The sequence below is a fragment of the Falco biarmicus genome, chromosome Z (genome assembly GCF_023638135.1).
Source record: "Falco biarmicus isolate bFalBia1 chromosome Z, bFalBia1.pri, whole genome shotgun sequence".
NCBI lineage: Eukaryota > Metazoa > Chordata > Aves > Falconiformes > Falconidae > Falco > Falco biarmicus.
The window spans coordinates 55,544,401-55,688,579 of record NC_079311.1 but is presented as its reverse complement, the minus strand read 5'-3'; the positions used below and the strand labels follow the sequence as shown (position 1 = coordinate 55,688,579).

Sequence of the window (144,179 nt, the reverse complement as noted above, 5' to 3'; positions counted from 1 at the left end):
ATGGATGTTAGAGGAAATAAAATTACATCCACTGCTTCTAAAGTCTCTTTTTTGTAAGCTAACATTACTCAAAGCTCTATGAATCTGCATTTATCAACAACAGCATGACAACATGATTACTTAAAATCCATAACAATGATTCATAAATTCACTTTCAGAAAGTCATGTAGTAAAACTAAAATTCAAGGTCTGAAGCCCTGGAAAAATCCAAACATTAATCCTTCAGAAAGCAAAACAAAAGAGGAATTCACAAATCTATGCCTGCAGCACAATACGCCATATACTCTACTTTTATGGTCCAGATTTGAAAAGTAATCAGAGTTGGTTTACCGCTTCACCCACTGAATTAAGTAGTAAGATACATTTCAACTTCAATAAAACCTGAATTACTCCACTGCAGAGATCAGTTTAAGGAATCCTAGTAAATCCAGCACAGGAGAGGCTTTCACAAAAGTAGTTATCAGACACTGGCACTTTGCACATAGGGTAGCAAGCAGTATCCCAAGCCAATGGGCCCAACTGAAAGACAATGAACCGAACAGTCCCTCCTTTCTATTCTTCCACTGGAGACACTTCACCTCTACAACAACTACCATACACCACAGAAAGCCAACATGAACCGTAACACCCTCTCTTGGGACTTGTGTGCTCAAGGCTATTGAGTGCCTTCCCTCATCACCATGGCCAGGGACAGCCAAGCCTCAATCCATGTTCCCCTCCACGATCTCCTTGGCACAAGTCCAGGAAAGCATTTACCTCCTACTAGGGCTGAGCTATTCACAAGGCCACCCAAAGCAGCTATCTCCCCTTTAAGCTCTGCTCTTCCCAGCCAGTCCTTCCCTCCTTTTGTGGCCATGGTATTTGGAGCATCACCTGTCAGTGGCACCATGGTGAAATACTCAGAAGTCACTCTCTCCGCTATCACACCCCTGATGAGTCAATCTGAGTGGACACAAGGACTTCCATAGAGAGGGAGAAAAGACAGCCAGCAAGAGCCACAGGGATGCCTCACCTCAACCTCACTGACCACTCACTGTCTACACAAATGGGGCGCTGGAGGCTCGGGAGGTTTTTGTGTCTCACAACTGCTTGTGACAAGGACACACCCTAACACAGGTGTAAGCCACCTACTCAACAACTCAGTTTCTAAAAAGCACACACATACATATAGGAAGTGTTGGTATTACAGCTTTTTTACAGTTATCTGGCCATAGCTCACAGACCAAAGCATGCTAATAAATTTTTCTTTGGAAAGGAAAATGACACAAAGATTTAACTAGGAAAAAAAAATTGATAGCCGAGAGCTCAAAGCTAGGCTTGGAGCAATATGCACATTAAGGATCACTGCTGCAATAAAGGAAGACAATGTGCCTTCAAACCAAAACTACAAAATAAGCTTTCCACTCACTTTATAGAGAATCTCTTCCCCACCCTCCATCACAGCCAGCATCTCAGAAGTCATGCACTAGTGAGAATAATAAATTCCTTGCATTAGCATCCACTGCTTTGGTCATTTGTATCCATTTCTTGACAATAGTACTCTTGGACTACCACAGGGGGCTTAATTCCAAACTGCAGTACTCTGAAAATATCACATTTTTCTTAGGCCCAGGTGGCCAGCCAAGGAAAACTAGACAAGGGTCACACAATCTGAGAGTTTCTAGTTCTCAAACACCAGCAGAATGCCTTGTTAATACAACACCAACAAGCAAGGCAAATGAAAGCTAAAGGAGGTCCTCTACAGCACTGTGAGATAATCAGTCCCCAAACATGACTGAGTTTCTCAGAGCTAGCGTAATGAAGTATACTAATTACTTATTACTTGCATCACTATAATTCCTAGGAAGATTAGTCACAGAAAGGAATGCCTTTGTGTGAGGGACTGTACAAACACAGGGCAGAGCATAATCACTGATACTGCTGCAACTGCTATAAAAAGAGCAGCTGTTATCAGTGGACAGGATGATGTATATCCTAGTACAGTTGGGACCAAGCATTTTTACCATTCTGCCAGAAAAACCTCAGGTTTTTATTATGGTAATTAAGATCTCCTAGGCTTTTTCTGTATCAGGACTGTAAGTGTCAGAGCTGTGCTACTGCAAGCAATTGCTGTAACAGAACAGCATGAGCTTTCCAGGAGCAATGTTACTGTCGTTAGACCTAGCTACAAAGTTCAGACAAGCTGCTTGAAAAACCCAGTACCAATCTGGCTGCACAGAGGAACAGTCAGAGGCATGCTTTCTGTTATGCTGTCACCAGTAACGAAAAGCTCCTGCAAACCTTGCCTTGTGCACCTTTTACTCACACTGTTGTCCTGCTAGCTTTGCTTGTAATGACTTTGGTCTTTCCAGGAGCACAGCCACAATTGCTAACGTTGCAGCATCAGCAACAGGGAGAGCTTCAGTGCATGCAGAACACGGGAACCCCCCAACATCGTCCCCAAGAGAGGTGGGGGCAATGCAGAGGCAGAGGGCCAGCACGGGCACCTGCCCTGTCCTGGTGCCCTCGCTGTGACTGCTGCTTCTGGGGCAGTGTGGGCACCCACCACACTGCAGGGCTGGCAGCCTGGGAGATACCCACCGCCACCCTTCATCACACCATGGCTTGTGCCACAGACCTCGCAGCTGAAGCACCAGCAGCTTCCACCAGGACCAAAGGCTAACAGGGGTCTCAGGAGCGGTGGGCACCGCTGAAAGCCATGAACTTCAAGACCATTACGTTTAAGAGACTGGAGTTACCAGCAAAACACACAGGCCCGTGAATGGGGCAGAGCTGTCACCTCCCTGGACACAAGTCCGGGTTTTGTGCCCGCAGGGACACTGCCTGGATGATGACAGCAAGCCCCGGGCAAGACACTGCTCGGGACGGGGGCCATGGGCCTGTGTGGGGCAGCCCCACCGGCCGCGCATCGCTCTGGCCGGCACCCCCGGCCGGCCCCGGGCCCGCCGCCCGCGCTGCCCGCTGCCCTCCCCGCTGCCCCCCGCGCTCCCGCCGCCGGAGGGGCGGCCGGCGGCAGAGGCTCGCCGCTCGGCAGCCTCGTCCTGCGGGTACCTATCTCCGCATATTCATCAGCGGGATGACAGATCTCCCGGGCGGGTGTCTGCCCCGTCCTCCCAGCCAGCGCTGCGTCCTCATCTCCGCGTCGGGCGCGTCGGCGAGGTGAGTAACTGCGAAGCGACTTCGCCGCAGGACGGTTTGTTTTGCTCTTGCTTCGCCTCCCTCCCCTCCCGCTCCGCGCGGAGGCCGGGACCCGCCGACTCACCCTCTCCCCGCCCGGGCCGGCGGCGGGGGGCGCGGTGCAGCGGAGCGGCGGCGGGGCCCAGCCACCCCTCGCACGCCCGGGCGGCCGGAACGGGCTGCGCGGCACTCACCTCCGCCTCCCCCGCCGCCGCCCCCGGGCCGGGGCTGCACCGCCGGCCGCGAGCAGCTCCGCGCAGAGCCCTGCCGGGCCGCGCCGGGCCGGCCCGTGCCCCGCGGCTGTCATGTGCCCGCCGGCCCCGCCGTTAACCCTTGCCGCGGCCGGCCGCGGTGGCCCGCAGCGGTCGCAGCTGCGCTGGGCTCCCCTCTCCCCGCGGAGCGGAGCGGCGCTGGCTCCGCCGGGCGGGGGGCGCGGGGAGGTGCGGCCGCCAGCGCGCCCCGTGGCCCTGCCTTGCCCCGCGGGGCGGGGGGGGGCGCGGCGGGGGACGGCCGCGGCGGGGCTGGGGGACCCGGCGGCTCTGCGGGCGGTAGAGGGGGACCCGGCGGGGTGGCTTTGCAGGGGCTCGTGGAAGACGCTGGGGGGGGAAGCTGGGGGGCTGCACCGGCGCTGTAGGGGCTGGGGGTTGCCGAGAGGCTGGAGGTGGTCGCACGGGGGACCGCGGAGGGGCGGCGGGGGGCGCTGCGGGGCGTGCGCGAGCGCTGGAGAGGGGACGTGTGGGAGCGCCCCAGGGACGGCGGGCGGGCTGGAGGGAGCCTGGGGGCTTCGTGCGGGCGTTGTGGGGAATTGCGGGGGGGCTGTATGGGGGCCTACATGGGGCCTGGAAACTGTGTGGTAGGGCAGAGGAGCAGGTAAACACTGCGGGTAGTACCTTGGGGTGGGGAAGAGGGTGAAAGGGCTTGATGCCTGGTGTCACTTTCCCATGTGCATCTCAGAAACCTGGTGGTGAAGGCAGGACCTCTTCTCAGTTATAAGGTGAGGATCCTGCTTGCAAATACCAGAAGACTAGAAGTGGAATAAAGAAAAATTGAAAGGAAAATATTCAGGCACATCTGCTGCCTCCATCCCCAGGGATATTTAGCTCCCAGGCTGATGATCTGCCTCTTGCAGAGACAGTTGCTGCCCAGAGGTATGTGCCGTGAAAAGTACCCGTCACTCAGGAGGAGTCTCCTACCCATTGAGAGGCATGGCCCAGTAACTGAAATGTTGGTTGTTTCAGTTCCCATGGGTTTTATTCCCTGCTGCTGTAACTGGGGAACTGGGAGTCTAAATGAGTTGAAGACAAGCAGCTGAAAAGCCACGCACAGACAGCAGCGGCTTGCCCCGTTAGTCTAATGGGCATGAACATGCAAACCTCATGGCAGGGCACCCTGTCAGCAGAGAGGTCTCCATGCAGGAGAGCCCACCCGCATGCATGGGCACTGGAAGAACGCAGCAGGCTCAGGCCCTTCATGCAAAGCAAGATCAGCCCAGCACTCAGAAAATACGTTAACTGCAGTTTTCTAAGAATGAGAGTGGCGCTGTGGCTGTTGTGATTGCTCCTCCCAAGGAGAAGGGGAGTCTGTGTCCCTGCTGCACTGCGAGGGCCTTTAGGTGGAGGGTTGTGGAGGGGGGACATGTCATGGTGTGCCCAGATCACTGGGCTCCTCAAGGCCAGCCTTGATCTCCTTAGCAGAATAAGCTCTTCTGAGTTAAAGCTTCTTTGCCATTCACTCATACTACCTCAATTTAATGTGACTGTGAAGTTGCTAAAAGAACACTGTATGTTCTTTACCCACCCAGAAAACATAGTGGAGATGTTGAGGCTTCAGGCTTTCTTGCAGAGTTACACTGCTTTCCAGGCTTTTTGTTTCTGTGTGTATGGATGTTGAGGCAGTGAGTCACTTCTAAATAAAATTACTATAGTTAGCCTATTTAGAACAAAAGTATTTTTAAGCTGTGCCTCACTTTAAAAAGCATATTAGAACTGATAACGGAAGAATGGGTCTTTACCATTTGAAAGCACAGAATTTCCTTGTGAGCCTTAAGGCTTGTGTGACTTAAGGTATCCATTGTGTTTACTGTCTTTTTATTGGTACCACATGTCAGAATTTTCTATGCAACTACATATTTTAATTGGAACTCATCACTAAAAATTTCAAGGATTATCCCTGGACTGACATAGTAGCTACTGTAATGATAGTGGTAGATTTACTCATACTGCAAATGAGAATACAGGTTTAGCCAACAAAAAGGCTCATTAAAAAAAAAGGAAATTGTCAAAGTACTCATTGTAATTCAAATCTACCAAAGCAACTAAATAGCTTGCTTTAAATAAATTGGTTTACATAAACACTGTCAATATTGTCAGAAAATGAATTTGACAGCCATTAAAAAAATACATTTTCTTTATTGAGTCATATCAAAAGCAGATTGCCTCAGTTCTTCAACTGAAACAAGTGATGGATCCTAGCTAGCAATGTACCACCTTGAAAAACACATGGTCTAAAACACAAGGTAAAGGCAGCCTTTAAACACAGGATAAGAGTCTTTGCTGGTGTGATTCAAGTCCACTGAGAAATATCTTGAGGAGGGGACAAAAAGGACAATCCAGATCTCTTGTTTCCAAAGTCAACATTAGACACTGCAACTCACATCTAAAGATCATCCTTTATTTTTTGATGTGCTGAAGAAGCAAGTGAAGTTTATACAAAATAAACCAGGTAAGACTAGTAAGTATATTAATAGTGACTACATATAAAGTTTTCTTAGTGGGTAACACCATTGCATGTTCATACCCATCAGTCTAGGCCCATACTTATTCCACACATCATCCATTTTGATGATGAAAAGGCTATGCCTTAGTCCTTCAGAAAGGACTCTATTACATGAAACTTGGTTTTCTCTATTGTAAATTTTCTTCCCTATAGTTAAGAGCATGTATCTAATGGAGGTAGTGGATTCAGAAAAGGACTCATTAAAGTTCACTGTGTCAGAATCCACAGGAACATCAGTGAAGTTACTCTGTCACCCAGCCAAGTCCTGAGGGTAAGAATTGCTTGTTGTCACTTCAGTCCCAACTACATTTTCTGAGTTCAGTAATATCTTTTGGTTGTCTCTTGAGGAAATGTACAGTTACATGCTATATGAAGGTACCGTGAGCCTTAAATCAAGCCTTCACAGAAGCATTTTTACACAAAATTTTTTGAGGAAAAAAGTGCTCTCATTTTTCTGTGTCCCCCCCCGCCCCTCATAGACTGCTGGAATAACACAGTCTTCAAAAGTTCTAGCCCAGTCTCTTTCTAGCCTGATTTGGGTTGCATTGTGCAGTCAGGTTTGTTGTCCAAAAGAGTGTTACTACCAGGCATACTGGAAAAGACATCTGCTCATATAATCCTTGTTTCCTTTGTCCTATAAAAAGACCATCTTTCAGGGTGAGCCCTGGAAGGAGATGCTGAGTGGCTAAAGATGACTGAAAAGAGCTTATTCAATGGGGAGAGAGAAACTGCATGAAGAGAGTCCTCATTTTGTTTGCTGGTATTTTTGGAGGGCTATTTGAACAAGGGAATGACTCTGGCCAGTGAAGCATGATTTATGGAAAGTCAAATTATTTCCTTGAGGGCCTGAGGAAAATCATTGTAGCAGAGGGAACAGAGAACAAGGAACATGACAACCTGAGGATACGGCTGGTTTTAGTTTTCCTCATCTCTCTCTTCTGTGTACCAGCAGCAGTACTGAGTTCTTAGGAGAGAAAACTAAGCAGAAAGAATATAACACAGATTAATTTTGTTGCATTTCTGTAGCAAGACTGATAGAATGTTTTGGACCCCAGTGCTTTGGAAACAGTGTCAGTCAGGCTAACTGGAGGACAAGATCACCTCTGAAAACCAGGAGAATCCAAGAGAGTAGCTACAGTACAATTATACTTGGTTAGAGAAAACTAACAGAACTAGAACTGTTTGCTTCTTGATGCCTCAGACAGACTAGAATGAATCTAAGTTTGAACATTCACTGCTCAGATGCAAACAGATCCACAGAAGCTTTTTCAATGTTTGTAGGGCAACTGAGAAAAAAAATCTCACCAACTAACAATTTCAGTCTAATTCTTTAATTTTTCCTCAGATCTTCCATTTCATATCTATTCTATTTCCATAGTTACTGTGTAACTCAAAACAGTATTTTTGGTAGTTGAGGGGACATGACAAAAAAAGTAATCACTTTTGCATCTTGAATAATATAATGTATAACAGGTATCTTGCGCTGACACTAATATATTTGAATATCATAATATTGGGTTTTCCTGGTTTAGCTGTAAAAGTAAATCTTGCACCTCCCCCATCTTAGCTTAGGCTGACTCCCTGGCAAGAAGGAGCTCTGCCAGCATTCTCTGTTTCCCGTCATCCATGGTCCAGCATCTCAGGGCTGATACCCCTTTCTATTTAGTAGGAAGGTGCAGCAGAGCGGGTGGGATCTGGAGATCAGAGGTCTGGAGGAACAAGTTGTGTATCGTGGGCATCAGTTCTGAGCCCAGTTCGTTTTTCTTCGTCTTTCCAAACACAAGTCAAAGGTTGTATTCACCCACTCCTCATATGAGACCAAGGAGGGCTGTCTGACACCACCATGACACAGCAGGGCCACTGAGCTTTGTTTTCTATGTAATTCTATTTCCCATTTCTATATCTGTATTTCATAAATAACACTTTTCTAGTGAGTTTTACTTGCTACACAGGAGACAAGGCAACATATTTCTCTTCCCCTATGCAATACACCAACACTACGAAAGGCATACTGCTAAGATTTCCAAGGCTCCTAACAGCATCTAGAGATCCTTGCAACAAATCAGTTCCTATCCCTGTAGCTCCAGCAACTTGTCCTGCACTGTGATGTGAAGAGATGTATGAAGACGGTTCCATTAACATTTTTGAATGTAAGCTGGCAGGTGGAAAGAAAGTTGTCTGTGGAATAAATACTAAAAAATATATGCATTCTACTTACCTCCTCAAAGAAACAGAGTTGTATTCTTATACAGACGAAACTGGCACTGGTAAACAGGATTCATTTAACTAAAATGTAGTCCAAATATATATGGTATGAACATAGGTGCAGAACTGTTTCAGGACAATGCAGTCACTTTGTGTAACAGCATCTGGTGATACTGTGCAACTGTTTAAAGTCAGAAACTAAAATTATAGGTGAAAATTAATTGCAGGGGAGTTCTAAGTTCCTACAATGTGCCTGAAGAAGCTGGAACTGGTTCTGATGCATAAATTTTCCAACTCTCAAAATAATGTAATCAGGGAAAAGACTTGATAGCAGCAATGCAGTTTAGCTAACACAGTCAGATATTGGTAGTTAACTGACACTTTTCACTAGGTATTTCTTACAATAGTTCTGTTCACAAGGTGTGAACATCACATACATCAACAAATAGGTGAAGAGAACAGAGAGACCACATTTGCCTGGGAACCTCCGTCCTCATGCCTGAACAGAATTTGAAGTCAAATTAAGTTTGATGTGGACCAAATTATAGTAAACCAAGCCTAATTTCCATTCAGAGAGTATAAAAGATTTCAGTATCAAGAGCTGGTATGACATATATTCCATTCCCTATTATCTATTGGCACTGCTACAAGTAGCATGATAGGTAGGATGCTAACTGAGGGTGAAGTAAGAAGCAAAGAAGGAAATTTCCCACGGTCCACCTAGAAACCTTAGAAGAAAATGCTGTGATAAAGTGGAGCTACTGTTTGTTTGTCCTGCAGTAAGATCTTCTGATATTAATAATGATTTCTTTTGTAGGCCCCAGCAATTTAAGATTGAACAGCTGATAAGTGCAATGTTGAAACTCACTTTTCTTGTTTGGAGAGTAAGCATTTTATTAATCACTTTTGTGGCATGTACATACCACTGCAGTTTTAATCCAACTCTTGTTTCTGTGCCTGCTCACTTCCACGCTGATTTTTCATGTTGAATTATACTTCATACCCTGTAATAGATACCTACACGTATGTAGTTAGCTTTCATCAGTACAGTGCCTTAGGATTTTTCCACACAAGGAAATAATGTAGTTCAGAAAATACTGGTGGAAAGCACCTTAAAAAGTAGGTCCTTCATCAATCAGAGGAACAATTCACTCCAAGCCTGCAACACCCACATATATGGCTACTCATGGAGAGATCTGTTCCCTTTTTCCAGGTAATGGGCTTCCTGTGGCCATACTATACATGCAACAGCAACAGCTTCATGGACATGCTTTCCCCAAACCCTTTTTTAAATTACTTGTCATCTTTGGGAAGAGGCACACTGACTGCTGGAGGTAGCCCCAGATTTTCAGAAGTCTGCCCGCTGGCAGCAGGAGAAAGTTGTTATGATCCTTTCACACTGTCTAAGATATGTACAGTCTGACCGTGCCCATGTAGCATAGGTTTTGCCTGAAGCCCTAGAGGGAGAACAAGAGTGGGCTGTCACGTCAGGGAACTGATTTGAGATGACCAGTCACCTTTCCTGTGTTTAAATACAGTAGGAGAGGAACACAATGATGTGTCATCCAATCTGGTAGATGAAAAATCTAAAAGGTGTAAAATTAAACTTTTTGGTGGTTTAGGAGCAGAGAGAGGTTAGCCTCATTATAAATAAATATTGTTTCTCAGGCTTGTCCAAACAAAGCTAAAACCCAAGTAAAAGGTGTCTTGACTTTGTACTTTCTACCATGTCTTTAAGAAAATTACCCAGACTCCCTTATTTTCATTGTTTAGTATGTGTCCACCATGGGAAGATGTGCAATTTAAAAATAACGTGAATAATTTGATGCTACCTCTTTTTTGTTCCATTTTACATGCAATTGATTCCGATGGATTGGAAGACTAACTTTTTCCTAGGATCATGTCTTTCACTGCCAGAATTTGCTTCTCTCATGTCTTCTGCTTCTGCATGGTTGAATATACTTCCTGTATTTTTTATTTATATAATAAAGACTTCTGTAGTCTTTATTGAAGTTAAACCAAGTACCAGATATGGGGCTTATCACACAGTATTCTCAGAAGTTTCTGTTTAGACATATGATAGAAATTAGAAAGATGTCTACATGCTAGCCAAGTCTCAAAATACTGACTTTCCTGACTGTTCTTACAACAGTACACACTCATGTGCCCAGCACTATTTATATAACTGTGTAAACATACCTTAATATTTAATTAGCTCTATGAGTATAAGAATCTTAAAGTACAGGGATACAGTGGTTTAGAAACCCAGATCCTAAGTCTTGCCTTGATCTTTGCTTGATAAAGCAACACCAACAACTTACCTCTTTTCATCCATTTGTAGAATGGATATTAAACCAGCTGTGGTGATCTAATATTACAATCTTTACTTAATTCCATTTTCATTTTGTATTGTAAGTTGAAATAGTGTACATTGCATAAAAACCATGTAGCTGTTGCTAATTCCCTATTATACTACTTTGTTCTTGTTAAAAGGACCCTAAACAGAAAAGAGTAAACAGGTCACATGCTCCACTCTTGCTAGGGATATGATGTGTCTCAGAAGTGACCAACAATCCACAAATGCACCTAAATTTATTAGTAAGCTATGGATTATTTAGTGTGACATCAGTAAATTTGGTATGTTTAAATTTTAATACTGTAGTATTCTGCACTGCAGAATTGCAGAAACATAGTTTCTGTAAAAACAGTGAAATAGATGTGTCATCTTTTACAATAATTTCAAAAGTGCAAGAAACTTTCAGAAATCCATTATTTCCAAATTTTGGGTTTTTTTCAATTGCAAAGGCTTTCAGCTTAACTGTGGTTCAGCACATTTGCATTACAGCAAATACTGGAGATTAGATCCCACTATTCTAGTTTATATTTTCAGACTTCTACACCTATGTTCAGCCTATAACTCTGAGAAGCCATGGTGGAAAGTACTTCACAAGACTTCTAGGCAACAGCATGAAACCACATGTTCATGCAATGAACTTGAAAATTTATCTTAGTCACTTCAACTTTTGAATGCTTCCTGCTGCATTTTTACTTACTATTTCTTACACTACACGAAATTCTGGTTTATGATATGTCTATGCAATTCACTAACTTCTGTGAGCATGACAGTACAAATCCATAAGCATAAGTTATTTAGCTACATTTCTATCCATTTTCTCCATATTGCTAAAAACATATTCTTATCCCTCTAATATGCTGCTTTTTTATGTACTTAATTTATTCTGTAAGGACACTTGAAGCTCACTTTTAAAATCTCTTCATTCAAAGTTACTAGTTTTCTGTGCTCTGTAACTGAAGGGGTTTGCACTTCCTCTGGCATTCATAGATTTAAGATGGATCTGACTTGGAAAAATGACATTGTCAGAAAAATTCTACAATATAAGGATTAGAAAAACAAATCTGGTGAACTTTAGCTTTAGAAGAAAACTCTTCCAAGCTCTCCAGAGAAGTGCTGTGATACTTAATGAGATATCTGACCTTTTCTGTTCTAGGTTCCCATTTATACCTGTAAGGAAGACAAGAATCAGAATGCATGCAAATTATTTCTTGTGCAGCTGAATTCAGACTGCCTGTTGTTTCTGGGTAAGATGCAAAGTGTAATACATGCTAAAATGTTTTTTTATTTCTAACAATTCTGACAACACACAATGTTGCATAGCCTGGGGACACATAAATTGTGGAAAGACTTGACCACAGAGAAACAGGAAGATTAAATACTAATAATCTTTAAAAACCATAGTGTCACCTTTTTCTTTCCTATTAGCATCTGAGAGCTCTGGCTCAAGCTATTTTTTTTCAAGAAGAGGTACTGTATCTCTAGAGGGAATATATACACACATATACACATATATACATTCAAGAATCCAATCAAAATTATTCATATTGGTATCTAATGCAAGCCTATACCCATTCAAATAAAGCAATAGTGCATGTCGCTAACAACTGGCAATACTTGTGAACATTTTTGTTGCAATGCATTGCTAAAGTGCTGGGGTTTTTTCTTGGAATTTTCACAGCACTGCATGTTACTATTACTGGGAAATGTTTCTGAGACCTGAAGAAGTAATAGAATTGGTTTGGATTTCAATACAAAAATTGGAAAATATTTAAAATTAAACAAGTTTTAAATGTTTAGCTGGATTGCAGCCATGATTTTCTGTGCCTCACAAAGTAAAGATGCTAGCAAAGAAGGAAAATAAAGAAATACAGGCTAGCTAGAAAGCATGGGTGAACTGAAGGGCTTTTCTCAATCTAATGATTTTACAGAGCATTTCTATTTATGTACTAGCATAAATCAAAACCTGACTTCTCAAGTAGATGCTCATTAACTTTCATTGCTGTGCCATGAAGGGTTCAGGCTGGTTCGGGCTTCTCACTCCATGGAATATATTTGCCCAGGTAGGACTGTCCTACAGGACCTAATATTATTGGGAAGGAAAGACAGTAAGAAAAGGGCACCCAAACATGAGAATGAGGCACTGGGTCTTCCATACTGAGAGTTTGGCATCACATTTTTTCACTCAGGTCTTACCGGAATTCTTGAATAACTGTACCTTCAAAGACCATACCACTTCAGGGCTTAATAGAATGACATTTTACTCTCTCTTTGCTTTGGATGAGTTATTTTGGAAGTTGGCCAACTATTAAACTTCAATGATGAATCTTTTTAAAATTACAGATTGAACTGATAGATTAGTAATATAAACCACATGGTAAAAAAATCCCAGCCACCTCTGTCTTCAATGCCCGTATTGTAATCACAGGTCCTAAGATAATTTCTGTTACATAGCATAATAAGATCATTAGGTGATTTCTCAAGTTCCTATGATTATACAGCTCAAGACGGAGCAGCTGTTACATCATAGCTTCACTCTGAGATTGATCTGCTTCTTACTCTACACCCATTACTGCATGGACCACAGAAGATGGTGACAGCTCAAATAACAGGTGTAAAATCAGTGGATTTATTTTTGCCTGATATTCAAGCATGGCAGACTCTGGAATCACCCTTTGTTATTATAAAGTGGCTATATTCAAGTGTCTTTTTTCAACATTCTGCATTTCACTGTACATTTATTTTTTTTCTATGCTTTAAAGCAAATCAAAAACCAAGAGGGTTTATTATTTAGAATCATAGAATCATAGGATGGTTTTGGTTGGAAGGGACCTTTAATGATCATGTAGTCCAACTCCCCTGCCATGGGTAGGGACATCTTCCACTAGGTTGGGTTGTAAAACCAGACCTTGGACACTTCCAGTGGCAGGGCATCCATAACATCTCTGGGCAACCTGTTGCTGTGTCTCACTATCCTCATCATAAAAAAATGGGGTTTTTATATCCAATTTAAATCTACACCCTTTCAGTTTAAAACCATTGCCCCTTGCCATATTACAGCAGCCCTTGGTACATTGTCTCTTTGCATTTTTCTTACAAGGCTCCTTTATACATTGAAAGGCAACAATGAGGTGTCCCAGAACCTTCTCTTCTCCAGGTGGAACAGCCCCAACGCTCTTAGTGTTTCTTCACGGGAGAGGTGTTCCATCCCTCTGACTGATTTTGTGGCCCTCCTCTGGACCAGCTCCAGGTCCATGTCTTTCCTGTGCTGAGGACCCCAGAGCTGGGCACTCTACTCGAGGTGGGGTCTCACAGAGTGGAGCAGAGGGGGACAGTCACATCCCTCAGCCTACTGGCCACACTTCTTTTGATGCAGACCAGGATACAGTTGGCTCTCTGGACTTCAAGCACACACTGCAAGCTCATGTCCAGTTTTTCACCTACTCTACCCCCAAGTCCTCCTCTGCAGGGCTGCTCTCAATCCCTTCATCCCCCAGCCTGAATTGATACTGGGGATTGCTCCAACCCAGGTGCAGGACCTTGCACTTGGCCTTGTTGAACCTCATGAGATTCACATGAGCCCACTTTTCAAACCTGTTGAGGTTCCTCTGGATGGCGTCCCTTCCCTCAGGCATGTCAAACCACACCACTCAGCTTGGTGCCATCTGCCAGCTTGCTGAGGGTGTACTTGATCCCACCGCCTATGTCATTGATGAAGATACTAAGCAGTACTGGTCCCAATACAGACCCCTAAGGGACACCACTTGTCACTGATCTCCATCTGGACATTGAGCCATTGACTACTACCCTCTAGATGCAACCATCCAACTAATTCCTCATCCACCAAACAATTCACCCATCAAATCCATTTCTCCAATTTAGAGAGAAGGACATTGTTGGGGACCATGTCAAAGGCCTTACAGAAGTCAAGACAGATGACATCATAGCTCTTCCCTTGTCCACTGATGTAGTCACTTTATCATTGAAGGTCACTAGGCTGGTCAGGGAAGGCTTGCCCTTGGTGAAGCCATGCTGGCTGTCTCAAATCACCTGCGTGTCCTCCATGTGCCTTAACTAGCTTCTAGGAAGATCTGTTCCATGGTCTTCCCAGGCATAGGGATGAGGCTGACAGATTGGTAGTTCCAGGGTCCTCCTTTCTACCCATATTAAAAATGAGTGCAATGTAGCTACCAGGGACTTCACCTGACTGCCATGACTCTTCCAGTATAATGGAGAGTGGCTTGGTAACTACATCCGTCAGTTCCCTCAGGACTCTGGGATGCATCTTGTTGGGGCCCATGGACTTTTGTATGTTCAGGTTCCTCTGGTGGTCTTGAATCTGATCTTCTCTTACAGTGGGAGGGACTTTGCTCCCCCAGTTCCTGTCTTGTGTGGGAAGACAGGTTGCCAGTGAGGACTGAGGCAATAAAACTATTGAGTACCCTAGCCGCCTTCTTGTCTGTTGTTACCAGTTTGCCAGTTGTGCTCATTGGGGCTATACTTTCTTTGACATTCAGCTCCCTCGTGGGAGGATACAGAGAAGGCAGAGCCAAAGTATTTTCAGAAGTGCACATTAGAAGATGAAAAGCAAGAGACACGAGCTGGAGCGTGGGAAGTTCGGACTAGAAATAAGTGAAAAGTTTTTCACCATGAGTGTGGTCAAACTCTCAGGAACAGAGAAGTTGCGGAGTCTGTCCGCTTGTACAAGGTTGTGAATAACTTGGTGTACTTGACCATGGAGGGTAGACAGGGTGATGTCCAGAGGTGCTGACCAGCTTCAGCCACTGTGGTTCTTTGAAATGGCTTCTACACAAGATCACGCCAGGAAATCAACACTGATTTTTTTAATTTGCTGCTCTTTAGCACAAACCAACAAAAAGAAATACCTATGCAGTTTCTAACTCTAGATTCTGAGAACAGAAGTGCTGCACTGGCAAGTACCATGTGCCTCATGCTTGTGAAACGAAAAAACTTCAGGCAACACTGAGAGTTCAAAGGCTATAAATAACTAAAAGAAAAAACGTTGCATACTTTTCCAGTTGTAATTATCATGGGCAGGCACTCAATTTCAATGAAGATAACCTCAAGATATACTGAATTAGGAAATGCGTATTGAACTGAGACATCTATATCAATCTTGCTTTTACCTCCAACTATGTACCTTAAAAGGTAAGTCATATCAGTGCTGAAAACCCCTAGAGCTATTAGGTGTATTTAAATGCTTTTTCTGTTGAGATCACATCAATTAATGGCAATACAGCTGGTGAAAGGATGATCTGTATTTACAGGATAAAAGCCTGGCTGAGCCTGGCTGTATTTACAGCCTCTCTCAGCAACCTTAAGGTCAGTACTGCGGTCTTTGCCTTGAAAGCTACCAAGGAGCAGGTCTTCAGCAGTCACCTATAACATGAGCAGGAACAGAAAAAGCTAGGTTTTTTGCATCAGCACTTATCTTGCAATTTCACATCATCATGATCCACAAAGTAAATTGCTATTCCCACAGCCATTTGGGTGATCATAGGAACAGGGCGCACACAAGAAAGAAGGGCTTCCTGCAGCACATAGAATCACAGAATGGCCAGGGCTGAAAGGGACATCTGGGAGATCTTCTAGTCCAACCGCCTGCTAAAGCAGGTTCATCTAGAGCAGGCTGCACAGAGTTGCGTTCAGACGGGTTTTGAATGTCACCAGAGAAGGAGACTCCACAACCACTCCAGGCAGCCTGTTCCAGTGCTTGGTCATCCTCAAAGTAAACAATTTTTTCCTCATATTCACATGGAACTTCCTGTGTTGCAGTTTGTGCTGGTTGCCCTTTGTCCTGTTGCTTGATACTACTGAAAAGAGCCTGGCCCCATCCTCTTGACAATTTCTCTTAAGATATCTGTAGACATTGATAAGGGCCCCTCTCAGTCTTCTCTGCTCCAGGCTAAAGAGGAAAGGCTCTCTCAGCCTTCCCTCATAAGGGAGATGCTCCAGTCCCCTCATTGTCTTTGTAGCCCTAACACAGGAAACTGGTGCCTGAATCTTGTTGAAGACCATGTATCTGTTCTTGAATCGAACCCTGTCTCTCCACCTCCACAGACAAGCATGGCAACACCAGCACTGTCCACCCAACAATCTGGATTTCACAGCCTACCATGTTTTCCTTTCTGCCCAGCACCAACTGGGCATTACCAACACATCCCAAAGACCTGCATAATCAAATAGCTCTAATCTCCTCATCAGCCATCAAGGCAGAAGCCCACAACGACATCCACTGAACACAGCCTACTTGCATGGCTTGTACATGAACAGAGTTGCTTCATGCCATTTTGTTCCTTTCCAGCCCCTGTACAGGACACTATCTGGTCCCTGCCCAAGCACATCCCTATCAATTCTCCCACTGGCAGCAGAAGGTGCTGCACCCAGCTGCACCACCGCTGAACAGGCAATAAGCTCTTCACACAGCTGTTGCTCACCTACATTGACACCTACAGGCCAGCTGAATAGTGGGGCTTTTTATCTGAATAAAATACAGGCCCATGCCTCCCATACTTTCTCACGAGTTAGTCAGGGCTCCACATACAAGGGCTTACTGGTTGGAGGGATGTTCCAGGTTGTACATGAAAGAAGTGACTCAGGAACAGCCAGACTCTGGAAGACATTGGCAGGGATGCCACAAGGACTAGTGAAATAGAGGCAGGACAATGTGCCACAACAAAAGATGCTCTATACGGTACATGGTGTTGGCATTGACTAGGGTGACGTGGAAGACTTCAGGGGCTTCAAAAGTGAACACCAATTTCAACATAATGCATACTCATTGGGCTGCAGGTATGATTGGTGAAAAAAAGTGTGGACAGAGAAATGCGTCCAGGGCCATAACCTGTTAGCACAATTCACTTAATAGTGCAAGAGGTGGAATTCAGAGATCCAATCACTTTCACAAGTAATCTTTTAGTTTGTTTGCACATGACTGATTTTTAAAAGCTATTCCTTTCAGAGCTCCCGGGGTTTTTTTTGGTGGAAATAAAATGTTCTCTTATCAATAAAATGAAGTTACTCAGCAGACTGGGAAAACAACTTGGATCTCTGAGCATAATTTTCCACATTAGAACAACAGATCCACTAATATGTTATTCTACCTTAGCTGACAAACAAAAATATTAAGTTTCTAGTTTTAGTTCCTTTGACATTCAAATAGCCTGCAAGTAGGAATGCTTCACAAACAGCTTATGGTGACCATCATATCTGAGACTGGGCAATGCCTTACTCAAAGTTCCCACTGTGGAATAAACACTCGGCTGATCCTGCAGGAATTTTTCACATTAGGTTCATATCCTCTTTTCTGAGTGGTTGCCTACAACCCTGGGAAGACCAGAAGCCCTACCTGGCCAAGTATCTGAGGTCTGTCCCCTAGCCATGCCCTAATCACATTTATACGGTGCACCTGTATATGTTTCAAAACAGTGTTTTCACTTCCCTGCTGCTTCAAGCTACCTGTGAGACAGCAGTAAAGCCTTCCCTAAATGCTGTTAACTTTTCTTGAGCATCATTGTTCCCAGAGATAATCTCACACTTAATGCTCAATTTCACAGCAGATCTGTATAAAAATCTTTGTAACTTGTCAAACATTTAATATAAAAATTTTCTGTTATATGTTTTAGGCTTTATTCTTTTTTTATTATTTTGTATGGAGACTGCACTGATTTAATGGCTTTAAGGCTAGGCTGTCTTTGTGTGAACAGGTTGGAGGTGGTGTTAAATTTTCTTTACTCAGAAACTGAATTACATCTTAGATGTGGCATAAATGGGGATCCCTGCATGGGCAAATAGTGACAACACGCAGTGGCAGAAGTTTGAGATATCTGAGATGGGAAAGACACTCCTGGCAGGTGAAACAGTCCCTTTGATAGAGTAGAATGGGGAAGGTGTCCAGCCTGGAGACTCATCTGTACTGCAGCAGCTGACCTGATACTCAGTATGCCTCTGTCAGAATTCTGTTGTGTCATTTTAATTTGATGCTGTTCCCTTCATAGATTTAAGAAAGGAAAAAAAAAAAAGAGGAAGAAAAGAAGACAAAACTTTATATAAACCAAGTGTTGAACAGTTGGGGAGGAAGGTGTTTCCTTGTCAAGCTAGAGGAGGAGGAAAGTAACAGGAGAGGATGCCAGAATCTACCATTTAGCTCGAGATTTCTCAGGTAAACCCTCAGAGACACTCCTTTAGTTACGTAAAAAGTAACAGGAACCCAGGTATTCCTGACTCATTGCTAGCTCCTAGCTCTCCCATCCAAAAGGAAACACCTAGTACCTGGTGCTGTTCCATTGCCCTGCCAGGCAGTGTTCCCAGCCCTGCCTCTTCAGAGGGGCAAAGAGCAGCTAACCGCTGCAGCAGTTGCTTTTGCAGCTGTGAAGTTGCCAGCAGGCCTCACTGACTAAACAGATTTGGAAAGTAATCTGTTAGTTTTCAGCTGCTCTGACACTGTAAACATCCTGAGGTAAATTCAAAAATCCTTCGTACGTGGTTTACTGGCATTTCTTCCCTTGCGAATGGCACAGTGTGACAGGCGTAAGCAGTCAGTATAAGTGCTTAAATCTGTATGTGGGGTAACATATACTATTTATCGTTCTCAGTGTTACGTCTTTGTAGACCTTCAGCTTCTGCAGCTTTGGAGAGCTGCTGTCAGGCAAGGAGGAGCTGAAGGGAGCCATAAGGGTGTGGTGTGGCCCCATGGAAGCCCCAGCAGCTTCTAATGAGCATGATCTCTTGACCCAGAGTGCCTCGAGCCTTGGTTGCAATGGCCTGTTAATTAGGCAGGGCTAAGTGCCCTTTTAGCTCGTGCTTAGTTGAGGCTTAGACCACAGGTCCCAGGGTACAACCAATAGGCACAGCAGTTTGTAAAGAAGAGGGCCTAGGCTGAGTTTGTACCACAGCAACAGCCTCAGACATGGTACCGACATGCCACAGAGCGCTTTCCCCAGCAGGTGTTGGAGTAGTTGTCCCTGTTAGGGTAGAAGCTTTGACACAGGCTGAGCTCTGGATGGCAGGTGGAGTGCGTCTCTATGATGCCAGGTGAGATGGTTCTCTTCCTGCAGGAGGTATGCTGTCTTGGAAGATCTGTGCTGCCAACAGGAGGAGTTACAGGAGGAAGTGAGCAGGCTGCACAGCATCAGGGAAGAGGAAAGGGAGATAGAATCTTCTCTGAGACTCAACAGCTTGAAGAACCACAACCCCTAGCTGCAGTAGAGAAGCTGGCAGTCTTCACCCCTAATATTAAAGTAAGTGCAATCTCTGGAGAAGGGAAAGGATGGAAGCTGGTGACATCTGGCACAAAAAGGAAGGCTTCTACCTCACCTAAGAGCTTGCAACTACAAAAGAGGTTAACCACACTCAAAGATGAAGAGGAGCCTCAAGTGCCTTGAAGCAAAGGATCTGGCCCACCTGACCCTAAATCATGAAATACCACTAGATATTTGTATTGGGTGACTCCTTGCTGCAGGGGACAGAGGCACCCATCTGTTGACATGACCTGTCAACTAGAAAGGTTTGCTACCTGCCAGGGGCCAGGACCCAGGATCTTGTGTAGGGACAGCTAAAGCTTGTCTGACTCTTTGACTACTGCTCCCTGTTGATCTTCCATGGAGGCACAAATGATACCACTAGGGGAAACTTGAACAGTATCAAAAATGACTACAGAGCTCTGGGGTCCCAGGTGGTAAAAGGAAGAAGAGGAAGAAGGCACTAAGGGTACATGTCAATAATTGGCTGTGGAACTGGTGTTGGCGACATGGTTTGGGGCTCTACAACCTGCGACCCTGTTTGCAGATGATTCTCTGCTGGGGATAGACAGGATCCACATCGCTAAACAGGGCAAAGCTATTTTTGCCAATAGAGTGACGGACTTCATAAGAAAGGCTTTAAAATCAACAAAATGGAGCATAAGTGGGGTCACATCCAGCATTTGCATATAACCAAGTAACTGCGGACATGCACAATTATGGAGTAATCCCCCAAACCCCTTCTAGGAAGTGAACATGCTGGGATGCCTCTCTAAAGTGCATACTAATGCATGCAGTGTGGGGAATAAACACAATCAATTAGAGATCCATGTGCAGTGGCAGGGCTATGATTTTGTTGGGATGACAGAGACATGGTAGGATGGCTTCCATGACTGGAGTGTTGCAATGAAGGGATATCAGGTCTTTAGGAAGCACGGGAAGAAAAGATGAGAGGCAGTTGCCCTTTACATGGGAGAGCAGCTGGACTGCATGGAACTCTACCTGGGGGATAGATAAGGAGCCAACTGAGAGCTTATGGGTAAGGATATAAGAGTAAAAGTAAAGATGATGTTATACTCTGTGTCTGCTACCCACCACCTGACTAGGAAGACCATGTGGATGAGGCCCTCTACAGACAAATGGGAGCAGCTTCACATCTGCAGGCTCTGGTCCTCATGGGAGACTTCTACCACCCTGATATCTGCTGGAAGGACAACACAGCAGTACATGAGCAATCCTGGAGGTTCCTGCAGTGCATTGATGATAAATTCCTCTTCCAAGTAACAGAGAAGCCAACAAGGAGAGGTGCTCTGCAGAACCTCATACCCACTGACAGCTTGTTGGGAATGTGAAAATCAAAGGCAGCTTTGGCTGCAGTGACCATGAGATGGTGGAGTTCAGGAACCTGAGGGGAGGAAGAAGGGTAAAAAAGCAAGCTCACAAGCCTGGACTTAGAAGAGAAGACTTCAGCTTCTTCAAAGATCTTCTTGGAAGAGTCCCATGGGATAAGGTCCTGGAGGGCGGAGGTTTCCAAGAAAGCTGGTTAATACTTGAGTGTCACCTCCTCCAAGCTCAAGAGTGGTCCATCCCAATTAATAGGAAGTCAGGCAAAAATACTGGGAGGTCTCTGTGGATGAACAAGGAGCTCCTGACCAAACTCAGGCACAAAAATGTAGCATACAGAGGGTGAAAGCAAGGACAGGTAGCCTGGGAGGAATATATTCTCCCAGAGAGACACATTCTCCGACCATGCAGGAATGAAGTTAGAAAAGCTAAAGTCCAATGAAATTGAATCTGGCTGGAAATGTGAAAGAGTGTAGAGGAATGAAGCTGGGTTAATTAGCATTGATAATGTACAACTGTGGTTTGGCTTCAGGGGCGGTGGGTTGACCGATGTAGATAAGGTGCAGGTGTGGCTGGTTAAGTTAAGTCGTTGAGAGCCAATGAAGAGACAGAAGCCAAGGAAGAAGCAAGAACACATGTCTTGGATGAGATGAGGAGAAGGCAGCAGAGGGGCTGTATGAAGAGTGTGTTGGTATGAGATGGTAAAAGACCTTGCTGTAGCTTGATAGTTTGGAGAGTGCTGAGACAAAAGAGTAAGAAGAGCTCCTGTAAGTATATAGGTGACAAAAGGAAGACTCTGGAAAATATGGGCTTATTGATGAGTGAGACAGGACTGGTTACACAGGACATGGAAAAGGCTGAGGTACTGAATGCCTTTTTTGCCTCAGTCTTTACTAGCAAGACTTCAGGAATCCCAGAGACCAAGGAAAAGATGTGGAGCAAAGAAGATGTACCCTTGGTGGAAGAGGATCAGGTCAGGCAATACTTAGGCAACCTGAAATATACCAAAGTCCATGAGCCCTGATGGGATGCACCCATGAGTATGGAGGTAGCTATCAGATGTCGTTGTGAGGCCATTCTCAATTATCATTGAAGATGATCTGGAAGAGCAAGAAGAAGGACCAGGGGACCTAAGGCTGGTCACTCTAACCTCGATCACTGGGATGGTGATCGAACAGCTAATCCTTGAAACTTTTTCTAGGCACACGAATAATGAGAAAATCATCAGTAGTTAGCACAGCTTCACCAAAGGGAAGTCATGCTTGAACAACTTGATAAACTTCTATAATGTAATGACTGGCCTGGGAGGTGAGAGTAGTGGGTATTGTCTACCTGGACTATAGAAAAGGCATTTAACACTGTCTGCTATAGAGAAGCTGTTAATGTGTGGTGTGGATGGGTAGATTGAAAACTGGCTGAATGGCTGGTGTCAGAGGCTGGGTACTAGTAGGCCAAGTTTAGTTGAAGGCCAGTAACTAGTGGTGTACCCCAAGGGTCAGTAGTGGGTCCACTTCTGTTTAAGATCTTCATTAATGTTCTGGTTGACAGGGCAGAGTGTACCCTCAGCAAGTTTGCTGATGATGCAGAACTGATACACCAGAGATTGTGCTGTCCTCCTGAGGGACCTCAACAGGTAGGAGAAATGGGCTGACAAAAGCCTCATTAAATTCATCAAGGAATGAAGGGCAAAGTCCTGCACCTCAGGGGGAAAAAAACCCAACAGGAACCAGCACATGCTGGTGTTCATGTTCAACACCAAACTGAACATGAGTCAGCAATGTGCCCTTGCAGCAAAGGCAGTGAATGGTATCCTGCACTGTGATAGGAGGAATGCTGCCAGCAGGTCGAGGGAGGTGATCCTTGTCCTCTCCTCAGTGCTGGTGAGGCCACACCTGGACTGATGTGTCGAGTTCTGGGCTCCCCAGTACAAGAGAGACATGGACATATGCCAGTGAAGGGCCAGGAAGGTGTTGAAGGGACTGGAGCATCTCTGCTGTGAGGAAAGGCTGAGAGAGCCGGGACAGCTCAGACTAGGGAAGAGAAGGCTCAGGGAGGACCTCATCCATATATATCAATACCCGAGGGAGGGTGCAAAGAAGGCAGAGCCAGGCTTTTCTCAGTGGTGCCCGGTGACAGGACCAGAGGCAATGGGCACAAAATGAAACACCCAAGGTGCCCTCTGAACATCAGGAAACGCTTTTTTACCATTAGGGTGACTGAGCCCTGGCACAAGTTGCCCAGAGAGGTTGTAGAGCCTCCCACATTGCACATATGCAAGAGCCATATGGACACAGTCCTGGGCAACTGGCTGTAGGTGGCCTTGCTGGAGCAGAGGCATTGGACCAGATGACCTGCAGAGGTCGCATCCAACCTCAGTCATTCTGTGAGATTCATAGGCCAAATCGGTAATATGTCTTTATAACAGAAATGACAAATAACTTCCATTTCTTTTTCAAACTTAGGCCTCACATGATGATAAAAGGCCTAATGCTGAAAATGTCTCTAGCCTCTTTAACCAGTTTAAAGTGCCATAAGAGGGAGCAGCATCAGGCCAGTGAGCAATCCTTATTAGGTGATTTTGCCATTGCTTTCAACGGGGCTAGTATTTAGGTAAACATCTCTGAGAGTCTATTTTGTAATTTACTTCTGCTATCAGACCTAGATCAGATTGCTCAAAACATGAGCAGTTCAGACATGTAGTATTCTGTGCACAAACTATAAGATATAGAATCCCTGATTCTAACACTATTTTTTATTTTTTTTTTCCTTGTGGTCATGCAAAAGCTTTTGTGCAAATGTTTATCTTAATCCTTCTCTGGATTTCTGGTGTTCCCAGAGCAGGGTCAAGTACTCACTCATCATACTGTTTCTGTATATTATATGTTCTCTCACTAGTAAGCCTAGAGTATTTCAGCCCTATATACACCGATGCTTTCTTTAATGTTAGGATGTTACTGGTACCAGCACAGACTGCTATTCCCACCAACACTGATCAGTTAATTGAGCGCTTGGGCTGTGGCTTGGTAGGGGACACTTCAGAGGTCCTCCTCATTAAAATTTCAGCACCTAACTGAAATCCAAGACTACACTGATGTTGCAGGCATTGCAGTTCATGTATTGCTAAGCATAATGCCTCTGGGGAGCTCTTAAAAACACTTCTCAAAAATACATTGTTTGCCCTTGTATTAACTCACAGAGTCAGGTTTCCTTGGTCAGTATTCCTGGGAGCTGCACCTTACTTCCCATTGCCATTCCTAGCCCTCCCACATGTCACTCAAAACATATAGAATGCCAGTGGAAATTGGCTGGAACAACAATAAAAAAACCCCTTAACCACTTTTCCTGAAAGGGCCAGATAAAGCTACCCATGTCACTATGACCATGCCAGGCAGCCAGAAAGTTATTTCTCTTGACAGTTTGGCCTGCTTAACTTACAGTGACACTTCCTTTCTTGTTAGCGATCAGGATAATGTATTTTGGTTTAAGATGGCAAGCAAAAAACTCAGTTTTTTACAGGCTTCATCAGCTGATTTCTCTGTACTGTACTAATGCTGATAGTTCTGGTATACAGTGCGAGTCTGATGTTAACTTTTGGGGAGCACAAAATATCCAAGTCATTTTACTGTAGCCAGATCACACACAAGATAGGATGCTTAGGACTGTGACATTTGCAGTCTCCTTGGTTTGGCAGCTACATAAATAGCTCTCCATCTATTCCATAGCTTTATTAACCAGTCCTCTTCATCAATAAATGTTTAGCTTTCCAGGTATGAATAATGAACTTTCTGGTACACATTACTTAGAGCTATAACTGGTTTGAATTTTTTTCCTCCTTTCTATCTATGGCTGGGGTATGAGATTTCTTTTGACTCTTAACTTACACAGAGCTATAACAAACCAAAGGAAATTTAGCAGCATAACAGGCAGAGAAAAAATTTATTTTCCCAGTATCTGCTGTCTATTAATAAATAACTGGCAGCCAGAAGGATGAAAAGTTTTGCCTAGACTGAGGATGTAAAGGTGTGAAACTCATTTAGTAATCCCCTGCATCAAGTGATCTATCCTTGAAGTTAGTTTGGTAGCATCTCCTAGCAGTCTGAAAAACAGGAAATCTAGCAGAACATCAGTAGTAACTTCAGGTGCCTGTAAGCATTTGGAATGCCACAAGCTGCCAGACTGCTGACTTGACACAGCTGCCTTCCAAACCAAATGCAGCTCCTATTGATTTAGATGGGAGCTGAATGAAGGCAGTGCTGAGGCGGTCATCACTGTTCAGCTGATAACCAAAAGAAGATAATCTTTTGGTTATCTTCTAAACAAAACACAGAGATCTACACAAGCCTACCAGCAATCGCGTGGCCCATGTTAGTATGTTAATAAGCTTATACTAAAATGCTGGCAAGTTTTCTGTCCAGGGACATAAAAAGTATAAGACCTTGCCAGTTTTCACATAATTAGTACCTTTTTGTTACACAGCTTTTATACTGTATCTAGACAGTCCAGCCTGGAGGCCAAGTAAACCCCAAACTATGGAAGAGACAAATCTGAGGTTCCAATTTTGATTATTTTCCACTAAACACAAGCACATCCCTGTTGTTTATTCTATAATAAAAACAAAACAAAAACAAAAATATGGAGAACACTGTAGGGTGCTTGCCAATATATAGACACCAGAAATCAGCTGTGACGATTCACAGGCAATAACAAAGCATACCGAGACCCTTAGCTAGGTCTTTTTCTTTCCAGTGACCTAAACCAATTTTACTTGTCTACTTTTGTTAAAATATGTACTATCTCACCAGTCTGAAGTTACATACTCCACTTTTATCAATTGCAGAATACCATCACACAGCAATAATCATGTCTCTGCAGAGCAAGGACAGCAAAAGCAACAGGTGTGATTTACCATGAGTCAACTTACCACAAGATGTCACCAGTGTCAAATATAAGAAAGTGTAAGACAACTTCACAGACTTCTTCAGCAACTGTATTTGCAAAGCTGATTTACAAAATACACATCCTGTCAAAATCATCATTATTGTAAAAATCAGGCCTGTTAAAGGAAGAATTTTTATATACGTACAAGTGACTGATGGTACACCAATGTATATTTTTTTCTAATTCTTTTTTCAATCTTTCTACTGTTGCCTGTTTACTAGGCCAAAATGATTATAAATGTGGTGTTTATTATTTATGCATCCTGCTGAGTACATTCACATGGTGTCAATAATACCGTTGCTGTGAATAACTAGAATAACTAAAAAATCCACTAGGAATGGAAGTTCAAGACATTCAGGCGCATGAGAGGCGCATTTGTTAGCTGAGGGGAAACAGATACCCATCTACCTCCCAAGTTTAAGTAGAAACGTTCTCTTAACTGCATTTTAGATCTGAAAATTTACTTTGGCAATACTGTGAAGTGAAACGATTAATTTTTTTCTAGAATTAATTTGGAAAGGGCAAAGCATATTCCTAGAACAATTTTTAGGGATGAAGGGTGAAATATTTTTCAGTGGTGGATTATGGTACATCCCATTAAGGTAACCATTGCCTATTCACAGTGGTCATCCAAATCAAATTAAATGCTGTTCTCCTGAGGCGTTTGCTGGTAAACACTGCATTCAGTATCACTCAAATTTATTTGGAAAGCACAGTGTTGCAAGGCTGTGGAAAATTTGTCATAGTCCTGAGGTGCTCAGCATGATCACTATATCTCAAGGCTTGCATCTTTATAGGGAGGAGGAATCAGCCACCAAATGTTGCCTCTCAAACTGGCAGTCTTGGTCTTTTTGCAAACCAGCAAGGCAGGGCACATAAGTGTCATGAACAGGGAAAGCCGCAGGAGTGCCTCTTTTCTTTGACATTTGTCTTTTCTGTCCCATGACCTGGTTTGGAGTTGTCTTTAAAATCTCTTTTCCAAATGCCCCAGATACAGTTAAATTGCACAGGGTGCAGTCAGACTGTTTGTTGCTTCCATGTGGCAGCTTGATGAAAATCTAATTCTCTCACCCTTTCCTGATGTCCTAATTACAGCAACATTGTTTGTTCCATAAGATCCCCTATTAGGTATGTTTCCTCCCTTATCATCTACTAAGGAGATATTCAGACGTACGTTTTACTGACTGAAATTGTCACAGGGGGCCATAATATACTGTGAATACTAGCAATACTGGAATTAATTGGTTTTGTATGAATAATGGGGTGGAAGTATAAGCAACATGAAAGCCCACTTGTAGCTTCGAAGCATAAGTATTCAGCTCTGCGCTGTTCAGCTAGGCACTAATGATAAAATACCTGGGTAGTGTACAGTGGGTGTACTGTGGAGCAGTATGTATTCAATTGTAGTGAAACTCTCTTAGACTCACTTTTCCATATGCTTCACCTTGTTGTTGTACATATGATAGCACAAAGCACAAGCCTTTCACCGGTGCTGCCAGTTTTGTTATGAAGTAATAATCTAATTTTGGAGAATGTAAAGTGACAGTGTAAAGAGAGCTTTTGCTGACATCAGTGACAGACACAGAGAAGAATGCAAAACTTGCAAAACTCTCAGGTCTAGTCCCCGCAGCCTATTACTTACAGCAGTTCTTGGCATTGGCTTAAGCAGTCACCAATCTCTCCCTCTGTCTTTTCTTCTTACCTGAGAGGGAGTCTTTTTACAAACTCATCTTCTTAAAACAAACTGCATACTGCTTGGATGAATATACATTGGCAGGAATATTCTCCATTTTCTGCAGGTAAAACTGTTAAATAAACATATAATATTGACATGAGAGGTGTTTTTTCCTTTTTATTTGCATTATACTTGTTTTTGAATTTATTCTGCCAACAGGATTTACTAATGTATTAAATAGAAATATTCAAAGTTCTTGTTGCTTGTTTAGGATGAAGCTAAATGTGAGGATTCAGAGAGTTGTTCCAGTGTTCTTATTCACATGGTGGAGCTGCCAAATGGACATTTGATAAGGTAAACACCTTATCAATAGCATATACTCATCAGTCTCATTCTGTGCCCAGTCTTTCTCCTAGCTTCTGACCTCAGAAGGTAAAATGTTAATGCATTATAATATGCAGTGAGAAGGATTTATCTGTGCAGTGCACCGAGGAAAGAATACTGGAAGGAAATAACTGAAATATAAGGCCAAAGTACCAAGAAATTCAATAGCTGGATGTAACATCAACATATACTTGTGAAAAAAGAAAAAGGAAATCCCATCCACATACTGTACAATAAACTTCAAAGAAGGAAGGATTTGCAGGTACTGTACCATTTCTTGTCACTTTGACTAAAAGAAAGCACCCAGCCATAAGTTGTTGAAAGAGTAGATTCTGCAGTAATCTCTGATCTTCTTGAAGGAAGAAGAAAGATGCAGAGGACTGTGAAATCAAGCTACTAAGAAGTTGATGTTGTATGAAGGACAGAATGAAAAATTTTGCTCTTTCTTGCAGAGGAAGAAGCCACCCAAATTTTGCAAGTCAGTGCCAAGAATCACCAGATATTTTAGAAGTTCCAAGAGCTCACCAGTCACCATTGCTGATTTGCAGGATTTAAAATTGGATTTTAAATGCCTGACTTGCCTCATGTGTGTCATAGAAGTATGCGTGATCTCATCAAACCTGTTGTTCTGCTTTTCTATATCTAGGTATCTGTAGGAGCTCATTTCTCAGCACTGCAGATAGCTAGACCAAGGTCAAATCATGGGGCCTTCATTGACTCAGCATTTCTAGATGACTGGCCTGATCTCAGCTAGCAAAGCTGTGAGGATACTTATTCAGCACTACTGCTATGATGGGTGAATGCCAACAAAGAGGTCTTTGTGAGCCAATTTGCTGAGCACCATCAATTTACTACTTGAAAGTCAAAGGGATTTGAGATGTGCCTGGTTATTGTCTCAAAAACAGTGCCAGTCTCTGGTGCTATGTCAAGAAAAAAAAGATGTAATGTTGTTATTGGACTGACATATAACATGGTTACATGCCCCTAAATTCATGGACAAAGTGATACAGTGTGATTGCTATGAAGTTCATTACTTCCTTCTCTGATGTAAGGGAGGATGCAGCACCAACTTCTTTACTATTGGTTTCTTTAAATTTGAGTTGAAGAAGTTGTTCAGACTTGAGTTGATGTTTCTTTCAACCTTGAGTTGGTCCATTATTTCCATTATGCTCACTTTCCTAGGGGTTTTGAGCTTTTTGGTTGTTTTGGGGTGTTTTTTTTTTTTTTAAAAAAAAAAAAAAAAAAAAAAAGTCATTCTGAGAGAAACGCTGTTTAGGAGTTACACAGATTTCCTTACAACAACCAGGCTGAAGAGTGGCAAAACACTCAATGTATTCCAAGCAAATGTCCAAACTAGTTCATTGTTACATTAGATTCCTGTGACCCAGATATTTCTGCTTTCCACACATATTTTCTTTGCTTGGTATACAAGAATTTAGTTTACAGTTGCTGCTTGAATCTAAACCAGTTTATTGGTTTTGTTTTTAACCCTTTATCACTTCCTAAAATATGTCTTCAAGATGAAATACTGACCTAACAGTACTGTGAGTAGCCAATATTCATTCTGAACATTGTGCGCTTTGTCAGTGAATTTGTTTCTGAGCATTGGCTCTGTGAAAGATTCTAAGATCTATTAAGAGGATTTCCAGAGTAATGTCATAGTAGGAAAGATTTCCTTTTTTTGTAGGCTTGTTTGGGGTTTTCTTTTTTTAAGCGATGTATGCTATGTTTGGAGACACTGCTTGACATCTTGCATTTTAAGGCATTTACATCAGCAGAGTTTGACGCATTATCCCTCTAATCTGCCAGTGGTTTGTACCTGCATCGTGTTAGTAAAGTGAAGAAGACATAACGAAGATGAAAGGTTGTGGAGTTACAGTCAATCTCTTTACAATTCCCTTCTTCCTCTTATATTTCTTTCAAATGGGGGCAAATTCCATGTAATAAATGCATTGTGTTTAAATAATAGCCCTTAACTTAAACTGTACCTATTTGTCTCCATTACAGAGTTGTTCTATATGAAAAGTCATCATCACAGTCATTTTAGTGGCAGACATCTCCATTTTTCTTTGCTGTCATATAAAAATAGGGGAAATAGGGTAAACTGCTCCCAGATGGATATAAACAGGACCCTGTCCCCAGCACTGATCCATCAAATGACTTGAAAGGGGAGGTTCTTGTTCCGCCAGCAACTTCAGCAGGCAAACCAATAAGTTAGAATTCCAGGAATGCAAATATTGTTGTTCTACGTCTACTTTGAAGTCTTTTTCTTCTTCCATACTTTAAGCATATACAGTCATCTCAATAGCCCTCAGTCTTTTCAAAACTCTCCCTCTGGAGGGTTTTGATTCTTATCATCCTCCTTGTAAAGCACTTTGAAAAGTTATTTCCAATGGGGCTGTGCACATCTTTCCATGAAGAGTGTTCTCAAAAGGCACTTGAACATTACAGCTCAAATGGAGATTCGGCTGTACACATTTCTGCCACCAAAAGGGGATGTCCCTGTCTCTCCATTTGGGTGACATGCTGATTTATAATCATCATCATATGACTATGCTGATCCTCAAATGTAATGGTTAAGTATTGAGATATTTCTCCTGATTTTAGAGCTACATGAACCACTCCAAGGTGATCAAAAGGCCAAAAGCCAGAGAAGCATCACTGAAGCAGGAAGTGTATGTGAAAAAAGTCAGGAGCCTCCAGTACCAGCAATCTTCATATCTAACTGAAGATCCTGCAGTACATGACTGGCAAGAAGACATAATACAGACGCCTGGTTTCATAGTAAGATATAGAGCAAAGCCTTGCATGAGTCAAGGGCCAGGGACCAGGGCTCTTGGCTATGGAGAGTACTTTGAGTCTTTCATCCTACATGTCTCTATGCCATGTCTCCAGTGTGGGGTCGTCTGCTACTTGCCTGAGGTCTGGAGGTTAATCTTTCCATCCTGAGCCTGGAATTCTCATTTGGAACTGAGTTCATGGGGGACTGGGCTGAAGTGGATGCAAAGATAGCAAATCCACCTGTACTGCAATCACTGTCACAGACTAACTGTTCACTAGGAAGAGGTTTTTTGGCAGTCACATGTACTAGTCAGAGCTCAGTGGCTTTCTCATTTCATATGGGATCACTGCAGGCTACAGTCCTATTGCTTTTCCTTATTGTTGTCATGTGCATGTTCTTCTGAAATTGACTTTTTATTCTGCTTTTCCATTATTGCAGAAAGTGTTGCATCTTGCAGAACCATACAAAGCCCCAAGTCTGCCACAATAACTCTGCATGACCAGCCTCTAAAGCCAGATGTGGGGGCCTCCTGGTTCAGCTTACTTTGCACATAATGGGATTGCACCAGAGGCCCCTTGGTGGCCTCTTGGAAGAGGTCTGTAGTCCTCAGCTATGTTCTAACATGTTTGTATCCCTCCACCTATTCATAGCCCTCTGCTCTCTTGATGTCTCCTCACTCCAGACATGTAGTGCTTGTTATGGTGCCTGGTAAAGTTGAGAGGCATGAATCCTCCTTTTACTTTTCCACAATTACTTTCCATTCACATTTGTACTTTAATTATTCATTTCATTAGCTATTATTAAAGAACATTTTATCCATTTTATTACTATGCTTTATAGTTATATGCACATAAAAGGTCTTTACCTTTATAAATATATATACACATACCTTTATAGAGTTGTATATGTATAGAATAGTGTATCTAAGTATAAGTAAAATATATATTTATACTATTTTGTACACTATATATGCTTGTACTATTTTGTACACTCCATTATATAGATACATTTTTACATATGTGTAGATATGCCTTGGGTGCTCATGTGTCTCAGTAAGGATGTGGGTGCACAGCAGCCCCTTGGTACCTAGTCATGGCTAATCTGGAAAGACCAAAGGCCCAGGCTTTACTAGACAGCATGATGTTATATGGCATGGAATAGGCTAATTTTAGTTTGATGTCCCAGCTGCATGCCCTCCCAAACTCTTGACTATTCACTCAGGGACATGCAAAGAGAAAACGCTCTGCGTTAACCATGGGATAGACATGGTGGAGGCCCAGAGGCTAAAGCCTTATGCCACCTTCCTTCCATACATTGATGGCATACCATCAGTGCCCTGCTTGCAAGGGGATCCTGCCCAGCCCTCTTCTCCCAGGGTGCAACCAGCTTCCCCCCTCTATAGGGCATAACCATCCCAAGGTTTCTCTTCTTGCTTATGGTCTGGCCATGCCCCTGGTTTATCGACTAGAGATGCCTCAGCCCAGGCATCACCACCATGTGAGTAACACATGCCTCTGGTGTGGATGTGCTCAGCTGTGTTCTGCAGTGGGTCCACTGGAGCTGGTGGGACTGGCTGTGTCTGGCAGGGGGGCAGCCCTGGCCTCAGCCCACAGAGGGTCCCTCGGCAGTCCCCCTGCTGCCAGCACCTGGATGTGGACACCCAATACACTGAGCGAGGGTGTCTGGAGCAGCGCAGGTGCTGGGCAGGGACAGGCAGCAGCCTTGGTGGAGGGACCGCAGCAGATGGAGGAGCCAGGACAGGAACATCTGCACAGGCCTTCCAAGGTTTGTCTTCTGGCCAGGGCTTCTCTTCGCTTGCATGGTTTCTGAATTTCAGTGGCATGAAACTGGCTCCTGAATTTTGCTCACATTGTTCCTGAATTTTATTTGGTCTTCTGAATAGAAACTTAAAAGGAGTTCATTTATGACCTGGGTTTGGGTATTACCTTAATTTCCACAGTGCTAATGGCAAAGCTTCTGTCCATTTCAGTTGAGATCTCTGCAAATTTTTGCCCATTTACTCTTTGGATTACAGTTCATTCTGTCTACCTGTACCAAGGATTGGGGGTGGTAAGATGTGTGCAGTTTTTCTCAAATTCCTTAAGCTTTTTACACGTTTTCTTATATTGCAGCTGTAAATTATGTTCCTTTATCCCAGTTTATTTTTACAGGCACTCAAAACCATGGTATGATACCTTTCATTACAGCTTTAACCGCCACTTGAGCAATTGCTTTTCAGGTAGGGAATGGCTCTACCCAATGGGATAATTTATCAGTAATAACCAGTAGGTGCTTTTGTCTGTCTTTGGACATGTATCTGTGAAGTCATTTTATAGTTGCTGGAATGACATCCACTCCCAAGGGTACCCTCCTCATCCATCCCCCCACCCTCCATTTTTGGTTTGGGTTTTTTTTGCCTGTGTTTTAGACTTTGCTTTATATTCTGCACATATCTAGCATACTTTTGTGACTTTGCTTGGGTTGATCCACATGCCACCTATGATTGAGACCTGATTTTCTAGATAAGATGGTCCTCCATGTGTCTGACAGAGAAGTTCTCTGACCAAAGGTATCAACATAGGCCTGGGGAGAAAAAGTTTTCCCTCTCATGTCCAGATTCCATTTACTTGCTTTGCTCCCAACCTTCAATTTCTTCTGTGGGTAAGGTTTCATGTTCTCTTTTTGATTCTTCTTCATTTATGGTCACTGTCATTTCTTCTTGTATTTTTAGTTGGACCTGTAAGGTTTATAAGGCTGTAGTCTTAGCCCCACCATTGTTGAGACTGTTTTCTTCGGGCAGATCAGAAGTATCTCACTGGTGGGCTTTGTGGTATAATATTGCTACTTTTTTTGAGTTTTCCAGAGCATGCAGAAGATCCAAAATTTGTTCTTGTTGTGCTGGTTTGTATCCTGCTTACACTAGAAAGCCTCTTTCTTTCCAGATAAGTCCTGTTGCAAACACCACTCCTAGAGCCTATTTGGAGCTCTACATAGATATCAGTGGTTTGATTTTCTGCCAAAACAAGTGCTTGAGTTAATGCTATTAATTCTGGAGCTTTTGCCGTGAGGTGTCCTGGAAGAGCTCTTGCTTCTGGCACCATAAAATGCATGGCAACAGCATATTCTGTAACTTGTCATCCCTTTCCATATAGAATGATCTATTGCAGAATAACACCATGTTCGGGTTATCTAGGGACTGTTCCTTTGCATTTGGCAGCAGTGTTGCTTTCAATTCCAAAATCTTAATTCAATTTCTAGGCAGTCATTAAGGGATCCCTGTCCTGGCTGTAGTATTTCTGGCAGTTAACACATCACACTGTTCTAAGGTAATACTTGTTTCAGTTAGTAGTATCAATTCATAATGGTGCAGACATTGACAGGTAAATAAGTGATCCCTCTGATTTAATACAGCCTTTGCTACATGGGGTGCCATTAGTTGTTACTGGGTGCTCCAGGACAGTTTTTCATGCTTTCTCAATCAACAAAACTGCTGCAGCAACAAGCCAGAGTGCATGAAATCCTGACTTGAATTACAGGGTCTAGTTGTGCTGAGTATGCTATAGCTTGGAGATGTTGGGCTGTTTTCTGGGTGCCATGTCATTGGCTACTCCTTTCTGTTCATGTAAATGTAATAGAAAGTATTTTTTGTAATCTGGCAGGGCTAATGAGGCAGCTTCCATGACTGCTTATTTTAGATCTTTACAAGCTTTTGGGGTTTCCGGAGTCCGTACAGTTTGGTCTGCCTCTTCATCAGGCATGTTGTCAGGGGTTTTGCTTTTTCCCCAAACCCAGGTACCTAACCTCATCTATTAAATTCACCTGCACCTCAGAATGCTCTGATCTGTCTCTTTATTTGAGGCAAAGGTATCTTTTGTATTGCCTGTATTCATTCTGATGATATCCTTTCCCCAGGCTGAATTATTAATGTACTTGTTACTGCCACAGCTGCATCCTGGTAAGGGAGACTTCATGACCCTTTTCTGCTAAGGCAAATACCGTCTTGGTGTCCCATAAACAAACATTACAGTCTTTGCTTGCAATTAACAAATTATCTACATACTGTATTAATACAGCGTCATTCAACAGCATTATTGCCTGTAAGTCCTGCTTTTATATTAGTGAAAAGAGTGTGGGAGAACCAGTGAATCCCTGCAGCAGTCTTGTCCAGGTATATTGTTGTCCTTTCCAGGTGAAGGCAAAAAGGAGCTGTGATTCTTCGTGAAGAGGTATACTAAAAAATGCAGCAGTTAAATCTAAAACTGTAAAACAATTTGCTTCAGAAAGTATTTTGGTGAGTACCTGTATTGGATACGGTACCACAGGGCACAGGAGATCTGCTCTTTTGTTTAGTGTTCCTGGATCCTGTACAAACCAGTACACAGGTTTTCCATCTGGCCTTAGCTTTGGTCTTTTAACAGCTAATACCGGAGTGTTGCATGGGGATATGCATCTAACTAAAATTCCATTTTCCATTAGGTCGTTAATTACAGGTTCAATCCCTTGTTCAGCTTCTCAAGGAAGGGGTATTGTTGTATTGATGGCCAATCATAATGTTTTACCAAAACTTTTACAGGCATAGCTGATTTTGATAGTCCAGCCTCAATTCCAGCTGTAGCTCATTCTCACTTAGGGACATCTTTCAGTTCTTCGGATATTGGTTGGAACTTCTCAGCCATGATTATCTGACCAATTACTTCTGGCAGTTCCAGCAGTACTCCCTGGTTTTTAAAGATAACTTCTGTCTGTAATTTTTCCACTAAATCCCTTCACAGTAAATTAACTGCACTGCTTTCCATTATCAGAAACTGATGGTATAATAAATATGGACCTACTTCTACTAGTAAAGACTGTTATCCCCAATGTCATGAGGGGGACCTCAATTCCCTGCACTTGTGATTTCTCTTGACTTAATTCATCCAGATGCTGATTTAGCATACAGCAGGTCACACCCATGTCTATCAAAAATTCTGAAGTGTGATTACTGACTTTTGTCATTATTTGAACACAATCTCCTACCCGCTGGTTTGCATGCTGCAAGGGTTACAGGCTCTCCCACCATCAGTCACTGCTGAGAGTCATACTGAGGGAATTCTGCCAATTCCTCAGCATTTTTGCTGCTTGCTGGTTTCCAAACAGGAGGATTCCAAGTCCTCTGGTTGGTTGTGGCTGAACTAGACATCTCTCTTCCAGTGGCCTGGTTACTTACAGTAATGAATTTGCTGTTACCACACCCCTCCTCGGTCCTGTCCTCTCATACTCATTCCTCTTTCTCCCCTTACTAGAGTACTTCCCAATGATACCATCAACATACTTACTTCTTGCTTTCTTCTTTTCTTTCTTTTCTTTTTTTGACCTGCTGCCATACACATAGACTGACAGATACGCTATCTTCTGTAGATCCCCCCCTGCCATCCCAGAGTATGCTTTACAAAGTATTGAGGAGTGTCTAGGGCTGTCTGTTGAATGAATACACTCACGGCCAATTTTTCCTTACAATCATCCTCATTCTTTCCTTCATATTGCAACCATGCTCGCCACAAGTGATTCCAAAGTCGCTTGGGTGTTCACCTGATCTTTACCTCACTTCCTGAACTCCTTCTCAGTTAACACCAGTTTGTCCAGCAGCCTTTATTGTGAGAACCAGATAATGGCAAGCTGTTTCACATACAGCTTGGTCATTTGCATGGTTATAATCCCAGTTAGGTTTTGCTTCTGGCCATGTCTGTCTGTTTCCATCACAATTTGCTTATTCTTCATCTTTTTCCAGTATCCACTCTTTGTCTCCAACCAAAATATTTGCTGGTACAGCACTCAAACATCCCTCCAACAGAAGTGATGTCCCTCTATTATTGCAGACAATAGTTGGTCAGCCTTTTCCAGGTCTCATACTTGGGGCATCTGTTGTGCCCATTGAGCCAAATCTCCTGGAGCCCATGGCCAATAGACATGGGCATGTTATGGAGCAGGTGGTTGCCGTCCTTCTGCCACAAGCATTCCTGCAGCCAGATTAGCCATCACCAGCATGGGAGCTTTCAAAGCAGAGTGTGATTTTCAGGTGGAAGCAGTGAGTACAGCATAGGCACCCGAGAAGCAGGAGGAGCAGGCACAGGGGCAGAGTGAAGCAGAGCAGGGGCAGAGTTTAGACTCGAATATCCCAGCATTTGCTGTGCTAGCATCTGCCTTATCTTAGCTGAATCCCAGCATCCCTTGATCATTTAAAAGCCCAGTTATCCCAGACAAACCAGTAGTCCATTTGCTGAGGTTTCCAGTCCTGCAAGCGTTGACACAGGAAGGTCAACTTACTCATATCACATGAACCTTCCAGGGGCCACTGCTTAGAGGGTGTACCCTCCCGAGTCCCAGCTAGCCACTCATCCTGACAGAGTACTATGGCTCAAATTTTGCTGCATCCTGGAGTACAAACAATTTCGCACCAGTTTTCCAGAATCTCCACCAGCCACTAACCCCGTTTTATCTTACCTATTGACACCGCCCCACACACACCCCCCCAACTTATTCTGCACCTAGTTTTAGTACCTCTCTGATTAATGTGAATCCTGCAAGGACAATCAGGTGAACTCACCCAGTACCAGCTGTGTCATATGCAGTAGCCATGCTCACCAGGTTGGGAACCTGCACAGTCTCACCTGGGTCACCAAACTGTTACCAAAATGGATTTGCTTGCATTTTTCTTTTCTTCCAGGTCGTGCATGGGTACTGGGAAAAAAAAACAGACAGCAGAAGTATGCACTAGCTAAACCTTCTTTTTATTACAAAAAAAGTTCCTCTCAGCTGGGAGACAAGGACCCCATGTTACAACTCTTGATTCTTCATATGCAGTTTTCAGAATATTTACATATTCGTTTTTACAATTTACATAATCAATTGGCTTTGGCCATGATACCACCATGAGTTACCATTCACTTTTTACTATTTCTACATGTGAACCCCCTGTGCAAGCACTCTAAATGCATATTTATTAGCCGAGGTTGCATGATTTTGTTGCAACTTTGCCACTTTCAGCTGGTTTGGTCTGGTTTCTTCTAGCAGCAAAACCACTTGTATAGGCAAGGTCACTCTCCATCAAATTCTCTCACACATGCCTTCCAACCATCTTTACATTTGAGCTGTTGTCTGTATCTTACATAACACTGGCCCCAGAGCCAACATGGACACACACAGATGTAGGAAGCGCAGCCAGGAAGATTCTTTCAGACAGGTCCCTTCTGTTTTGGACAGGCTACTGCAGAAGCTCCTGTAACCCATGGGCTTCCTGACCATGTCCAAGTCACTACAGAACCAGTGGTCTCCCAGCCGTGCTTCTCCTTCTGTGCTTGCCCAAAACCGCTTGCCTGGTCTGCAAGCCTGTGAGGGGAGGCTTATGTCTGCCCAACTTAGCTGGCATGATCAGAACATGCACGAGAAAGACAGACGGGCAGAGACAGCAGGAACAAACAGCCTGTGCAACTGTAAGGGTAGGTTGGAGAAGGTCCTTCTCTCTCCTGGAAATGAGTGCCAGGTTGTAAGCCCACGCAGGGACAGCCCAGCTCCTGGGATGGTCTACAATGGGTTCTCCAGTAGCCCCTTGCTCCGAGGTGTGTTGGGAGATGCAGAGACAGCGACAGACAGACAGGGCCAGACATTCCCGGATGGCTTGGGAAGAATAGCTGAGCTGAAGTGAGGCTGGCATTGGTGCTCAGCACAGAAGAGAGGGGAAATGGGGCATAGCTGTGGGGCATTAAGCACGCCCAGAAACCAGGAAACTAAGGAAAAGGTCAGCATTTGGAGCCTAGTCATCTCTCTGTCTATTCCCAATGTTCTCAGCAAACCTTTTGACAGTTTGGTATGGGAAGAGACTCTGTGACTACGGGGATCATTAGAAATCTTAGTCAAATAACTTTTTCAGTGACATGAATTACATCTGGTTGCCTGCCTGGGCATGCAACACTACTGTGGCAGAAAGATGGGACATAAGCTTGGAGGAGAGCTTTGTTTCTCCCCAGGTTGAGGAGAACAAAGTCTCCTGCAAGAGCACAAGGGGAACTGAGAGCCCTCTGAAGCAGAGGCCTCACACACTCAGTCACAGGAGAGCTCGGCCCTTGTTCTGCTGGGCACCTTCAGCCCCATGCTGCTGTGGCTGCAGGGTCCTGGTGAGTCTCAGCTGTGGAAGAGGAGCCTCAGGGGGATGTTGGAGAAGGATTGGGGTGGCAAATTTGGAGAAGGGCTATCACTCCCCTATCCCCAAAGAGCACCAGGCCTTCAGAGGGGGCAGGTTGGTGCTATGGGGGCCAGGGATGGGGGGAGCTGGTGTAAGAAGTGGCTGTGCCACTCTTACTCTGCTGCTTCTTCTGCCCTGTCTTGCCATGGTGGGGATGTCTCCTGGCTAGCTTCCCAAAGCCCATCTTCTGGCCAGGGCCTTGTCTCATGTGGCATGGAGGCAGTGCAAAACTGGGCTCCCATCTTTTTTCCTCCCATAGGTGCAGCCCCTGTCAGGAGGCCAAGGACACCAGTCAATGGGGGGCCATCATACTGTTGTGCCAGAGAAAATGGGAGTGGTGGCCTTGCCGAGCCACACGGTACTGTGAGCCACCAATTCCAGGCTGGGAGGAGCACACAGTGGCTGTGTGCTCATAGCAGACGCCCATGCCCCACTGTAATACTTTTGGAGCTCTGCCCTGAGTGGCCTCCTGGGGCAGACAACACTCCTGCAGCAGAAGGAAAGGGCATCATAAGCCTGCATAAGAGCTTTGTGTCTCCTCAAGATGAAAGGAGAAAGGCTTTTCCAAGAGCAAAAGGGGCATCAACAGCCCTCTGAAAGAGAGAAGCCAGCAGCAGCCCCGCCAGATGTGCAGTGGGGCCCACACAGCTCCTAGAGAACAGGTATGTGCATTTACTCCTCCTGGGGACATGAGCAGGTTTGTAGGGCACACACCCCCCAGTGCAGGGCTGGGGGAACAGGACAGGGAAGCTGGGCAAAGCAAGAGACGTGAGGCTTGGGAAACCAACTGTAAGTGCAGAAGAAGCTCAGCTCTGCCTGAACTCAGCCTGAGAAAATGAGCATAAGTTCAGCACTGCCTTTCATCCCACGTTTGCACCAAGCCCGCCTGGCTCACCTGGGACCGATGCTCCTGCAGAACCAGCGTCATCCTGCCTGGAGCCACCTAGCCTATGTGACCGTGACAAAGCTGGCTACCATGTCCATGTCTACTGCAGTAACCTCAGGATGCCCCAGTACGGTAGAGGCCAAGAGGCCAAAGATTCATCCACGCTCCCTCCCCAGCCATGCCATCAGTGCCCTGCCTGTGAGAGGATGCTGCCTGGCCCTCTGAACCTGGCTCCCAGGGTACAGACAGCACCTGCCCTCTCCGGACCATAACTCTGGCCCTGCCCCACAGGGAGGGAGTGTGTGGGACCAGCGCTCACTTGACTGCAGGGGCCTGGCACACACCCTGATAGGTGTCCTTAAGAAGGGTCCTCAGGGTCTCCTCTGGTTTCTTTGCCCAGGGTTGGTCTTCCGCATTGCTTACAGCCTGGCAGTGGCCATGCTCTGTGTCCAGAGATGCCTCAGCACAGGTATCTCCACCTGTGAGTACAACATGTCTGGAGTGAACAGGAAGACAGGGGTTCTCCATGGAGTGGATAAGGGTGAGCAGGGGGAGATTGGTAGTGGTCCCCACCAGGAGACACTGGCTCCTCCAGATTTGCTGCTTTTCAGCTTGTAAGATAAAATCTCCCTGTGCTCTGCCTTTGAACATTGCTAACATCAGGTCTTACTCTTTTTCAGGAAAGATCAGCACCCTGAAAAAGGAAAGGCTCTTCACTATCCTCTTTTTGAAGAGCTTAGGTGCTTTTGGTGAGTATTTGCACACTGACAGCAGAGGCATGGAGGCGTAGGGTGCAAGCTTCAGCATGAAGGAATGGAGCTGATGAAAGGAAAATGAACAAACAAAAACATTGAATAAGATTGTCACCTTCCCTGTTCAGCAGTGCAGTACTGTGTAAATCTGTCTGAACAGAAGCATGGGCTGGGCTGCATGGTGGTCCCTTCTAGGGCCATGTCCTGAGACAACTGGTCCGATGATCCAGTGTCAAGACTGGATCAACCTTTTCATGCCCTTATTCTGGGTTAAGAGTGCAAGCAAGTGCTTGATAAATATCTTAGTCATCCCTGCAGCAAACGTTTCCTCGTCAGTGACCCATTTTTCCTAATGAGGCTGTTTTCACATTACAGGTTTAACTGAGTATTGAGGCAGGGAGCAGCACCACCATCTGGGCAACACCCCATCAGCCACAGTGGTTTATTATGCATGTAGTAATACTGGTCTCAAAACCTGCTGTCTGTTTTGAGCAAGCTTAAGATACTAGTTTATTTTTGAAGATCATTCCACCTCTTTTTATCGTATTATTTATTGTTTACAACATGGAAGGTGTTCATGTTCATAAAGGTCACCTTAAACTTCATTGCAGTGAGTAAGAAGGGCTACATTGCCTTCAGAGGCATCACAACACAGGTTTGGTGCAGGTTGAGTTGCAGTTTTGTCACAAACTCTGCAACTAGGCAAGTGGCTTTGCAGTCACACTTGAAGGACAAAATAATAGGACTGAGCCCTAGGCAAGGTGCAAATAATCCCCAGACTCTGAGGGTCCCGACTGGTAGCAGTACATCTCAGTGTCTTACAACAAACTTTTCCTTCTGCATTCCAACAGCAGGGCAGGAAAGGCAGGCACATGCTGCTGGGACACAATAAGCTCTGCAATGCAGGCAGACTCACCAGAAACAGGCATTTACAGTCCACAAGTGAGTTCCTAGGTCATCTCTGATCTTTCATCCCACTCCTTTCATTCCAGAAATGACACCCAACTTATTTCAGGTTGGATAAAGACTATAAAATGGGGACTTTCCAAGGAAATTAAAAGGAGATAGCACACTAGTCTTTGAGGCTGTACAGCGTTTTATTATAAGCATGAGATAAAGCACATTTTTCTTAGGTGCATCAAGTTTTTATGACATTCTGCTTAAATAAAGACCGGTCATACAATGAACCTTTACAAAGAAACAACTCTGTCTAAACAAGAACTGCCTTTTCCAAGCCTTTGGGTACCCTGTTTTGTATTGGCATGACATTACACACAGAGCTACACACACACCCACACACACACACCAAAGAGTATGTTAGGTCATTCAGTCAAGCCTTCAAAAGACAGGAAATAACTAAAATCAGGCTGGTAACATGGGCAACGATTTCTGGAAAATAATGATGAAAAGTTTGAAACCAGGTGTTTAGTTGATGCCAGGCTGCTCGTATGCAGCCTCCCATAGTGGCAAGTAATTTTGCATTGAGTCAGACCTCTCACCCACTCTGACTGTCTTTCCTATCATACACTTGTCACATGCAGAGTTAAATCTTACAGATTTTTTTTGTAATACATGAGAAAACATGACAGTGTTGAAATTTGGAAGGTTATATGTTACAACATTAAACAGCATGAATATTGTGGATAAACAGTTCTGGGTACAGAACGCATGACTTAGGGCTTTGCTATTGCCCTGCTTTTGTGCTAATTAGCACAAAGATAAAGAATTAAACTGACGTGTTCCAGGAAGTTTTGTACTACAATCAGTGATAAAGATGTAACTTCAAAGGCATTGATACAAATATCTAAAAGCAGTGTTAACAGTGGCACAGTGCAGTGTGTGGCTATTCTGTTCTGTTTCCTTTCTTAAGATGGTTCCAGCGTGTCTTTTTGTAGTACCGATGTGACATTAGGGACCAGTTCAGCCACTGAACAGAACGGCACAATACAGAAAACAAAACCAAACCCTACATCAAAAGGTGTTTGAGATGTAAATCTCAAGCACTCAGAAGTCAGTAAATACCCACCCTGATTATAGCACCTGTATGGACTGCTTCCCTTCACTGTGGGTGTCCACACCAACAAAAAGCACCACATCTACATTGTGACTGAAAGCACAAAAATGCCTAGCCCTTCACCCCTGGCTGCAGCCTCCTTTTAAACCCCACACGTCCAAGAATGTGGGTGTGGAACTGGCCCAGCATGGTAAGTACGTTGTGCATTTTTCTATTCATTGTGTGCAATGATCCACAATGAACCACTTCCACAAATAAGCAAACCTTGACAGCATCACCTCTCTCTTATTTTTTCATTAGCTTCATAGATATTCTGACAGTTGTCACTGTCACATATCAGCAGTTACTCAATGTTTAAAATAACAATATACAATTGGCATTGTGGGTCCCTAGGGAGAAAAATTTTAGTTTTGAGTGAATTTTGTGGACTCACTGTTTAATTGTCTTCTTTCACACTGGACAGCACATGAAACAACTTAGTGTTAAAAAGTTGCTAAGTCTCCAGACTCATGCATAGCTTTAGTACAAAAGTTTGGAAAAATAATCAGCCACCATGCTGTCTTCTGTTCCCAGAATTGATAGTCATGCATGGGAATGCCCTTCCAGTTCTCTTCATCAATTATGTCTCTTCCCATTTTCATACCTGGTTTGCACACCAGTGCGGGAGAGGCAGGTTAGACAAAACTGTATTGCAAATGTGTCTTTGTATGAACCCCCTTCATTCACAGCCATCTAAAAAGAACTGCAATACCATCAAATTTGCTCTTTGCGCTGCCAAACTATAAATGGAAGGCTACTTTCTAATGCATCCTGTGACAGCAGGAGGTGATGACAAAGCTATACACAAGTAGAATTTGCTTTCAAATAATAATACCTCTTGATGGCTGCAGAAGAAACCAGGAAGATCTAAGCAGGATTCCTCACATCCTTGTGCCTTCCAAGTGCAGTGCATGTAGCCTGGAGGTGTGCCACACCACAGGGCTGACAGGGAGCTCAGAAGGTCATGCAATTCCCCTTTCTGCCTAAGGCCAGCATCAGCAATGCCTAAACCACAGGTGCCAATCTTGAAAATCTTCACAACAGATTCAAAGATGAGCTATCACAAAGGAATGATGGGTTAGCTGCCAAAGTCTCACTAGTAGTAGTTTGGAAACTTGGGTGTTTCCTCAAAACATGTAGCTAAAACCAAGAGGGCATAGCATAAATGCTGGCTGAGAACCTACCGTCTGTCAAGAATAGAGACCTGGATGCTTAACACTGCGAGGAAAGTGACACTACACTTGGAATTAGTTTCACAGCCCTACCATGACTGAAGCTATAGCTTTATCCTTTTCTTGTTCAGCATGCTACCATAACTTAAACATATAAAAATAGCTACAAAAAGACAACCACTTACTGAATTTTGCATAGTGTAATACCACCTTTATTGTCTGCAGCGCTGGCTTTCAGGATTTTCATAGGAATTGTGATGCACAAGAGATTTTAATGTTTATTTGGCAAAACCGACATGCCAGATGGATGAATCATGTGAAGACAGTGGAGCTGTTGTTTACTCTGATGGGAAAAAGTGTTTGATTTCAACAGCAGCATCACACAAAGCTCACAGGCCAAGGGAAGAAGTGATAGCAATTGAGGACAACATCATTTGGTTGAACCAGTGAAAGTACAGTAACATACATCGGTGACTAAACATTAATTCGTCCCTGTATTCCTGTTGAGGTACCGCATTGAACTGTCACGATCTCTGCTCACACAGGAATAGCACCTGACACACTGTCCACATGACTGCAGTGTGGCCATCTGCTGAGCCCTGCATGACTGCCTGGGGAAGCACTGCAATGGGAAAGCTCTGCTGCCTTATTACTGGTGAGACACTGGTGAAAGAAAAAAACACCTGACCAAAAGGTACTAGGAGCAATCTTGCTTGCCAGCTTGCTGCTGGGCTGTGTTCCTCCTCACAGCATCTCTTGTGAAAAAGAGATCCTTTGGTTATTTCAGTTTGCTGATGTTATTTCCCTCTCCCTTCATCAGGGCATGTTGAATTACTGGAATGGGCAGGAGTGCTCACTGTAATGTTTGGAAAAAATTCACTGACAGGGGAAAGGGTGGAGGCAAACAGAATGCAAAAATTATAGAATCATACAATCATTTTGGTTGAAAAATACCTTTAAGATCACAGAGTCCAACCGTTAACCTAGCACTGCCAAATCCATCACTAAACCATGTCCCTAAGAGCCACATCTACACATCTTTTAAATACCTCCAGGGATGATGACTCAACCACCCCCAACCCCCCACCCCCCCATCCCCAGGCAGCCTCTTCCAATGCTTGACAACACTGTCAGTGAAGAAACTTTTCCTAATATCCCATCTAAACCTCTCCTGGCACAACCTGAGGCCATTTACTCTTCTCCTCTTACTTGTTACTTGGGAAAAGAGACCAACACCCACCTCACAGCCTCCTTTCAGGCAGTTGTAGAGAGCAGTAAGGTCTCCCCTGAGCCTCCTCCTCTCCAGACTAAAGAAACCCAGTTCCCTCAGCTGCTCCTTGCAAGCCTTGTGCTCCAGACCCTTCCCCAGCCCCGTGGCCCTTCCCTGGACACGCTGCAGCCCCTCTACGTCCCTCCTGCAGTGAGGGGCCCAAACCTGAACACAGGGTTCGAGGTGCAGCCTCACCAGTGCCGAGTGTAGGGGGACAGTCCCTTCCCTTGCCCTGCTGGCCACACTGCTCCTGACACAAGCCAGGGTGCTGCTGGCCTCCTTGGCCACCTGGGCACACTGCTGGCTCATGCCCAGCCGGCTGCCGACCAGCACCCCCAGGCCCTTTCCCACCAGGCCCTTTCCAGCCGCTCTGCCCCAGCCTGTAGCGCTGTGTGGGGCTGGTGTGACCCAGGTGCAGGACCCGGCACGGAGCCTTCTTGAACCTCATCCAGCTGGCCTCGGCCCATCGGTCCGGCATGTCCAGATCCCTCTGCAGAGCCTTCCTGTCCTCCAGACAGGATCAACACTCCTGCCCAGCTTGGTGTCATCTGCAAACTTACTGAGGGTGCACTCGATCCCTTTGTCCAGATCATCAATGAAGATATTAAACAGGACTGGCCCCAGCACTGAGCCCTGCGGAACACCACTTGTGACCAGCCACCAGCTGGATGTAACTCCATTCACCAGCACTCTTTGGGCTTGGCCATGCACCCAGCTGATTTTTTTTTTTTTTGGTTGGTTGGTTGGGGTTTTTTGATCAGAAAAAGGAAGTATTTTGCCTTTTAGCATTTACCCTTTCCCTGCACACAAAATAGCTGTGCTTTCTTGCTGCATGTTCCAAAGTCAGAAACTCTGCCCTTTTTTAATTGGTGTACACAGCCTCAAACTGTCTGTTGACACAGCTGGCTGAGAGGTTACACCAGGGTAAAAATGGGATATTGTCAAACAGCTACAGAGTAGAAATCAGGAAAACTTACCATCTGTCTAGGTGCTTGCATTATACTCATCTGAGCTCCCAGGCTGTTTCAACACCAGTACATTTCAGGGGGTTGAGCCTTTGCTACATTGATAGAGAACTCTAAAGTTCTGAAACTTCAAAATGCTTCTGCCCCAGCAGATCCCTCAGAGAAGGTGAGACAGGCTGTTTCTCAACACCTCTTCCTTGAGGAGTTCCCCAGCAAGACTGTCATCTTCATGCAGGACTTCCTTGTAGAGCAGAAGTGATAGACACTATAGGTGATCATAGAAAAGATCTTTGCCAGCCCTTTACTGTGAAATTAAACTGTCTTGTTCAAGGATAGTGTGTTGAGGGCATTCTTCCTTCCCCAAAGGCACACATAACATCCTCCACTCTTAGCGCAAATCAGTTACAAAAAAAGCCTGTTGGAATATGAGGCTGAGAGTGCAGATTAGTTGACCAGCTACTAGGAATGACATCAGAGCATTCTAGTCACTGTGGCAACAGTCCCCTATTAAGAAGCATAATTGTTCTGATCAGTGGAAAATGCTTTCATTTCCTATACCAAAAATCCAATCGCCATTTTAAAAACTATGGCTCGTGACTTTCTTACATCTTAACACTGCTCTATTATGAGCTGTCTGTTATTAAAAAGACACAAGCTCATCATTTACAGCCAATGTCTACATGTTCTTAATACTGTGGGTTTAATTCATAGCATGTATGTAATCACTGTTAGAAAGAACATAAATTAATTAAAATAATCATTTAGACTACCTACAACAAATCTGAAATCCAGTGTTTACTCATCTTACTAGATACTAAATCTAGAAAATGGCTGCTAACTTGATTCCCACTGACTGGCATTACTTTCTTTCCAGATACACTCTCACTTACAGTATCATCTCCTACACAGCACATTGTTTATATTTTGTTCCCTTATACAGTCTTATGAAGTTACAAGGCAAGGTAGGTAATAAGCCAGAGCCATACAGCCCAGTTTGCACATACTTGGTGCAAAAGCTCACTTAATAGCAAGCCATTCCTCTGCTGTCATTGCACTGGGATGTTATGCTGTCATCATCTCTCTGATTAAGAAAAAAAGGGAGGTTTTCCCCCCTTCTATTCACAACTCTTCTGATGTTGCATCAAAAGAGTTACATTCTGCATATGTAAGGACCTCGTTATCCAGTCTGTACTTGGGAAAATCCCAACCTAAATAGCTTGCATGAAACTTGTAATATTTATCTCCTGCCTCTCTGCCCTGCATTTCACCCCTTCGCAGACGAGTGTTGTGCAGCCATCTTCCTGAAATGGGACTTTGAGGGTCAAGGCCACTGACCAGCCTGTTGTGCCAGCACTTCCTGGACAAAAAGGACAAAAATCAAGAGGGATGGTTTGTGGTTCTGGGCCATGAGTGAGGGCATGATACATATGAGGATCTGCACTCACACAAGCCCCACTAGAAAACTCACTCCCGAGGTGGAGCCTGGCTCCAAGGCACAAATTTAGGCACCAATTTTGCCATACTACTCTGTATTGTTAATAGAAAGTGGTTACCTTCTTTTGCTTCTAGCAGTAGCAGCTGTACAGACCGGTGATGGGTGGTACCATGCCCTCTGAGCAGCAGCCAATCCTTCCAAGCAAACAGACTCAATTTTTGGGAAAAAAGAATTAAAAGATAAGTGATAACATCTGATTGTCAACACTCTAAAAAAACCACTGATATTCCCACTCATATACACATAACAGGAATAATTCTGTCCATAAGCTTATCAGAAGACTTCTAACTGACCTTAAGTGCAAGCACATTTTTTTTCCCGTATCTGTGATACAGTTTAGAAATGTCAATGAATTAACCTTATTTAAATGATAATAACGTATGAATTACAATGAACATTTCTTACATGAAAGCAAAAATTTATGGAACAAAATGTTTTGCAAGGTAGGACAGAGTCAACATAGGATGAAGCAAAACTCTGCAGACCAACTTTTGCAAGCTTCCCAAATAACTCTATTTACTTCACTGAAATACTTTTTGAAGATGTAAATTACCACAAATTGGGGTTCTACACATTTACACTGAAAAAGAGATTTGAATGGATGAACAGTATAGTTCATCATTTCAGCCAAAATAATTGTTACCTCACACAAAAAAAAAAAATAGTGCTGAAGACAAGGAAAATGCCTGAGGCAAGACTGTCATTTTGGAAACAGTGCTTGGAGGAAAAGTACGAACCCCACTCTAGGATTATATCAAGTTCTTCAACAATGGAGAATGTCACCATCTTCAAGGGTGAAAGTAAACCACGAAGGTGATGCCACATACCAAGGACACTCCTCCTAACAGAGTAAATCAAAGAGTATGCAACTGACATATCCAAAGCCAAGAAGTTCAATGATCTGAACAATTAATGAAGCCTCACTTCTTATGGATCTGTCTTACATTGTTTCCCCAGCAGGGCTCTGATGACATCTGTCTCTCACAGACACACAGCATCATGACTCTTGCAGGAATTTTGTATACTGAGACTGTCTTAGCATGTAGCTGGGATCGTCAAGGTGCCAAAGTCATTCCAAGAGGAGAAAAACAAACAGACATACAGACACATACAAACACATTCACAGACATGAATGCAGGACCAGATAAGCCTTATCCTCTAGGAAAGAGAACAACCAAATATGTTCTAGTGATAAGCTCCACAGAAACTCTTTTAAATGAATTAAACAGATGAGCTCTTCTACCCTGATTTTGGTCAAATACCAGTCCAGTTGTCATCTGATACCTGTTTAGTGGCCTCCAGCCCATTTCTACTGAATGGTGGGCTCTAAGCTTCATGAGCTTCAAAAGCTGCAATAGGTATTCTGTTAAGTTATAGCACAGAAAACAGGAAATCAGTGCAATGAAAAGTCAGCTCCCCTTTGCCCCAACATGTCAGGCACCACAGGGTTCCTAACATTGATTGATGTGTCTGTTGGACATAGAGGGTGACACCCCCTCCTCATCTCCCCTGACTGTTTTTCCTGAAGAGCCTGTATCCTTCCGTTCCAACATTCCACACATGGGAGCCATCCCACCACATGTCAGTGATGCCAGTAAGATCACAGCCCTGCAGACATGTGCACATCTCTAACTCCTCATGTTTATTCTCTGTGCTACAGGCATTTGCATAGAGGCATTTAAGTCAGGCCCCGACGAAGCTGACTTACTGGCTGGAGTGGCTGGAATTCCTCCGTGCTGCTCTTCAGGTGCTCTCCTGCTGACCTGCAATCCCTCTCCAGAATCTGGGCATCTCTTGCTGGCAATGGCATCAAAATGGTAGGAATGGGATGGACTGAAGTTCCCCTCCACCTGCAACTTTAGTTTAAAGCCCCCTTTGCCACCTTGGCAAGCCTATGACTGAAGAACTCTTTGTCTCTGACAGATGGACCTCATCAGCCCCCAGCAGACCAGGTTTCTCAAAGCACAACCCATGACCTAAGCAGCTGAACCTCTGTCTGTGACACCTGCCCTGCAACCATTTGTTGATTCGCTAGATTTGACTGGTCCTTTCAAACCCCCTCCCTTTGAATGGAAGGGCTGATGAAAAAACTATCTGTGCTTCAGAGTCCCTTAGCACCACTCCCAGGGCTCAGTAACCCCTCCTGATATTCCTCTGGCTGCTCCTGGCTGTATCACTGGTCCACCCACATGAAACAATTGCGGCTGATTAAATAGTGGACTGCATGAGGCCTGGCGGCCTCTCGGTGACTTCCCTGACATGCGCCCCTACCAAGCAGCACACCTCTCCAAAGAACACACCAGGTCAGCTGAGGCGCACCTCCCAGGAGAGCCGCCTCTGCTGTCACCGTCGCCTCTCCTTAGCTGCGCTGGCCGTTACACAGGGAGCAGGCCGGGCTGCCTCAGGCGGCGCCGCCATGTCTCCTGCGGTGGCCGCCGCGTCTTTCCCTCTCACTCTGCAGAGCGGTGAGGTGGCCCTGACAGGGCACCGCAGCCTTTGGGGGAATCTCTCCCTCCTGCAGGTCCCTGCTGTTGCACGCTTCCCTTCTTCAGTATCACCGGCCCCCTCCGCCCCCTCTGCGTGTGCCAGCAGGGGTTTTCGGCTGTTACGCCGTGGACCCGCGGCAGGCTGCACCGGGAACCAGCCATCTAACCCCGCCTCCGCCTCCCTGCCCTCAGGCTGCCTTCCCACCGCCTCCTGCCGCTCAGCCGCCCGCTGCGGGAGGGCTCCCCCCGGGCACACCTGTCGCCTGTCCCTGCCCCAGGAGGCGGCTCCAGGTGCCCGCTGCAGGCTCTGCCCTCTGCGGCTCCCGAGGGAAGGGCGGCGGCGCAGAGCCCCCCAGCCGGAGCTGCAGCCTTGGCTCTCTGAACAGTGCCCGCCATTCTGCCTTGAGGCCCCGGTGGAATGAGCGCCCGTCACCTGCGCAGGTGGGCACTGACCGGTGCCCGGCTGCTGCCCTGCGCGCACTTCTCTGCCCCGGCCTCCGGCAGCCGCCCACGTCTCGTCAGCCGCTCTCGCGAGAGCTGCGGCCGCAGGGGGCTGCGCGCCGCCGGGGTCCCCGCGGCGCAGGGTCCCTGTGCGCGCCGGCCGGGCTGCTGCGCGCGGGGACACGGCTGCGGGGCCGGTCGCCTAGGGGAGCGGCTGTTGGTGGCGCTGACACCGCGTTTAACCTGCAGTCTGAACCAACACCAGATTTCGGTGAGACAGAGCTCGGTCTGGGTATAGACCTCCAGAATGCCATGGTTTATCACCACCTGCAGTTGGAAGAATAATTCACAGTTCTGTCTGTTCTTAACTAGCTGCCAGCACTCTGCCAATATTCTCCCAGGTCCAAAAATTTTGGATCTGGGACCTTTATGCCTTTGGAGAAATTTACAGGCTAGTTATGGCACACTTCGTCAGTCCTTCACACATTGAAAACAAAGAGCCAGCAACATGGTCCTGGAACAAGGTGAAAATAAACACCTTCCCTCCTTGCTGCCTCTCCTCTGCATTGAGCAGCGCTACAGAGAGCTGGCGCACTGAATCGTTTGGCCAGCTATGTTAGCAGCAAAGGTTTTCTCCCCTCAAACTGGGTGTAACTGGAGAGGTCTTAAGTCTGGCCCCACAGCAAGCAAGTGCATACTGATGTTTAGAACGGGATCTAAGCACAGGTTGTATTGCTGCTGCTAAGCATACACATCTCAGTGGTTTAAACTTCCTAATTTAAGCACCTTTGCATGATCTTCTGTATTGGAGAAGGGTAAGTTTATTATTATTTGGAAAATTTATCATTGTTTTGATCTGGAATTTGTAACTTCTGAAATAATTTACATTTAAATGAAGGACTAAATAGCTGCAGAACATTTTCTTCCCATATAGATAACTTAAAATAATGAATTAGACTTTAAAGTGCTCGTGCTGGTCTTACATTCACCATGATGGAATTTTATTTGATGGAAACTTCAGAAGAATCTGTATAGGATTTCTGAATTTGTTTCCCTGTCAAGTCAGCTAAAAATACTTTCTGCGTGACACATTAAAGAAGCAGTAAAAATGAAGATAAATATATCCTTGGAAGAGAGGCGCCATAAGCAGAAAAACTCCTTTCCAGGACTTGTGGTTTCCATGCTGAAAGTACTGGCCCTCAGTCTACACATTCAATTTGCTCTCAGAACACCTGAGACAGCACAAGCAGGAGAATGCATTTGTCACTACTGAACTGAGCACTGCTATCCTTTGCTTCTTTTTTTACTTCACCTGGAGCACAGAGACATTTAAAATTTAGAGCCGCACTCAGTAGCCCTCATTTAGCTGATTTGGTACAGAAGGTGTGAGATGTAATGCACTAGGTGGCAGACAAAGAGTATAGACTCAGGTCTGGTTTTCCACAGTAAAGGTAAGCTGACTTGGCTGTGCATTATGTTCCCTTCCTGCCATTTCCTCTTCAGCATCTTCCTGAAGTGTTCATATTTACAAATAAAAGATCGAAAACCCTTCCCACTCTGTAAGTTATTATTCAGCTGGGTTAAGAGGATCAGGAAATGCAGCTAGGGCACTAGTACCTCCCTCATCACATAAATCACAGCCTTCAGACAAAGCAGCATGTTGCAAGGTGACACCTCCTTCTAAATGCTCAAATGTAGAATAAAGCCTGCCAGCCCACTCTAAGCCATTACAGATGGCAGGTAAGAGCCAAACATCCTTGAGACAGTATCCACTGTTCTACAAGTAAAAGAACCACAGTTCTGCCTTGACCTTAGGAGATTCACGCAAAGACAGCTGAAGGATGCAGAAAGGATGCTGTAGACTTCTCTTCGCTTCCACGCTACACACCTTTTCTGTGGCTTAGAAACAAGTTTAGCAAGTACTGACCTTTTCTCCTGCTTTCCCATGCATGAAGTTTTGGTCGGTGTCTATAAATATAAGAAAAATTTACCTCAAATAAATGCCCCTATAGCTGCAAAAGCAACATTAATTTATGTTGGCCTGAGCCAAAGTCAGCCATGCACACCACTCCCTGGTACAGTGTTTTCTTGCAAGATTAAGAGTAATTGGTGTAGAGAACTGAGCAGAGGCCGCTGCAGTGCCAATGGTAAAAAAGGATATGCGTCCTTTAACCTTCAGAAAATGTCTTAGTAAAGTACAACACATCTGTCTCCAGCTTTCTTTAAGCAGCTTTGGCCCAGTATTATTTTCTGTCAAACCATCGGGTCTTTTAAGCAGCACAGCTCTCACCTGCTACTCCTTGCACTTAAAACACTTTACAACTAAGCTAATAAGTTCATTCTTCCCACAAGCTTGTTCCATAAAATACATTTTTTAAATGCTGTAAAGACATGAAGAGACACAATAGTGGCCAAAACTATACGCTGTGGACTGGTACACTTGCTAAATTAGCATGCCTTTTCCCATTCTGATGACCTGGCTTTCAGCTTTTCTAGTGCTATTTAAATTTAATCACGCAAGCTGAAACTGTATATACCAGCTGTCTGTCAAGAACTGATAATTTTTCTTAATTTTAATGACAAAATTTTGTCAGAAGTGTTTTGTTATTTCTAAGAATAGGACTAGAGAATGTGTTGCTTTGCTGAAGTTAAAAAATGCTGGCAACACATCCATGGGGAACTTTAAACTCTCCCTTAAATGGAGTAGAAACGTAGTATGTTATGGGTAAAAGGGCATCAGAAGAGAAGGCATATCACAGAACAACTGTCAGCCTGTTTCCCAGCCTTGATGACACACAGTGAGGCAAGAGCTTCTCACATCTGCTGCTGAAGAGCTTAGTCAAGCTGTAGGCACAGCAAGTAAACTGGTATTCCAGTAAGGAAAGTAACCTTCCCCATTCCAGCCAGTCTCAACAGCTTCCTCTTCTGCCCTAGGAGACATGTAATGCTCTCTTTCATACCAGGTAGAAGATGGCCAACAAAAAGAACAGGAAATAAATACAGCTGATAAAATTAAAGCCTTTCTTAACACTTGCCACTGCTTCCATGATATGTTTTTTGCTTTCTATGAACCGTCAATACAAATTCCAAAAAAACAAAAGGTGGCTGTTGGTTTGGAGCAGGCCAGTGCTTGTAAAGCAGGTCTGAATATTTGACTGGAAATGCTGTGAAGAGAGATCATCATATTATTATCTGTGCCTTTAGGGGTCTGTTTATTTCTGTGAAATCACTGCTCTGATGTTCTGTAGGAAAATACCACATCATTGCAATTAAAAACTAGAAAGGAATCAAAGTCCAGTGGAAACTAATCCTGGAAGCTACTGGCTTTTGAAGCTTGATTATGCAACTCTAATAAAACTCTGATCGGGTTGGATCATGTAGCTATAATTGAAAATTTTGGAGGTACAATATTTACTGTATTTGAAGATACATGTATATAAACTGCTCTGTTGTAGTAACTGAATCTGTAGAAATTGTGATTTTTTTTGTTGTTAGTGATAAGCATACATACATACACACACTTCCTTCATTAGCCCACTCAAACACTTCAGTATCAATAGAAACAGATACCTTATCCCAGGTCCACCCTTGAAATCCCTATATTGCAACACAATGGTCTTCCAATTAATTGTCATTCCCTTACCTTATCTACTCAGAGTCTGAATTCATCCCTGGTTAAGCTTGTTGCACTACATTTTGTTTGTGAGGCATCCACTCTGTGATAACCAGCTGTTTAATGATGTCCTACAAGAGGATTTAGGTTCATGGATTTTTGACTGCATCCTAATTACAAGCTAAACACTGCCTAAAATTACAGCTTTGTTTCCATAGCACAAAAATGGACACACCTCTGTGAAGTCCTTTCCTTACTATGTCACAGCATTCATAAAAATGTTACATTATAATCTGCTCACAGTTAATTGAGAGTTGTTTTGATGCTTTCTGTTGCATCTGCCTAGCAGTATGCTGTGGTGTTATCAAGCAATTTACTGTCTTTTGTGTGTCTTTATTTTATAAATTTTAAAATCACTCATTGTTTTCCTTTATGAAGTTACACTTTGCTATCACTGTTTGCTGGGTTAAAAACTGGATGGATGGATGGACCCAAAGAGTGGTGGTGGATGGAGTTACATTCAGCTGGTGACTGGTCACAAGTGCTGTTCCCCAGGGCTCAGTGCTGGGGCCAGTCCTGCCTAAATCTCTATCAATGATCTGGATGAGACGATAGAGTGCACCCTCACTAAGTTTGCAGATGCCACCAAGTTACAGGGAGAGTGTTGATCTGCTTGATGGTAGGAAGGCTCGGCAGAGGGATCTGGACAGGCTGGACTGATGGGCCAAAGCTAAGGATCTCTGCTGTTCCTCTGTACTATAATCCATGTCTAAATGTATTTAAGGTGATACTGGGCAGGTTGCATTTGGCAAGGTAGGAACCTTACAGAGAAACTGAATTAGGTAGGAGTTTATTTTCACAGAATTATGTTTGTTGTTGAGGTTCAAGAAGGCTCAGTGCCAGGTCCTGCACCTGGGTCACACCAGCCCCACACAGCGCTACAGGCTGGGGCAGAGCGGCTGGAAAGGGCCTGGTGGGAAAGGGCCTGGGGGTGCTGGTCGGCAGCCGGCTGGGCATGAGCCAGCAGTGTGCCCAGGTGGCCAAGGAGGCCAGCAGCACCCTGGCTTGTGTCAGGAGCAGTGTGGCCAGCAGGGCAAGGGAAGGGACTGTCCCCCTGCACTGGGCACTGGTGAGGCCGCACCTCGAACCCTGTGTTCAGGTTTGGGCCCCTCACTGCAGGAGGGACGTAGAGGGGCTGCAGCGTGTCCAGGGAAGGGCCACGGGGCTGGGGAAGGGTCTGGAGCACAAGGCTTGCAAGGAGCAGCTGAGGGAACTGGGGCTCTTTTGTCTGGAGAAGAGGAGCCTCGGGGGAGACCTTACTACTCTCTACAGCTGCCTGAAAGGAGGTTGTAGGCAGGTGGGAGTGGGTCTCTTTTCCCAAGTAACAAGTAAAAGGAGAAGAGTAAATGGCCTCAGGTTGTGCCAGGAGAGGTTTAGATGGGGTATTAGGAAAAGTTTCTTCACTGGTAGGGTTATCAAGCATTGGAAGAGGCTGCCTGGAGGTGGAGGGGTGGGGGGTTGGGGGTGGTTGAGTCACCATCCCTGGAGGTATTTAAAAGATGTGTAGATGTGGCACTTAGGGACATGGTTTAGTGATGGATTTGGCAGTGCTAGGTTAACGGTTGAACTCCATGATCTTAAAGGTATTTTTCAACGTAAACAATTCTACGATCCCATGATGGGTAAAAAAAATAATAATTATTACTTTTTTTCAGTATAAGCAAAGCAATTTAGAATACTGCTAATATCAATGTCAAATAAACAGTTCCTTTTCTCCACAACAAGCATTTGATGTGTTCGGAAAACAACAGAGGTTGTAGTTCATTTATATTAATAGAAAGCATGAAGAAAACTGTCAAAAGCTTCTTTAATGATCGTTCCCTGCTCTTTCCCTGCCCACCATTGCTACCAAATAACACAGTCCAGTCGCTTTAACGTCTGTCAGTATGGTTCTGTATTCAAAGCCCAAGAGAAAACAGAATACACATTGGATAAAGACAACTCTGTTAATCACTACCTGCCTTTCATTATAGCTCTTTCATGCTTGTTTTGAAAGCATCTGTTGATTTCTCTAAGCAATGAATAAAAATCCTTGATATTTTTGCAAAGAAATAGAACCAGTTAGTGAAAAGGTACTCCAGAACCCATAATACCTTTTTTCTTGTCTATTTGGATCTCAACGAAGAGACATACGATATAAAAATATAGATGTGTTTTAGCTAAGCCACGGGAGGGAGCTGGTGCGTAGGCTGACAACAGCAACGACAATCCTTTTCACTGCTTTTGCAAGGCTGTTCTTACTGATGCTGCTTGCACACACACTCAAAATCAGCCTTCTTTAAGGAAATTTCCTAGAATTGCATGGAAATCTGAAGAGCAACGACTGCCTACCTGCTCACAGCCTCCACCCTGAGCACATGGATCACACTCCTTGAGCACACCTTCAGGATCACTATCTCTGAAAAGAGCTTCAGGGCAAAATGTAGTTTAAGGCAGCACAGGCTAACTTGCACGCACTTGGAAAACAACCAGCATAGCCTGAACCTGATATTTTCTCACTGTGTGGAGGAAGGAAGACCTGAATGAGACAAAAAGCATAGTTTTTACTTAGGTGTGCACTATGTACTTATACAAAGAGATCTATTTCTGAAATCTGACAACATTCCCATATATGGAAAATATGGATATATGTTTCTTATAAATGTTATATAGAAGATTGTGCAATAAGCACAATTGAAATATATACAGATTACAGGAATGGCTTTGCAGTTAATGTCAGCCTGATTGCCAAGGTCTTGTGAGAATGTTGACAGTTTATATATCTGGCAACAGCAGCATGACTGACTCATTACTTACAAAAGTATTCCCTCTCATTTGTCCTCTTTCAAGTCTGGAGCACATACAGAGGATATCAACTCTTCAACCAAAATCAGATGCTGTTTTCAAGTACTTTGTAACTGATCCCACAGTTAATTCACAATCAGATTCTCTCTTTCTCCAAAAGAACTTGGATCAAAAATAAATAACAATAGCCAAGGAAACATCATTCTGTGAAAATAAACTCCTACCTAATTCAGTTTCTCTGTAAGGTTTCTACCTTACCAAATGCAACCTGCCCAATGTCACCTTAAATACATTTAGACATGGTTTATAGTACAGAAGAACATCAGAGATCCTTCCTGAGTCTCACTGAATAAAGAATTTTACACTGTAGGCGCTAAAGACTTTCTAGTCCTTTGAAACATAAATCTCTTAATCAGGCACTTAAAGAGGTCAGAATAATAGTAGAGCACAATCCAGCTTGCTGAAGTTAGAGACTTCCATGGCAAAATCAAGTGTGGGACTGCCTTGTCTCAAAGACATTCAGAAGAATATACTTCTTTCTTACTGTTTTTAAAGTAGGATGCCTCTGCAGTTATTTCTTAGAACAGCATTATTATTGTGATTGCTTGTGTAAGCTGTTGCGACGCAGCGAGGTGAAACAAGTGCTTGACGGTATAAGGACACTTTCACTGGCCACGAAAAAAGACAGACAAATCCATCATGCTTAGCCAGCAGATCCAAGTGCACAAAGCAAAGTATGCTGAAAAACCTACCACACATGCTAATAAAAGCAACAAATGAAAGCACAACGGATATGCATGGTAGGAAAAAATGAGGAAAATACAGCATTAATGACCATCCCTACTGCTCTCAGGAAGGAGCCAAGGCACAATGGTCAGACCAGTATTTTCAAAGCAAGAAGTGGAGTGTTCAGTTGAAAATACTGAAGCCTAGTTTTCAAAGTGCTGAAGATTAGTAACTCAAAGGCAGGCATAGCATAACAGAAAATGAGCCAATCTAACTGCTGAGAACACAAAACGTAAGCCATTTTGAACTATTTGCAGTTGAGTCCCTATTTTCCAACTACTTAAAATTCCAAGGAACTGCATTTTTAGAGTCCCACTCAGCAATAAGGAATCTATTAAATGATAGGGAGTAATGTAAGCGGTTAGAAGAAGTCACCTTATTTTAAGATGACAGCTTCTAAGAAAAACAGTAATACAAATCTTACTCTTGCATAAAAGCATTAGAATTATTTTATTAGTTACAATTATGATTATATTTATTATCTTACAATTTCAGCAAAATAAATTATACCAAAAATTATGCTATGTAAATAATAAGAAATAAATCAGCACAGAAAAAGCCAACTATTTAAGAACTTCCTGTTGTTATTGTAGTCTTTTGTTGTGCATGCTTACATTTCAACTATATTAAAAAGGGTGGGGGCTAATATACTTACATAGAATTTTCTCTAGTACAATTCCAGTAATCCCACTGACAACAATGAGATTAGTTCTATGATAAAACTGGAAATCAGACGTATGGGACTGGTTCCTAAGCACACACAAAGTCTAAGAAAATAAAACAGGACAGACAAAATAAAATAAAACAAAATAGATACTAAGTTAATTAATATACATCTTTTAATAATGAATTGTAACAATGCCAAATAGTTGATTTTATTGTGTGCATATATTCAGTGAGATTGTCCTCTCACCAAGAAAACAACAAAGGAAAAATTGATACCAGCACGCCTGCAGTGAGCAAGCCAAAGGAAAATATTTTTCTGTCTTCTAATCTTCTTGTTTAAGCTTTTTATTTCTTTACTTTTCTCTTCCGTGGCAAATCCCCTGTCAGTTTTTACTGACACTTCATCAAGGATCACATTGCTTTGCTACAGCCTATTGGATGCATGAAAGGGGCAAATGTGAAAAAGGCGTTAAGATCTTGATATATGCAATGGCAGAAGGCCAGCTGAACCCACAGACTAGAGAAACTGAAGGGTGGCCAACTTACAGGCACCATACTGATAGCTGTACACAGCCACAACTCTGAAATTGACTTGTCAGTCTGCCGCAGACCTGCAAAACCCATAAAACATTTACTGATAATTTAGTATGCAGACAACCCAGCTAAAGACTTTTCGTAATTCCAGCACTATTGGTATTACCCAGAAGGTATCTTCAAACAAATTTTTTATATTTAATTACACACAACAGCTTCACAAGAAAAATAAGTGACCCTGATATACTTACAGATTTCAGATTTGCTACATTGGGCCTGCCAGAGCATGTCCTCACTCTACCAGCAGAAAATATTAAATTTCAAAGACAAGAAAAGTCACGCCATGTCGTTTGTTAAGGCCTTTTTATATGTAAGTGAGGACATGGCAAAGCTGAAGAAGACTGTGCTTTTTCTAACTAGTTCATAGGGAAATTTCTGCAGGGTTATAATGAGCAAGTCTGAAAAGATCTCTTCACAAAGTCTTCTAGCACTGTTAAGTCTATACCATGATGACTGCCCTCATGATACAGGTGTGATTTCCCTAAGAAAATTAGGACCATGTATTCCAACTTGAGTTCACTTGTAATGATACCATCCTTACATTACCTTCTCTATTTATAGCTGTAAATTAAGGCAAGCATTTGTAGGGACTTGCAATTTTCCTCTGGCTCCAGAGTTTTTTATGTCCCATCAGAGAAAATACCATTGCCTATCTTTCTTTGCTGACTAACTCCCACCCAGAGTGTTTATCTTACTTTCTACGTGTACTGAAAGAATAACATGGTCTGTCCTGTAGCAGATACGGGGGGAAAAAAGGGTTCAGTCTAGTCAGTCAAGCTGCCATGGACTAGTCCTCCTATGTTTTGGATCATACATGCAGACCGTGCACTCCCAAGTCGATGCTGACCCTCTGGTCGTTTGATTCACAGGAATGTATTGGTTTGACTCAACTTCCTCTGTTTTGTGTTCAGGTCCTTCTCTTCCAGAATCCAGAAAAACTGTAATAACAAACTTCCAGCACCACACTTACAGCAAAGTGACAGTTAATAGTAATTGGGAAAACACTTTAAACAATGAACTGCAAACCTTCTTGCCAAAAAATTGCCCCTACTGGATATTTAATGTTTCATTTTTCAAACTAGAAAAAACCTAGGCAACCCAATTCTAAATAATAATTAAAAAATGACTGTTTACTCCATTCAGTAGATATTATGGAAATTATTAATTATTTAATAATTAATTAATTATTAAATTGCCTAGTTAGAATAATTTTACCAATAATACTGTCATACAGATCTTCAGAACTTAACTGATTCTTTTAGTTGAGCATATTCAGTTTTTCTCTCAGGACATGCGCTCAGAAATCCCATGTTCTGCATTTTTCTGCCTTGTTCTGTCCAAGTTGAATTTTGCAACTTGTGATTGTAGTGGCACTGGATTTAAAAATTAAGTGACCAGCCCACCACTGAAAGTCCTTTAACTGAACAAACACCTCTGCATATATGTCAGAATTTTCTCCTTACCTTCCTCTAAAGGTAACATGACAAGCCAGTAGAAAGGATTATCAGTCCCAAATTATGCACACATTCATTTACCACAAAGTAAGAAATCATTAAATGCTTATTTTTAACATACAGCCTTTTCCAAAGAAACTTAATACACCTGATTCATTGGCTTTTTCTTGGGATGGTGTCACAGTATAAGCTCTATATCAAGATCCTGCTGTTGACCTTCATACAAAATTTGAGACTAGGCAAGTCAGTGCTGTAACAGACTTCATTCCTGATACCAAATTTTTATTTGGAATGCAGAATGTACTTTTATTTTTAAGAAAACACATGGTCTCAACCTGAAAATAAGAGCATTTAAGGTTAATCAATATTTCTTTAAACTGATGCAACTGGAATACCCCACAGACACATTGAACGAAAAGGAGTTCCCCAGTGTCAGCCGACCTTAGAGGACCATACAATGAAATGGTTCCTGTGATGTGACTCCCACTTTAACAAAGAATATGTTCTTAAGAACTCTGTTCTATAGCAGGTGAAAAGAGGGCAAAAGTAGAGGGACACGCTGGCACAGAGGTCTCCTCACAAATTGGGCTAGAGCAGGGAGAGGGAGGCAGAGTTCAATGTTCACTGCAGCATACACACACACATATATATACACACGTATGAATTTATATACATATAAAGGAAAATGTGCAAAATGCTTCTTGAATACTTTCTGCTGCTGCCATGGGAAAGAGCCATCTTCTGCAGGCTTCTGAACTAGCTTCTGAACTGACGCTGAGCAGCAGTGTGGGGTCACTTTCATGCAGTCCTTTTGCTAGCACAGGACAAAATAAGCTGCTCACTTGTTAAAATACTTCTGAATTTCAGTCAGTTGAAAACCTTACCATGCATATTTGCTGGACTGCAGTTAAGTCCTGATGCGTGGAGGGACTTTGTGTCCTCTAGGATGACAAAGAGATCCCACTGCTCCTTCTCAGAAGAGTTTTGCCTTTCTAAAGGCTGTTTCCAGAAATATTTGTTCATTCATAGAGGACATTTCTGTCAGAACTGTGAAAATTTGCTTAAACTGCCATGAATATATGTAATTATAAATGTTGCTAAAAACACAGGTTGAAGTCCTGTGGTGAGGTTCCTGCTGGTGACTACAAGTTTTTGGCTGGCTGGAAAATTCAGCTGCTTCAAGCCCAGCAGCGTTTCCGTGACAACATGGTTAAAAAACTTGTATTTTAACACTTAAAAAAATAAAAAGGAAACTTGTTATGTTTTTCTTTCTATCTCCTACTTTGTAGTTTACTGATGTCTAGCTAAAGCATTTCTTAGCAGCTAATTACCAGGTAGATGAAGGCAAAGCCTCGAGACTTCTCCTTTGACTACCATCACTAATAAAGTAGAAATACCTACCCCTGTACGGCACTGTTCCCTTACTGAGTGTTAGGTGGACCTCTGGTGAGAAGTAAGCATCATCATCCTCATTTCACAGGCCTAAGAACTGAAGCACTGAAGGTGTAAACAGGATTGAAATAGTTACAAGGTAGAAAAGAAGGCACTAAGAACGACAGTAAGTCCCATGTGTCCTGTGAACTACTATCAACAATATCCCTCACATGATACTGAAACAATGACCATACCAGTGTACAAACTGCCTGCATAACTTGCACTAAAATATAGTCTCATGTATACTAACAGCTGTGTGTAAGATTTACTTACCACACTGACTGAGCATTCAGCTGGCTCCTCTGCACTGCACTGCATTCATTTCTCTTCCTTGTTGCTAGCAGGTTTTTTCTGCAGTTAATGCACTGAGACAGATGCTTGGCCATTTAAGGCAACCACGAAAATTTGGCCTGTGACTTTCAGTGCAGCTGAACCAATGCCCAAAGTCTAAACTTCAAATCTCAAAATAATATTGCCTCCAAACCACAGGAATTTTTCAAATACCAGCTATTCCCTTACAGCTACACCTACTGGTGTTCATTTCATCGCAGTTCCGGGAGGGCTGTAATTTGTCAGCCATCCCTTCACCTAAGTTTGTGGAGGCATGCTAACATGAGGTGGCCACCCTGTTCCTCCTGGGGTGATACATGCTTTGCCAGCTTTTGTCCCCCAGCTCTTGCAGAAATTCCGTCTTTCTCAGAAGAAATTTAAAAGCATGGAGAATGAAAGCTGTAGGGGTCAGTTTTATCTTCCATTAGCAATCCTTCATAGTTTTGGGAGGGTATATAGAGTCTTCCAAAAGTCTCTGAAGTCTCTATGTTTTAGAGGAGGGCAGAGGTCTTTTCTTAAGACAGAAAAGCTGATCTGCTGCTGCTTCTCGTCCACCTTCCTTCTTTCTGCCATGCATGGTTCCCTGCCATTTCCAGAGCCGTGGTCATACCCTGGAGCTCGATGGTATGGTGTGAAGGTGTTAATACTTGTGAATATCAGTCATCGGATAAGATAGGGTCACAAAAATATTTTTAATGAGGAAATGTCAAAGGAAAAATCTGCTTCAGACCTCCCCTATAATTTGCCCCAGTAACAAAAGAAAAGAAAAATGGCTTCTCTGTTTTTCACTCATGTAGCCCTATTAGATAGGGATGCTGCTTCCAATTCCTGTGTGACCCTGACTGGCAGGTAACACTTCAAATGTTTGCACTGTTTTACTAATCCTTCTAGACCTACTTTGTTTTCTAGTCTTTCTGAAAAACACAAACAGGCAGGTATGACTCAATGGCACAGTTCCAATGCAACATCTTACACTCCACCTATGTTTATCCTAAATTTCGAGGATCCATAGTAACCCCAGCCTCAAGTGTACTGCTGAGTATTCTGCAGAAGTTTATTGTCAGAACCCAATTACACAATTTTTCTGAAATCTCCTCATTTTCTGTCTGTTGCAATTGGGCCATTACAGGTATATATTTTCCCAGACAAAAAAGGAAATAATATGCATTGAATTTCAACATGATTTTGCTAGTCAAGCTAGAATTTCAGTACTCCTGGATGAATTCAGCATCATTTTTATTCTGCTGCTCTCCAATTTTTCTGCAAATCCACCTTCATGTACTGATTTCCTGACCTCTGCCATTAGTCAGTACTATGTCTAATAGCAGTGCAAGTTACATATTTTCCCCCGTACTGCAGGCCAAACTGTCTGCCAGAAAACAACATTATCACCCCTTTCAAAGACAAATAATATCTGCAAAATCATTTCAGCAATTAGGGTTTCCTATCGACCTCACCAGTTTCTTATGTTGATAATGCTGAATAAGTAAGGTATTTGGGACACAGAGGCCACTGCAAATGGACTTCCCCTCATTATTAGTTAGAGGATGTAGTAGTAGTAGCAGTAGTAGTAGAAGTAATAAATAATAATAATAATAATTATTATTATTATTATTATTGTTGCTGTTGTTGTTGTTCTGAAAGTGCACCAAGACGCAGCTGTGGAGCAGGACTGTATTAGAAAAAGCAATACTTAAATACAGACTGAAGTGATGTCCCTTTCACAAAGTCTTTACTGTCTACAACATAAGACTGTCAAGAATAACTACAGTTCTCCAGATGTGTACAGAACAGGACTGCCAACCAAAAGTGTTAAAAAATTGTGATTCCGTAGAAAATGGGGAGGCTGGCTTAAACATCAAGAGATTTTAAAAAATTATAAAAGATGAGTTCTGCTTGCCTTCACAGAATCACAGAACAGTCAGAGCTGGAAGAGACATCTGGGGAGAACATCTAGTCCAAACCCTCTGCTAAAGCAGGTTTATCTATTCATCTAGAGCAGGTTGTTCAGGACTGCATCCAGGCAGGTTTTGAATTTCTCCAGAGAAGGAACTCTACCACCTCTCTGGGCAGGCTGTTCCAGTGCTCTGTCACCTTCAAATGAAACAAGTTCTTCCTCATTTGTGGTTTTTTTTGTGTTTCAATTTGTGCCCATTGCCCCTTGTCCTGTCACTGGGTACCACTGAAAAGAGCCTGACCCCATCCTCTTGACACTTGCCCTTAAGACATTTGTAGACATTGTTAAGATCCTCTCTCAGTCTTCTCCACGCTAAAGAGGCCCAGCTCTCTCAGCCTTTCCTCATAAGGGAGACACTCCAGTCCCCTCATCAGCTTTGTAGCCTCTGCTGGACCCTCTCCAGTAGCTCCCTGTCTCTCTTGAACTGGGGAGCCCAGAACTGGACACAGCACTCCAGATGCAGCCTCACCGCGGCAGAGCAGAGTGGGAGGATCAGCTCCCTGCCTCTGCTGGCCATGGTCCTCCTCATGCACTCCAGGGTCCCAGTGGTCACCTTGGCCACCAGGGCACACTGCTGACTCATGGGCAACTTGCTGTTCACTAGAACTCCCAGATCCTTCTCCACAGTGCTTCCTTCCAGCAGGTCAGCCCCAGCCTGTGCTGGTGCCTGAGGTTGTTCCTCCCCAGGTGCAGGACCCTACACTTGCCCTTGTTGAACTTCATTAGGTTCCTCTCCACCCAGCTCCCCAGCCTGTCCCGGTCCTGCTGAATGGCAGCGCAGCCTGCTGGGGTATCAGCCACTGCTCCCAGTTTAGTGTCATCAGCAAACTGGCTGAGGGTGCACTCTGTGCCTGCGTCCAGGTCCCTGATGAGCGAGTTGAACAGGACTGGAGCAGCACTGACCCCGGGCACAGCGCTGGCCTCAGCCTCCAGCCAGGCTCTGCGCCGCTGATCACAGCCCCCCGGGCTCTGCCGTCCAGCCAGTTCTCAATCCACCTCTCTGTCCGCTCACCTGACCCACACTCCTGAGCTTACCTGGGAGGCTGTTGTGGGAGACAGTGTCAGAAGCCTTGCTGAGGTCAAGGTAGGCAACATCCACTGCTCTCCCCTCGCCTGCCCAGCCAGTCACTCCATCACAGAAGGGTATCAGGTTGGTCAGGCATGACTTCCCCTTGGTGAATCCATGCTGACTACTGATAGCCTCCTTTTCCTTCACATGTTAGAGATGACCTCCAGGATGATCTCATCACCATTCTGGGGATGGAGGTGAAGCTGACCAGCCTGTAGTTTCCTGGGTGTCCCCCTTCTTGTTCTTTTTGAAGACTGGAGTGACACTGGCTTTCCTCCAGTCCTCAGGCACCTCTCCTGTCCTCCATGACCTTTCAAAGATGATGGAGAGTGGCTTAGCAATAACCTGCCAGGTCTTTCAGCATTTGGGGCTGCAGCCCATCAGGGCATATGGATTTGTGGGTGTCAGGTTTGCTTAAGTGATCTCTAACGTCATCCTCTTCAACCAGGAGAAAGTCTTCCTTATTTTGGTCACCCTCTCTTGCCTTCAGGGTCTGGGAAAACTGATGGCTGACCTTGGCAGTGAAGACTGAAGCAAAGAAGTCATTCAGTAACTCTACCTTCTCTGTGTCCTTTGTCACCAGGGCACCCATCTCATCTAGCAGTGGGTCTGCATTTTCCCTAGTCATTCTTTTCCTGCTGATGTACTTGAAGATGCCCTTCTTGCTGTACTTCAATTCCAAATGGACTTTAGCCTTCCTCAATGCCTTCCTGCATGTTCTGACAACATCGCTCTATTCCTCCCAAATGGCCTGTCCCTTTTTCCACATCCTGTAAAACTTCTTCTTCCACTTGAGGTTTGCCAGAAACTCCTTGCTCATCCATGCAGGTCTCCTGCCCCCTTTGCTTGATTTCTTACTCATAGGGGTGCACCAATCTTGACCTTGGAGGAAGTGATGCTTGAATATTCACTAGCTGTCTTTGACCCCTTTACCTTCTAGAGCCCTAACCCATGGGATTCCTCCAAGCAGGTCCTTAAAGAGGCCAAAGTTAGCTCTCCTGATTGGAATCCTGCCTGTTGTCCTGCTTCCTTCATGCAGGATCCTGAACTCTTGTGGTCACTGCAGCCAAGGCTGCTCCCAGCCTTTACATCCCCAACCTTTGTTTGTGAAGACAAAGTCCAGGAGCATGCCTTGCCTCATTGGTTCCTCCACCACCTGCATCAAAAGGTTATCATCAATGTTCTGCAGGAACCTCCTAGACTGTGTGCCTGGCTGTGTTGCCTTTCCAACAGATATCAGGGTGGTTGAAGTCCCCCATGAGACCCAGGGCCAGCTGACCAGGAGACAACCTCCAGTTGTCTGTAGGCAACCTCATTGACTTCCTCTTCCTGGTCAGGTGTCCCCTGACAGTGTCCCCCATGTTAATCTTTACTCATAAGCTCTTGACTTGTTATGCACCCATCCTTAGGGAGAGCTCGATACTGCAGGTGCTCCCTCACATAAAGAGCAATTCCACCACCTCGCCTTGCTGGCCTGTCTTTCCTGAAAAGCACACAGCCATCCATGACAGCATTGCAGTCATGCGAGCTATCCCACTATGCCTCTGTAATCGCAATGGGGTCATGGCCCTGTGACCACACACAGATCTCTCATTCTTTCTGTTTATTCCCCATGCTGCGTGCATTGGTGTACAGGCATTTCAGAGAGGTCATCAAGCACGCCTGTTGCCCAGGAGGGGTGCAAGAGGATCCACCACAGCCACATGCACCATTGAGGTGGCTGGCCACCTGGCACTCATCGTGGGAGACAGCTAAGGCACAAATATTGCTGCTGTGGTTGGGACGGCTTATTCCACAGTTGGATGTGATGGCGTGAGCATTGCCACATTGGACACCAGGTCCTTCAGTATAAAGCCCACCTCATCAAGCTGGCCAGACTGCTGCCAAAGGTTCCTGTGACTCTTTTAGACAGATGGATTCCATCCCTCCAAACAGGCTATAGTCAACGAGTTTCCTGTTGTCATAGAAGCCAAAAACCAACCACAAAGCCAGACGTTGATGTGCATTATATGTCTATTTCTGGCAAAGTGTTTACAGTGCATTACCATTATATCTTTCAATTTTTTCTTTACATTCTTTTGGGCTAGAATCTTAGTTTACAACTGGATATTAATATTCTAATGTGTTCAGGCAACTAAAAATGCTGAGGCTTAGACACAGCCTGCTAATACTCTGAATCTTGTGATAAAATTCCTGGTGACAAATTGGCAATGCAATGATTGTTCAGCTCTGGCTAGAAAGGATGTCAAGGGCACCAAACATTTTCAGGTTCTTGAAATAAGCCAAAAAGCTCAAATAATCTGCATCTAACTCATTTTTGAGGATTGAATAGCCAATAATTCTGAATGCTTTTCTCCACTTCACCCTCCAGATCTTTGGGTATGTAAGTTAACCTATTTCCTTGAACATGCTCAGCATTCTCCAAATTAGTGTACCCGCTCATTCATTTCAATGTGTTACCAGGAGACCTGAGCCTTAAAATCATTGGGTCATTTACTCTCATTATCTTCTGTCAATAAAGTGTTCTGCTTCATTATGTCTTAATTACAATAAGTCTCCAAATGGCGTGTGGGTGAACAGAGCCCTTCAATTCCATTTATTCCATTTGTGAAGAGTGGTAAAGAGCAGCTGTCTGCAAGAATCACTAATTTTGTAATTACATATGTATTACAGTAGCTACATGTATGATATATCACATATTGAGTCATTCTGCAGAACTGCTGGAGCAGCAGTAGAATATTATCCTGTATTTTGCCCTTTGTTCACTTTGCCCATGTATTAATGCATATGCACTTTGCACACTATGGAGATAAAACAATGTTACTCCAATATGGCAAGTCAATATCATCATCTTCATTTGGGAAATAATTTATTATTCTACTAATAGAATGGTATTGGTTCAACATACTTTTACCTCTCAGTTTTTCAGGATGGAAATAGCTGCTTATGGGTACAGTGAGTATCCAGCCTTCTCAACATGTTCCTGGAGGTCAGACGCCAGTGCTGCTGTGAAGTAGCTCTTGCTTTTAGGTGGAGATGCCTTGCAGGTATTGGTGTGCCAAACATCAATATTAAATATCTTTCTTACTTTGCAACAGCCAATAGCAAGTCACATCTTCAAACAATAATGCCTGATCCATGGCCCAAAAGTCTTGGAAACATGGGTTAGGGGCAGTTCAAATTCCTTTTAGTCATTTGCCTGAAGCAAGAAAGTGTACATTTCTGAGTCAGCAGGTGGCAAGCTATTGCAGATGTCAAAAGGTTGGCCTCCATTCCAGATGTACGTATCTTCTCTGTCTGAACTTGTCTTACTCAAATCTGGACCCACCCATCAGCTGAGGACAGAATCTTTATGGATTTCTATGAACATTTTACAATTGGTTACTGAATACAAGTTTGCCCATGAAGACATCACCCTTCCACACAAATCTCATCCTTGGCATGCTGATATTATCTGCCAAGCATTTTTAAATGCCTTGAAGAAACTCAGAAATTTTTAATCATCATGCAAAATCAATTACTTTCTTTTTACTAGCAGAACTTCTCACATGAGGCTAAAGAAGAGTGCGGTGAGAAATATGTATTGTTCATAGCCATCCTTGACATTTTGTGTAATTAGGAAGGAAAACTGTTTGCGATCATGTTGGTCTACCTCTTTCCATGGACACCTAATTGGCTGAATGATTTTTAAAAAAGGGAAGAACCATTTCTAAAATCATTACCACAATATGAACCTGGATTTACAAAGCTGCTGGCTCATGATCACTTCACAGCTATGTCATCATACTTTCTAGGCAAATGAAAACTGTTGGACTTTCAGATGTATCAAATGTATCTACCCTTGACGACTTTCAGAGCATGCCTTTCCTTCAACCCTCTCTAAATGGTAGATGGCTACCGCTTAGATCTCCATTTGTGAAACACTTTTATGCCACCTTCCCACACTGCTTCCTTTCTTATAACGTAAAAGGTCTGCAGCCAGGCAAATGTATAAGCATTGTATGAAATGTTTACACTACTTAAAACAAGAAAAAAAATCAAAACATTTCTCACTGATACAAATTCCTTTAATTATCACAGGGCATGGTCTCTTCCAGCTTTCATCAAAATCTGTGACAACATTCACAGTATTCTTACTGGGACCAGAAACACAACTTAGAAAAAAATAGAAGTGATCTAGAACATAATGTTCCAGGTTTTGAAAGTGTTACAAGTGCATCATTACCAAGGAATTCTCATAGTTTTCATCATTACTCTTTTACATTAGTTGAACACAGGTGGGTTGTTCTGATTTCGCAGTGAAAAATGGCTGATAAAACACTGATATTTAGTTGAGGTGGAACAAAACTGGGGTTTGGTATGAACAAGGTATTCAGCATTAGAGGACCATAAACCAGCAAATAAAAATCCCATCTGTAGTGGTCATCTTCCTCCCAGTTGTGATCCAACAAAGTTGGATCCAACTTTGGAATGGCTCTAATAAAGTTAATAAATCCCATTGATTTGGCACAGGATTTCATTTAATTAAAAAAAAAAAAAGAAAGAAAGAAAGAAAAAAAAACCCCTCCTTCTTTATTTTAGGCCAAATCCAGACTGTTTTACTTACAATTAATAAATTTTGACCAATAACTCAACAATCTTGAAAAATCTCGTTTGAGGAAAATACAGAGAAGAATGGCTGATTTTGTAAGGTTTAGAGTGTCTTTGGTAAGACAGTAGAAAAAACTATGCAAACAGAAGATAAAGCATCTACTGGTAGTCTTACTGGAAGTTATAGGTAGGTAACAAGGATCCCTCTGTGTATTCAGAACCATAGAAATAGATCTGCCTTCAAAATTAATGGAGTGTGTTGGATTAGTTAAATACACCAATAAGGATCTGGTAGCTTATCTACCTACACTGGATTGAACAGGATCTCTGTGCAAAGACATTACTGCCATAAAACCAACATCCGCTCCAAAAATAAAACCCAGCACCCCTTCAGCTCTGCCCCTGGGGACAGTCAGAGCACCTGTCAAAGAGGTCTTATTTATTTATTTTACAGGTCAGCTCAGCACCAGAATATTCTTCTTTTGGCTTATCCAGCTATATTACCTAGTGTATATGGCAGTTAAGCTTCAAGGTCAGATGTCAGGAGGCACAGGTTCCAGGCTATACAGAAAAATCCAGCAATTTTGGGTGCTTAGTTACAGTATTCTTATACACATAAGAATGTGCATTTCCCGGAGCCTCATTTGGCTCTTCACTGAACTGCATCCAGAATCACACTTTTCATTTCCATCTCTAATTTCAGCCTTCATATTGGGCTAGAAAGCTAAAGAGTAGAATGAAAGCAAGGCAACTTTGCTAATAGCCTAATTCTGGAATTCAGAGATAAAAGCATTGTGCTTGATGGCTCATGCTTAGTTAACTCCATAAAGATTTTACTCATCAACTTACTGTATTCTGAAGACAGAAGAATTTTGGTTACTTTAATGATAAAAGAAGCCAGTATAGCAACATGGTCCAGTGCCAAAGGGTGACAGCTGGAAATATTCACAGTACTTAGAAATACCATCCTTTTTATTAGATAATTTTCTTATTAAGATGAGATATATTAGACAGGAATTGATCACTCTGTGATTTGAAATTTTGTATGTGCTCCCTGGCTTCATGGTATTAAAAGACAGTTGCAAGCTTCTCATCTGGTGGACTAGCCTGAAACAAAAAAGGCAAACTCAATTATTCTGTCTGCATTCTAGGTGAATTATTAGCACCTTTTTTTAAGATCTTTGCTAAATACTGTTGTTTTACCAAAACATTTAAAAAATGCAATACCCACAGTTTCAGCAATTCTCTGTGATGTAATTTCTTACATATGGTCACCATAAACTATAAGGAAAAGTCACTTAATTAGTTTTCTATGGAGCAAATCAACTGTCATGAAAGCTTATACAAATGACAATAATAGACTGACCTAGGTATAAAAAGATGAAGGACTAAATGAGTAAAACTCAATTGTTTTTTCCTCTCTTAACTACCATGTCTGAAGATATATTTTAAGAAGTATGAAGAGGCAAGCTCCCACTTGCTACACTGTGCACTACACTGTACTGTACATGTTCCTGTAGGAGCTCTGCCTCTCCCAGCACTGAAACACTCAAATGCCTCAGCAGAAAATATTCCTAGCCAGTGAAATTACTAGCTATGTTCCTAAGAAATTCACTTAAAATGTTGTTAAGACAGCACTACAGATCAGAAATGAATGTTGAGACACAGGTCTATGTACCTATCAGGTCACCATGGGGCAATAACTTGTCAATGTGTTAGTTGTTTATGTATTTATGTATGATCCTAGGTCTGCAACAAAGTAACCTGGATTAGCTTAGCCTTCAAGAAAAAAAATCATGTATGTAAATGCATGTCATTTTTTCCCAGGCAAATGTTCAGATCTTCAAGACTGATTTCTCTGTATGATTCATTAACATTAAAAAGATTCTTAAACACAAAAAATAAAACCATATTGTCACACAATACTATCTTACCCATGATATGATCTGAGAACAGTGAGCAGTATAGCTAAACAATGCATTCCTATCCTCTATACACATGAAGTGTATTGACATTTTTTCACACGTGCATTCTATTAATTTCATAGTTATCCCAAGATGTTTCAAAATGGCACAAATCTAAAAATGGTTTAAACAGAATTTAGATTTTTGTTTACTTAGCCGCTGTACTTTGTAGCTGTACAGGCAGCTAGTCCCCCAAACTGTTAGTTCCTCTGGTCTTTTTTCATAGCTGAGTTCATTTTTAAAATAACTTCAACATTGCAAGAATGATCCACGGTCTTGGGCTACCTTTAATTCTTTTCCATTTTATTGGGACACTGTTATTACAGGGTTTTTTTTTTTTATAGCTCCCCATACAGAAACTGCCAGCTTGACTCTACCTCCAGGATCAAAGCCAACATCTGTCATTCTATAATAGGAAGATCAAATTAAAACCAGCTTGCTCATCAGGATGTTTAAAACGTCTCTATTTCACCTGCCTAAGTCTTTTTTAAAATGCTTCTTTAAGTTTCTATGGATGCCATAAGCTGTCAACTTCTTTTTTCAAGGTCACGTCCATGGAATTACAGTTGATGAAGTGAAAAAAAGAAAGACAACTTACTAAGAAAAAACCCTAGAATTTTGGAATGCTTTTTTTCTTAAATATTTGTAGGGACAAAACACTAGCAGAAAAGAGCAGAAACTTTGTACTTGGACAGGAAACAAAAATATGCGAAGGTCTTCAATACAAGTCAATATATATTGTTCTACTGTTGCAGAATATGGAAATAACCTATGTCTTTAGCTTTCACAAATTTTATAGCATAACTGTATTATGTTTTTTCTGAGGTTGCACAACTCCTTTAAAATATTGCAAGCCCCAGGCGGGCATATATCAGCTACAGTCACATTGCTTTGTACCAGTAGGAGAACATTTCTTTTGTGCTAAGAGTGCTGCAGACAATTCTAGCTCCTCCAGAAAAGGACTATCAAATCCTAAATGTGAAAAAAGGATACTTACAGCATTAAGAGAAACACACAAATGATGGAAACTCCATGGAAGAAGAACTCTAACTTTATTTTAGCTAGTTATCAGGAACCGTCGTTTTGCAGTTATCACCTCTAGCTCACCAAAACAGCTCAAAAGAAAAGCAGACTAAGTTGCTGGAAGGGATGCATGAGAAAGTGAATAGACAGAAAACTAAAGGAAGGCCTAAACTCTGAAGTTGTCTTGCCACTGGTTTTGTTGTTACTGTCCAGAGACACACCACCTGACCACCTCCTGGGACAAATCAGACCATTTGTCTACTGAAAGCAACATCTGACATTCCCAATATATGTGGGAGAAAATAAAAAAATCTCACTTTGGCAGTGAGAATTAAGCCTACAGCTCTTCCGCACAGGGTAAGCCTGATCCTGCCCATCCTGAAACTATGTGCGCCTTTTTCTTCCTCTGCCTCTTCAATGCCACTTACACTGCCACATTTCTATTCCAAAGTCTGGACATAGTCATGGTGTTTCTTACTGTTTCTTTCAATTAGTTATTTTTGGGTTGCTTTTTCTGTGGCTTTGTAACATGGTAGCATGCCAGCTTTCCTTTTAAGTGGTCTAGAACCTTTTATGATTTAATTAAACTAATATGATGCTTATTCATCTGCTTCCTTTCTAACCACTAGGCTTCCTTTTATTTTTTTAATTAAATTCTCCTGATGGTGACAGATGCAGACAAATTACTGCAGTTGCCTAACACATTTGAAAAATAAGGCCACTTTTTTAGAAGTCTTTATATAAATTTATGCAGCTGGCTCCAGGTTTTAACACTTGGGATAGATGATGGCTCTTGCTCCTCATCCAGGTGGATTTCAGTGCTCGTCCCTGCCTCAGCAAGTCCGTATTTGTCTCTTTCCCCAGACTGCCACCCAGAACAGCCAGGTCCATGTGACAAGGTTTCAGCTGTGGTTTTTGCTGATCAGCCCCAGGCCTGAGTTACCCAGTCATCAGAGACAGAAACCATGCAGACCTCACTAGTGTACATTTTGGAACGGATGGTGTGAAGTGTAATTAAATAAGACAGACTTTCGTTCTGCACTCTCCTTCATGTCATTCAGCAGGACAACAGCAGTCTCAAACCACACACATACCCCCTTACATTTACCAGTTGATCTCCAAGTTTGAAAATCGTAATCAACAAGGTTATAAACAGATACTGAGAGCCCTGCCATAATCCCACAGGGAATCGAGTCGCAATGTTACACACACCTTAACCGTGCTTATGGGTGGGGAGGGGGAAGGAGACCAGTGCCAAGGAGTTGCAAAGGGAAATAAATGAATCTTCACAGTTTTGGTGTTTAAATTTAACGGGATAAAACCCCACCAGGAAATCCTACAAACCATTTCTGTACTCTCCACCCCCAGCTTTCCCACCAGGAGTAGAGGGCAGGGTATGTCCCCTTAATATTTAACCAGAGATGATCCCCAGCCCAACCACTGGTGTCTTTCCAGCAGCCACCAACACCACCCAGGAACAACTCCTCTGCCTGAGGTGCGGGCCCCCACACCGCCCGCTGGTGTCAGAGGGGTGAGGGGCTGCCCTGCCCCCCGGGAGGGCACCGTGCGCCCCGCACCGCGCCGGCGGGCGCCGGGGGGAGGCCGGCGAGGAGGGGCGGGCCGGGCGGCGGCGGCGGGCCCGGGGGGCTGGGAGGCGGCGGGCCCGCGGCGGGGTGGGCCGGGCGGTGGGCGGGCAGCCCGGGGGCGGGCGGAGGGCCGGGCTGTCCCCTGCCAGGTGAGGTGAGACACCGCTGCCGGCCCCCTGGCAGCGTGCGGCAGTGCGGAGCGCACGCAGGCGGGCGGCGCGGCTGGGCTGGGCAGGGCTCGGCTCGCCTCGGCTCGGCTCCGCACGGCGTGGAGCTCCCTAGGCCCGTCGCCCCCGCCGCCGCCCCCCGCTATGGCGAAGGCGGGCAGGAAAGGATGCGGCTGCCCTGGCTTCCTGAGGAAGAACTGGCTCCTGCTGAGCACGGTGGCCGCCGTGCTGACGGGTGAGTGTGGGGGGAAGGCGGGCGGCAGAGAGGGAGTGCGGCGCCGCCGTACCCCGCCCGGCCTTGCCTGGCACGTTACAGCCCTGCCCGTCGCAAGGCCGGCGCGGCGCCAGACCGGGCCCCGCAGCGGAGCGCCCGGCGACGCCAGCGAGGGGCGCTCCTTGGCCGCGGGAGCGGGCGCAGGCCGGGCGGTGCGGGACGAGCCGCGTCCCCTCGCCGCTCGCCGGTCCCGCCCGCCGCCGGTGCCGCGGCAGGTTAACGGCCCTAACGGCGGGCGAGGGGGCCGGCTGCCCTCCCGCGGCGGCCCGCAAGGCCGGCTGAGGTGCTCCCGGGCGTCGCGTAGCCGTGGCCGCGGGGGACGGGTCCGCAGCGGCGCGGTGCCGAGGCGGCCGGTCCGGAGGGGGTTTCGCGTGTGAGCGCGCAGCGGCCCCCGGCCCCTAGCGGTAAGGCCGGCAGCGGGCCGCGGGGTGCCCGGGGCCGCCGGGGCCTGCCCCCCTGCAGGCGTCCGTCCCGCCTGTGTGACAAAGGTCTGGTGATCAGCAGTGTAAACCCGTGCTAAGAAAAGCCTGCCCAGTGCACCGGGACACGGTGCGCCCTTGGTGCGTGGGTGCTGCGGGTCCCCCCGGCCGACCCGAGGCAGGCTGTGCCCCCGGCCACGTTTGCGGCGACCGCGGCATGCCGCGTCGGGACTGACCTTCGGCTGGTGTGCTGCTGGCGGCCCCGCAGAGGTGGAGGCTGCAGGGCAGGACAACAGTGGCAGTGGCATTGGGTGCTTCTGATGGCCTGAGCCAAGCAAGGCAACTGGCCAAGTTCAGCGATGCCACCCAGGTTTCAGCAGGATTTTCAGGGGTGTCACTCTAAAGAGAGGGGAGTTCTCTGCTTGCTGACCAGTTTCTGGGGGCAAAAGGAGTCAAACACCATCTTATTAAGAATATAGGTGGGCAAAAGGGCCAAAAGAAGCCATCACATGACTTGGCCAAAGAGACTTTTCCATAGGATGTAATTTTGGTCACACACCCTTTTCATTTTCTCCTGGTGATTATTCTGATGCTAAGCAAGGAGAGCTTAATTTGCATTATTGCTCCTGTAGAGAAGTGTGGCTTTGAGTACTTTCATTTTCAGCACTAGCTGCTTGATTGGTCTCTTTCAGATTACTTTTCTGCCGATTTGAATTTTGACTGGAACGTATCTATTTCTGTGCATGTTTGTTCAGGAGATAATTACTCTTTTTGGAATTCCACCAAGCTATTTACAAGCTGAAATCAGGGGTGTACTTATGTATACAAGCATGTTTTCCTCCACACATTCAGTATGTGAAAGATTTTTTCACCTCTTCGATAAGTGGAAAGATTTTTGTGAGTTCTGTATACCAAGTGCTGAGGGCTTGCTTTGAAAATCTGGTTGTGCAGTTGGAGGGGTGTATGTGTGTCTCTCTGTGTGTGTACAGTTGGTTTTCACGTACTCCTGTCAGGTATGTTTCTATGAGTTGACATACTTCCTTCTCAATTACAGGAGTGGTTAAGAAACATTACCCTCTCATTGTCTTCCATGAACATAGGTAAAACTGAAGTGTGTGATGTGATCTTACAAGCTGATCAATCTGAAATGAAGTTTCCCTGAGAGCCAGATGGGAATTCAGGGTGGGAGGGTGACAGGCAGCCAGATACCTCCTATGTCTTTGGACTTCTCTGCCTGCTACACTGTAACTAACAGTCCAGAACCCAGGGGAGCTCTGTAACACCGCGAAGAGAGCTTTGATAAAAATTTCTTCGGTTTTGGTCCAAACTATATTTTGCAAGTAGCTGTGTATCTGCTACATATGCAGTATTTCTTGGAGGTGAAGTAAGTTACACAAGGAGAACAGTGAAACCCTTGTAAGGATGGGTCAATTGAATTGTATGTTGTCTTTTCATTACAGGAACTTGAGGAAAGTTTCTATTATACCTGGAGTCCACAAACCCTTCATAATTAAATTTACTTATTTATTCCTTTAAAATATATACTGGGAAATTGCTTTGAGATTAATACATCTACTTTGTTTGGAGGAACAATGTAACGTTCGTGGACAGAAGAGGATCGCATCATTTTGAAAGCAGAAAATACGTTTAGACTTTTCAGAAAAGTATGCATGAGTGAGGAGTGGAAATACCAAATGCAGCAAGCTGTGGCAACGCACTGTAAAAGCTGTCCAGTGTGCTGCAAAGTGGCTGATATTCCAGCAGTATCATACGGAATCGTGGGTTTTGCTTATCATTATCAGAGCCGTGGTCAGCATCCTAGTGAGATTTGCTTATCTTTGCTAGTAGTACCCTTACTAATTTGAAAAGTTCTCTTGGTTACATCTTCTGTGTATCTCTGGTAAGAAGATACAGAAGCAGACAGACCCCCCTCAGGAGTCCAAGCAATTGTTCCTAAGAAGAGTAAGGATAGAAGCAATTATTTTGTGTGTTACATTTGAAGCATCCAATCATTTACCTGTCACATTCTCAAAAACGTTGGAATTTCTTTTATAGCAGTTGGGGGAGATTATTTAAAATCTGTACACAAAATATATTAATGTCACATCTTTTTGGTGGAAACAAGTGTATGTATTATTAAAAGAAAACAAAACTTGAGACTCAAGAGGGTATTTTTCTTCCCTTAGTGAGATTGTGTTTCAGACCACCAAACTGATTTAAAGATCTTTGAACTCAGATTTGGAGTCTGAAACTGACTGGATTTCAGATTTAGGGCTAATTCTGAGGCTTGCAGTTTGTATAATTTCAGTGATAGCTTTACCTGAACACTGGGCCTGAGGAACAAGTTCGTTGTTCATTGGTTTGTAGTGTATACTGAGGGCATGCAGTGGGTCAGCTGTGCTGACTGGTGACACCTATATGAGTATAGGAGAGATGTGGGCTCATCTGTGCCTCCCCTGGGTCACTGCCCTTCTCTAGGAGGCAAGAGGGGCAGGATAGTAGCAGTCTCATGTAGGTAACTGCAAAAGGAGGGATATCTTGCATCTTTTTGCTCTGCTGGCCTTATTGAGCCCAAAGCAGATGAGCTAACAAAAGCAATTTAAAAGTCAACCTAATACAAGTGCTTCTTCAGGCATTAATAAAGTTATATTGCTTCCAGTTTGCACAATCAAGTCAAAGTAAACCAGAAGTATCCCTGAAATTTACTCATCCTGAAACAGGTGTCTAAAGGACAATTACAAAGGGAGAGATTAAGTCACACTTCATAGGATTCTGATAGAGCATCTATTTTTTATCATCACTTTGTCTCCAAGAGATCACTGCTGCAATGCAACCAAACCAGTTGTGAGGGTAAAAGGTTGATGACGTGTAAATACTTATTAATTAGTCTGCTAGTCATAGCCTAATAGCTTGTAGTCCTGGGCAATTCTTCAGCACAACAGCTTTTTTCTTACAGTGGAAATTAAAATGTAAGTGATTTGAGTATGTATGGCCTCAGGCACTGAATTTCGGTAGAACACTGTACTACAGCAGAGATCTTTTACATACTCAGTAAACACAAATAGGTTGGAATTTTTTTGAGTAGTCACGAATTTTGTAATCTGTTAGACCATTACCTTTTTGTAATAGTTTTGTGGCTGGGGAACATGATTGAGGGAATCAGTTTGCATAAATTTGCAGGTTACAAGTGTTTTTCTTTTCTTGTTGCTTAATGGAATGTCTGTCTGTCACTGCCTAAACAAATCCAGAACTTCAGATACCTGTAAGCCTGCCTGTCACTCGAAGCTTTTTCTTTCAACAGCACGTGTGTGGGACACTAAATACGGCATTTCTCACATCCTCCTCATGAACAGCTGAACGATTTCAAATTGATACAGCCATCAGTCACAGGAGATTGTGAATGGCAGGTATCCCTTCTCCAGCCAGCCGTAAATCGTGCTCGTCGAAGGCGTGTAAGCGCTGTTCCTGTGTGAGGCCGTGGCGAGCGCTGTGCGCTGCCGTTAACTTGCTCCTTCGTCCTCCTCTTCAGGTGTACGGGTGTCTCTCGGCGCCCTTGTGTGCGCCTCGGATCTGCGGAGCGGCGCGGGGGGCGGCGGGGCGGGGGGCGGCGGCGGGCGGAGCTGTCCGAGGTGGCTGCGCCCAGCCCGGGGAACGGGCCGAGTGCGGGGCAGGGAAGCGGCAGCCGGTGGTGTGAGGCCGGGGTGAAGTGACTGAGGGAGGGAGGGAGGTGGACATCTCCGGCATGCCCGAATACCTGGCTTTTGCGCCTCTGAAGTGACGTGTGTCCTGCCTGTACAGGATCAGGCACCTTGCTTGTGCAGTTCCTTTGTTGGAAGATTGAGGCTGGCATCAGACCTCCTTTTCTCTCTGCGCTTGAGAGCAAGATTGAAATATACATAGTTCCTATCTGTAACACCAACCTTGCAGAAACTTTGAGTGGTGCAGCTATAGCTATTTGCCAGGATTTAATGAGTGATGAACAGCCACTGGAGCTTCTGTTTTGTGCTTTATGGTATCACCCCAGTAATCCATATGTCAAAAATTGATTCTCTTTAGTTTTGATGAAAATTATTATTTTACATTATAGTATTAACTAGTAATATCTCCCTATAAGAACACTTTATGTTCACAGGCTTGTGATTAAAAAGAGGAAACAAAAATTGTCCAGTGCATTCACAACTACTAACTGAGGGCTGGACACTGTAATCAGATACAGGGAAATTGACAGCTGCTTTTATAAGCACTAGTTCCTTCTAAAATTCATCCATGTGAGCAGTGTCAACACATGCTAGCATTACTGGAAGCTCACCAGTGCATTCTTACAGGAATGAATGTCTTGCAGGGCAAAGATAACAACAGAACAATTAGTAACCTATCACTCTATTGACAGCCTCTCACCACATGGAAGGCCACCCTGAATCCAGGGAGCTCACCATACTCCTGAGGATAGGAAGTTTCTTTTGCAAATGTGTCCTGAAGCCTCTAAACCCCATGAACATATAAAGTCTTTCAGTTTCGAGCAAATTGTTTCTGTCTCTTGACAAGTGTAATTTAAAAATAAAAAGCCCATTCTGGATATGGAGTAAAGCTTCACTGTTTTTCATTTCCACTTCCTTGTACCTTTACCAAGAAGTGGCCTGTTAGCTTAGTTTAGGCTGTCTTCAATACCATTTCTCTTTGCTTGCACAATACAGTGTGAAGGTTACAAACAATGAAACAGATTTACTGCCTCTTGAAATACACTAGCAAAACCAGAGCTCTTTTCTTCACAACAGGAAAAAAATTAAAGGGTATATACTAAAGCAAAGGAATTATTGCCCTGTCAGTTTTTGACAAGTATAGTTATAAAGCAAACATCTGATTCCTTTCTTGAATGCTGAAGCATAACATTTTATTAGTTTGAAATTTATAACATGTGAAGACCAGACATCCTGAATAAACTGTGGTATCATGGAAATTTAACAGAAGAGTCTGGTTTCTTGCTGTTGTGATTTAGAGCTGCATAAATGATACTAGCGGCCTTTTATGCCTGTTTTAGACAGTTGTGATACTTGTCTGTGTGTTCTTTTCTGTTACACTGCATACAGTTTGATACAGGATGGGGACTGTTCAGAAGTTTGTGAAATGCAGCAATTCTGAAAGAATGTCTAAGTTTAATTTTAAAGACAGAAAGTAAAATGCGGAGTGGCTCAACACTTTGATATATTCATTAGTTTCAGAATAATGATGTTTCTGCATGTCACTGTCTGTGTCTCTTTAGTTTCCACTAAATTGCCTTTCCAGCTGCTTATCTCAATTTGTTACAGTCAGAATCATTCCATTGCCCTTTCAGCAAGGGTGTAGCTAGAAAGTGTGTCCTGTGTATTGTCCTTTCCTCTCAACAACCTTCCAGCAAGGAGACAGCTAGAACAGTATGTCCTGTCTGTTGTTCTTCCACCAAGGGGGCAGCTAGAACGGTATGTCCTGTTTATTGTTCCTTTCCTCTCATCACAGTTTAAAATGGAGGCTGTAACAAGGGTCAGAATCTGGCAGATATTCCCAGTTACTAGCTTTTCACGCTTCTTATACCATTGCCAACCCTTTAGTTTCTCGTGTTTTTAAGGGTCTTAAATGAAAATGTATTTTTCCTGATGTGCTGTATTGAGCTAGTATTTCTTGGGCTGTGTAGGATGCACAAGCGTGTTCATATAGCTTTGGGATACCAGACAAATGTTGTGGAAAGAGAAGAGAAGACCAGTGGGCTTTTACAGAAAAGAATGAGAAGCTCTAATTTTTTGGGTGGCATCAGAATTGTGACATTGGTGTTGTAATATGTTAGGCCATGTAAGTGAAATGTTAGACACTGGAACTGGACACATGACAGTATCTGAAATGAGTGACAAAAGGTGTCCAAATGAAAGCACTGTTTTATAAAATTGAGTGGATTTAGAAACGTATGGAAGCAACAAGACCTGTATGTGTCTGGATGACTGCAGAGAGGTCGTAGTTATGGAAGGCTCCCAAGTTACAGATGGGTGAGCTGAAGGAGAATGGTTGTGGTTTCAGAAGTAGCAGCTGAAAGGGGTCATGGGGAAGGTCTTCAAACGAAAAAGGGCAAGTTACTGTTGTCATATTACATTCCATTTTTACTGTAAAACAAAGGAATATGGGATAGAAATATACCTCCTGGGTGATCATATCTAGTCTACTGCTGCATCAGGTTACACCATTTTACATAAACTTCTGTAACATCTCATGCTCCACTTTAAAGCTGGATAGGCTTCATTGTGCTGCACATCCTCCTAGGAAGCTATATTGATCAGTCTGATTGTTGAAAGCCTTACAATTTCCAGTCTAAGTGTATTCAGGATCAATATGCATCCGTTTGTTAAAACATTGCTCTTTCTCTGCTATTCTAGCTCACTCATCCCTGTTGGACAAACCAAGCTCTTTAATCTCCTTTCAGAAGGTAGTCTCCTCATTCTTTCCATCACTCCACAGTCTGTCTTTGTGTGTTGCAGTTTGAGTTCACTTTTGCTGAAGCCTTAAGGAGTTTCACATGGTATTTCCCAGCAGAACAAGGGCTTTCACCAGGACACATCCAAATTTGTGAGGAAATGTAGGTTGTTTAGCTGCTGGGAAAGAGCTGTCTTTTTCCCCAGATTACTTAGTTTATGATATAATCTTGGTAATATGGCCTTTGTTATCTCAAGGTTGTAAGTGCTGTACTTCACAAACCTAATGAGTCACCAAGTTTGTTGAAAAGCTGTGAAAGAGGCAACTTGTATTTCTCATACAACTTATCTTAATAGAATTAAGGACTAACCAAGGAATTAATTCTTTGCAAAACCTGTCTGTATTTTTTCTGTTAATGGGCTGTCCCTATAGGTAGGTTCTGTATGGCAGTTTTTGCTAGTGTATTGAGATACATATACAGATGAAGTGCAATTGAGAAGTTTTTTTCTTTCCTTCAGCTGTATTCTTTTATCCTGGCTTTCTCAGATAGAAGTTACATCTGCATATGGTAAATATTTGGAAGATACATACACATGAAATTTATCTACAGCATATTTAGATAAATGAGAGGAAAGTAAGGGTCCAATAGGAGACACTGTTAAATTACCAAACAGTTTAGTACATTGGTGTTCTGGGGGAGCACTGCTTCAGCACCTGGCAGAACTGTGGTCACTCATAGTGACAGGAGAATGGCCACTATTTCCCTTTTCCTGGCTGAATGAAGTAACTGCCCTTGGTTTGATTAAGGGTGATGTGGGTCCTGTGCAGGGCTGCATTGCAGAGAGGCGGCTCTCTGTTATCAGTGACTGCTACATGCTGCTCTGTGTTACCAGCCCTAATACAGACCACTGCAGCGCCGAAAGCAGCAGGAGTTATATGACTCGGTCAGCTGCAGCAGGCTTCACACATGCTGTAAGGCAAGTACCCCACACTGGAGAAGCTGTTTTTCCCCCCTCTGGGCAATGCCATTCGTGCCTTCCCTTCATTCCTGAAGGTCCATCACAGGGAGTCACTGTCCACCTGAACTTTCCTCACACTGCAGTCAGATGACAGTGTGTCTTTTGTGTGAAGGAATTTACAACTACTGCACTGTCAACAGGTTAATCAGAGAGGACACAGGGGCGTCTCACTGCAGCAGAGGAATGAGCACACCTTCCTATAATACATTCCTACTACAGATTTTTCAATACACCAAGATCTGACTTGGGAACTTTCTTCTGGAAGATTTCTGAGGGAACTTTTCTTCATGTATCTTTGTAAGCAAGCTGGTAGTCTGGACACCACCAGCATCCACAGAGTTAAGATCAGTTGCCATACAATTATACCCCAGAGAGTCTAAATCCTACCTCAATAGTTGCCTGCAGTTTTCTAAGAATCTTGTTTTTCCCAGTAACATCAGTATGTTTATTGGAAGGAATATTAATTGTCAAGTAGAGTGTAAACCAGTAAAATAATATTTAAAAATATTAAAATAAATGCAGAGACACCTGAATTAATAAGCTGAAATAAGTTTATAAGTGTTATTATAAGTAATAATTTCCTCTATGTCCTCTATTTTAGTGTTCTGTAGTTGGCACTGTGTATTTCATTGTAGTTAAGAGATAGCCAGTGATAGTACAGAAACTTCAGAGAAACAAAATGGGTTTTATAAAATATTACTAGAGGACTCGGACTGTATCACAGACTGCAAAAATCTTGCCTGCCTGTGCTGCAATTGGACATATTTGTATTGAATGTTTTGTATTGTGTTTCAGATCAAGTCAGTGAACTTTGTTAGCCTTGTCAGTCCTATGAATCATCTACTGTAATGATAATCCAGTTAAGACCCACCAGTATGATAGAAGTCATTGTATTTTAGTTTGTAACGTGAACAGCATACCTTGTGAAATTATGAAGAGCTTAATCACTTTGTTATTAGCACAAGCCGTGTTGCTGCAGTACAATTAAACAATATCAGGTTTGAACTATGAGACGTGCCCATGTTTTTTCTTCCTTCAGTGCTGTATCAAAGCAAAATTTCTATAATTCCCCCAGTGTCCGTCAGTATCAGCCAGAATCACAACCTTTGCTCCAGAGAAAGAGTTTCTACATGCTGGAATTATATGAAAACAGGAAAAATAAATACCACAGCTGTTTACAGAGAGGGACATGGTGTAATTCAGGACAGACCATTTTATGAAGCAGTTTTAATTTTGTCCAGAAATATGCACAGGATTTTTTTTCCCATTTTCTTTATGGTTCATTCCTAAGGATCGTTCCCATAATAAAGTCAGTGGGAGTTAAAGGTGATGTGCTGTTTCTGTGGTGTCATGCACACTGACGGAGTGAGAATTCCCTGCCAGTTAACACTGTGCATCCCATACACATTGTCATTGTTGTCATTCATGAGTGAAAATAACACATTAGGGAGTCCTGCCAGTTAGATACTGATTTCACCTGCCTTATATTCTCTTTCAGTGAGAAATAGGACCAGGTATGCCTATGTGTGGACTTCAGTTACTGGTTTCTAAATTGTGAGTTGTTTTACCTGTGAATGAAGGTAAAGAAAGTAAAGGTGCATAGTGTCATGCCATCTTGTTATCAAAGATGTGATCAGGTTCTGAAAAGTATCTAACCCACAGTGGTAATGACATTAAACAAGTAATTACAGACACGTCATACTGCATGTCCTGAACAGATTTAGCTACCCAGGTTTTCTGAGTTTTCAAATTAAAGATCTGAATTGTGTTGACCCCACATAATTATACAAAAAAGGCTTCAGGATTTAGCCATCACTCCCTGAAAAACTGTGAATAGTCTCCACGTGTGGTTGCTCAGGAGGCTGCTGAGAGGGCAGCACATTTTTATGAGTTTACAGTGTTGTGGGACAATCTGTGACACTCCTCATGTGTGCTACTACAGATGAGCCCAGAGATTATGGAACTTGTCTGAACAGGTTCTGTGTTTCTTTTCTTACTCATTTCCAAATATGTGTCGTGAACTCCAGTACAGTACTTGAAGAAAACTATAGTACTCCTGTAGTTGCTCCCATGCAAATAATTTGCCTTTTTCCTGAAACATCACTTCAGAAACAACAGCAATATGCAAAAATACATACTTTAGATGTAGGGCAGATTGTGATAAATGAGTGTACACCAGATATCCAAATGTCACAGTTAGCTTTGCAGAATGCAGAACCTGCAACGTAATGGTCTCCCAACACACATTTTACTTAATTTCTGTGGTTCACTCACTGGATGCACATACAAGGCCAGACTGGTTCTGCCACATTGCTACACACAGCCATCATCTCCTGGGCCTTAGAAAGCCTAAGGCTTGGCAGATGTGATGGATCGAGTGCTGGCTACATGCAGTGCAGCCAGTTGCAGGTGCTATCCCCTCGCAGTGCTTCCTGCTCCTCCTTCCCTGGGTAACACAACAAAGAATGGGTCATCCCCGTACAATTGTATTCCCTCTGATTTTTCATGCTAGACTACCTGAAAGATGGGTGCCAACAGGTTTCTCGTGGTGTGCTCATGTTGAGTCATTTTCTTGAGTTCTGCTTTTCTTCTCTTGTTCTTCTCACCTTCACCCCTCAGTTCTCTTAGTTTGCATTTACAGCCTTTCTTTGAAGGATTTTCTGTCTGTTACCAAGCTTGCGAAAAGACTGTGTGCCACCTGGGAAAGTAGCACCAAGCAGTCAAGGCATGCGTTGTTTCATATGGGTTCAGACAAGAGAATTGTCCTGTGGCCTCTTCATCCATTGCAATCCCAGGGACCCAGACTGCACCTTCCACTTTCTGTGTCTGGCTGCTGGGAGAGAAAATGTAGACACCGTGCTGTACAGCGTGTGCTGTACTATGTGCAGTTGCAAAGGGTTATTTGCCTTAGAAAATAAAAATAAAAACACATGATTGTACTGTTTTATCCACCTTAATTCTTCCCTTCTGCCCAGCATGCAGAAATCTGGACCTTGAGCAGTACATAGCATTGAGCTGTAAGTAAAGGATTGCTTTTGTGGTGTAAATCAGAACCTGACTTAGCAATGTGAGCAAGAAGGAAAAGCAAGGAGAGGAGATGGAAAAGAAACAAAAACAATTTAGCGTGGACAAGAAGAAAGGTGGAGTAGTTGAAACTGAGGAAGGAAGAAGAGGGCAAGCAGGAAAAGTGAGGTTTTGCTCTTTAAAAAAAAGCAGAATTAAATCATTCCATAAATGAAAGAGACAAATGAAAAGAAAGGAAAAATCCTAATATATAGTAGCAGCCTTGCCTACTATAGGGTGTTTTGTGGTTGTTAGAAGTAATTACACATACAAGAATTAGTTCCAGAAATGGTGGAGTATCAGTAGCATTCATGTAGAAAAATTAACATTTTGTAAGACTTCCATCTATGCTTGCTTATGGCTGCAGTAATCAGTGTGATGTTAAAAGCGCTGGTGACCATGAGAAATATGTTTATAGTGGGCCACATTTTTTCCTGTGCATTTTAATTCCCCGGAAGAAAATTCCAGTTGAACTTGATATTGAGACCAGGATCAGGAAGTTCTATATTCGTCCATTTCCAGTACATAAGCAAATTTATTCTGCTAAATTTCTAACCTTTTCTTGTTACAAAATGAAATTTCTTCTTACAGTCATATGGTAAATTCAAGCAGCATGTGCTAGATGGTAGCTCCAATTAAAAGGTAGCTGCATTTTACTGTATTTTGGCATACTACCCAAATTAATATAGATACAAGTGCTCTGTCTGGTAAAGGAATAGTATGAACAAGAAAGTGAGAGCAATAATGTATTTTCAAGAGATTGTTGGAATAAGGAAGTCTATTCTCAGTTACTGCCACTAGATAAATAATACCCTCACAAAAAAAAACCCCACCCAACATTAAAGGGATATAAATTTATAAGGGAAAAAAATTAAGGAAAACCTGCTAAAATTTTGAGAGCACATGGAAGGTTTTTAGAGTAAAATCTAAAGTGGAAAAGAGAACTCTGAAGAACAAAAATGAGGGTGAATCTTCCTACCTGGCTAGTAATCCTGCTAAACGTACAATGATCAAAGCTCCCAGCTTCCCACAACAGTCACCACCTAGAATGAAAGGCACATGGTTAGAACGTGTCCTAGACACACCTTTGCAAAGTAAAGTGGCATTACACAGCTTTTAATAAACATACAGTGTAGTCTTGCTGTAATTTAAGCATATGCCTGCTGTAAGCTGTGTGAATAGTTTGAGACATGGAGATTACCCGTATGCTTAGATTCAGCTATTTGTGCTGCTGTTTTCAGGATCAAAGCCTTGGCAACATACTTCAGTACATGTAACCATTTTACAAACAGAGGTTTATCTTGCTGGGGTTTATTTTAAAGTGCAGGCTAATTACTTTCCACACTTTTAGTTCAGTCACTAGATTGGTAATAGACATCATTGTGTCTTATCATTCACTGATCAAATACATTTGCATAATACTGCAAATACCTTCAAGGCTATTAAGATTCAAGATTGACGCAAGGAATTTAAACTGTGCGAGCTCACTGGCACTGTAATGGGTTTGCATGGTAAGGTATTTAGGGGTGGGCTACAGGAGTGGCTTCTGTGAGAAGATGCCAGAAGGTTCCCCCATGTCCCATGGAGCCAATGACAGCTGGCTCCAAGATGGACTTGCCATGGGCCAAGGCCAAGCAATGGTGGTAGTGCATCTGGGATAGCATATTAACGGGGGTGGGGGTGGGGGAGGGGAGCAGGAAATATATGCACCAGCAGAAGAGCGGAGTAAGAAAGACTATTGTGAGAGCAACAGCTCTGCAGACACCAAGGTCAGTGAAGAAGGAGGGGGAGGAGGGGCTCCGGGTGTTGGAGCAGAGATTCCCCTGCAGCCTGTGGTGAAGACCATGGTGAGGCAGGCTGTGCCCTGCAGCCCATGGAAGTCCATGGTGTAGCAGATATCCACCTGCAGCCCATGGATGTCCACAGTGGAGCAGATCTCCGCCTGCAGCCCATGGAGGACCCCACGCTAGAGCAGGTGGATGCCCAAAGGAGTCTGTGACCTGTGGGAAGTCTGCGCTGAAGCAGGTTTGCTGGCAGGGCTTATGACCCCGTAGGGGACCCATGCTAGAGCAGTCCATTCCTGAGGGGCTGCACCCCATGGAAAGGACCCACAATGAAGCACCATGTGAAGAATTGCAGCCTGTGGGAAGGACTCATGTTGGAGAAGTTCACGGAGAACTGTCTCCCATGGGAGGAACCCCACACTGGAGCAGGGGAAGAGTGTGAGGAGGAAGTGGCAGAAACAGCGTGTGATGAACTGACCACAGCCCCCATTCTTCTGCACTGCTTAGGGGAATGAAATCAGGAATAAGTTAAGCTCAGGAAGAAGGACGGGGTTGGGGGAAGGTGTTTTTTTGTGATTTGAATGGTAATAAACTAATTTTCCCAAGTTGGGTCTGTTTTGCCCGTGATGGTAATTGCTGAGTGATCTCCCTGTCCTTATCTCGACCCAAGCGCCTTCCATTATGTTTTCTCTCCCCTGTCCAGTTGAGGAGTGAAGTGATAGAGTGGTTTTGGTAGGCTCCTGGCATTCAGCCAGAGTCAAACCACCCCAGGCATAGATGACATCTAAATCAGAAATTCTAGTAGTTAGTTAGAGCAGCCTATTTGCCTGAAAAGTTAACTTTTTCTTTTTTCATCTCTTTAATTGCAGGAAAGACTTGTTAGGAGTTTATAATCTGCCTGTTTTCTTTCAGCTTGTTTTTGCAGATGCAGATAGAGCACAGAAAAAATGTTTCATTATCTTTTTGTGCTCTCAGAGACAAATTCTGTGAAGCTATTAGTTTACATTTCTGCATCAACTAACATGCAAATAACTGTGTGAATTAGCATGAACCACAAACATGGTAAATCTTTAGGGAGAATTTTTGCAAAAATCTTAGTTCCTAGAAAAGAATGATGAGTTTCTTTCTTTAGTAGAAAATTGGGTATGGGATCCCTGTCTGTTTCCTTCAGTATCAACAGTAGAGACCAGTTGTCTGGATTTGTCTAAAATGTGGTTTTGAACCTGCTGGTATTGTCTGCCTCCACAACTTCAATCACTTAAAATAAGGAATGTGTCCTATAAGCCTGTGTAGTCAAACTTTACACCAGCTTCTTGAGCAACATCTAACTTAAATGCCTTGCATGCCATCAAAAAATAAAACTGGGATAAGAGGTGTATTTGGCTTGGGCAATAGCAGCTTTCCTGGGATGCTGCAACTTTACATGAGCCACTGAGGCTGGTAAAGGTAGGCTGGTAGCACCTTTTTGTGCTGTTGTAACGATTGTGCTGCAAAATATACACCATTGATGTCATTAAAATATGGAAGGGTGTAAATAATTCCATTCACTTCAGTGAGGCTATTCATATGAATAAGACCTTTCAGCACTCTGTGGATAATGAAGGGTTCAGAGTTGCTGTGTCTTTTACTGAATCCAGTTAGAAATTGGATCTGTTGATACTCAGTTTAGCCAGGACTGAAGCATTACAAAGTTCATATGTGGAACAACAGTCATAATGCTTTCTCAACACTGATCAACACATTTCCTATACCAGTGATTTTCATTTGAAAATCATGTTAAAGTGGAAAATAAAAGTATTGCCTGTCAGACTGAAGATATTTGTCTTTCGGTCTATAATTAATTTTCTTTTGGTAGAACTCTTACCTGTGGTATGTCTCAGAAGCTAAGCTGTCTGTTAATTCATCTAATCCAGAGATAAGAGGAAGTATCAAGGTGCCTTGTGCCATGGCTCAGTCACTGATAACCTTATAGTATGGTATTTTGTAGACTGGTCAGGTAGTGGAATGTGTGTGAAATAGGCTGAGTGTGTTTTTGTTGATCGGTTTCCTGGAAATTAATTTAGTGATTGTGATCACACTCCTCTTTAATTATATAGAGCACCAGTTACTGAAAGTATTGCTGCTGGGTAGATATATTTTTGCCAGTACAAATTATCTACAATATTTATACCATTTACTTGCTTTCTTTAATTTTGGTAGTGTCTATATACTATATTGATTTTTTCTTAATGCCAGTTGTAGGTCTTCTAGAACTAGTGAAAGCAGGTAAAAAGTCACTGCTAGACTGGACTGATTGAATCAGATTTGTCCAAAGATACACCTGAAGACATCCTTCAAGTTCAGAATTACATGTGTTATTACTGTGCCTATTATCAATATATAGAACAGAAAAGGAAGCATCTCTAATTTGCTTTAGAAGTTCCACAATGGCTGTAAAAAAGTGTCTGTTGCTCGCTCTTTGTGTTTTACTGTTCTTATCCTATTTTTCCTCCTTTTCCCCGTGTCTGTAAAGTACTGCTAATTTATGTCACATTTTGTATGTGCTTTTTAGGTATTGGAGTTGGCATGCTGGTACGGGAATATGGCAAACTGTCTAACCTGGATAAATTCTACTTTTCCTTTCCTGGGGAAGTGCTGATGAGAATGCTGAAACTCATCATTCTGCCATTAATCATATCAAGTATGATTACAGGTATGACTGGAAATGTACTGTTAGCTGATGAGATTATCATTGTGGTTTAGCTTTCTTTCTAAAAGAAATAACCTTTAAAAACAATATGATGGAACTCTATAATGAAACGTATAGATTGCATATATGTAGATTAAGCTTTTGTGTGTATAAGAGTGGATTTGGAAGGCTTAGCACCATTATCTGGTAATTAAGTTATAAAGAGCTGTGAGATAACAACTTACATGTTTATAGATTCTTCTGTCTCTTTTCTCCCCATTTTCAGGAGTGGGTTAAACAGTTGCAAATTGCAAGCCCAAAGCTGCAACTGCATATTCTCAGGTACAGAGTTAACTACTGTAAATATTCTCATGCTGCCATTTCACAAGAAGGGGAGAGCTGATCTCATAGTTTACTGATGTAAAAAGAGAAGATCCCTCACTTACACTTCCCTGGTCTCAACAGACTCCCACAGGGTACCTTGCATGAGCTCTGGCATTTGCTGGATCCTTCTGTGAATCCATTCAATTCACTGACCTGACAGAAAACCATTAATGAGGACAAAACCCCCACAAATCTGGTATGCTTAATGCAAAGGAGTTGTGGGGAAGTGTAAGAGAGTGGGGAGGGAGATTGTGTGGCCAGGAAGGGGTTATGGAAAGAAGAGCAAAACTTCCCTCTTTTGCAAGGAACAAGCAAGCCGCTATCTGGAACCCCACCATGGCATGCCAGAATTTGCTAACAGCTCACACAGTAGGGAAAGATTTAGAAAGATTTGCCAAAGCAAGCCCAAAGCAAAGGAATGTCAAATAGCCTTTCTTAAAAAAAAAAAAGGTAAAGAAAGCCAAACAAACTTGTCTTTATTCTTTAAGCCTTTGCTGAGGGAACAAAGGTTGTGGCTATCTTGTTTTAGCTTCCTACAGTTCATCAGGACACATTTGTCACTATACTGTCCCCTTTCAACTCCACAAAGCCTCTATTTCAGGAACATATTCATTTCCAGGTGTTTGTTGTTTGGTTGGATGGTCATGGAAATACATCAGACATTTGACTACAGAAAAGGAGAGCATCTTGTCAAAATGAAAGGTGAATTTAGATCATGCTGTGAAAGTGCTTTCAGAAATAGGATATTGCATACAAACTCCCAGTCTCCTCAAAGTTCATGGCCAAAAGTATCACTAATTTCAGCAGCGCGCCCCAAAGTGGGCCTGTGACAGGAAGAGCCTAAGGGAAGCTGCCAGGGCCCTTGGGGTGTACCTGTAATGCATGATGACAGGCACCCAGTGTTAGAACTGAAATGGAGAATTTCAACAGCTGCAAGACTGAGACATCCAGAAAGGAAAGCTGCAAGAGGCAGAGTGAGAAGTGGCAGCAGAAAATAACCAAGGGCTGTGTCCAAAGGAATGAAAGGAGATGGAACAATTTTTATATGTAAAGGAGAGAAGAAAAAAGACAGGAATAAAAAGGGCTTGGTGTTTTAATTAATAGAAAGGACAGCAGCATTTTTACAGAGGAGGAAACGAGACTTAAAGCAAAGGAAAACTGAACTCTTACCATGTTGAACTGGAGTCTGTGACAGGAGATCCAGGAGAAGCTACCAAGATAAGACTAATGTATTACTTTTTTCAAGCAAGCCTTTATTTGTGATTGTAGTTGGGCCTATGTCTTCAGAAATAAATAACACCTATATAAATTATATCATTATTAAAATAAGTTGTGTCATTAGCATAAATGTATCCCTGTCCAGCTCTTGTAGGGAACAAGAATTCATGCTGTTAAAAATACTGTGCTGCTTTTTAATATTTAACATTCCAGTATGAGTAAACTGCATTTGTAACTGCTAACCAAGCTTGGATTTTAAAGATCACATATCACAGGAGTTAAATTCATATACAGAGATGAGAAGGAGATGCTCTGATTCTGTCCTTGACGTATCCAATTTATATAGAAAAGATGAGCTAATTTTTTCTGCACTTTTATGTTATGTTTTTAGGCAAGAAAAAAGAAACAAGATTGATAAAGAGCAGAAGTTACTTCAATAGAATATGTAGAGCTTTGCTGCTTTTGAAGAGAAAAGCACGAGCTGTATCTATGCAAGTAATGCTGAAATGAGTGACAAGCAAATGGACTAGGCATGTCTGTGTGTGATGGTTTTCACTGTTCACCTGTGTCTTTCTTCAGGATGTTTGACATATTTTGCCTTTTGTAAAAGAAATGTGGTAACCTTCCAAGCATCACAAATGCACATTTGAATTGAATAAGTAGGCCTGTGTGTAATCGTAATGCATGCTAGACATGTTTCCTCTTTCAGAGAGTCATACAGAATGGTTGAGGTTGGAATGGACCTCTTGGGAACATCTAGTCCAACTTCCCCTGCTCAAGCAGGGTCAGCTAGAACATGTTGCCCTGGACTGTGTCCAGTCAGATTTTTAATACCTTTCAAGCATGGAGATTCCACAACCTCTCATGGCAACGTGTTTGACCAGCCTTACAGTAAAAGTGTTTTCCTGTTCAAATGAAATTTCATGAATTTTAATTTTTGCCCATTGCCTCTTGTCTTGTGTCTGGGCACCACTGAGAAGAGTCTGGCTCTGTCTTCTTCATTCCCACCTATCAGGTATTTATACACATGAATAAGGTCTCCCTGAGCCTTTTCTTCTCCAGACTCAACAGTCCTAGCTCTTTCAGCCTTTCATCATGTGAAAGATGCTCCAGTCCCCTAATTGTCTTCGTGGCCCTTCACTGGACTTGGTCCAGTAAGTCCATCTCTTGCTGGTACTGGGGAACCCAGAATTGGACACAGTACTCCAGGTGTGGCCTCATCAGTGCTGTGTTCAGAGAAAAGATCACCTCCTTCCACATGCTGGCAGTGCTCTTCATAATGCTGTCAGGAGGCTGTTGGCCACCTTTGCTACAAGACGTTACTGTATCATGGTCAGCATGTTGTCCATCAGGACCTCAGGTCCTTCTCTTCAGAGCTGTTCTGCAGCCCGTCAGCCTCTAGCATGTACTGGTGCCTTTATTCTTTCCCAGGTGTAGAGCTTTGCATTTATGCTTGTTGATCTTTCTCTCAGATGAATTCCCTAACCCATCCAGGTACCTCTGAATGGCAGTATAACCATCTCACGTATCAGCCACTCCTCCCAGTTTTGAATCGTCTATGAACTTGCTGAGGGGGCACTCTGTCCCATCATCTGGGTCAATATGAAGATGTTAAATAGTATTAGCCCCAGTATTGACCTCTGGGGTACACCAGTAGTGACTTGCCTCCAATCAGACTTGTGCTGGTCATCAGAACCTTCTAAGTCTGGCTATTGAGCCAGTTTTCACTTCACCTCACTGTGCAATTATCTAACCTGTACTTTGTCAGTTTTTCTGTGGGGATGTTACGCAAGACAGTGTCAAAAGCCGTACTAAAGTCAAGGTAGACAACATGACCTCTTTGCTAAAATTCTGAATTTTAGTGCCAAAGCAAAATTCACACTTCAAAAAAATACTGTAAAGAATAGTACAGAGGTGAATGAAAGATCTAAGGAGGATCCAAGGTGTGTCTTCAGCTATGTCTGTAAACAAGGCAGGCACCTCACTGTTAGTGGCAAAGGCACATCTCTGCATTTGGCTGTGAACCTTCCCTGAAATGAGACAGAAAAGTATTTTGCTCAAAAGTAACCTCCTCGTGATTATCTAAATGCAGGACATATAAGGATAGCACCAGAACCTGCATGCAAGTTGCCTTTGGTGGTACCAAATGTGTTCTGAATATCCACCTCCTGAGGATTTGCATATTATGCAGTCCCATATAGGGCTTATATCCAGTGATCAGAGCTTCAGACCTGTATGTGCACACATGCCCAGTGGCAGACATTTAGGGCCCCAATACGTAAAAGTTACTGCAGTAAAACTAGTGACAACACGTCAACTGGTCCTGAATGACTGTCTTTAGTTCACAAGCTAAGGGGATGCTACTTACCTCACCATGGGAGAAAGTTAAACATTAAGTCATGTTGTTATGCCTTTGCTGCAGGCTGAGTGCACGCAGAGGCAGTTGCAATGGCTTATTTGGTGCATAACTGTAACCAGACCATGGTGCTGGTTCCAAAGGCATCTAGGAAGTTTTGATGCCTACAGGAGACTATTTTGTGAATGTATGTGATGTCAAAATATTGGATTTTGGTAACTAGTAACACTTTTGCACAAGAATCACCAAGAGGTTGAAAATACAATCTGTAGTTTTGTTTTTTAGGTTTAGAATGTCTTAAAAGGTAATGTTACATCCTGAAAAGCATCAGCTTTTAGGACAGTGAGTTATGCACAAATGCATGTCCCATGACCAGATCCATGTCCATTTGGACATAAAGATATAAATCAAGCATACAGCAAAGACAGTGATGGGGGGGGGAATCACTACTTGAGATTCCAGGAATATCTGCAAAATTTAAACTATTAGTAATTTTCATTTTGTTGACGAAAGTCCTGTCATAGTGGAAAAACTCTCACTGACTTCTTCAATTAAAGCAGGAACACTTTTACTCTATTTTCAAATTGAAAAGGCAAAATTCTCCCTCTGGTTAAATAGAGGGCTTTGTAGAATATGGTTTTCCTTTGCAAACCAGGTTCCTCAGCGTGTAAAAGAGGGAATACATTGTTTACATCCTTATTTTGTGTAGCCTACCTGTTGCAATTTGTGAAATTTTCCCACTGGCCTGCCTCAGGCTGAACTGTAACCTAGTAAAAACTAACATAAGCACTAAGCATTTATTTATTTGGAAAAATTTTAAAATCATGGTTAATAGGTCCTTGCTTAGGGGACAGAAGAGTCTGAGTAGTGCCATGCTCTTTCAAATTATTCTTGGTTTACCTTACAGCCAAATTTTAATTGTTCTGTTATCATAATTATTTTAATGGATGGCAGATGTAATTTTAATTTACTCAGACCCATAAGTCCAGAACTGATAATTCAGTTCAAAAAACCTAGCTCTTTTGGATCTTCATGAGATTTCTATCTCTCAAATTAGTTAATAGTACACTAATGCATCATGCATGTGAAGGAATTATTTGTTTCCTCCTGTAGTGACAAGAGAAAATTGAAAATGAAAATCAAAAAGATTTTGTAATTCAAGACCATTTCTGTGACATCCAGAACTACACCTGTACTGAGTGTAATATTCCACACTCCAAATCCACTTCTTTGAAGTAATGCTCTGAAAGAAGAAATTATTAGGCAAATACCAAATATATATTATTTTTAGGTGCCCTGCAGGGAGAAATAATTGAGAGGAATCTCTTGTGTGCTTCCTGGGAGTTTTGAGGCTTAAATCTAATCATTCTGGGAGTACTTAAAAGCCTATAAAATGTCTCTGAAAGTCTTGGAAATTCAACACTCTCAATTTCATTCAGAGAATGAAAATTTTATAGAATTCTGCAGTACATTTTTTCATATCTGCATACTGAGCAGACTAGTCCCCTTTAATCACTTTTAACCTTCTTTTTAATGGACTGAGATTCACAGGGTATGTAATGGCAGTAATGTTTGCAGGTGTGTTTTCTGTCTGGATCGCATCAGAACTTAGGCTGGAGACAACTGTCCAATTTCCTGAACAGTTGTTCCTCTGTACTTGGGTACAAGCTGGCACAGTGAAGCTGGGCCATGTGACTTTTCCCATTTGTAGAGACTATTGCTTTCCCTGTGGAAAGAGGATATTGAATTGTGGCTGATGGATGGGTATCTTGAGTAGGTTATTTGTTCTTTTCCATTGTTCAAAATTCAAGTGTCAGTTTCCTACCTTGCATCTATATTTGGGAAGTTACTAGTTTGCTTTATCCCAGTGCCACCGAGTTTAGTTAATGGAGACAAAATGTACAAAATGGGAGACAAAGGAGCTGGAATGCAATGAGAAAAAAAGCAGAATAGAGTATTAATCAGTTTGTTCTTATTTCTCATGTGTATCTATCTTTGAAAGTCAGAACAGATCAGACTTAAACAACTTGGGATTGTTTTGGGTTTTTTTTTGTCCGGAGTTAAAACACACTGAGCCTCTGCCTGCGCTCAGGAATAGACCTGCTAGTTCCATTAGATGCAAAACATCAAGAGATTTGCAGTACTGTAAAGGAGCACAGACAAGGAAATGGTGGGAGAACAAATCTGTTTTGTTTCCTATAATGCAGGGCTTCTAAATCAATTTTCCTTTGGTATCACCATTCCTGGGGTGGCAGTTGCTTCAACAGTTTCCATTTCTGCAAGTCCAAGAAGCACAGCTATTGAGAGGTGCTCTGTGACTGAGGCATCCTTAACAGGCCCTGTGCATCACCAGCAATTACACTAGTTTCCCATTCTTGGGGAATCCTTGATCTACCTTGACATACTCAAGAGACTGTCTCTTGAGATACCTATGTGTTCCTTGCTTGCTTTTCTATGTTTCTGAAGCCAAAAGAACCACCAAGAAAGCAGGTCCTATGTATATTAGTAAACTAGTTATCTGGGCTCAGGTAGGAAACTCACCTTGTCCCTTTGTATCATGTACATTGTGCAAAGGACAGAAAATATTACACCACTGTTAATGAGTTTTGACTTCAGTTGTACTGGTGGATGCTGAAGGTCCTGTTCCTGCTGTCAATGTGCAGTCATTGAGGCAGGGAGGACTGTGGAGTCATGGGCTATTAATGGACAAGGCTTTGTGCCCATCCTCTTTGGATTACTTCTATCACAGTCATCTACTCCTTTCCCATCAATATCAGTTGACCTTATGCAACTGAGACAGCCCTTACATTATTTAAGGTTTTAAATTATAGTCATAAAATCTCAAAGTGCACTTCTGGTTCATGGAGCATGATTACCACCAGCTCTCAAGGGCAAAGAGCCCTAACACAACAGCCATTCTGTAGCACTGGCAGTCACTGCCTCCTGTTCCAGCCATAGCACTGGGGGGTTGCTGGTGGCACCGCTATGGATGTGTCTGAAGTGAGTCGGTAGCTTCTTCCTTTCTGTTCTGGATCTAAACAGATTCTGGATTTAAACCACAATTCCACTATATAAAACACATTGCATTTGCTTTTTTCTCCATTTACTGGTGTGTGGACTTTATAATCAATTAAAAAATGTAGTCTCATGTTAAAGTTTTCTTTTTAAGAGTCCAGAAGCTGAAACTTGTCCACCTATGTTTTACCACCACTAATTCTGAGGTAATTTGAGTACTTCCAGTACTTCAGGTTTTCTGTATTCACTCCATATATATTTCACTGCAACAGTGCCGAGTCTATATTTCTGCTACATCCATGAACCGAACCCGAGTTCTGTTATGAATGTTGCTAGCCTGTCCATCTTGGCAGATTGATGTGTAACCTTCCTGCCTTATCAGCTCTTATTATATTCCACCTAAAGAATATCATATTTCCTGAAAAGGCATTAACTTGAGATTATATAACCTCTAAGAGCTTTCTAGAGGAAAATTAAAATTTTCCTACAAGTGATAGTTCGCAAACAAGAGTACTAATACCTTCTTTCTAGGCAATGTACTCCAGTAAGCTGTCAAGGGAAAGATGCTGCAGCACTGATTGTGCCAACTGCCTACAGGGCAGCACAACCATCCCTTAGCAATCCAGGGTCAGAAATTTTTCTTTACATCTTACCTGAACTTCCTTCCATTTTATAATTATTTCATCCCTTTCGTTGTCATAAACAATGTATTAATTTCCCATTTATTTCTCCCTTTCTATCTATTATTTAGAAAGGCTCGTAACAACTGCTCTTTCAGCCCCATCCTACTTAATCCAGGACAGCCCTTTCGGTATTTGGAATACTCTTTGCAACTATTAGTGCATTCCATTAATTAATCTGGGTTTTTAAAAATAAGTTAGTATTTTTTCAATGCCTCTTCAAAGTTAGAAGACCAATATTTATCATGCTAAGCCAGTGGTAGTTTCACTAGATCGTACAAATAGGAACTGAGAATTTGCTCATTTAAACTTTTTTTGTGGTATTTAAATGGAACTAGCAGATGCTTACTTGTTACTTGTATGCATCTATCTCTCTTCCTCCCTCTCCGCCCACCCCAGTTTGCTAGTTTTCTTCAGTTCATTTGAAAGGCATTTTTCTGTTGCATTTACACAACAGTACTAGTGGAATAACAATTTTTGCTCCAAAGAAGAGATTTCTATCAATCTATTGAAAAGGTAATTGCTACAAGCTGTCATAGAAATCTTTTTCCTTTACAGTAACAATGAAATTTGAATAGACAGGATAACTGCTGTTATAGAGGGACTGGCAGCATAGGAATGGAAGACTCTTAGTAACAAACACTAAAAACACAGGTAGTGGGTCACCAAATATCTCATTTGAGAAACTGCTTGTCGCAGTGTCTTTGGGGCTTCCGTTTGCCATAGCTTCTTCATTACCTGATCTTCTCTGCCAACATCTGACTCAAAACTGTCCTCCTAATGAGACTACAATAACAATATGTCATTGTTAGCTAGTGGAAGACTAGATACAAGAGATAATTTAGAGCCCCATGACACAGTAAACAAGGAGGATAAAATAGAATTATATGAGATGCAAGTGCAAGATGGTTGAAAATGCTCTACAGGTAATAACAGGTAATTATTACAAGTATAATATAACAGGTAATATAAAAAAATACAGATAAAACCACCTGTTTCTCAGATGATGCTCAGTGAAGTTGTGCATAAATCTGTGCTGTGTGAAGTTCTGAATGTGGGCAGTATTTCAGTAGACAGATGTGAAATGCTTGTTCAGTCCTGACAGTCCTGTTCGTACGCAAGGGATGCAGTACTGCATTTCCTAGAGAATTACACAGAGCAAAGTGAAAAGGAGCAAAAGTTTCACTGTTCAGCCCTTGGAAAGGCAACAACAGTATTTCCTGTTGAACCTGATTTTTAAACTTAGATTTCAGGGAGAATATGAAGTGAGCTTTCAGGAGATTAATCACAGTCAGGGTAAACTTGTACTGTAAGATCATCCCAACTAAAGGGGTGGAATGGGGGAGAAAAGGCTCAGAGTCTGGAATGGGAAGACGGAAATATCACAGATGAGTCAAAGATGGCTTCAGTAAAGTACAGGGTCTGAATTCACTAGTGTTATGGTGATTCCCCCTGCAGCAGTTATTGTCTCAAATGTATACAGCACTGTTTTGCCTTCAAAAAGTGAGGATAGGCCAAGGACAAAAGGACAGAGGACAGCTGGCTTTGGTGATCTTCCTTGTTTTTCAGAAACCCAGAGAGGAGCATTTTTCACACAGGAAATGAAGAGGTAGTAGTAGGATTGCCTTGCGAAAGCAGGCGTCCAAAGAGGATATAGCCATATCACCAAGAGACTGGATGGGTCAAAAAAGTTTGGATTAGTTGGCGAATTTAACATTTAGTCTGTCCATACCCTTTCTGAGTCTCAGGCAGTGTGACTCCAACACGTATCCTTGTTGAGGAAGAATCACTGTAGACTAATGAACCACAAGAGAGATTGCATAGGTGACACCAGGCACATTCAAAAATCTCTCCGAGCCTGACTTGATGTTGAACTGTCCCCAATTCGTAGAACAGCAGAAAGGACCTTTCCCTGCTGTGAAAAGGAAACCTCCCCACTTGTATCCATCACGTGGCTCTCAAACAGTGATAACATTTACATGGAAATAGGATGAAATCTAATCTTAGAAGTGAGATTCTTTTCTTTCCTGGCAATAGCTGATTAAAGCTGGAGGTAGCCCATGAAACAAGAATGCAAATTTGGATTCTCTTAGACACACAGAGGAAGAAGAAAGTAAACAATAAGCTTGCTACACAAGTCAACACTGGAGCAGGAATTTGGTGTTCAGTTCCTCAAGCAAAAATTACATGTCACTTCTGAAGTTACAGGCCAAATACTGTTTTAGTATTAGTAGTGCTTCCCATTGCAAATAGAAGAAGAGTATGGCAACTAATTCAAGATTGTCACTTGCCTCTAAGAAAGATTGCTGTTATGACTTGGCCACCAGCTCTGTGATGATTGGAGGATTCAATGAGAATGGCCAGTACAAGGTAAATGACATTCTGAAAAAACAAATTAGAACGGAGAGGTCATACCACACAGTCAGATGCAGTTGAGGTTTTGATACTGCTCATGCCAAACGCTCCCAGCTCCATCTTTTAAAGCCAAGGAACTTCACGCATTTCAGTCAGCTATCCTTTTATCAAGGGCATTGTGTCTGCACTGCTTCATTCTCCTGCCCCCAGTGTTTTTCAAAGAGTAAATCTTACATTTTTGCATCAACACATAATATAGTGCATCCCTGACAATAAACCAACATTACTATTTTTATATGAAACATTGTGGTCCCCTTAGAAGGATTGCTTACTGAAAGTCTCTATAGGCATTTTAAGATTCTCTGATGTTTTCGTATTTTCATATGTCGGTTGTAACATTCTGTAAAAAACTTTTAAATGGACCTGACTACCCTGGATGTCCATCATATCACTTCTGTGGTCTAGTGACTGCACATTACAGGCCAGAAGAGCCAGGACGGAAGGGAAAAATTAAAACATGTACAACTCGGAGAAGTTGAGAGTTATTTTGTGATTCCTCTAGCGTCAGCAGAAATTTCTCAGTTAAACCAATAAGGCTGATGACAGTTTGAAGCAGTTGAACTGTATTTTGACCTTGAATCAACACCTTAGTTGTAGATGAGAAGGTGTAAAAGCCATAGTGTTCTACTTTTCAGGAATTTTTGTCACTGTATTTTTGTGACAATAGTGAATTAGATGTCAGAACACTGGGAGAATTGTGTACGGTTGATGTGTGCTATACTTCACTTATTTCTCCTGTCCTGGTTTTGGATGGGATAGAGTTAATTTTATTAGTAGCTGGTGCAGTGCTGTGTATTAGCTTTGGTGTGAGGTCAGCGTTGAAAACCACTGATGTTTTCAGTTGTTGCTAGGTAATATTTATACTAAGTCATGGACTTTTCAGTTTTTTGAGAAGGCTGGAGGGGCACAAGGAATGAGGAGGGGACACACAGGCCAGCTGATCTGAACTAGCTTAAGAGGTATTCCATACGATGGGATGTCATGCTCGGTATATAAAATTGGGGGTCGATGGGGGCAGACTGATGGTTGCTCAGGGACTGGGTGGGCATCAGTCAGCAGGTGGTGAGCAGCTGTATTGTGCATCACTTGTTTTCTTTCCTCCTTTCCCTTTGGATTTTATTCTTTTTCCCCTCTCCCTTCTTTTCATTATAACTTTTATTATTATTACTGCTCTTTCATTTGTATTTTATTTCAATTATTAGATTGTTTTTATATCAACTCTCAAGTTTTACATTCCTTTCTGATTCTCCTCCCCACCCCTCTGGGTGAGGCGAGAGTGAGCGAGCAGCTGTGTGGCGCTTTGTTACCAGCTGGGGTTAAACCACGACGGCCCTTTTTGGTGCCCAGCATGGTGCACAAAGGGTTGAAATAACAAGAAGTCTAATCAGATTGTGTTAGAACAAAATTGTTGTTGGTATTTATTGGATTGGATTAATAATCATTAGCCACAATGCTGATTTCTCTGCTCTTGAAGTTGCTGCCCATGGTCTCAGGGTTGCATTATTTAATTTGCTTACAGTATATGTTCCCTGTTGTGCGGTTTGTTTTCCATGGGACATGGCCTAAACTTATCATAGCGTTGTACTATATAGTAGTGTTTTATGATATGATGGACTCAATGGTTATAAAACTAATCTGGTCTGTGTACTCAGTGTTGTTGTTGCCCCTGTGTGTCAGGTGGTCCCTGGCAGGGAGTGCCAACAACTGCATCTTTGGCTTTGTTTTCCTGGAGAGTCAGCCTGTGGGTGGGGTCCACGACTCCCCCTTGTCCCCAGAGCTAATTACTGAAACATTTTGGATTTTTGGAAATTCTGAATATCTTTGGTCCATCAGAAGCACTCTAGCACAGGTCCTGACCCTCTTGCTAGGAATACTGAATGTGGAAAACTCTCCACCTCCTGAATCCGGTGGAGATACACACAATCGGTTGTAACTACCCTAGCCTCAGTGGCAGAAACAACAGCTGTTACAGCCCCTGCGGCCACTCCAGCCGCATGACAGGCAGCAGCTACTCCAGCCCCTGTGGCAGGCACGGCACCACAACGAGTGATGCAGAAGACCAACCTGTGTCAGTGTCAGTGGCCCCTATACAGAAGAAAAAAAATAAAGGGAGAGCAGCTTATTTGGGAAAGGAGGACAATGAAGCAGGCCCATCACAGGAACAAGATGAAGACAAACAAGAGATAACCTCTTGATCCCTATGTCTGAACGAACTGCGGGATATGCAGAAAGTTTATGCCTGTCAGTCAGGTGAACACATTATCACCTGGTTGCTTTGATGCTGAGATAATGGGGCTAGTAGTACAGAAGTGGAGGGTAGGGAAGCCAAGTAGCTGGGGTCACTTTCTAAAGCAGGGGGCATTGACAAGGCAATTGGAAAAGGAATGTGAGCCCTCAGCCTTTGGAACCAAATCCTGTCAAGCCTTAAGGAAAGGGATCCCTACACTGAGGATATTACATGTTGCCCAAGCAAGCGGACTGCACTGGAGGAATGTGTCTGGTACTTGAGTGAATTAGCTGTGAAAGAGATGATTTATTATGACTGAGGCAATCCACAGTCACCCACAGATCCCACTGATGTCCTATGCACACAACCCGTGTGGCAGAAATTGGTACAGAGCGCACCATCATCGTATGCCAGCTCATTGGCAGTAATGGGTTGGAAAGGCAACGCACGACCAATTCCAGGACTGCCTTTGCCTGAAGCAGGAATGACCCAAACTGTTTTCCCAAACATATTTTTAAGGTGTACTACAGGAACTTTATCCCCTTCTACAGTATTTGAAAGCTTTGACTGGGCAGGGCCAGCTCAGCTGGCAGATCCTCTGGTGTTGACTAACCAAGTGGCCTTTGCTAAATGTATCTCCCCGTGTTTGAAAGTTCCACCACCCATTGCTTTCAGTGCAGTCCATTACATTGTTAAATTTTCCCGGAGGCTCGTGCATGATAGGGGATGTGATGTATACACTCAGTGCCATGCTCTTTGGCCAAAACGTCTATGAGATTGGTTCAGAAAGGAGTTCCGTTGCCTGATTCAGTTCTTTCTGGGGTGCCATGTCACCACAAGACTTTCTCTGTCAAGGCCCAGGATAGTGTTCTGGGCAGTGCCATGGGGCACAGGGTATGTTTCCAGCCATCCAGTGGTTGCTACCACCATTGTAGGCACATGGCGCTTGCCTTGGCATGTCTGTGCAAGTGTGATACAGTCAATCTGCCAAGCCTCCTCATATTTAAATTTTATCCATCAACCTCCATACCAATAAGGCTTTAACCATTTGGGTTGCTTAATTGCAGCGTGTGTTTCACATTCATGGATTACCTGTGCAATAGTGTCCATGGTTAAGTCCACCCCTCATTCTGGGGCCCATCTGTATGTTGCATCTCTTCCCTGATGGCCTGAAGTGTCATGAGCCCACCGAGCTATATATAATTCACCTTGATGTTGCCAATCCAAATCTACCTGAGCCACTTCAGTCTTGGCTGCTTGATCTACCTGCTGGTTGTTTAGGTGTTCTTCAGTGGCCTGGCTATTGGGTACAGGAGCATCTACATGATGTCCTTTTACAGCCAGGTTCTCCACCAGGGCAGCAATATCTTGCCATAATGCAGCAGCCCAGATGGGTTTACCTCTGCATTGTCAAATACTTTGCTTCCATTGCCATAGCCACACACAAAGGACATTTGCCACCATCCATGAGTCAGTATAGAGGTGAAGTGTTGGCCATCTTTCTTGTTCAGCAACATCTAAAGCCATCTTGATGGCTTTCACCTCTGCAAACTGACTTGATTCACCTTCTCCTTCGGCAGTTTCTGTGACTTGTCACAGGGGACTCCATACAGCTGCCTTCCAGCTGCAGTGCTTTCCTACAATACGGCAGGACCCATCAGTAAACAAGGCATAGTGCTTCTCACATTCTGACAGTTCATTGTACAGCGGGGCTTCTTCAGCACATCACATCTTCCTCTGGTCACATCCCAAAATCTTTACCTTTCGGCCAGTCCATAATAATTTCCAAGATTCCTGGACGATTGGGATTTCCTGTTCAAGCTTGTTGCGTCATCAGTGTGACCCACTTACTCTGCATAGTATCAGTTGTGTGTAAAGGAAACCCTCCCTTTAAACACCCAGCCCAGCACTGGTAACCGGCACACCAGGAAGAGCTGCACTTTGGTACCAATCACTTCTGAAGCAGCTCGAACCCCTTCATAAGCTGCCAGTATCTCTTTTTCAGCTGGAGTATAGCGGGTCTCTGGTCCTTTATACCCCTAACTCCAAAAGCCCAAGCGTCAACCTTGAGTCTCCCCTGGTGCTTTCTGCCAGAGGCTCCAGGTAGGGCCATTCTCCCTGGCTGCAGTGTTGAGCACACTCTTCACATCTTGCCCAGTCCAAGCTGGCCCAAAGGCTACTGCTTGAACTGACTCCCATTTAATTTGTCCAAAGGCTTGTCATTGCTCAGGACCACATTTGAAATTATTCTTCTTTCAGGTCACGTGGTAAAGAGGGCTTACAATCATAATGTATGGAATGAGCATTCTGCAAAAGCTGACTACACCTAAGAAAGCCCGAGTTTCTTTCTTATTAGTGAGTGGACGCATAGCTATTATTTTGTTGACCACATCCATTGGGATCTTATTATGTCCACCTTGCCGTTTTATTCCCAATTCAAATACTCCAGTACACTAATTCCAATTCAATACTTCCCATTCAGAAGGGTTTGGAGTATTTTCTCCCCTTTGTCAAAAACTTCTGCTGCTGCATTGCCCCATGATGTTATCAATGTCTTGCAGTTGTTGGGGAGCTTCACCCTGTTCCAGTGCAGCCTAGATAAGTCCACAGCAGGTGGTAGGGATGTGTTTCCACCCCTGGGGCAGTTGATTCCAGGTGTGTTGGACACCCCTCCAAGAAAAGGCCAACTGTGGCCTGCACTCTGCAGCCAAAGGGACTGAGAAAAATGCATTTGTGGTACTAGTGGTGGCGTACCACTTGGCTGCCTTTGATTCCAGTTCACATTGAATTTCTAGCATATCTGGTACAGCTACACTCAACAGTGACTCCATTCAGGCCATGACAGTCCACTGTTAGCCTCCCTTAGGCTTTCGCACTGGCCGTATGGGGCTGTTAAAGGGTGAACAGGTCCTGCTGGTCACTCCTTGGTGCTCTAGTCCGCAAATCAGCTTATGGATGGGAATCAAGGAGTCTCTGTTGGTATGCTGGTATTGCTGCCAGTGTACCGTGGTAGTAGCAGTTGGCACCTGTTGTTCTTAGACTTTCAGTAACCCCACCACAGAGGGGTCTTCTGAAAGACCAGGCAAAATAGACAGCTGCTTGATTTCCTCTGTTTCCAAGGCAGCTATACTGAAAGCCTATTTATACCCTTTCAGGTATCACCCTATAATAATCTGGATATCACCCTATAATTCATGGATCACACAGTTTCAGTTTCAACCAGGGTTGGTACCTGTAGTACAGAGCAAATGTTCTACCCCAGTAGATCTCTCAAGTGTTGGTAATTTTTCTGTGATGATAGCCACTGCAGTCAGTCCCTTGGCTATCCATGCTGTGCTGTATAAAAATGTAGTTCTATAATGGATTTTATTATGAGGTTCCCAAGTGCTGTTACCAGCATAAAATTTCTATTTTATGTGGGAAATATAAGTCATTCCACCAGGCAGGAACAAAATAGAAGGAGGAGCTAATGGGGTAATAACCTTTCAACATCTTTGAAGGTTTATTAATGCACATCTTTGAAGGAAACTGCTCTGCAAGTGGTTTCCTCTCCTGCACTCTGTTAAATAAAATCAAGATTAATATTAATGAGTACTTGTTTTTTTCACCTTACTTCATAGGTTGCTTCTCAGGAACTGCCATCAGTTCTGAAGTCTGTGTTAGAGGTCAGCTTCAGAGAAAGATAATATCCAGATGCAGAATAATTTCACATCACAGAGGTTTCGGTGTAATCTAGTAGCTTGATATTGCTATAAACAGACACAACTGGTTTCTTTATCTTTCATGTTTTGTTAACTGTTGTGATTTTGGATATTTCTACAACGTCTGTATAGGTTCAACACCTCTGTCTCCTGCTTAGCTCTTGGCCTCAGCAACACACAAAGACAACACAGTCTGCAGTTTAGTTACACAGGTGATGAGAGGTGTTTCCTTACAACTGGTTTGAAATTGCAGCTTGGCAATGTAGCTAATTGGCGGCACTTTCCACTGCTCCTGTATTAGGAGAGGAAGATAATAGAAATTCGCTGTTTTCCAAATAAATGCCTCAGACATAGTGAGTGTGAAGCACATTGCTCTGGGATTTGTTAAAAAGTCCACCATTCTTTACCTGATACAGAGAAATATAATTACACTGCTCCACAGCAGGTTCACTGGCACACTAGTGCAGGCTTCAAAAGATCCTAGCTGGATTTTTATTCAGTAAGAACCTGTGGGTATTTCAGATTTCAGGGTCCATTTGGGAGTGGTGGACAGGTTTTTTTGGTGCCTATGAATTTGTCTGAATTCAGTTCACCAGAGACTAATACCTGCAGAGTTTTTCGATCAGCTACTTGGTTTCTTTTACCTGAAATGTTATGTATTATTTATATTCCCAAAGATCTGAGTAACTGTTTTTGAAAACTAAAAGGGAATTACAGAAATCATTGAGAATCTTACTACACTTCCTAGGAAACGATAAGAAAGCTGTAGACCAACCTGGAAACAGTGAAAAGAAGTTGACACTGTTGGCAGTTGACTAAAGACACTCATATTTAATGGGAGTAGACGTGTCATTAGTGTCAGAAGAGAGGACAAAGAAAGAAAACTTGAGGACTGGTTTGTGTTCAGAATGTTCCAAAACAACCTTTCTAAGCAGCAAGGCAAAGAAAAACAAGTGTTTATCACAAAAAAGTTTAGAAAATCAATTTCCTGTATTTTCATGAAGCTTCAACCATGTCGATACCATTTAAACATATTTCAGTGATTTTTCAAGACTTCATTATAACTTTTCAAGCACATTCAAAATTATAGTTTTGTTTAGGAGCATTCTCCGTTCCCTTGTGACACCAAAACAGGAAAAAAAATAGGTTCTTGTCAGAGAGAAAATGAACAAGTGAATACTGGTATTTTACAAAGTGTATCCTTGTGTTACGCTTGTGTTAAGTCCATGAGAAACTGAAAGAATGATTCATGCTTTTGTTAGTGGCTACTGGTAAAAAATTCTGGAACACCATGTTTCATATTTAGGCTCGGTTTTGTTTAAATCAGACTCTTGGGTAAAGTAGCTTTATAGAACATCATTTCAGGGAAGCAGCTCTAAATATGCACAACAAAACGTGATTATGAATGACATTTTATAGGGACTTCAAAGGTTGCGGAAGGCTGATGGCACTTTGATGAAAGCACCTAACAGGACTCTTGTTTTGATGTACTTAACTAGGTAGATAGGGATGCTAAAGTATGAGTCAGCGAACGAGTCAGCGAACCTATGTGTCTAACCTTGGCAGCACAACATATTCCACATGCAAAAATCAGTAGTTGAATGGAAGGCAGGATTAAACCGGTTAATTGTAATCATTCAATTTTTCCACTTCTAATTTTTCGCAGGTTTCACAATATTGTCCTCCTTTCTGGTTATTTTTTAAAGAGGAAAGTCCTGGGAATCCTCTAGTAATAGAGAAAAAATAACAGCTGTAAAAAATAAATTAAATTGACAGGCTTCCTGGCAATACCAGCCAAAAGCTTCAAGTAAAAAAAGACCGTATGCAGAATAAAAAATAGTTATTGGAATGTGAGGAACAGCTGGATTATTTTTCCCCAGCATTTAAAGTGGAGTATCTATATATCTTACCCAAAAGTATGTGTCTTTCCTGTTCTGTTGAGGGTCCTGTTTCATCCTCATTCCTGTTGTGCTTTCATGCCTTCTAATACTCTGTCAAGCAAAATTATTAACATCAGTCTTGTTATTTATGCTCCCATCCTTTCCTCAAAAAAAAAAAAAAGAAAGAAAGAAAAAGAAAAAAAAAGTGTATATACAGTATTTCATTTTGATAGGATTTTAAGGTCCTGGGACATGAAAAAGATGTGAGAGACTTATTTCACTGATTGTTTCCTTTTTTATTCTTTTGCAAGTGTACATGTTGCAAATAAAAGAAAACTGGGCAAAAAGAGAAAAACAGTAAAAAGAGCTTTGAGTTGGAGACTGTAACATAGAAAACACAGAAACTAAATTGCAGAAGGCTGGGCAAGTGAACCCCAAATTTGGCTTCAGCTGTTAAAACCTTAACTCTGTTCTGCTAAAATAATATGGGCAAAGAGGTGATAGATAGATAAACAGATTTTACCACCAGTGGATTTCTTTTGTGATCATCTCCCTTAAGTCTTTTGTATCACAGCCACAGAACTGCATTCCATGCTTCAGTGGCTGTAGCTAAATTAGAACATGTCTTGTAGGAAAATTTAAGGAACAAATCTGAAATACTTCAGGTTTGAAATGCCCAGGTATGGAGAACTCATCATGCCTGTTTACATTCTGTACAGTAGACTACATTTACAGTTCTATCTGTTCAAACCTGTTTAAACAATTTAAAATGTGGGCATAGGCCGTGGGAGGGAAGAGCAAATAAAATGGTTATAAAAGTTGAGTGATAATCTACAATAGACACCCAAGATTAATTACACTGGGTTTGTGATCATATCTTTACTTGCAACACTGCAAGCTTTCCATTTTGAGTGGCATGTGTGTCATTATAGTTTGAGAAATAAGTTTTCTTATGAACTGAAATCAGTGTTAGTTATATGCTTTGTTTAATACATCTTACATTAACTCTTTCAGTTATGCCCAAAGAAATTATAAAGCCATGATATTATTTCAAAGGCAATTTAATTTTCAGTTGGCTTGAGAAGGTGACCAGTAGCTATCAATTACATTAGATTCTCAATTGCTCACTGGTTACAGTTAGATATATCTGGAGGGAAATTTGGTTTTATATATTGTGTTTTCCTACATGTAACAAGCTAACATGACCAAAATTAGCAGCATAAAGCACCCAGTGCAAAGCTGTGTCTGTGGCAGTTGTAGTGAATGCTACTTCGTTCTCTAAACAGAAGCATAATTCTGAACATAGTTTTGTTTCAGAGTACAGCAGTTTTCAAAACAAAAAAACCCTACACCTGTCATCCTCAGAGCGTGCTCATACTTACTCGCCATGTCTGACTGATTTGTGTGTTTTTATGGCTACTAGCAAAGTAGCACGAACATGATGGTGGACGCACAAGCTGGATTCTAGCACAGCTCACTCACTAGCAGGATCATTATACAGTTTAAAAAGGCAGGGGCAAATTTGTCCCTTAATTATACATCTGTAACTTCTGTGAGCATAAGAGTTTGCAAAGGGATTTCATTTGGAGCCAGAATAATGTTGTCACAGTGTCATACTAATTGTGGAATCTTTATAACAGTACTCCAGAGAAATAACCTTGCATGATTATTAGGCTCTTGGCTGAGTCAGCAAGACTGCCAGCAAAAAAAATCTTAAGGCAAGCTTTGTAAGGTACTCCATCCCATGAAAAGATTGTTATCCTACCTCCACTGTGTATGTAACCACTATCAACAGTCAATACAACGAGTTTTAGAATAAAATCCCATGTTTTCTAATTTTTATGAACTTTTCATTAAAATGGAACTGTGGCAATACCAGTTTGCTAAAACATTGTAAAGTCTTCTAAGTAAATACATCAGATGTAAAAGTTTCAACATTGACAGCCTTTGAAACCAGCTCTTCTATCGTCCACAGAATCCATTATTTATTACTATCCATTCTCAAGAGTTATCACTACCATAATTTCCACAGCTGAGCCCACAGCAATGCAAAAGACCTCTTTTCTACCTGGTTTTTCCCAGTTCCCAAGGTCAGAAGTAAAAAGGACAGCCCAGATTGTGTCCATTTTGTTGTTTGTGCTTGAAACAATATCATTAGTGCTGACAGCCTCCTGTGATAGCTGTGGTGTTGCTTTTTTCTGTGCACTGGTCTGTATTCCCTTGCCGTGTGAACAGTTCTTTTATTATCCTGATTTGCTTTAAAAGTGAGATAATCTTTACATCATTATTTCTGTATGTATATGTGGTTCTTCTGTGCTCAGTCTGATGATACACTGTCCCATGAAAGACCCCCAAATAATCAAATAGATGGTGAAATAAAATAACCTTCGTTCTCCCCTCCCAGTACTGTTTGCATTTTGAATAACAATTAACAGAACAAGTAAGGCATTATAGGAATGCTCTAGGCACAAGTTGTTACTGTTGTTAATATACCTTCTGAAAGAGACATCAGCTCACGGTTGAAGTGTGCTGGCTAAGATCCTTTTTGAGCTCAAAGATCAGTAAGTTACTATTGTGTCAGAAAGATCTTTTGATTTTTCTTCCTTAGCTTTAGGAACTTTTTTTTTTTTTCCTAAAAATTATGCCTATCAGGTTAAATATCCTCTTGGTATTTTTACTTTTCTGTACAAGGGAATCTGGCCAGTCTTTGATAATTTGACTCAATAAACATGAAGATATAAATGGATTACAAATGTATACTAAAGAGATAGTGGTGAATTATTAACTAGCATGGTTATAGACAGTCCAGTTTTACAATTACAATGTTCATTTTACCCTGGTTACTGAACTGTATGTGTACAGATGTAACTGTGAATCTTTTAAACAATTAAAAAATACTTCATGAGTGGTTTGGTGTAATATTGTTGCCACAAGTTAAGTTGACCTCATTATAACACCTGCCTCAGCACTTTCCCTACCTTCATTAACAAAAACTGCCCTCAATTCCTGGCAATGGCAGATACAGGCAAGAGTGGGAACAGCTCAGACTTCAGACAAGCTTTGGTCAAAAAAAAAACCAAAACCCAAAACACCTGTTAATGAAGGCAACCCCCCTCCACCCACCCAGGAATGAGCCTTAGGTGTCTGTACATGCCTTTGAGCAACCTGGGGTAACAACCTTGAGCAGCTTCCTTCCCATGGCTTTTAGTTTTAAAGCCAAAGTGTTACAGATCTGAAGAAAGTGAAGCTATTATTAAAGTGAATATGGAAATAAATTCTAACATACTTTCATAAACCAAAGAAGTCTAATTCATCACAAACATCAGGGAATGAGAAAAGTTAAATTTTCTTTTTCCTAGAAAAACCCTAGGAAACTGGATTTTTGCAAGGAAGCAGAAGCAAACATGTTGGTCTGCTATGGAGTTTTCAGAAGTGCAACTGGCAATTAAGTATTTTAAAATACCTTGATTAAGGAAAAAATTCCTGCATAGACATTAAAGACAATAAATGTCTCTACAAAAATAACAAGTTTCTTCTGAGGTTGTTTTATAGTGGTTTGTTTTTGTGGTTCTTTTTGCAGGTGTTGCTGCTTTGGATTCCAGCGTTTCTGGGAAGATTGGTTTGCGAGCAGTCATATATTATTTCTGCACTACAGTCATTGCTGTAATACTAGGTACTCTGTGATACTCTAACTTTTGAAACCATCAGCATCACTTAATTACAAGCATACAGCACTGTGACATTACTAATTTCACAAGACAGGATGGAGAGAAGAGACAGGAGTCATACCAAACCTCTTGACATACTTTTAGCCAAATACAGGGAGAAGTTAGTCCCTCTGTTCACAAGTTGGGCTGTATTCATATCCAGTATGAAGCCACAGGCAATTTCACCATACATTTCAGCTCAGGGAAGGTTAGGAGCTGTCTGCTTATGTGAACAGTGACCAGCAGCAGGAAAGCTGAATGAACATCAAAGGCCAGCCTTAACTACAAGGTGAATCTCCTCAATAGCAAATCGACAGGTTGTTACTTCTTCTCAGATGCGAGAATGTATGTGTCTCACCTGGAAGAATGACAGAAAATACTGCTTTCCTTGTAGTCTCATTTCCTTCCTGAGAGGGTTTTGTCCTCTCTGTCACTGCCTGGCTCCACTCCTGTCTCTCTGAAGTCCACATCTCTTCTTACATAAAGTTCATTCCCTACAAGCAGCCGTGAAATCTTCCATATTTGCTTAAACAAACATATTTAGCCTGCCTTCTTAAATAAGAAATAAAATTAAACCCTCTTCTGCCAACAGTCACATGTTTTGTGGCCTGTCTTTGTATTTTGTTGAGCCTAAGGGAATGCTGTGCCTAGATACCTACTAAAAAGAAATATGTATTTATTTGAAGGACAAAATGTACATCATACGTGGCCTACTTGTAAAGCAAAGCAGTATTTAAGAATAGAAAAAGAATCACATGCAGACATATAAGGCCAGATTAATTTCTAGAGGCTGCATCATAGAGAATAATATATCACTGCAGTTACACCGTTCAGGCTAGCCCATCAGTCTGTGAATTTTCTGTGAAAAGAGAGAGAAAAATTAATAAAGACTAACATTAATATGTATCTAGCTCAGTCTGTGAATTTTCTGTGAAAAGAGAGAGAAAAATTAATTTAGACTAACATTAATATGTATCTAGCTTAGAAATTGTCCCGAGCCCCCAAGTGGGGGATTAAACCAGACAATCTCCAGAGGTCCTTGCTATTCTAAATTATTCTATGATACTATGATATTACTTGTTTCATTGTGCAGGGTTACACAAATTCATTGCTGCTTTTATTCACAGCTGTCCTTAGAAAGCCTTGTTCCTGGCTGGTTGAAGGATCATCCAAATGCCTCTTTTTCCCTGCATTGAGATTTAGTAGTTTCATTTGCCTTAGGTTTGTTTGGACTTCGGAGATTAAAATTAAAAAAAAAATGTATATTTGGAAAGGTCTAGTATTTCATAGAATAGTAAAAATTCCTGAAATGAAGCTACTAAGTTAAATGGAAAATTTGTCACTGATTTCAGTATCCACAAGGTCAAAGCTAGTATTTCTTGCCCATAATTTTTTGTTTGTCTATTTCTGAAGCCCTTGTCTTTAACTTGATTGCTAACTAACTTTACCAAAACATCCTGTTGTACTTTGGGGTCACAGGACAATGCACTTGTATTCCTCTCTGAAAGCCGTTAACAAGAGCTGCATAAGGTAAAAGGTAAATAGCAATTCAAGTTATTATCATGCAAAAGTTGCAGAATGCTTCAGCTGAAACCCAGCTGAAGTAATTTACCCTCTTGGTGAGCAGTAGCGATTTATTACCATACATGCAAAAACAAAGCTAGATGCTCAAGTCCAGTGGCAAGACCACAAGTAGCTCCTGTGTTGGGGGAACCGGCACATTTAAGGACACCACCTGTAGACTTCTCTTTTATGAACAGCTCTACATGAGCACGCAGGGAAAACATTTGTTCAGTTTAGCTCATGAACAGTTTAGCTACACGGGATAGCTAAGGCAGGGCGCACCAATGCTTCTGCTTGCACTGTAAGCTCTTCTGGTTCTCCTTCTGCAGGGATTGTCTTAGTTGTGACCATTAAACCTGGAGTGCCTCAAACAGCAAATGAGATTGACAGGGTGGGCAGTACCCCAGAAGTCAGTACTGTTGATGCCATGCTGGATCTGATCAGGTGAGTTTTTCTTTTTTAGTTTCCATACCCTTGTTGCAAAAGTCCAAACAAATACAAATAAAGTTGTGATGTGTAATGCAATAAGAATGCTTTCTAATGTAGTTTGGATGAATAAGGAGAAAATAACAGATATTCCAACAGGTTAGGCATTTTAGAGTCTATTCAAAGCAGTTCATTAAAAAAATTTCTCTTTACGTGATAGACTTTGGTTAATAAACCAATGACAACAAAAATTCCCTCCTTTGAAAAAATTGATATGCAAGATTTACACATTATGAAGAAAGTATCCAGAAAAGATTGAATGGTTGGCAGGTTACTGACTGGCAGCTTCTGTGTCATCCAGCATTGACAGCCAGCTGAAATTGCAGTTTTGTGTTTCCCCTTCTCAAGGCAGGGTGCAGAGTAACAAGATGCAGTAGGCAAAGGTTTCTTAAGGCTGCCCAGTCAACAAGTTTGCTGCATCACTAGTATCTAACCAGGTATCATCACCTGGAAAATGATAGACACTTAAAACAGTTGCAAGAAAAGCCCTAGAAAAGCCCGAAGAAGACCTGAGCAGATTTTCAGAGTTAATGTGTTCAAGGAATAAGAAAAAAATTCACAAAAAAGAGCTGAATTACCAATAGTTGCTAAGTAGTTCCCTCAAAAATGTTTTCTCTGGATTATCTTATTTGTCCAGCTGCAGTTTGTTCTATATCACTATTCCTGCCCACTATTTTTTTTTTTTTTTTGCAGAAATTTTACTTAACCTATCATGTAAGAATCAATTGCCATTCATTTGGCTTTCCCAGCATTTTTAATTTCAGGAAATGTGACTGGCATTTGCAGACACAACTCCAGATACAGTCTTTGACATTGGTAAAATAGACACGTGGGTATACATTTATATATAGGTATATGTCCGCCTTGAAAAAAGTTACTGTCCTATTTAATAGCAAATGTCTGCTGTCATCTGGGGCTTCTCTGCCCCGGCACAGATCACGGCAGATGTCTTTAAGAATGACTCGGTTTCTCTGAGGTTTATATACAAGGTAGTTAAACCCAAAGCCCCATGTTAAACAATCCACAGCTCTTCCCAGCCTCTGCCCCCTCCTGCCTGTGCATGACCAGGATGGCAGCACCTTGGGTGGCTCATCTCATTCGTTATGGTCACTTGCCCAGGAATCAATAAGAGGAACTGCCATCAGCAGTATTATAAAACCTCATGCGGTCTGTTACCAGTAACTTCCACATAAATATTTCCACACAAATTCAACAGGGCTGATATAGTTCCATGCATTAAAAAGTCTTCCTATAGCAAGAAGTGGTGTGAACTGTAATTCAGAGTGGTCTAGGGTTTTGCTACAGTTACAGCTCAACTTCTTGTAAACAAGTTTAAGACTATGAATTAGGAGTTTGAGATCTGAAATACTTTTTAAAAGGAATTATAATTACTTTTTTGTATTAATCAGATTTAAGATCCAAATCCAGGAAGTCTTGTAAAGATTAAGGAAATTCCCAGGCTTGTACAAACTACTCTTGCCTTTGAAGGAATTTTGCTGTGAAAACTTGAAAAACAAAGTCAAGGGTTTGTGAAAGATCTGGAAGGAAGATAGAGACCTGCTTCAATATATAAACTACCTTTTTCCACACTGGACTGGGTAATCAATAAATACCTAATCAATGCTATTTTCTGCAATTGTTTGAAACCGGAATTGGCAGTTGGCACACAACTGGATTGCACTGATTCTGATCTAATTTCCTGATTTTTCAGTGTGCAGAAATGGTTCTTGACCCTGGAATGACATGTGGAAATCTTCCGTCAGCCAAGATTAATTTCTGGATTCAGAATTAGAACAGAGCACACCACATATCTGATTCTTCCAGCACAGTGTTTATATGAGGGGTTTTATTTTCTGCCTATATTTGACAAATCCTATAAAAACAGTGTGTCCTGTATTCCTCATGCAAATGATGAAGATGATACAGTAGAGAAAAAAAACACTGGGTTTAGTAGCTTACCAACAGAAATGTCCAATACTGAAAAATAAGCCAAAAAATCCAACTGTAGGAAAACAGTGAACTGGTCGTTAGGAGTCCTGAACTGTTAATTTCTTTGGGCTTTATATATGATGGTGCTAAATACACTGCTTTCTGGTTAAAGGGACACAGCCTGATCTGCTTTTCAAGCAGCAGATTTTATTGTTTTGTTTATATAAACAACTTGTTTTACTATGCTGTTTCAACTAATGTTGAAATGCTTATACCTTTTTAACAGGAACATGTTCCCAGAAAACCTTGTCCAGGCCTGTTTTCAACAGGTAAGTTTGAACATTGCTCTTTCCTACTGTAGTTTTTATTGCTTACTGCAAATTATTCTTGGTTTATGTCCCCAAAAACTATGTCAAGTAAAAATTATTTCTGAGAAGTCCAGGAGTATCTTAATCGCCCATAAAAAGACTTACTTTCAAGGCATCTTGGTTTCATTTCCGTTGTGATAAATGCTCTATTTTCAGCTATTAAGTCCTTGATCATCCTTTGCCAAAAGACACTGTTAGGAGCTGGGTGCAGAACCCAAGATGCATGTGAGAGGATTTTTACTTCTGGGATGGGTGTGAAGACCCTCAGTGTCTAATGAAGTCTGTGTAACTAGCCCTCACCCCGACATGTCTCACATCGGATGCCCATTGCCAGACCTGATAATGATCCATCTTAAGGAAAAGGCAGCCAGTTGGGTTTGTTTGAGACATCTTTTGGAGAAAGTGAGGTATGCAAGATGAAAGAGGAAACTACTGTCTATGTATCAGATTTACTTCAGATTCTGTCATCTTTATCTGTAAATATATCAATCGTTTTTTGTAATGCTCTCTGCTTCCCTTTTTAGTCTTGTCTAGCAGCTGCCTACCAGTTTATCTGAGGATTGTATGTGAGGTAGTTAACTTTTCCCAGGAAATTATGGTAACTGTCCTGCTGTGCACAGCACTGAATATATTTCCAGTTTATAAAACTTCTTCATATAGTTCTTCTTATATGTTAATTACTGTCACCTGACACTAAGGCGACAGATCATTTTAGGGTTCCTTTGCAGAATGATGAGGGCACTAAATTGTAGTTAGAATTAAAGCTTTATTTTCTTAACAGGATATTATGATTAGTATAACACAGAATTTATAACGAGAATAGCACAGGTTTTCTATAAACAGGGTCAGTGTAGTACAATATTGTAACAGCAGACTGGGTCAAATCTTAGTGCTTGGTTTACTGTATCAACATAGACTCAAAGAACATATAAAAGAATACAAATCCGTCATTCTGCAGAGGAAGCAGATGGCAGCAGAGGCATCCCTGGCCACTGGGAGGGTCCTGGGACTCTGTCCAGCAGCAGCTCCCGTCCAAGTTTCCCCTTAGGACTTGTAACAGCTTGGTTTTATAGACAGTGCTCTGGGTGCTGTTTTACTTCTCTGCTCAGTGGTGGGTGCCTGGCACCTTCAAGGCTGGTAAGGAGAGGACCAGCCTTGAGGCTGGTGGGAAGGGAAAGAAGAAAACTGGTTCATCTACTTGGAGCACAGGACCTTCAAGGCCTGATAATAAGGGGAAGGGGGACTAATAAAAGACCAGCTCGACCACAGAGAATGGCTTTGCCTTATATAATGGCATTAGTAACACTAACCACAGTACTAGAGATCTGGCTGTATCAGGTGCACCTGGCATCTGCTCTACAGACCTTTCCTGGAGTGGCTGTCAGCAATTTTGTCCAGAATGTTTGTCCCTGCAGAAAGTCCCCTTTCTATTGTCAGGCGCTGTATCTCATCCCCCAGAAGGCTGCACCAGGTCCACAGGGTACCCAAGAGCCTGGGGAGCAGAATTCATAGCATGTTATCTGTGAATCACTTGTTTGATCTACAGCATCCAAAGTACAAAACTGTGATGGCTCACATGAATTGGGAAATAATGTTTATCTATGTTTGCTACCCTCAAGTCAGATTGATTCCTTTTCCCATTATTTTTAATGGGTGAAGGGAATGCCTTTATTCATTCTTGACTTTCCTCATGTTTCTAAATAAGTTCTGTTTTTAAAAAAAACTTTTCCAGTATAAAACCAAACGTGAAAAGGTTGAAGCTACAACTGGCGTGGATAAAAATAGCACCACATTTACAGAAGAACCCATTACAACTGCTACGACAGCAGAGACTTCAGAGGTGTGACCTTTATTGTTTTATTCCTTTGTAATGTATGAAGTAGGGAGAAAGAGCAAAGAATAAATTTGGTTTAGTTGGTGTGGTTAGTGATTGGGAAAAGGAAGGAAATGGTACTTAGATTTTAGCAAGGGCACAAAACTTAATAAGTAAATGCTAGAGGATAGTATGAGGATCTTCTTCAATGGAAAGCAAGACAATGGAAGGCATTTTTAAATTAATAGTTTATTACTCTGCAAGAAAAAATGTAAAGAGACAGAACTGAAGAAGAGGTTTAAGAAACATCTGATTAGAAGTGTGGAAACCTGGGTGTTGATGGTTTATAAAACCTAGACTTACACTGGAGGAGATGGAGAAAGGAATTAAATAGAATATGAACACAGGCTATGAACAGTACCAAATCACTATGCATTTTATTATACTTCTTCCAAATTTCATCTCACAGTAATGAGAGCATGGGAACATGAGCTATATGAAAAGATAATAATTGAATTCTGAAGCAGGAGGTAACAAAGAATTGCACTCTTTCTTTCATATGTTCATACTGCACAAACACAGAGGAATGCGTGAATACCTACCTATGTAGGACTTTCATGTTATGTGCATCCAATTCTGCTATAAATTATGCAATTTCACTGGTTTCAGATGATCAATAGATTGTTAAACTTGGGGCAAAACTGGACACTATTGTCTCAGTTCTTATGCAACAAACTATTTCTCTTAAATCCAGACACAAACCCTCAAATTCCTCAGAAGTAACCGCAAGGATTCTACATCAGCTGTGGTTTTTTTCTCCATGGTAGGGATTAAATCTTGAGTGTATTGAAGGTATGACTGTGGATACCTAGACTTTGCCATACTTTGTGTTGTAAGTCTACAGAAAGGGCAACGTAAATTAAGAGGTGTTTTATCCACTGCTAGGGTTTGGTCACATCGTTGCATAACTTTAAAATACAAAGCTTGGAAAGATAATTTAGTTCTACCTTCGTTACTGAACTTGCCCATTTGGCACTGCCAGAAAGGGAATAGAGTGACTGCAGAAGAGTTCTGTGTCTTTTCAAAGAAAGATCTAAATATGTTTTAATTTTAGAACTCTTTAAATTCAATTTGATGTTTTCAGATAGTAACATTTTTCTCTTGAATCTGATCTATAGAACAAAACCCAAGAATACAAAATTGTGGGCATGTATTCTGATGGCATCAATGTGCTGGGGTTGATCGTCTTCTGTCTTGTTTTTGGAGTGGTTATTGGGAAAATGGGAGAGAAAGGACAAGTGCTGGTGGATTTTTTCAATGCACTGAACGAAGCTACAATGAGAATAGTTCAGATAATTATGTGGTAAGTCCAAGGACACACTGGCATTTGCTAACAACTTACTTAAGTGGGTTTTGTCATTGAAGAGGTAGGAGAAGACTGACACTTCATGTTTGTTTTTCTATAGTGCTTTACAGCAAACAACTTTAAAAGAAAGGCTGGTAAAAAGTTTCCTTTCTACAGAATTTGATCCTTTTGAGGAAACTGGAGATAGAGCTTCCACTTACTATATACTAAAGAAACAGTCCTATTGGTATACAAGAAACCCAAGTTTTTCAAACATTCTTGCTAGAGGTTTAGATCAAACCAGTACAGCTGCACTAGTGATTTCAGGACTGTAGAAGCATAACCACCCACATGCTGTTCTCAGTCTGGAACACTACTCGTTGATAGCCATTATGTTCCCCGGATAGCAGTCCTTGGAGCTAAGTTCCTTTGGAGATATAAACTAATATACAAGCCACAGCACAGAGCAAAATCCAAAGTGGTATGCAAAATACAACTTAACATCATTTACCTTCTGCTAACAGGTTTTGTGATAGAATATTCTTGCAATATTCTTTCACAATAGTCTCAGACGGGAAAAACAATTTAAAGTGTAATAACTCATCTGACAGTGGTTGGACTTCACGGCCATTCACAGAGCTTTTGTTCGTGCAGATCACAATTATGGGATCAGAGCTATAAACACACGCAATCCTTTCCAGAGTTTGATCCTACATGTCGTGTGCCTTATGCCATTTACTACAATACTTCCCTCACATCCGTATGTTTCACGTAAAGAGTAGCTTATTGGATCTGGCCCTTCCATGGATTTTTCTTCTGTCACAGCACACTGAGATGCCTGTAAAACAGCAAACCTGTCCAGGGTTTAGTTGCACACTGCTTGCTGCCTTTAAAAAAAGGTAAATCAGTTCTAAAACTTTTGTGCTAGGCAGCTGGTTCAGTCCCCAGCTGAGTTACAGCCCCATGAAACAGGCTGCCTCCCTGTGCAGCAAGTTACCACTAATGAGGCACAAGAGTCAGCACATGCTACAAATACAGGATCCTACTCAGCAGCTGACTGTCTGTTGTCTTGCATGTGCCTGAAGCTGTGGCTACAGGCTGCCTGGCTTTCTATAGATGGGGGATCCATTGTCTTGAATAAGGTGAAGTCTGATGCTGGCAGTGTTGGCATTAGTTCTGCTTTTGCCGAGTCCAGGGTTCCAGAGGAACTAGGAGTCCCTACTTTGCACAGGGACAAGGTACTGTTTTATTTGTGAGATAACACATGCACACTGTATTAATTTATACTTTTAAATGGATACATTTTACATATCCACAAATTTATAAATTAATTTATTATTACTCAAAGCTCTGAAGTGACAGCTTGTCTCTGTGACAGCCTGCTCTCTGGTACCAAAAGGAACGCAGCGCAGCTGGTGCTAGTATAAGTCCTGATTTTTGCCTTGAATTTTCTCTAGGCAGTAGCCCATGCAGCTATTCCTGTCTGTAAGGCATGGTCTTGTGTAAGTTTACCGGGGGATGGAGACCTCTCCATCAAGCAACACACTGATGACTGTATTATCCCAGCATACTAAAATCACTCTTTATTTTGTGCAGGTGACACATATATAGCCCCTAGTGCTGCAGGGCAGCAGCTGTAAGCACAAGAGACCTTCCCTATCTGTGTGTGATTGCTGAATGCAGATATTGGTCTCAGCCCTGCACACTTCCACCTCCAAGTAAGCTTATGGCTATGCATAAACATTTGGTGCAGTAGGGCAAAGCCCATGCCCCTTGCCAGCTTCTGTGTATTCTGTGATACCAGGTCATGCAGTAGTTCTTCAACTACACAAATTTACTCTGGTTTTCTAATTTTTTTTTTTATCACCTCTGTTGTAGTCTGCTGCAAGTGACTAAAATTTGTTGTATAATAGAATACATAAAAAGATATTCAGTTGTGTAATAGAATATTTAAAAATCTACATATTTTGTAAAGTTATACTGTATGAGATATTATTCTGTGTTGAGCACTCAGTATTTCTGAGAGTGCATTTTTAATCGCTTTATTTTTGCTTTCTAGGTATATGCCAGTTGGTATCGTGTTTTTAATTGCTGGGAAGATAATAGAAGTTGAGGACTGGGAAATCTTCCGTAAACTGGGTCTTTATATGGCTACAGTACTAAGTGGGTATGTTGTTTGTTAACAATGAAATAAATGTGTGCAGTTTTTAGAGCTCAGTTGATTACAACTCAATTAACCATAACATCCAGCGTCTTCTATGTCAGAGATAAAAATCCTTGTCAGTAAAAATTATGTGAGAATATTCTGAATGCACGTTTTGCTGAATGTATATTTTTTTTAAAAAAAGTCACTGCCTTGCATTCTGGGGGGAAAAAAAAACCCCCAAAGGCTGTTCTTGTATTCATTGTTTAGTTTTCTCAGCTTGGTACTGAAACAGATAATACCATTGTATTTTTGAGAGTAGTAATGCTTCTGTTAGATACTAGAAGTTGGAAAAGTGTGAAGTTGTGAATTATGGCATATTTGGGATTGTCAACCTATTGAATATACACTGGTATCTGGATTAAGTTGGGAGCCTCCATGGGACCTGTGGGGCAAGGTGTACCAGCATAGGCACAGCACCACTGTCCAGCACAAATGCCTGTTAAGTGCAGGGCACAATAAATGATGTCAAAGAGGAAACTGACCCTTCCCACCTCAGAGCAGAGCAGGCAGCTGACATCAAGAGAAGTGCTGGGGGTTGCACTGTTAATCCCCTCAAGGCAAAGGTAGCTGGTGAAGCTGCAAAAGCGGCAGTTGCTATCTAAATAATTTAGTCAAGAAACAAAACATTTTTTTCTAATCTTTTTCTAGACCTGTGGCTGTGTAGAACAGTCTGGGCTGGAGGAGGTTACACCTGTGCTATGTGGAACCTTTCAGATGTGGAGACTTAGAAGGGCAATTTACTGTTCCAAGTGATACAGGTTATAATACTAGTTCATTATATATCTCTGAAGACTATCCTACAAAGAACCCTTTTGATAGATAAATGGATATTACAGTCCAAATAAGTTAAATGCATTTAAATTTCTGGTTCCAATTCAGTGAAGCGTAACTTCTAGGTTGTCTTGGTTCATTGCCTTAGCAACCACTTCGGTAATTCCTTCAGTATACTAAGGATTTATTCATGTTTTGTCTAGAGGCTAGATACAAAGTCGTTCAAGAGCTTATTTCCCCCCACGTTATGCATACACGTGCTATTCTTCTGTTGTCACTCATACACTTTCTGACAACCAAGCAGAAAGGTAATATGTTAGTATGTATATATATATATATATACATAGACTATATAGCTCCATAAATAGTGAAGAAGGAGTGTAGGTTTTTTGTTGGTGTTTTTTTTTTACAATTATCTGTGTCATGGTTTAACCCCAGCCAGTCATTAAGCACCATGCAGCCGCTCACTCACTCCCCTCTCACCCCAGGGATGGGGAGGTGTTGATGCAGAAGGCTCAGAAACAACTTATACGAGCAATGTGATCCCGTTAGTGCCACTTTAAGGGATGCACAGCAATTTATACTTTACAGATGCTATTAATAGACTCACAGCAATTTATACCCTCAGCTAAAAACACACATGCTACGCTGGCTTGTTATGTAAAAGGTGACAGGTTAAAACTACTCATTCACACGCTTCCACCTCCCCTATGACTGGTCCCAGTGTGGTGCCCACACACTGCTCCCCCCTTGCGCAGGCATCCTGTTTTTTCTCATCTTTCTGTCCAACTCTTTTATTTCTCTGCAAATACACGGTTTCTTTGTCTCCCTTGGCCTTACATATGTTCTTCATAACACCTGCAGCTTGTTACAGCCTTGGCCTGCTATTACAGCAAAGTTACTTGGTCTGGACTGCTCATAATATGTCCGTTGTCTTCCAGCCACTCCACAGGGAGGAGAGGTGGAAAGCAATGTAAAACTCAAGGGCTGAAATAAGAACAACTTAATTGAAACAGAATAAAAATTAAAGAACAATAATAACAATGATGACAATAACAGTTATAATGAAAAGGGGGAGGGAAAGAATAAAATCCAGAGGGAAAGGAAGAAAGGAACACGTGGTGCACAGTGCAACTGCTCAGCGCCCGCCGGCCGATGCCCAGCCAGTCCCTGAGCAACGACCTGCCCTCCCCAGCCAACACCCCAGGTATATATACACCAGGCATGGCATCCCATGGTATAGAATACACCTTTGGCCAGTTCGGGTCAGCTGTCCTGGCTGTGTCCCCACCTTATTCCCTGTGCCCCTCCAGCCTCTTCGTTAGTAAGGCCTGAGGAACTGAAAAGTCTCACATCAAAGCCAAAACGGCACTGCACTAGCTCCTAAGTAGATGATTAAGTCCATCCCACCTGAAAGTAGGACAATTTGCTAGATAATTGTATTTATTTAAAAGTTGTTTGGGTGGGTTTTTTTTATACATAAGCCAGTATGTTTAGACTAGTTGTTAAAAATCATTTGAGGTATAATGACTTCCTAAGTAAAAATTACAGCTCCAGAAATAGTACTGGATCATGGCTTTTTCAAAATGTTACAGAGATGAGTGCAGGTTAACATTTGTCTAATGCATAATCCAGTTTTTTGAGTTTGCATTTAGACTTGGAAAACAAATCAAATTTTTAAAGGGTGCAAAAGCTGATGTTTGCCAAGAGACTGTAAAACAAAAGACTAATAGTTCTATATAAAATATACATGAGACCATGACCGCAAGTAACGTAGGAGTGATTCATAGAATGACAATGTATCACTTCTGCAGGTTTGCTATGTTATTAATCAGAGGAGGAATATGTTGAATGGATTATTACTGCCCTTGGACTTAAGTTTTAGATCACATAGCATGTTTAATGACTGTTTACCGATCAATGGTTATTATTTGTACTGTGACAGAGTGTATCTTCCTTAAGATGTGTGTGAAGATACAGTGCCTTCTCCAGAGTGCAATTGTAAAGTAAACTAACACCACGTATTACCATTCAGCTGGTAACCATGGGCTTGACAGGTACAACAATTTAAAATAGGTTCTGAGGTGCAATCAAAAAGGTTGTAAATAATAAGGGTGCCCACCTGCACATCCTTGGAGAGAAAAAGCCTGTGTGCCACCAAACTCCCTTGCACATGCCACAGTTTTCCCTGACGGGTGCTAGCATAGATCTTTGCAGCATTTCTGTCTCTTACAGAATGGCCTACAGCAGGTGATGCTCAAGGTGTTGTGGAGAAGGGCTAACAACAGCACATTCTATGCAAAACTGGTGATTAGGGAGAGCATGTTGGAACTGGATCACAGGAAGAAAGATGACAATGTATACACAAGGCTTTAGGCTTCAGGGGAAAGGTGCTATATTTTCCAGCTGGCAAGAATACTCCTTCTCCCACCTCGCAGCGAACAGAAGTAGTTGTGCTCTTTTTTTGTTTTGTTTTCTTAAACACTGCTGTTCCCACCATCTTTTTAGTTTTCATCCTTATTTGCTTGACCTTTCCTGTTTGCAGGTGTTCTATTCATCAGCATCTTCTGTAGCTGTCCATCATCCTGTCTTTAAGCTTGATCCTGAGAATTACAGGTTATTTTAAACATATTTCTTGTATTTCAAATCAAGAAAAATGTACAGGAGCATGAGGGCTGGTATGTCTTATCCTCCTCTTCCTTTGCTTTAACTTCCCTCCCCAGCTCATCTTCTATCTCATCTTCATGCCAACTTTATTATTCATGACCTTTCACATTCTCAGCTCGATCAACTCTCACCCACTATTTTCTGCAATGCATCTCAGCCTTTATGTCTTCTTCAGATCACCATGAGAGAACAGACTTCCCCCAGTGCCTCTGCTCCAGTTGGCCACTAAATATCTTCAGCCTCTCACTTTTAATAGTTGCAGGTTTTTAATGTCAGGATGAGGACATGTTAGCAGTCACAGAAGAGGAAGATCAAAGTAGGAGGCATAATACAAGTGCCAGAGGACTCACAGCCTGAGGTAGACAGGAGGAAAATAAAGAAGGAAGCTGCAACAAGCCAACTCTGTCTTGTCTATGCCTTTGCCTCTTCTGAAGCGGCAAGGCAGCCGCATCTCTGGACACTAGAAGGAATGCCAGTTTGAGATTCTGAGGGACAAGAATCTTCCTATCTTAAAATTGAACGTTATTAGAATTTCTTTTACCAGTTGCTGATTATGATTTTTGGTATAAAAATTTCTGCTGCTTCCTATGAGTTGCATTTCATGCATGAAACTAAATATTACTTTGAGTTTCATGCAGGTCAGTAGTAGCAAAACAGATATGCACAAATACTTTATTTTGGATAATGTCGTGTTCATGCTGCCACTAAAAAAGTGCAGATCTAAATTTTTCAAAATACCTACTTGGAAGTCAGTGTGCTCCTAGATGTAGATATACTTGAAATGTTTATTGTCTTCAACATTTATTTAAGATGCTGAATGGCTTGATTTTTTTTTCTTTATGTTCTGCAGAATTCAATTTCTGAATGCCTGTTCTCAGGCACCATTGTATAAAATGTTACGCTTCTTTCTACAGTTCTTTACAAAATTTTATCAATACATGTTGCATGCTGTTATTTACATTCCACTAAATAAATAATTTGTTCACGTACGGAATGAAGACTCTTGTGCCTCTTGCTTTTAAAAAGGTAGTCTTTCCAAGGAAGCAAATAGTTAGGTTTTGTGCGTGATTTTTAGTTCTGTTGTGGATTTCTGTGCTGTGGCTACTGCTCTCTTAATTGCCTATTTTTGGCTACCGTGATTTATTGCTATCTTTATCAGCTGCTCTGAAATCATAAGGCAGTATTAAAACACAGTAATGTTCACAAGAACATCTTGTGAGGACAGAATAAAAATCCTAAGATCATACATGACAACAGTTCTGGGCTTTATGTTTCCAGGCTATCATAATTTCTTTTCACAGGAAGCTGATGTTGCTGTAATTGCTTGCAACCTTTGAACAAAGGAAATATATCACAGACCCTTCATGTATATTTCATTTCAAATATATTCACAGCAGGCTGTTTGCCTCTAACTTTAATGCCCACAAAGATCTGTATTCATATGTATTCAGGATTAATGCACAATGTTCAAAATTAATGCACAAGTTGAAGGCTGTATTTGTCCCTGAAACCTACTCAAATATCCAGTCAGATACAGCTGAGCAGCTAAAGGCAAGAGGACAATTTGATCTTTCGCATGTCAGCACACTTAGTTTCAGAAATTAATAGTTTCAAAAGACAGTATTTCAGTATTTTGCAACATTTAAGATGGCAACACTACATGTATCTCATTTATACACTCTGAAATACCTCACTGCATTTTAATTATAGACATAAGCTTACACAGTTTGCTACAAAGTAAGTGGATTTTTTTTTAATAGGATCATGTTTGAAGTTTCTGCAGAAAGATGTGGACTTCATCTGCCCCTGACTGGGAACCATACTTACCTTTAACTGCAAAACATGTTCTATAATAAAGCCAGAGAAACTTAGAAAAATAATATGATTTGTTTTTCTGATTTGTCTCCAGTCTGCATTGTAAGGATTTGACAGGAGAGTGGAGTGATTTGGTGTTGTTTCAAATGACCCTCTATATATCAGTTTTAAAATTATTACTTTAGTTTTCTCATCTTCATCTGTTTACAGTTATTTCCAATATATTTCCTGTTCTACTTTGGAAAGAGAGACTCTCTCTCCCTTCCAAAAGAAAGTTTAGAACAGCACTAGTCTGCTTTTCTTTCTTTTTTTTTTTCTTTTTTACGAAGGCATACTCTAAATTTTAAACATAGGTGTCACTAAAGTCACCTTTAGTGTTTCATAAGTGTACTTGAGGGCAGAACTAGATGCATATTATCAACATCTTACTAAAACAAGGCAATGAGATGGATCCATTTGTTTAACTAGTCTATTTTATTTTGCAGACTTGCAATCCATTCCACTATAATTCTGCCACTGATCTACTTAATAATAGTAAGGAAAAATCCATTTCAGTTTGCTATGGGGATGGCTCAGGCACTTCTGACAGCCCTCATGATTTCCTCCAGGTAAACAAAAGAAACATTTATTTTCTGTAATGTTCTTAGTAGTGATTGCATTGTTTGTGCTCTGACGTTATTGTTAGCTCCTTTGTTTCATACCTGATTTTGTCTGGACAATTCTGAATCCACTGGAGCTCGAAATACCACTTTCATCGTTATTTCTGTAGTACCCAAAGGGGCACTATAGACTGCGCTGGCCTTACACCAAACAAGCATCTGCTCCTCCCAGGAGTAGGAAGTTCTTTGCTGTTCAGTTCATTAATCACAGACTCTAGTGAGTTTAAGCCGTTGCACTTTTTCTGTGACTACATACGTCATAATGATTTTACCATGTAATTTTAAGGATAACTAAGACTTTGTTATTTCTACCTGTAATTAGAAGAGATAACAGAAGATACTTGGTTTTTCATGGTGCAGCCTTCCTGCCTACCTTAGATGTCCATTTGAGTCTTAGAGCAGATCAGGCTCTGAGGAAAAGTAAAGATAAGGGAAGTGGTATACTGTTGCCTGCACTTACTTTGTGTTTATCTGTGTGCCAGTTCAGCAACTTTGCCTGTCACCTTCCGCTGTGCAGAAGAAAAAAACTTAATTGACAAAAGAATTACCAGATTTGTTCTTCCAGTTGGAGCTACCATCAACATGGATGGCACAGCTCTTTATGAAGCAGTAGCAGCTGTGTTTATTGCACAGCTGAATGATTTGGAACTGGATATTGGCCAAATAGTTACCATTAGGTAAGACTAAAGCCATCATAAGGGTTTTATAATGAATGGTACATTAACTTTAGATACCTCGTTGAAGCTATCGTTCACAGCACGGGGGGTAACAAACATTTTCACTTCTTGGTTCAAGGCCTTGCCTGTGCAACGTGGTGAGGAGGTGGGGTGGGCCAGGACACACGTCTAGTATACAGCATGGTTTTGAAAATTGCCATTATTCTTCCACTGCAAACACTTGCCAACCCACCTTGGCCTCTGCCTCTGTCCAGTTTGATGGTTAGCCATGCATTGCCTGTTACTCTGCGGTGTAACTATGGCAGTGTCTATACATGACTTGAACCGTAAACCAGTTGAGTAGATACTATTCAAGACAAAAACTGGAACATTTGGGCTTCTTCTTGCAGTGAAATAAGTCTATTTGTGCCAGAAAATAAAGTTTCTATAAGCAACATGTATTCTGAATGCCTTTTCTGGGCTTTATTTGGGATTTAGTGTCACAGCCACAGCTGCCAGCATTGGGGCTGCAGGCGTCCCCCAAGCTGGACTTGTCACCATGGTGATTGTATTGAGCGCTGTCGGTCTGCCCGCCGAAGATGTTACCCTGATCATTGCAGTTGACTGGCTTCTGTAAGTTTAAGGCACTTGATACTGAATTTTGTTTGTTTGTTTGTTTTTAATGTTTACATAAGCTGTGTGGGAACATGTAGGTCTGAGAAAGCAACAAAATCATTTAGGACTGTTGCTGGATTTGTATAAAGATGCTTGTTCGATTGAGTTGAATGCAGTAGCAAAGCTGGTCCTGAACTCCACATGCACACACATGGCAGCCTGTACATGGGTCTTTGCTGCCAGCATTACTTTGCTGGGGCTGTTCCTCACAGAGAGTTTCCTAAAGACCCAGTCCCTTGATCAACAACGATATGCATGCAAACTTGGAAAGCATTCCTTATGCCTGATCCTAACCGTCTCACCTCGGAGCACATCAAAACCCCTCAGTCCCATTAAGCCACTCTTTCTGGAGAGAAGCATTTTGACCTGAAAACTTTTCTGTTCAACTTAGCAGGGAAACATCTCTGTGTTTTTCAAAATACTTCAAAAGACTGAAGAATCACAGAGTGTAATCTGGAGTTCAGAAGGACATCAGCATTCAGTTTTATCCCATGATTCACTAGAAAGAGTAACAGGATTCACAAGTCTGCCTCCTAAACTGTGTGAGCTTTAGTGTTCACACCAAGGTCTCGTTTGCCTGCAGTAACTCAGCATGGATGATATTTCACTGGTATCAATGCAGAGATCTCAATCATTTTATAGCCTCTGTATGTCATCTTCTTAGACTCATATTTACAGTCAAGGTAAATGCATTCCCGTTCCTCCCCCACGCTTCCCAACCATTTTCTTGGAAGGATTTCCAGCAGCAACTTAGGCCTTTCACAGTTTTTTATAATTTATTTGATTATATAACTCAGTTTTGCAAGCTGTAGAGAGAAATACCAGTCTCCAGAAAACCAGGGCTGTTCAGTGGATCCAAGAATCAATTCAATTTCTGTGTAAGCATCATTGCTCCAAAGAAACCAGCTCCAGCCACAGGTGCATTCTCCCCATCAGCTGTCTGCAATAGAGTCTAATAGATTTGTTTGTGCTGCACAGTAATTTTGTTTTCTCCAAATCTTTTCTTTTCTGAGTGGGCATTTAGTTTTGTTAAGGATGGTGAAGATCATGACAAACTACTGGCTCAGAGCAGGTGTCTACAGAAGAGTAAGAACAGAACAAATGTATATTGGTTCTTTTCCCAAGGTACTCTCCTAGACTCCTGCAAATTGCAGATCTCACAGTTCCTGAGCTAGAGGTGGTGTTTGCTTTTAAGAGTTCTCAATAGATTTCTTCTTTTAAAAGCTTTTTAAAAGCTTTATTGCTTTTAGGACCCATATAAACTTCTAGATTTCTCTAAGTTCTGAGAGGAATTCCACAACCTAACAATATGTTGTTCAGAGACATATTTAATTTTGTTTGGTTTAATCTACATCCTAATAATTTTATTTCATATCCTCTAGTTATTTGGCCGGGGAGGAGGAGAACAGTAATCTCCTGTTTCTCATAGTAATCATAATTTTATGGATCTGATTTCGTCTTTACTTTGAAAGTCCAGAATTAATGTTATTCTTGGGCACAATACAAATACAGTGAAGCTACATGTTCCACCACAAAATAGACAAAGAATTCAAGCTGTTTCTGATTCTAATTGAGATATTTTACAGGTTAATGTGTCTTGCTGTGTAAAGCAAATTAAAGATTAATGTCATGTACCAGGGATCATTGCCAGTGCATTTTGCACCTCAGCAAATGGAACGCACATCATGATGCTACGCAGATTATTAACACTTTCACCTTTTGTACTTACTGCCTAAAAGGTATTATTTTGCAACCTGCTAGCAGTGGCTTATTAACAACTTCTAGTTAATTCTGAACTTACCAAGATTTTATTGCATAGGCTTGAGGAGTACTTCCATGCTTTTAATGAAGGATAGAAATATTTTGAGAATAGAAATATTATGAAGATGAGTTTTCAGTGCTGTTGATTTTCTCACTTGTCACACTTATCCTACTAGAATTTTACTTTACCCCTCTCTCTTTTTTTCCTACCATGTATTTCCTTTCCACATGGAGAACACATGGCACTTTCTAGCACTGGAGTTCAGCAGTTGTAGTAGAATATGTGTATGACACATGCCAATTCACTATTGTTTTTGCAGTCACTTCTATTTGAGAATATATTTACCTCAACATCTCTGGACAGGCAGAGTAACTTGTTCTGCCATAAAGCCCTTGAAGTGGTGTGTAGCTGACAAGACAAACAGGGAAGCATGACTTTCCACTGTCCCTGCCTTACTTCCATGCCGATTTTCAAACTTTAATACATTGCATGGTTTTGTTTCTCGATATTTAAGACCTGCAAGTCACATTTCTTTTGGGGAGAAAAATCAACAGTACAGAAGTGTCATATTCCTGTAAGTGACTTGTTTAATACAACTTTATACTTCAACCCTTTAACAATGAAAGGATTGTTAAAATAGCCGACTGTTAAGGTAACAGAAGATAGCCTTTCCCATTTGCAGCATTTGGGCCAGAATACTGAAAATACTGAGCTAGGTGTTCCTCTGGCTGGGAAATAACTGTTAGAAAGACAAAATGCACAACACAGACTCTTTTGCTGCACCCTACAGTCTCTCTTCCTGACAAAAGCAGTCTGATCACAAAGAGAACCAGCTGTGTAGCATACTTCAGGACCTGAGATGTGATCCCTACAACATTTTGTAAGGCTGTGCACAGCAGTGTGATTACTACTATAACAGACTAGTGATGTGACTTGCAGCTTTACAACACTTTACAAAGTAATTTGTCATGAAAATGACTCCAGGTTTGTTCAAATACATGTGCGAAAAATTCTGTTTCTTGCGAAAAATTCTGTTTCTTGTTCTACAACATTTTTTTCTTTTAATTGCAGAATTGCTTGGAATCTGCACTGGGGAAAAAAACCAGATCTGCATTTGCTAGAGTAGCTTACTTTCACTGAAAGGATTTTCTAAGGAACATAGAGAATGGTTTGTCTGACAACATTTTTGTTCCATAGGGATCGATTCAGAACAATGGTGAATGTCTTGGGAGATGCCTTTGGTACAGGGATAGTGGAGAAGCTCTCTAAAAAGGAGTTGGAGCAGATGGATGTCACCTCTGAAGTCAACATAGTCAACCCTTTTGCCTTGGAAACAACAATACTTGATAATGATGAAACAGAGACCAAGAAATCGTACGTCAATGGAGGCTTTGCTGTAGATAAGTCTGACACCATATCCTTCACACAGACATCTCAGTTCTAAAGCCAGTAGCTTTCAGGTAAAACAGGAGCACTAAAGGACATGGCCATATGCAATATCTCAAAAAGCTTAAAGGGTAATTAAGAATTAATTACATCTCACATGCATTTGATTAATACACAGACTCTGATTCTCCTTAGGAGTTCTGCCCCCTTCTCATCACCTCTCCCAACAATTTGAACTCACTACTTTTAGTCCTTGCTGATAGGTTGAAGACAGTTGTAAAATACTTCTGTTTGTTTGTGTGTGTGGTTTTTTAAAGAGTATACACTACTGCTGAGGGTATGAAATGCCTCTTTGGAATCAGCATGCTCATAAATGGGTATCTTTGCTGGGGCAGCCAAACTTGTTATACTCAGGAGTAGCACAGCATTTCGTGTCTTATCCACATTACAAAGCACCTGTATGAAATCCCTTCTAACATCCTTGCCTTCTAAACAGATTGCACTGTACTTGATATCTACTGTAACTTGATCATGTGCCAAAATACTAATTTCTGCAGCTGGGAGGATACCACTCGGGTGATTCAGGAAGGAACAGACCAGAAAGGCCTTGTAATAAGTATTTTACTATGAACAGGTTTTTTTGTTTTCTTTAATTGTGAAATAACTGGGCATGGAATAATTTGTAGTGTTTATGTAGCTAGGTTTCCCTATGTCATTCATGTGAATGCCAGCTGCTGGGATTGGCCTTCAGCTGTGAAATAAATTGCTGTGGATTTGCTTTTCTGGCATTTGAAGAGTTTTTGTAAAGTGATACTTCACTGATTTAGGTCGGCTTTGATGGCCTCCTAGTACATTTCCATCAGAAGCAGAAATAAGTCTGTTTACTGTTGTTCACCTTTGACTCTAACCAAACATTAATCAGCCCAGAAGTAGGTAGAAGTCATGAAGATGAAAATAGAATATATAGTAACACATAGTGCAAATTCTAAACATTTCCTCCTTGGAATAAAACCAGATATAATAAGAATGTATGAGGCATACCTTTTTCTAGAAAGAAGCCACTGTTGTCAAACCTTTTCTACAGTCTGGTTGGTTTTTCACTCCTTGGTTTAGTTTGCCAGTTGAACATGCAAGTTTGTAGCTGCAGTACTACTACAGTCCGAACATGTCAGTTAAACTGTATCTTATGATCCAGGACCCAGAGAGTCATGTCTTCAGGTGGCTTGCTATAGAGTAAGAAGCACCAAGAACTTCCTCATAAGAAATCTCCATTTTCTAACACATTTTATACAATATTTCCATGGTGCAAAACACTCCCAAAGGAGGAATTGCTGTAACAAATTTTTTTGCCTTGCACATTAAAGTCATCAGCCATTTTATATGTAAACTGAAATTCATATGCAGTTCTTTGTTTGTAAATAAGCTTGTGGTAAACCTAAAATTGCACTCGTTTGCTAACAAAAAAATCTTCAAGTCCTTGCAGTGTTACATACTCAATTCAGTCCTACACTTTTTGTATTTAAATAAACCAGAAGCGTGCCAAAGAGAACTGATTAAGAAAACAAGAAATATTTACTGTAGATTTTGGTAAATTGCACCTTAAATCAACAATTTGATGAGACATAATACTGTATTTAAATTAAACATTGTAAACTATATGGAAGTGTTAATCTAAGTATTGGTACGTTTATAAAAAATGAAGAAAATGTACAGATTAAGTAAATCCATGTTTTACCTGTGCAGAAATAGTGTGAGACAGCCTTGTACAGCTTTGCTTATGAGAAGAAAAAACCCCACCAGTTTCCACAATTAGCCTATAATCTATGCATTGTCTTTGCTTTTTTAAGTCACCCTTTTATGATCACTTCATTATACAGTCACTCTGTTATGATGTACTGTGAACAGTGTTCCTAATGTGTTCTATAATAAATAATTTCTCTCTTTACTTTTGTTTTAGCCTACCATCCTCTCCTCACTGTAGAATATTCAGTTCTTTAGCTATAGCAAGGAAAACAAATTTAGGATTTATGTTATCTTCACTAGTGACTTGGCTGTAGCTTTAGCAAGAATTACTCTTCTTCCAATAAAATAAACGCTTAAGAGCACAATGCTGAGATTGCAAGAAGGCCCTCTAACTACGGGTGATTTGGGTTGGGAGTATACTATTAAACACACACTACACACAGGATTATTTATTTATATGGATCAGATTCAACTAGGCAGGGGTTGATGGTGGTGTTTTGCTACTTATTCACCACCAAGAGACCAAACCAGATGCTGTTAAGTCCAAGGATGCTTCTCCTGACACAGTATTCTGGGTATGTAGCTTCTGTATATGTGGAAACATCCTGCATGGGCAATGCATCCTCTTTTCCATAGTCTCCTGGTCTGGAAGCTTTGGAGAGTGGTGGAGAGACTCCCATCAGAGAAACACCTGCAGATTTTGGTCCTTTAAACCATGTTATGTTCCTGCAGGGTCTTTGCGGCTGCAGAAGTTATCACAGGACTGGACCCTGCATTTTAAATAGCATGTGTGGCTTTAAATTATGGAAGACATGGTTACCCACTCACATTCCTGCTGAAATACTCAGGGATTTGTAGTCCACTCTCAGCACTGAGAAAAGAAAGCACCTGGACAGAAACATGCACGGGTCAGCTGTATCCTCTCCATAAGAGTTTAAACTGCATTAAAAAGTTATGATACATGCAGTTCACTTGTTCTTTAATCTTCCCTGACAAGAACAGAAACTGTGCAGTTTGATATTTTCAAAGACGCAACCAACCACTCCCCCAAACTCATGATTAGGTTCCTCTCACAAGTTACAATTTCAGGCCCCATATGACTAACTACAATGTACCTTGGAGCATCTCCTGTCACCAGCAAGTGTGATGCCAGACAATGGAGCATGCACAGCTGTGCAGAGCTACAGCCAGGCAGAGTTCTCCTGTTTTTCCTTTTTCCATGTTTTCTACATGCAGCTTTTCCTTGCCGACACCTGGTGCACTTGGTGGACTGGAGAGCACAAGGCAGGCAGGGTTGCCAGCGCATAGGAGGAAGACCAGGCAAGGAGCAGCAACAAAGTCACAGCACCATGACCACCAAACTAGTATTGCATGCTGAAAGTGCAGAAAGTGTAATATACTCTTTCTGAAAGCCAGTATCTCCATTGGCTGTTGGCAACGGCAAAATCTCTTGCACTGTTCTTGCCTCAATTAGGCCCCCCAAAATAGTTGAATTTATGGAGATAGATATATATTATAAATTAATGTATCTAATATATATTGGCCCCAAAAACCTACATCACCACCACCATTCAGAGAAATGCATGAGGAAGAAGGAGCAGCACAGAGCAGCTGTTGCAGACTAACCCTAATCCCCATTCCCCATCCCTCTGCACTGCTCAGGGTGGGATGGAGGTAGGGGTAGAAGACTCAGGAATGAAGAGGTGAAGTTGAATGTGCGAAGAAGAGGGATTGGGTAGGAGGGTGGTTTAGATTTTGTTTCTCACCATCCAACTGTATTTGTAGTTTGCAATAATTAAATTAATTTTCCCCAATTGGAGTCTGTTTTGCCTGTGACAGTAATTGGTCAGTGATCCCCATGTCCTTACCTTAACCCATGGCCTTTCCCATCTTGTTTTTCGCTCCTGTCCTGTTGAAGAGGTGTGAGAGAGTGGCTGGGTGGGCAGCTGGCAGCTGACAAAGGCTAACCTACCACAATGATATATACAATATATACATATGTAGAATTATAAAGGGATGTGTACATTTTTGTAGATACAGGTTTTATTTAGTTATACATAGATACACTATACACCGTACTACATGATATAGGTACTACTACTATCCTACACTATATAACATGCACACATTTATCAATATACAGAAATGTATATAGCCCTAAAAGCAAAGATATAAAACATTCTTTAGTAACAGCTAATGGAATGAATAGGCCAGGTTGGGGTCCTGCACTTTAGCAAGCTGCAGAACAAGCACTACATGCCTGGAGTGGGAGGATTTGAAAAGGGTAGAGGGACACCAAAAGGGTGGTGGGGCACAGGCATGTTGGAATGTGCCTGAGGGCAATGGACATCTCCCAGGAGGCCACCAAGGTAGACCACCAGCACATCAACACAATCAGCACTGAAGTAAACACTGACCAGCATAAGCACATCTCATTTTCTTTTGGGTAAGTGATTGTAGACTGCATCTTCATCCCTGGAAGTATTTAGTATTTTAAGAAACCATACTGAAGTGGTAGTGGTAAAAAATTACCGGGATCCAGCCTTGCATGTGAATTATTACAGAGCCCAGGCTGGCAACAGTCTCCCTGGTTGTCAAGCTGTTTGTGTGAAGCATGGTGTGGGTGTTGAAGGTATATTCTGTAGCCTGTTTAGAAAGACCGCTCTGCAACTGAAAAGGGGTTTGGAAAACTTAAGCTACACATTAACAGCACCACTCAGGATACTGCAAAACACATCCTGGGACATGATTCCAAGGTTGTCCCAAACAAGTTGGAAATGCCAGCAAATCAGGAGGGCTTAGGACATGTTTGTATTCAAATAAAAAGCCATAAAATAAAGAAATGCATGCCACACCCCCAGAAGAAAGGAAAAAATCCAGCCCTTTAAAAGAAAAAGGAAGGGGTACACCAGACAGTCTGATCAAGGCAAGAAGAAAAAGAACAAGAAGCCAGGCTGAATGGTGTGAAATGAACAGAAAATCCAGAGAAAGAGGTCCTATTCTACCTATAGAAAAGGCATACAGTTTAAGAGGAATGACTTTCAGTCATGGCGGCTCAGAAGAATGTGCCAAATCCAAGCTGGATTTGTTTGAAGTATCTGCAACAGAGACTTGCTTTGAGAAAAGCCTTTTTATTGAGGTGCCTTCACTTTTTACTGTTGCAGAAAGTTGGTACGTCTGGACTTTTTCATAACAGAACGGGGAAGATTACATAGGTCTGAACGACACCCTGCAGTACCTCTTCTGCAAGATCATGAAAGCTGACAGGTTCAACCTTTGTGCTGGTGATGCTGTGGGCCTCGTGAGTTACCCACTGGACTCTGCAGCTAGCTGGACATCACGCTGGGGGAGCAAATGCCACACCCACATTGAGTTACTTCTCGGCACAGCCATGACACACTGTCAGCACATTTCTCCATGGGGTTGTTCTACAGTGACAGAGCTGGGCAGCGGGCATGCTGGATCACATTGGCAATCAGCAGTTTAGGCAACAGTCAGCTCTGGTGGCCCAGAGTAGGGCTGAACTATTCGGACTGCTCCGTGGTGATCTGTTCTTTCAAGGCAAGCTTTTGTTGAATGGTGTGAATGTAAAAATTGAGCTGATGTGCATCGAAGACAGCTTTTGCCTGATCAGCTCCCCAGCAGGGAGGAGTTCCTTTTCACACTGTGAAGGAAGTGTGAGTGGCACCTCGAGTGCATTTGTGGCACACTGGGGCATTACTTATGGCTGATGCAAAACAGCTAGTGCCCCAGATGGGCATGAAAGTGTCCAGTGTATGAGCCACCAGTCATATCAGCCACCAGCAAAATTCATCTCTGGAACAGCTGCACAAACTTCTTGTTACTGGGTTCACAGATAATGATTTTAGCATCTATTATGTGAAGAACCCTTTCAGTTTCAAGCATTATGATGTAAGTTTTGTGTCCCTGTATGTGGATGGTGAACTACTGCCAGTGAAACCTAATGCCAGTGCTGCAGCCCGATTTTGAGTATGTCCTCTGTGTGAGAGTAGATACGGCTCATTCAGATGACTGGCAACCATATGAAAGGCCATTCCCTGCTGGCTGGCAGGGAAGAGTTCACCAGTGGCTATACCCAGTTTGCCTTTGACCTGTCTCCAGACAAAGTATGTGCTGATCACTATTCCTGGACTAAACCAGGAGACCTGAAAGAAGTACACTTTGCAGGGGCCTTGATCACCACTCTTAATATGGTTGTGTACAGGCTATTTGACATCATAGAAATAAAGCAGTGGAGACACATGCTCCTTGCCTGTGTGTGAGGATGGACACTGAACAGCTTCCTTGGATTTTTCCAGCAGACCCCTATGCCAAAGAAACATTTCTAGGGGTTTACCTGAGCAACTGGCTCCCTAGAGACTGCGTTTCTCCAGGATCAGCGAGCACGGTTATGAATAGCACAACTTCCCTGGTTGTTCCGGGAAGAAATACGCTCCTATTGCTCTAGTGTACTTATGCTTTCTTCTGATGCTGTGTTTGTACATAATCTAACACCTTCTGAACTACAGGGTCAGAGGCCTCAGGAGCCTCAGAGGGCTTTTCCACTTCTGTCTGCATAGGAAGAACAGGGAAGAAACAGCCCACAAGGCAAGTGCACCTTTTCTTTGACAGTCCCAAAGCAGATTGTCAGGTTGTCAAAATTCTCAAAAATAACTCTGTAGAGTCTGAAAGACTATTGTTTTAGTTTGTTGATGAAGGGAGAGAGGCTAGTAAAATCACATAAATTTATCTTTTTGTGAGCTGCTTTCTTATATGGACAAATGCTGTTTGTCCTGCCACCAAGCAGCACATCTCTGGGGACCAGTAGTGCGGGCAGTTTGGTCCTGGCTAAGAACTGGGCAAGCTTCCCACGTGGTTTTGTCATAGCAACCTACTCATGTTTCCATACAGATCTGATGTGAAAACTGCCTCTCTTTAGACAGTCCCTCTTTTATTGTGTTGAGTAATATATACATCCAAAGGTGCTCCCTTCCAGACGGTTCTTGTCATTTTCATGGTAGTATTTGATACAGCCACGGAAAAAGCACGCATTAAATTCAAAAGCTGTTGGCACCCCATCAATAAATGCATAGACATTCAAGAAGTAGGATCCTATTTAATGTTTGCCACTTTTTAATGACTGACAGATTTTAAGAGTTTCTTTTTCAGCCCCATACGTGTGCCGTTGAAGGGCATTGTATCTCTCTTTTTCTTCAAGTGATAGCCACCTAAAGGAAGAGAGCTACTATGTTAGGTGTAAGAAACATCAACCAGCGTGTGGACACACAAGTAGAGGCCAGTGTAGTACACTGTAAGGGAACGTTACCTCCACCTTTTCACTGTCTTCTTTCTCATCGAATGTGCGATGGGTTATCAATATAATGTCATTCCCGTGTGATTTCGAAAGTTGTTACACCCTGCTGACAAGAGTAATTCAGTTGTTTCTGCAAGTCAAAAACCTCCTGACTAGCTGTGTGAGAACTGCTTTTTTCGCTTCGAGCATCATGCTGTCCACCCCATAGCATTCCAGTGGTGGGAGAAGCATAATATAAAAATCTGGTTTTCAGTAGTGTTGGAAAAAATGGGGGAAATAACTTTTGGAGCCCCCGATACCCAAAGCCTGGGGGGAAGCTGCTTAATTTCATGGGCAGAAAATTTAAAGAGTTAATGAAACATATGCTGAGGCCGGGTACTATGCTTAGGAATTCACCACCTTGGGTGATAAACTGCACATGCACTCTTAGGTTCAGAAGCTGACTAACAACGAAGTAGCTGTCTCAGCGTTTGGAATGTTCTAGGGAAGTGTAGCCCCAAAAACTTTATGTCCACAAAAAACTGAATAAACTCCATAACACATGTGTCCTCACATTCTCCTTTGGTGTTGCTTTCTACCCCTTCTTCATCCCAAGGGGCATCTGGTGCTAACTCCATGGCAAAACTGTAGATGGGGTGATGTGTCCCAGTTTCCTGCATACATTCCGCATCATAGATAATATAGCCCTGCCTTGCCTCTGGATCTTTGATCACAGACACCAAACACCAGCACTGGTTTGTGTTACAGATCTGTTCACAGCACAGCCCACATTTCCAGACTTTGCATTTGTGCTGTTTTCCTACATAGGCTTTACAATTTTCACAGGAACCTGGCCAAACAATCAATTTCTTTTTTAACAGCCAGGGCTTTGTGCCTCTGCAAACATTTCTGACACCTGCACAGCATCTGCCAGCTGAGTACCTAACTTACGGTCTAACTTCTCTAAAAAAAAATCCCCAAAACAAGTGAACAGAAATTCCCACTAAAAAAACCATGACAAAATAAACAAAAAAAACCCCAAACCCAATTTGGCATATCTGTAGGCCCGGAGTAGGTAAGCATACTTATCTTCTCTAACCTTTAGTTTACCTGACTTGCATTGGTATATATGAAAACAAGGAAGTTGTGTTTCTGAGCACAAGTAATTGCTTGGGGTTTTGGTAGGGGATCTCCTGGGGACGTGCTGATCATCTAGAGAGGTTCTTTAGCTTTCCTCCTAAAGCTGCTGTGGAAGGAGATGGGATACTGGCCTGCGAGCACTGTTGTTGGTCTCACCCAGCATTACATTTCGTGTATGTAATAGTTAAGAATATATATCTACTGTCTTGACCCTAAATGTTAAGACTCTCTTGCATATGCTAGACTGTCTCAGTACTGTAGGGTGAATTTTATCTCCAGCTTCCATTTGTATTTATGCAAACAAATGCTTGGTATGTTGGCTTTAATTAGGTTTCCATTAGAAATATGTTCCTAGCATCTTTAACACCGTAACAATGTTAATCGTGTAAAATTAACATTTTACAGGAATGCAGATCTTGCAGTACCAAAGACCACCATTTCCCTTAAAAGTCCCCCAACCCTTTTTCCCTTGTACAGGATGATGAGTATATTTACACGTTGCAGGTTCTCAGACAAGGAGATGTCACTCAACATGACCTTCCTGTGCACAGCCCACCCCAGTCTGTCATGTCGCTTTTTTGCTTTGCTGAAACAATTCTGCATCTGTTAGATCACTCACAGCCTTAAGCTCTGTGTAAGGCTCCCAGCGAAGCAGAGAATATTGTGACTGTTATTTAGGTGAATTAAATAACACCACTTTTTTTCCATAATTCTGGAACAGAAGATAGACTGTAGGGTTCTGCATACCCCATTCCTAATGGCTTTTACAGTAACAGTAGCTAGGCAGAAAGACTGATCAAAACACCATTCTCTTTTACTTTGCAAAACAGTATTGACAATCTAAAAATTTCACAGCCTTCATATAACATAAATCAATAGTGTGAGACTACAAAGAGTTAGGCATGCTGGCAGTTTCAAGACAGAGCCAAACATAATCACCTGGTTGAAACAGATGGGTGCAAATGATCAAAAACCTGCTCTACACCCCAAACAAATGTTACATAAGGTTCGTGTCGTGACACTTCACCTAAATCAGCTAAGCTGTATTCTTCAACATATTGTCTACCCTTGAATCTTGGAATCAGCGGTTGAAGGCTACAAAACATCAGAATCCAACTACAGAGGCTGTGTTCAGAAACTGCCTTAAAAATCTCCCATCATTGTCGCTGTTGAAACGGTGTCACAAAGGTTAGTAGCTGGAGAACAGTATAATAGCCACTGGTTTAGTCATTGTCATTTAACCTTGCCCAGAGCACATCTAGCTGAAATACTGAGTAACTCTCACTGCCCAAGCTGTACTGATGATGGCAACAAGACCATTTTTCAAGAGGAAAGTGAGAGTGTTCCCAAGACAGGTGTTACACTGGCTAACTCAGCGTAACAAAATTTGGTCTATGATACTTGCAAACGGAATAGAAGAAATTTTGGACAGAGCTAAACATGGTTGGTGAAGCTAACACAACAGCAACAGCAAAAGATACGTATCTTTAAGAGAGAAAAATAATGGTGCATCTTGATGTGGACACTGCTGAGCTGCACCCAGGGGTGAGAAAATGGTCGTGATAGTTGGAAGACCACTACTGTTCTCTGAATTAAAGGCAAATTAAGGAGCTCTGAAATCAGTAGAAGCCCTTGTTCACAGAATAGCTCAATAAAGGAAGAACACCTTTTTTCTAGGTAGGAAGAGGAAAGCAGTACAATGCATTGTAAAGATGTAGTGAAGAACTATATAGCGGAAAACATGTAGTCTCCAAACCGGTGAAGAAACCACAACAGTGGAGCAAATATAGACTGCAAGCGCAATCAAAGAGAATATGCATAGCAACCCGGTTGCCATGGGCGGTTTGTGGAGGGCTACCTGTCCTGCAGCTGTTGGCCGGAACACCAGTCTTACAGACACTGATCCCAAGTAACCAAGATTCAAGTTTGGTATGCTAACTGCATGACACATTGGCAGGACACACAGAAAAGGAAAAGAAGGCAACAGTGTACCTCACATTTACTCCCATTTCAAGACTGACTATTGGCACCTACTACTCTAAATATACATGTTTTCTGGGACTCCTCCAGACCCAGAAGCATCTGTACCAAAACTCTTTTTCTGGTTTCTACCAGTTAAATGGAAGCTGTATCTGCACAAAGCCTCACCCCTCAACTTGACCTCTCCGCCTTTTCACACATTCTCTCTGTTAAGTGCCAAGATATCCTTTTTCATAACACTCCAACTTCTTCTCCTAGTTGCTCAGCAAGTGACTCATTCTTGCCAAAGACATGAGTTAGCTCTGCTACACTCTTCTGCCCGAAGTTCCTTGTAGGATGACGTACTCTCTTTCCCCGTTCTCACAGGTCCTGCTCAGGCTGTTTGATTTATAGGCATATGTACAAACAGCCTCTTTCGGTCAATACGCTTTTCCTGCTTCATAAATCTAAGCATCAAGGGCCTAGCAAGGTAAATTTTTTTCTTCATGGGCATTGTTGCAGACAGTGTATCCCAGACCACTGGCAGTATTAGGCAAAAATACGGCTCTCCTCCTGTTCAGCAAACTCAAGAACTGCAGTGCACATTAGCGGGAAGGGCACTGACCTTCATTCACCCAAAATCCTTTGATATAAAATGCAGTGACTGCATGCTTTAGGGGGCAGTAGGGACTTGGTGTAACGGACTGGCGCAAGAACATTGTTACCCGCTATCTTCTATAATAAAGGCAGACATGGGATTTGTATCTTCTCTTTATCCCCTGGTATTACCATTAGGGATCAAAACCCTGTGAAACCGTGTCATCAACCACACCATTCAAAGGCAAATCAAGAAAACAAGTCAGGAATCCAATTCAAATAAGGAAACTGTCAATATGCTGCAGAAATATGAGCTAAAATTATAAAAGCAATTGACTGCTCCATGGGTTTCCAGGTCACTCACTATACCTTGGCAATTTATTATTAAATGAGAAATAATTAGACGGTGATGCCACTTTCTGCTTTTTCAGAGGAAATCTAAATCAAAACCCACAAGGATTAGTTTCCCATGAAGACCCTGCTTCTCTTTGTAAAGATTCTCTTTATAAAAACTGTCAGGGAAAAACTATCAGGAACAAGAAGTTGCCTCCGTGTGCTCACATCCGGAAACCTTGCCAGATTCAGCTACAGGTCGGCCCTGGCTTTCCTGGTGCTATCGCTGCAAGATCAGATGGCAAGTCTATAGTACCCCTGGGTCACCCGCCCCAGCACCCGCTCCTTATACACCACCTTTTTAAGTCTGAGTTCAGTTAGGAGCTCCTTACGCACTCGTGCCAGTCTCCTGCTGCCTGATTTCCTACTTGTTGGAATGGAGCTTTCTTGATCTCGGGGGAGGTAATCCTTGAACATCAACCAGGTGTCACAGAAGCCTCTTCTTTCCTGCACCATCTTCCATGGGTTTTTCAAAGCAGATTCCTGAAGAGGCCCAAGTCTGCTCTCCTGAAATCCAGGCCTGCGTTCCTGGTTTTTGCCTCGATCCTGCCTCTCAGGGTCCTGAACTCCAGTGTCTCATGGTCGCTGCAGCCGAGGCTGGCCCTGGCCTTCGCATCCACGACCAGTTCTTCCTGCCGTGGAAACTGAGCAGTAACATGGCATCCCACAACCTTATTGAAACATCTGCGCACCATTTAGCAGCAGAATCAGACCTAATGCTGCTGGCCTGACTATTGTCCTCATACTCTTTGCCATACCCATAGGAACACAGGGTATCTCAAGTTGAAAGGGACCCATAAGGATCGTCAAGTCCAGCTCCTCGCAGGACTACCTAAAACGAAACTATATGACTAAGAGCATCGTCCTGACGCTCCTTGAACTCTGAGAGGCTTGGTGCCGTGACCACTTGCCTGGGGAGCCCTTTTTGGTGACCCACCACCCTCTCAGTGAAGAGCCTTTTCCTAATGTCCTCATGAACTTCCCCTGATGCCTAGAGTGG

The 144,179-nt window shown here is 42.3% G+C and overlaps 2 protein-coding genes and 1 long non-coding RNA gene across 11 annotated transcripts; 1 reads left to right on the top strand and 2 right to left on the bottom strand.

Moving 5' to 3' along the window:
* Nucleotides 1-41,822: 41,822 nt before the first annotated feature.
* LOC130142561 (uncharacterized) lies at nucleotides 41,823-50,703 on the bottom strand. 8 transcript variants are annotated; one of them, XR_008819449.1, is made up of 4 exons: nucleotides 50,447-50,703; nucleotides 48,649-48,750; nucleotides 47,763-47,854; nucleotides 45,077-46,450 (listed from the first exon to the last, which is right to left on the bottom strand). XR_008819449.1 is itself a non-coding variant. In XM_056324749.1 (4 exons), the coding sequence occupies exons 1-4, from the start codon at nucleotides 50,584-50,586 to the stop codon at nucleotides 47,329-47,331; spliced, it is 618 nt and encodes a 205-aa protein (XP_056180724.1). In that variant the 5' UTR covers nucleotides 50,587-50,703; the 3' UTR covers nucleotides 47,185-47,328. The 8 variants fall into 8 exon arrangements, 2 of the variants coding, with proteins under 2 accessions (XP_056180724.1, XP_056180725.1); XM_056324749.1 differs by lacking the exons at nucleotides 45,077-46,450; nucleotides 48,649-48,750 and adding exons at nucleotides 47,185-47,566; nucleotides 49,413-49,560; XR_008819446.1 differs by adding an exon at nucleotides 41,823-43,406 and having other exon boundaries at nucleotides 46,222-46,450; nucleotides 47,763-50,703.
* A 2,966-nt stretch (nucleotides 50,704-53,669) lies between these two features.
* On the bottom strand, nucleotides 53,670-58,754 carry LOC130142563 (uncharacterized). The gene is made up of 3 exons (XR_008819450.1): nucleotides 58,530-58,754; nucleotides 56,762-56,822; nucleotides 53,670-53,795 (listed from the first exon to the last, which is right to left on the bottom strand). It is a non-coding gene; the product is annotated as an uncharacterized LOC130142563 (long non-coding RNA).
* A 15,627-nt stretch (nucleotides 58,755-74,381) lies between these two features.
* On the top strand, nucleotides 74,382-133,999 carry SLC1A1 (solute carrier family 1 member 1). 2 transcript variants are annotated; one of them, XM_056324727.1, is made up of 12 exons: nucleotides 74,382-74,450; nucleotides 90,254-90,394; nucleotides 111,827-111,919; nucleotides 113,846-113,960; nucleotides 116,218-116,260; nucleotides 118,032-118,139; nucleotides 119,291-119,475; nucleotides 121,517-121,624; nucleotides 127,402-127,524; nucleotides 128,058-128,252; nucleotides 128,730-128,864; nucleotides 131,866-133,999. In XM_056324727.1, the coding sequence occupies exons 2-12, from the start codon at nucleotides 90,268-90,270 to the stop codon at nucleotides 132,110-132,112; spliced, it is 1,479 nt and encodes a 492-aa protein (XP_056180702.1). In that variant the 5' UTR covers nucleotides 74,382-74,450; nucleotides 90,254-90,267; the 3' UTR covers nucleotides 132,113-133,999. The 2 variants fall into 2 exon arrangements, with proteins under 2 accessions (XP_056180702.1, XP_056180701.1); XM_056324726.1 differs by lacking the exon at nucleotides 74,382-74,450 and adding an exon at nucleotides 74,698-74,943.
* Nucleotides 134,000-144,179: the final 10,180 nt, after the last annotated feature.

Bases quoted from the DNA above. Each gene is read 5' to 3' on its own strand.
- LOC130142561 (XM_056324749.1), bottom strand. From the start codon at position 50,586: ATGGCGGGCACTGTTCAGAGAGCCAAGGCTGCAGCTCCGGCTGGGGGG. The intron at 47,855-49,412 runs GTAAGTCAGCTT...CCAAAAATTGAG, and splicing joins AATTCCAGCCACTCCAGCCA to TCTGTTTGCTTGGAAGGATT. The intron at 47,567-47,762 runs GTAACCACTTTC...CTTTTTGTCCAG, and splicing joins ACTGCTAGAAGCAAAAGAAG to GAAGTGCTGGCACAACAGGC.
- SLC1A1 (XM_056324726.1), top strand. From the start codon at position 74,853: ATGGCGAAGGCGGGCAGGAAAGGATGCGGCTGCCCTGGCTTCCTGAGG. The intron at 118,140-119,290 runs GTGTGACCTTTA...TCTGATCTATAG, and splicing joins CGACAGCAGAGACTTCAGAG to AACAAAACCCAAGAATACAA. The intron at 119,476-121,516 runs GTAAGTCCAAGG...TTTGCTTTCTAG, and splicing joins ATAGTTCAGATAATTATGTG to GTATATGCCAGTTGGTATCG.